This window comes from Syngnathus acus, chromosome 11, assembly GCF_901709675.1.
Source record: "Syngnathus acus chromosome 11, fSynAcu1.2, whole genome shotgun sequence".
NCBI classification, from domain to species: domain Eukaryota; kingdom Metazoa; phylum Chordata; class Actinopteri; order Syngnathiformes; family Syngnathidae; genus Syngnathus; species Syngnathus acus.
In genome coordinates, this window is record NC_051096.1 from 5,264,503 (window position 1) to 5,408,681 (window position 144,179).

Below are 144,179 nucleotides of genomic sequence, written 5' to 3' on the forward strand. Positions count from 1 at the left end.
TAACCTTGTAACAGATCCAAGCACAAGCAGCTCAGGTAGACTTAATGGGTGAAGAATGAGTTTGTTCTGAAGGCCGTTGGCCCGTTTCTTTGCAGTAAGAATAAGCGCGTGCTTTTAATTGGAGAGGGAGCGAGAGGAAGGCAATGGATTGCTGAAAGATAAATAATCGAGTTTAGTTTGCGAACAACGGACAAACTCCAAGCAAAGTCTTTGAATTTTTCTTTCTGGGAAAATAAAGCTTCATAATTGCTTCATGAACCACTTGTTGTATATTATGAATAATACATTCGCTTATATTGTAGATTTTTTAATAACACAGTTTGTAATTGTAACATCCATCAGAATTTCTTCCAATGGGTAAAAATCATCCAAAACTAACAAAAATGTCATATTTTTTGTTTTTTAAATATTCCAAACACCAGAGTTTGTCGGCCTTGGCCCTAAAGTCAAACGAATTACCCCGTACACAGTGAGAAGATATATTCAACACATTGTTCTTCAAACAAATTATAAAAATAGATTTAGCATTTTCAAATACATATTTACAGTATTAAACATATAATGGTAAGAGATGGGGAGATCGGTTTACATTTCATTCATTCTAGCGACAAGGTCCCAGAATTCTTTTTTGTGCATGAGGATGCATTTTCTTCGTAAGCTGCTTTCGTCGTATTTAACCGTGACTGTTGAATCGTGAGGCCTCGCAGTCGGCTGACAAATTTGTCAGCTGTCCGCCTGAGTTTCTTTATTATGACAATTACTAAGAGAGACAAACGAGAACAAGCAAAACGACGCAAACTGTATTTTGTAGCAAATACAAACCGGTTTTAACATTAGTCCCATCAAAAAAAAATGTCGTTCGATTGTGAAATCGACGAACGCTCCCTTTCAAATCTGCTTAGAAAAGGTGACGGGGGGGCAGATCACTGTACACATACACCAAACGTGATAGCCAACAGTAATGGGAAAAACTGTAATCGCAAAAAAAAAATAAGATGACATTCTAATACTGTATTCACACACGCCACAACCAATGAAAACAGACTAAACTGTTCATGAATACACAGATACTGTGTGCAGACAGCTAACATCCTCCATTGGTAGTCTCGTATGCAACATGATCAATATGTCACACTCATAGAATTAGCAAACTATTTTTTTCCCCCATTTACATTAAATATTTTAAATTAACCCTCCTAACCTCCTCTTTAAAAATTATTGTTAAAGAAATAAATATGAGATTTGGGTCATCTTCCAGAGTTGACCTGAGTATCACAGAGAGGGAGAAGATTACAAGATGACATCCAGGCGAAAGGGGAAATTAAATATTTCATTTGCACATAGAAGACAGTTTGGAAGATAAAGAGAAGAAAAAGTACTGGAAGAGACAGTGACATAAATTAAGGGTGATCAAACACACAACTCTTTTCCCAGACTCCTGCCAGCTTTTTTTTTTTCTGTCCATGGGTCAAAAAAAGAAAAAAAAAAAAGCAGACCGATATTCCTGAAAATTCATTCCATCATTCCCCAGGCTATAGCTCCATTTAGGCCTGTCAGCACACTTTACTGTCGTAGTACATCAGCCCCCATTCATTTAAAGTATTTCTGCAAGCCTCATTTAAATACTAAATCCAAACTTGTTGGAGATTTTTTTTTTTTTTTTTGCACGGGACAGCTCAGACTTTATAACTATTGACAGCTGCTGCTTTGAGTCGGCGGATTACAAGGCTGCCATTTTTAATATTCAGAGATATCCCTTTACCATCTGATATGAGATCACTTCTGGCAAAGTGATGCTATTTCACATCCTTAGATTATGTCCCTTCAGATTTCACGTGAAATCAGCCAGTGGAGAAGTGTTTGTCAGTCTTGACTCAAGGCCAGTCAGCAGTACTTTAAAAAAAAAAAAAAAAAGAAGAAAGAAACTAATAAAAGGAGGGAAAAGTAGTCCTTTTGGAGTCTTTCTCTGCTCAGCAGTCACCATTCTGGACTATATTTCTGTCTTGGACGATTTAGCTGACACAGTTTTTGAAGGTCAAAGTGCAGATAGAGGTCACCGAAAAAGTCACATGACATCACTCCTCTGCCATCCCCCCCAATCACCGGAGAGACCGGTGCTTGTCTCGGAGGAGGGGGGGCTTGATCATAAAAAGGAAGGAAGGATTGCAGAAGGCATGAGGAAGAATGGGAAAGAGGAGTAAATAGAGGAGCGCAAGGTCTTTTGATCTGTCCGTCATTCGGAAAGACAGTCAGTCTCTCTTGCCTCGTCTCCACCACCCCATCATCCACCATCTGCACGTAGCGAGCGAGCAGCCGTCTGTTAGACTTGAACACCGCGTCCGTGCATTTGGATGACCTGGGCTCTTAGGGTCTGGATAGCAGCCAAGATCAACTTCTGGTGCTCCAGGGATGTGATGCCAAGGCTCAGTACATCTCTGCAAACACACACGTTCAGTTTTGGCAAAAAGATGAATTCACTTAATATATACAAGATAGCGTTTTGTGACTTTGGTGCTTTGCCATGAGATTTCTCATGTGCCTTGGTTCAATAAAGATTGGGAGATGAAAAACTGTTCTTAATTTGAAAAGCTAAATGTCCATTACCGTATTTTCCGCACTATAAGGTGCACCGGATTATAAGGCGCACCTTCAATGAATGGCCCATTTTAAAACTTTGTCCATATATAAGGCGCATAGAATAAATAACTCAACGTTGCTCAAACGCAATCACAATATAGTAACACTCGAAATAGTGAAAACAATAACAATATATCAATAACTCAACGTTGCTCAAACGTTAATATCACACAACACACAAAATAAACACGTAAATCCATATTGGTCCATATATAAGGCGCACTGGATTATAAGGCGCACTGTCGGCTTTTGAGAAAATTTGAGGTTTTTAGGTGCGCCTTATAGTGCGGAAAATACCGTAATTGTCCGACATGAAATGCTCAACCCAAATCTATAACTCAATGTAGTACTTTAATGCTAATGTATTTTTACCTTGCTCATACATTAGTCATAGAAAACCATTACTACCTTGGTATGGCCTTTGTTTGAAATCCCTTTCAAAGTGAAATCCGCAACATACAGGCCATAACCTTGGTGCAAGAGAAACTCAAGCTAGAAGGTCACCGCGAGAAGGAGACGCAGCTCTACTCACTGTACGGTCATGCGTGCCACCGACTCCAAATAGCAGTATCCCGCGGCAGTGAAGTTGTCCTTGTATCGGCCCATGTCCACTGCATCCAGCCATTCGCCTACTGAGTTAAATGATGCGAAGGTTGGTAGCGGCCTCTCTGCTAGTGTTATGGAGGAACCCAAGGTCCTGAAAGAAGAACAAAATGATCTATGAGTCTATAGAAGATGTTTGCGAAGCTTCTATAACGGGATGCGACCTTCGTGCCAACGTGGAGGAGCCGATGGCGTCAGGCGTGCGAATGCTCTTGCTGAGCGCCGAATGGATCTGACTAAAGGTGGGTCTCTCCGTTCTTTCCTTCTGCCAACAGTCCAGCATCAATTGATGCAAATGCATTGGACAGTTGACCGGCGCCGGCAGCCTGAAGCCGTCTTCAATGGCCTTGATCACCTACAGCACAGGCAATGGGAAATAAAACAAAGTTAGGACTAAATATTAATTTGGGCTCCATCTTTGTAGTCCACTTCAATAAGTTGGGACGTCCCTCTAGACTTCCTCAATGGTCCTTTCTCGAGCCCATTCAAAAACCATTCACCATAACACCTCACTGGGGATTTCATCTTATCTAACCCTCTCCTGAATCACTAAGAACTACATTCTGCTGAAAGGAGGAAATAAAAGTCAGGGTCTAAATTACATATATCAGCTGCATTATTTCCTAAAACACTCCAGCGTCTCTCAATCTTGCCAATCTCGTCCCCCTATTCGGCCTGCTTAAGCTCCCGCCTCTCTAAAGAGCATTCATAAAATGCTTTTCAGCATTTGACATTTTCCATTTAATCAAAGCCAGCCAAGTAAAGGGCACAATGAATTACAGGTGGACAGGCCAAGCAACAATGCCGTTATGATATAATGTATCAATTCAACGCCGATTAATATTCCGGGGCTCTCGACAAGCTTTGTGCCCTTTGCCCTCGCAAATGGAAACTTTGATAATATGCACACGGCTGGGGAGGAAACTTTGTCGTGCTTTGTGAAAGAGTACCAAAAAAAAAAAAAAGATTGCTTGCACCCGCTGATTATCTAATGCATATTAATTTTGGACATTAAAAATTGGAACATAGAAATAATGGGTTGCACCTGCATATTATGCTGACTGCAATTTCTACGCACAACAGCAAGATAGGTCTTTTAGATTTATTGTCGTCTTTTAATAGTCGGTATTATTGTATCAAATTATCCAAAGAGGACTCGGTCTTGGACTAGGAAGTAAAATGAAAGTATTTTAAAGGGCAAAAAAAGCGAGGGGTGAACAGTAAAAGTGAGCGAGCCTCTCTATTCACTCGGAAATAATAACAGCGGGGGGAGTCCGATCGACCGCAATCTCTTCAAGCCTCGGAATAGAAAAAAAAACTTTGCATTTTCCAGAAAAAGATGAATGTAAGCGAGGGATTTTTCAACACTTTCTAAGAACATGATGGCACTGGAGGAGGGACAGGCGGAGGCCACTGGAAGGAGGTCAGCGCTTCCTTAGGAGAAAACAGGATTGGTTATGGAGCTGATGCCAGACCTAAAGTGGGGGCTTAGGCCTTGGAAAAAGCTTTCAGAGCGGCTGCAGCTTTTTTTTTTTTCTGTGAATAAGATCCTGGCTAGCTTATGGACACGGCGTCCGTTCATGCAAATGGAGTTGCGAAATAAAAATAGTGTTCTCAAATGAATTTCATCTGAAACGATGAACACAATTTATCAAAACATTTTTTTGTATTTAAATTAAAAATTAATACATAAAATGTAATAATAATAATAATACATATTTTTTTAATTTAAATTATTTGAATGAATTGAATGACCAGATATTAGAAATATATATATTTATTTAATCTGAGTGCACTTACATCTTGGTTCCCCATATCCCAGTAGGGTCTCTCCCCGTAGGACATGACCTCCCACATGACGATACCAAAGCTCCAGACATCTGAAGCAGATGAGAAGCGATGGTACTGGATGGCTTCTGGAGCGGTCCACAGCACCACACTCTTCCCTCCATGCTAGTTAATAACAGAGGACAGTATTTTTGGCAAATGAAAAATTCACCTTTGGTTGAACCCCGTCATCCAGTAAAAGCTTATATCTCCTCCCCCTCCCTCACGGTTTTCATTATTTCAAAAATGTGTGACCTCAAAAAAACCCTGACAGCTAATGACTTGATCCAAATCTCATTAAAAAAACATAACAGGCGTGCAAGCGTGATCTTCAGGGTGTTTAATGAGTTCCAAATTTAGCATAAAAAGAAACCTTTTTCTTACCAGTGTAGTATAGATTGCTTCGATCTTATCCTCTTGAAGAGGTCTGAAGCCAGACACTTTGCAACCCAGATTTGCATTCACCAAAACCTACACAAGCATTCATTTTATTAGGAACCAGGGACAACATTTAAGTCTGAGTGGACAAAACTCTTCCTGCACTAAGGACTGATTGTTTACAAAACAAGTATGCTTGCAGTTTTGACAGCTTGGCTCGTTCTTTTAAAAAAAAAAAAAAAAAAAGCAACAAAGTGACAGAGCGAACCCTCATGCCAAAATGATTTTGACAGCATTGTCTTGTCATTTTCAGCTTCATGTATTCCTCAAATAAGCTACTGACAAATGACTGTCAAACACGGTCCGAGACAAGGACAAATTGTATTCTCCGAGCTTGCCGACGGAAAAAAAAAAAGCTAACTTGAGACATACATCAAGCTACACACTGTAGTCTATTACCGCCCACCGCCGCCACCTGCTCGCTTACCTTGTGTGCAGCCAGGCGTTTGTGAACAAAGCCCATTTCGGCAAGGTACTTCATCCCTGATGCCACTCCAGTCAACATATCCATCAGCTGCATTACGCTCAACTGACCCTCATGTTTCTGTGATTTTGAGCGTTAAAAGGGAAAAAGAACAGCGTGAATGCAAGAGTTGGGAAGAAATGAGGAATGACTTGGCATTTCGGCATTAAGGAGGATAAAAACAGGCCATTAAGTCACATCGGTGGTTCAGAAAAACACAGTAGAAGCATCTCTAAGCAAAAATGCTTCATTTGCGTGCAATCATGAATACTTTCCGTAATACACTAACAAGCATGGAATGTTGAAAACAGGTTTAATTAATTTTTTTTTTAGCAATATTGCTCCTTAACTCAAGGCTCAGCTATTACCAAGATGTTAGGAGCTATAAATAAGGTTACGCAATAAATAAATATGCTGGCTGTTGATCACTCAAGAACTGCTTGAGTTGATTAATCACATTTTATTACCAACAAGGTTACATTATAGTATTTTATATTTTGTCACAAGGAAAAATCTGTTAATCACATTTGCTCTAATTATAGTTCGCCTTTTTGTTTTGTTTCCACTCTGCTGCTTTTATGCTCGGGAATGTCTGCCTTGAATATCAAATAGACTGACTTACCCTAAGGAAGGAGTCCAAGGCACCATTAGACATGCTCTCAACTATGATCATCATGGTGTTACCTGAACACAAACAAAACAGGACAAATTAAATTGAGATTGAATATAGAGGAAGAGGGAAAGTACATGCTGTACGGGCATGGAAGGGAGGATAAATAAAGCGAGGCTAGTCCTCTTGGCAGCACTGCGGGATTTGTGGCAAAGCCATTCTTCACTCAGTGAACTGTGGTGAAGCTGGAAGAACTTGTGTGATGCCTTGGCTGTCTCAGCAAGTTTAAGCACCCTTAAACACTCACTCCACACTCGCACGTACATGTGTGTGAGGATAAACGCAAGATCCAGGTGATTGTTCCTGTACATTACACAAAACACCCACACACTGCACAGCGACATACAGGAGGCAGCGATCCAGCAATGTTTTGGAATGCATTGTTAGGAGATTTAAGACTGAAATAGGAACAAGGAGAAAATGTGTCAAAACTAACCGATTAATCGACAAGAAATTGATTATTCAACAATAATTAATTGTTTAGAGCCATTTTTTTTTTTTACCTTAGGATGGTCCAAGTAATTATTTGTATTCAGTATATTTAGCAATGTATTTTAATGCAAAATATTTTTCCAATTATTCGATTAATCGATGGAATAATCGATATAATAATAGATTTTTAAAACACTTGTTCGTGACAGCTCTAGATATTACTAAAATTGTACAATTCAACATCAGTTTGGGTCTTAAAGTATTATTTTACAGACCATGGAGCAAAAGAAAATAAAAGTATTAAAAGGTGATTGTAATCATCGGCAAAGGGACCAAGCAAGCACTGCTGCAAATAACAAACAAGGGAGAAATTGACACCTCCCAAAAGCTTTAGAATTGACTCGATTGCAAGTGTTAGGGACTCGGCACAAAGAGGATATTGTTAGTCTTCAAATTAATAATCCATGTGGCTTGATGGTCAAGTGAATTTTTGTATTTAATTGAATTTTCAATTCCCTTGAATAGCTAGAAGTATTGGCAGCTTGGTGCTTTGCCATTCAAATAAAAGTTCCAACAAAGTGGCTGAATTGGCTTTTTCAGCGATGGCGATTAGTTTAGGTTTGATCCGTCTTCCTCTCTCTCATCTAATTGTTTCACGATTGTTATTAGTTTCTCGACTTAAATGCCCCACGGTATTCACTGCGGGGACACTATTGTGTACTTTGGCAACTTTTATGACGAGTGAAATAATCTGTCATAAAATTTTAAAGTTCATCATTTAATAAACACCAATGCTGTCAATAGACAATAAAGAATTTTGCTCCATAAAACCTCCCACGGGATTTCACGAGTTATAAAATAAATTGAGTAGAGTTTAAGGTGGACCTTTCGGATTGTCGCCTCTTTCCGACGTTAAGTATGCAAGGAACACATTTGCCAAAACATATTTCATTCAAAGTGTGTATGCCTTTAACATTTCATCAGATAAAAATGGCTGAGCTGAGCGACACGTGTAAAAGCCATAATTGGATCATACATCTCAAATCATGCGGCCATCGCGGGCAAGGTCGAAAATAGCTACTGGCAATCAGCAAATGTATGAGCGCCACTTTTACTGCAACAAGTTCCTCTGCGGTTGCTTTCGAAAAAGGTAAGAAAACAACTCATGGCTATTTCTTTAATCCTATTACGTATAATCTTGCCACTGTTTGGAAAACGGTAAAGCGAATGGGTCATGAAAGACGCTTGAGAGGAGGGAGCTTTTCCATTTTTAGTAAATGGCTCCATGGGTCTTAAATTCCAAAGGATGGAGTAATGTTTTTAATTCTATTATTTTTTCTTATTATTTTATTTCTATTCCGAATGGGATGTAGTTATTTAATATTGATTTATGACGTAAGGATGGAGCTGCCACTGCGGAGTAAAAATACTTCGACTGGTAAACACAGACTTGCAAGTATGATCAAGCCAACTTTCAAATTGTAATGAACCTAAAATATATTTCTTAATGTCTTTGCAATGCTACTAACTTAGACGTTAGCAGTACTTACTCTTGTCACACCAGGCGGCACGTGTGTGTGCTATTTCTGCAGGTGTGTTTGCAATGCAATCGAAGTGCACGTTTGGCTACCATGCACACCAATTGTGTGTGTGTGTGAGATTGGAACATATCCCAGGGTCCCACTGAGTCTCTCGCACCAATTACTGTACCCCGCACATCTGCTGCCACCCCGCTGAGCACAGTGTATCCGGGCACCCTGCCCATGCCCGCACACACATGGCAGCATCACAGAAACTTTACAAAGTCTTTAAGCGTCGCCTCTCACCTGCCTTTGCCATTAACCTCCACCTCATAGCGGATCATCTCGCATCTCTTTCCTGCCTCAAGTTTATTTTTCCATCCTGTTTTCACAGCGGGGCGTCAATCGCTATCTGTCTGGGCCCTTATGTCGCTCGGCTGCTAGCGTGGGGCGTCCACTTGCTATATACGCTCTTACACCTATTCCGCCGAGCAGTCTGGCCTTCCTCGCTGTGAGTGTTGATTCCCTCCGTGCGTGAGATGTTGAAGTGTCTGGAAGCTCTTTGCAATCTTTTTTTTTTCTGCAGTCCAGAGCGTTCTTTCGACTTTCATTTCTTTCCTTACATTTTGATCCTTGGATATTAAGCTTCCTTTTGTCGTCAGATTTCCCTTACCACTGGTGACGACGCCCTCGAGTCTGATAATATTGGAGTGGTCAAACTGCCCGAGGATAGCAGCCTCGCTGAGGAACGAGCGTCGCTGTTTCTCCGAGCAGCCCGCTCGTAGCGTTTTGATGGCCACCGGCAGCTCTCGCTTGCTGGGGAGCTTGAGACAGCCGCGACACACCTCCCCAAAGTCGCCTTTTAGGGAGACAAAGACAAGCACAGGTCAAGCAGTCTTACAAAGCGGGACAGAAAAAGAGACCTGAAAACAAAGTAGAGCTTTGACATTGGACAACCATCAAAGTGTTTTCTGTTGAGTCATTACCTGTGTGGACAATTCTTTCAATCTTGATGCTGGAGTTGTCCAACTCCTTGGCAAAGGCATGAATAGCCTGCAGCAGGTCCTCACACGTCTCCGGGTCAATGTAAGTCCTCCGTGTGGGAATCTTGACTGAATAGATAAAAACAAAAATATGTCGTTGCCCATCAGTGCACAAATAAACATGACCAACAATAAAAAAAATATTTACAATGTTCATTTGTCAATAACATCGTTTTTTTCCCTCCTTAAATCTCTTGATTTGACCTTGCCAAACTCTGGAGGTGGCAAGATGAAAGGCTCAGACTGCTTAAGTCTGATTCTGGGTTCCTTCCACAAGGCTTTAGACAAATCACAGACAGGGACCCTCAAGCAGCCTTTTTGTCTTTCCACTCGCCTCAAAATGTTATCTAACCAACACACACGTCATTTGGAAAATGAAACATAATCTTCAATTGAAACGAGGACAAAATGGACGTCAGCAGAAAAGTCCTCCAAACAAAACCCTCATAACATTAAGATATTTTAATAAAAAGCCAAAATTGGAGTGATTATAAGCATCCATTTTCACCTTCTGTTGAAAATCCAAACAAGTAATCACATGCAATCACCTCGGATAATTTCACTCAAGGACCTCAACAGAGCTGCTGTGAACTTAATGAGACAACTAAACATTTTTGCAGATAATTGAAGCAGTCCTATTGAACCCAAACTGTTTCTCCACCCTAAATAAACCCCCAAACATCAACCTATTTTCACAGCCAGACTCTTGTTTTCCTTTATCAAGTGCCAGTTGTGTTTACCAAGCACTAACAACTAGCAAATCAAGTGGCCAGCACGCAGCCAATAACCATTAACCGGCAGAAAGCGGCTCTCAATTAGATGACCTTTGTTACCGCACGTTAAAGATAATGTTCCAGGAAAAGGCCAGGTAGTTTCCAAAACGCTGGACAGGAGCTTTGAAATGTGATTACAGCTTTGGATCGACCTGAGGGATCCTATACCGGTGGCCTCATAACGGCTTATTGATCCAGTCGCACTCGCATACATGCTTGTGTGCGCGCTGACAAATCAAGCTTGGTTGCTTATTAGAAAGTAAAGGAAAACCCTTTCAATTTAAAGCAAAAGATGAGATCGAAGGCTCCTCTCTTGTCAAATTGGGTTTTCAAACACGAGGGTAGCTTAAAGGGGATGCCGGCGGCCGTGTGGCCCATAAAACATAAGCCCGGGAATGGCTGGGAACCTTCAGCGACGTAGCCTCGACATGCTTCATCGCGTCCTTGGCTGATTAGTCTCAGGGTTAACTGTGTCACTGCCAGAAGCGACGGCTGTTTAAGTCCTGAATATACGTAAGACCGCAAATATTTATAACGATTTATTCAGAACCAAAAAATCCAGAGTGAACATGAAACCCAATTAATCCAGAATTTTTTTGTCTTTACTATAATTTTCTTTCCACAAGAACAATTTTTGTTGATTAATTTGGTGCATTTACCAAAATGCTCAGATGCTCACTCGCAAATCATTTCAGCCACCACGGGAGCACCCAAGCCCAGCACTGGCAAGAGAACATGAAAGCAATCAGGTGGGGCAGAGCTGCCATTTTTTAGCCCGGCTCCGTCAGAACCATCTGAATGGGCACATCTGTGGGCACGGTTTGATTCAAATTGTTACAAGTTGGACCTAATTCACATTGCACACAGCGATGGTGCAAGCCAACGGACCACCAGGGGCCAATGGCTGTCCTAGACAAAAAAAAAAAAGCCAAAATCCAATAGGATTATCATATCTTGCTATCTCCATTCTATTTTCCCAATGATTTCCCCTGATGCTTTTCCTTTCTGTTACTCTTGCATTTTTCTTCCCCCATGCAATCACTTTGAACAATATCTAAATCTGGTTTATTAAAGTAGATTGCAGATGAGTACTGATTCTGCACTTGCTTTGTGGGTCACTAACAAAAAATCCTGGCAATTAACCCGCATTCACATTAGCCGTGTCCCAATACTTTTGCATAGTAATTACGATTAAATGCAATTGCATGATTATCAAAACTTTCATCTTGCAATGCAGCCCGCTCGGAAATTGCCTCATGTGAATTCAATGTGTGCGTGCTGGCTAAAGCGAACAGAAATACATCTTAGAGCCTTATTTATGTGTGTGTCCATGTTCTCCATAAAAGAAAGATTTTTTTTTTTTGAAAAGCAGGCCAAATGTGTGCATGTGCGTCAGCTTCTGGCGTGTCTTTGTTTGGGCAGATTTAATTCCCAGCCGCATGGCTTTGGCTCATTATTCATCAAGCACAGTTCTCTGAAACCCCTCCTGAGGGCTCGGCATGCTGGGAGATTAAATAACGCAAATGAGCATGCACACACGTACTACATTTACAAAACTGTGCGCACGCAAATGGAAAACTCTAAGCACACAATTACCACTTAAGCAAAGCTTTGCCATGCACACACACACACAAACAGGAAGAGATATGTCAGACTACCCCCATTCAGTCACTGTCCAGAAAAAAAAAAAAGCCTACTGGGAACTAAGTGAGAAAGGATTTACCAAAAAAAAAATATATACAACAGCTTGTTTTGGAATCACAATTTCTCACTTTTGACTTCCCCTTCTTTCTATCACATTCTGCTATGCACTTCACCCAATCTGTCCCATCAAAGTTAAACTAAGCATGCAGAGTTAGAATGAAGAATTTAACACCATTGCACTCAAGGCCTTCGTGTGGAACACAGAAGAGCGGAAAAGTACAAGCGCCACTTACACTGGAAGTAAAGTTCCTCGTCTCCTTCTTGAGAGGCTTTGCTGTAGCCGCATTGTCTAAAAAAAACAAAACAAAAAAACATCAGAGTTCCATCCCAGTCGGGAGACACAAACAAACACCAGACGCTGTTTATCTTGCAGTCGTTTACGTGGAATGTGCAATAACTGTGAGATGAGGGAGAGAAAAGATGAGAGCTTCCACTGCCGTGATGGAAGATACAGAAGAGTCATTCGGAAAGGCCCCCCCGTGATGCAATGGAACTGATTTGCAAGAGATGGATCTGAGGCTGAATGAGTGGAAATTCTGCTTGATTTGACTGAGCAAGTCACACAGCGACCCAAGCGGAATAAATACACTATTGTTGAACACACACTTGAGATTATGCATCCTGCACAACTCCTTCGCCACTAGCAACATTTATTTATTCTGACTGGCTGTCCTCTTTGGCTTGGAGGGAAATTTAAACTTGTCTTAACCTTAGCACACACAAAAAAACAGATTAAAAAGTGATGAGCAGACATTCTGGTTCTTGGATTAAAAAATGGCAGGCAAAAATTGTAAACCTTCAGTAGGTTACAGTCTTGTAAGTAACAACATGCTTAGAAATATATAAGCAAAATGTATTCCACAAAATAGTCACGCATTTTATAGCACTCAGAGTTTGGGGTTTATATAACAGATCAACAGAGTTTTATCGATGCAATCATTCCATGCATTGACAGGGATCATAATTGTGTCAGGTAACCACATTTCATGGAACAACAAAGTGGAAAGGGAGCATAAATCAATGGAGGGTAAAAATTAAACAGACCCAGCAGAGTTGTTAAAAAGAGGATCCTTGAGGCTAAAAAAAAACATGACAAGGATTGTCCCATAAAATGCTTGCCATCATTTTATGTTTAGTAGCGATCGTTTTATTTAAAGAAAAAAAAAAAAAGTAGGAAGAGAAATAAAAGATTCATCTATTATATAAGTTTAAAAATAAGTTCTTATGAAATTAATCAAACAACTTTGGCAAAGTATGACTTTAAATGATATTGAGAAAATATAAAGAAAATGACTGTACAGTTTTTTGTGGCTTCAGCAATAAAATATTTCCCAGAATCCATTTCACACTGCATAAAATCATGTTGAGCTGCGGATTTATTAAAGGGTTTTTATTTGTTTGTCAGCCTTTTTTTTGGTCAAAATATTGCTTCATGTGTAACCAGTCTTTGGTACAAAGGTTAGGGACCGCTGTGCATTTTTAAGAGATGTCAATGTTTCCTTTTTTTTTTTTTTTTTGCGTCCCTGTGTGAGTGTTCTCGTGGGGAGACGTGATCGAGGATGAGGCTGACACATCCCTCAGCCTGTGTAACAGCGGGGTCTGAGACAAGGTCAAGGCCCTGTCTGTCAAAACACAAGCAGCAGACACATGCAACAGAGATCCTCGGGGCACAAGCGACCACACAAGGGAGGCTAGACAAGAATTGATAGACAAGGGAGCGCACTAAAGGCGGAACGAGACAGAAGCGAGGATGGAGGGCATAATGGGACGAAGAAAAACAAGATCAGAGAGACGTCGACGGGTTCGAGGCGGAGGAACATATCGGTGAGTAAAAACTCGGGATGTTCAATGTCGCTGTTTTTTCCCCAGTGCGACTTGATTCTTGAGTAAAACGATACCACTAGTACTTTTTGATACAGAAAATGTCGTTTTAAAGAAAACTATATTGACAAAAGTATTGGGACACTTGTCCATTATTGCGCCAGGAACTGGAAATACAATAAAATAAATATGAGTTGGGAGCTTTGAGAGTTTTCACTTGACTTTGGACAATGTTGTTGTATTTTTGTTTTTGCGACACAGCCAATGGGGGAAAAAAAAAAAGCCTTAAATGTCATACAGGATTTTGCTAATTAGCATGGAAAATCAAATACGCAATGTGAGGAGACAAGACAACTGAGCTCGGCAGGAAGGAAAGAGGGAAGAGTGTGTATCATCACAGCTTGAATCCTTTTCCATCAAGTCTTTTCAAAGAAACAATGTGATTTAAAAAAAAGGAGTGCTTCCATTTTGGATATAATTTCAAACAGTCACTTTTTAAGTGCATTTCATAACACGATCCGAGATTATAAAAAAGGATGTGGGCCAAAGAGCTTGACGAAAAGAGGACGGTATTTCTTATTTGCATTTTATTTATGTGAGCAAAGCAAAAGAAAGCACTCAGGGATAAATGCAATGGCAGGAGGACTGAAGGGAACTCAAAAAAAGGAAGATTTAGAGGATGGGAGGGTAGTGGGGGATGCATGCCAAGTGTACCTGGGCATCAGCTGTGTGAAGGGAGGAAGAGGAGAGAGAAGAGGAGGAGGAGGAGGAAGAGTGGAGAAGGATGTCGAGAGCAGCACCACGCTAGCAGGAGTTACATTGGAGGAGCTTGAGCAGACGCTGCTGGGAAGAAGACAAGGGGATGAGGCAGGGGAGGGGAGGGGAGGGAGGGGCTCTTTTCAGTACTTTGAAAGGCTGGCAAAGCAAAACATTTGGACTCATTAATTCCGCTTCAAATTTAAATATTGTCACTGCTGGCAAGAATATAAAATTGTCATTGATCCTTATTTTGATGACAACATCTTTTTATCTAATGGGGGGGGAGAAGAAAAAGAAATACTCCCACATGAATGGGAGATAAATATGCTTTCCAACTCAGTTCATTACTTTGCCAACTCTGTCGCCATTATCTCAGCAAACTAATAAGAATAAATACTTGATATATTTAACGACTACTGGTGCAATGCAAAATTATAATGTATTGAGTTGATAAATATGATTTCATTTGAGCAGTTGCATCATGTTACATTGTCTTTTTTGGTGCCTGACCAATCAGAAGCAGTCAGGATCTTACAGCAAAAAGATTCGGGAAAATCATCAAGAGTACTACAGCAAATATTTGCATTGCCAGAATTGAAACCCAGCAAAATCAAAAAAGTGCCACCAAAATGTCCGCCATTTTTTTTTTTGCACAGCTGTGGACCCAGATGAAAACAAGTCACGCTTTCCAATCTCTGTTGGTATCTCTCGATACCTTGACCCAGCAGACATCCACCCACTCAATCACAATCATACACTGCCGTGTGACCACTGAAGGGGAAGCCATCCCTTTCAATGCCCAGTCAAGGCTGAGCTTCCTGGAGAATGTCCGGTCAATGCCCTCCAACATTGGCTCTATCAAACTTTGTCAGGCACCAGTGTGTGTGTGATTGCTTGTGTGTGTGTGACCAAGATGGATTGTCAGAGAAGAAACTACAAAATGTCCCGTCGCATAACCAAGACGAAGCAAACATCCTTTAAGATTTTCAAGGTGAGAAGCTTTTTGCCTCTGATGTAGCTTTGATGGGCGCCGCGACACCATTATCATCATCATCATCTGGCGTCCGAGTCTTTTTTGTGCGAGCGCGGCGACTCATTTGCATGTTTGCCAGTCAGCAAGCAGATCGCTACATCAGAGACCCTCCAGCCGTGTCTTCAAACCAGCTTTCTTTGCAAACACAAGAGCCTGATAATTGAGGCATCAAGCCATTCCCGCTCCTTGTCTTCACACAAAACCCAAGGAGCAAGATAATGGTGCTGCTGTGATGAACAATGGAGAGCTCTTCTTTATGCAATGCGGTGGAAAAGAAATGGAGGAGGGAGGGGGGGGGGAGTAAGCATTATTACTCAATAAGCGGAATATTTTGCCAGTCCTCAAAGCAACAACCTGTAAATGGCAGATTGTCATCTATTTTGTCCATTGGCGCTCAAGCATTCACGTGAGGCTTTGCATGGTTTTTGCACACGTCTGTCAAGCCCGTCCAGTGAATTCCTTTGTCTGCGTGTGTGTGTGTGTGTGTGTGTGTGTGTGAGAGAGAGCGATACACAGAGTAAGAGATATCGACAGCACCAGTCTGTTGGTTGTCGCGACTGACTAGAGCTCATTTCAACACCCGCTTGACCCCATCATTGTGCCTTCAACATTTGTCTCAAGTCGGGTCCAGTGCGAGCAATATCATTTTTTTTTTTTTTATGGCATATTTGACACTTGCCAACTCTCACCGGCATCAGTCACATGGGCAGTATCTAATACGATCTGATGGTATACTGCCCAAGATTAGAATCTTCACAAAAAAGCAAGGATTATCAGTTTTTATGTCAAATATTAGCATGAACCTACAATAAATAATAAATCAATAAAATAAGAAATAAATATCATTAAAAATAAATCAATATAATTAAGAATAAAGAATTATAATTAAAAATAAATAAAACAGCCTTTCTGTGACTCTAACAGTCCCTCTGTATCTCTTCTACTTCCATCCCGAAAATATATATTTGATTCAAACTAAAAAAAAAAAAAATACTCATCATATGGTTCTATTGCATCATTTTGAATGTGCTATTTACAGACGCTTCAATAGAAGGAATCCTTTTCTTTTCGGATTAGCGTAATCTGGATTACACACATTGAGTCGATGAGCCATTGTTTGTTGATGTCAAATGCAGGTTTGTGTGTCGTTTTTTTTTTTCCAGAGTGACAGAACACAAGGATGTGCTGTGTATGGAGAATTAATAATCCTGTGTATGTGTGCGTCTCTCTAAGGCGATTTACCTCCTCCAGATGTGCAGTCCGACTCCCATCGACAGAAGCATGACAAGTGCCGCCACGGACACGACGGCGATAATCACCACGGGACTTTGTTCACTGGATGCCAGCGCCACTGGAAAACATATTGAAATAAATTGTTGATAAAAAAAAAAAAATGCTTCATTTGCCGTGTAGTATGTTCAAATCTGTCTGCCTTGAAAAAGTTTCTGAGGTCATCACTTCTCAGCTCGCCCGCGGCAAGACGAGACATCATCCAGAAAGTTACTGCGAAACAAAGACCTCTCTTGCGAAACGCAAAAAAAGGTCAACTCCTTTTTCTTCCGAACAGTCTATTTGGCCCAAAATAAAAAAAGAACAAATGAGCCATGCTCGATTTGGTCTTTGGACCTCACGTAGGAGATGCCGGATGCTCGGAGCAGCTTTTAGCTAAATTTGCCCTTGCGTATAAAGCGACGCCGCACAGCACTAAAAATCCCATAGCTGAATATAAAAACGCTTGTTTCCATTAGAAGTTAAAGGCAGAAAGCACACACGCAGAGTCCAAACGACACTCTGAGGTGTTATCAAAGACAAACTGTTTCACAGCTCACCGATAAAATGTGGAATCTTCACACATTATCGCAAACACTGTCACATTGCTGACTCTCTCTAACTCAAGCTGCACGCCTCATTGTTTAGGCTGGCCGCGTGCCCGCATCCCCCTCCCGGGCCGCATCTTAAGTCACCGGCTGCCTGGAGGCGCTCGCTTGAGAAGCGTGAGCGAGGAGAAAGAGAACAGGACAAGGCCGAGCGGCCGGGAGGAGGTGTTAAAAGACGACTCACACTCTCCCAACGTCTGCAGTTCCAGGGGAGCGCTGTAGGCTCCGTAGTCGATGGGAGAAGGTGAGGATGAGGAGGAGGAGGAAGACGAAGAGGAGGAGGGGTAAGCGGAGGAGGAAGATGAGGAGACGGAGGATGAGAGAGGGGAGGAGGACAGTGAGGAGGAGGGTGGCGGTGTGGTGAAGGGGCGAATGAGGAAGACATAGGTGGTGCCGGCTTTCAGGTTGTTGACGCTGATCCGTGTGGCGGATGTCTTCACAGTAGAATAACTTTGATCCTTTTGCTCCTGTGGAGACAGAACATGCAATTAGAGAAGGCAATAAATAGATTGAAGTCGTCACACGGCACATTTTGTCAGACTTTCGAAAAGTTGCAAAAGTGACGAGAATCCAGGTACGATTTATTTACTTTGTGTCAACGGTATTGTCACTCCAAATTTAATTGCTTCTGGAAAATAAAATAGAGCACCAAAAAAATATCACTTTTTTATTACGTATTAACGTATTTTTTTTAAAAAATGCATACATTTTTACAATTTACAACAAAAAAATTACAGAATAAACTAAACACATACGTTTCTATTTATATGCATTGCAATCTAAATGAATCAGTAGGCTAGAATAATGAAAACTATTGACTGTGTTTGTGAAGCAAAAGCGCACTAATTAAGATCATTCCGAGAAGCATCGTCAACAAAATATTCAAAACTACAAAAACAAACTATGCTCTCATTAGATTTTGCAGGTGCAATTAATGCGTCCTCCGAGTCCATGTTGTTGACGCGTCTCACGTCACACAAACAACCATTACCGTAATTGCTTTATTACGACTTTCCCGTTTTTATCCCGAACAGAAAACCAAATGAGAAAGAAAACTGAAGCTAAATTCTTCATACGAAGCGGAAAAAAATCGCTTCACGTAATTTATTATGTTGAAACATAAGTGGGAGCAAATGTTTAGCAGTATTTTTGGCCCCCGGGTGTAACGCAACGCCTTAATAAGAGAAGAAAAATGATATCACATCTTCTAAGCGATGGCATTTTTAAAAACCACTTCTACAGGCTTTGTCACTGTGTAATTGTATTGCCTTTTCATTTCATGGCTTTGCAACAATGTTGCTGCCTGACTCAGTCATTTTCCAGCCACTCTTGCGTTTATCTCCACCCCCCCCTCTCTAGTAAGCCATGTCATCTTCTCCTAATCTGTTCCCCGTGTTTTCTAACTTGTCCTCGACTTCTGGCATCTCAATCTTAACAAATCCTCACAGTCTTATAATGTCTTTACTTTTTTTTTTTTTGACTGTCTGACCCTGCCCACACACTTGGAAACATATTTTGAAAAAATATGGCAAAGCATACAGAAGAGGAGGAGGTGTGAAAAGGGTTGTGCAAGCGTGACAGACCAAACTAAAAACGTAGTGTTGCGGGATTAAAACGATGGTTGTGCTGCAGTTTTTTTTTTTTACTGTATTTACCTTCTCATAATATTTGACTTCATACTCGGTCCGGCTTCGATTTGGGGATAAAGGTTGCCTCCACACCAACGTGATACTTTTTTCCTCAATCTTCTCAGCTCGGAGATCACTGATCAGAGATGAAGCTACACAAAGAGAGGGAAGAATAGAAATTCAGTTTTGAATTGGAGAACTCCGGTCGCCTTCTTCACATACAAAACTTTGAAACGCTTTATATTTGTCAAGGACATTAGAAAGATTTTTTTTTTTTTTTTTCTTCTGCAGTTACAGCATGACAGCGGAACAAAGATCTTTTTTTTTTCCACCAGCTCCTTTCAAAAAACGGCTATTGATTTATTCATCAGCCCCGACAGTATTTTCAGTTCATTTTTGAAAAGAAGAAAAAAAAAACGTTTTATATTTAAGGACAGATGGGAGAGTCCAGCAATATTCGACTTTAGGGAGAAGGAAGAAAAGGAAAGAAGCAGGACAGCAGTAATGGATTAGTCATTCAGGAGACCTTGTAACCATGTGTGTGTGTGTGTGTGTGTGTTGGGGGACAGAGCCACGTTGAGACTGACAATAGATCAATGGCGGTATGGATTGACTGACAAGTTGGCATCGACATAAGACTAAAGGATGGAGAGTCTCCCAAATTCAAACAGCCATTTTTTTTTCCTCTCAGAGTCCTTCAATCAATCTAACCACAATAACTTTTTCTGACTCAAGCCATGAGAGGCAAGAAATTTATCCAGAGATTGTTTCCAAATTTCAAAAAAGCTCTTAAAATTGTCTTTGGTATTGGATTGACTTTTTGTTGAATCTATTTGTTGCTTTTTTTTTTCCTCCACTGTCCTTTCCAGTGCTCCAATGCAGTAACCTTAAAAGTAAACTGGCCTTCTTTTTTGCTGCTGTCCTTTTTCCCCCCACTCATTTTTTTTCACCTGACCTTTAACCGGCATTTCATCTATTTTGTTGATGGCAACCGCCGCACTTCAATATGTTGGAGCTGTCACTCACTCAAGAGACAAATGCTTCACATCCGCAACCAGAAATCATCCAAAGATAAATTATCCTCCCCTTTATATGATTAGAGATAAGAGTCGGTTGAGGCCACAAATAAGACAAAAAAATTATCTTTTTTAATAAAAAAAATGTTACAAGAAGAATTATTGCACTTTGAGATTTTCGCAATTATATTCAATAATCTGGATAAATTCAAACAACCCATTCAAAATGTCCAAAAAAGATTTTCACGATAAAACCAGCGGACAAAGACGAACTAAACTCTCGAGACTAACCAGCGAGCAAAACCTCATCTTATAACGCTAAATCAAAACGGTCGAGTAAATCTACACCTCACCTTTAACTGCAGACTGTTGTTTGCACTTCTTTGCTTGCTTTGTGCTGAATTATGCATAAGACTGGTGCTTGCCCCCAAACCCCAGAACACATTAGAACTCAATCTCAGCACCAGAGAACACATTTGGATGATTTTGCTATAGATGTGCACCCACAATCACCTGCCTGCTCAAAATATGGAGTCTCTCGCCACTGTGGACAAAAGCCTTGCAGGGTTTAAAGTGTCGCTCGCCATTTCTGACACAAGGTAAATGCAAATTGAGTCATTAAAGCAGTTTTACTTCCTTTAATTATGAACCCTAGTTACGCAACACGCTTGCACAGGAACGCAGCTGGTTTTAACTTTGCCTTCCGTAGAGTGTGACTGAAAAGCTTGTTTCCTGAAAGACTCTTATGAATTTCAATTCAAAGCTGCTTCATGATGCACAGGCCTCTCATTATGCAGACACTGGGGGGGGGGGCTCCAGCTCGGGACTCTATGGCAGGTAGAGCCATGAATTGGCACAAAATGGCAGCTGCTGCTTTCGGCTTTTGCAGCCGGGGCGAACAAAGGCGAGAGGTTGCACAACTGGCATTGGGTGTTTTATTATCAAAGGAGACAGACGGCGAAATCTTCCCTACAGCGCCCAGACATTGCAGATTTCTGAATCCACTTTTACCTTGCATATCATTTCATCTTCTCATTTACCGCACATATATGCATCAATTCATCTCAGGGATTTTCACAGTTTGGTCTTCGGCTGAGATAGATCTTGTCAGGAACGGATTTCATTTCACCGCCTATACAGCAAGTGCAACTTTACATGCACCGACACAACGAGCCACTGGATGCATATTGAAGAGACAAAATGGACGCAGTAGTCCAGATAGATTGAGGTAATAAAGACAGGCCTATCTGTAAGGGATGTTTTATGTTGAGGGTTAACTGAAAAGCAAGAAAGTCATTCCCACCGGGCGAAAGCCCCACTGGCTCCTACCTTAGTTAAACGGATGGCGCAACAATTTATGTGAGTGACAGTGGGGAAGTGGGAACGTTTAGTTCTTTAGATTTGGCACTCCCTGGAGATTTTTTGCTTGGACGAGCATTTCTAGCGAGTCCAAAATTCAAGTTGATTGTGCATTTGGGATGCGCGATTAGTTTATTTCGCAATAAACTTTTAAGGAGACATCACTGGCTTATTAGCTTTGACATCATCGACGGTAAATGCGGATCAAAAAAAGTTACAACTGATGGTAAAATTCATTTTTTAATTCATTATCCATTTGAAGCCATTTTTTTTTTACTTCATGGATTTTCACGACCTCATTATTTCTCGTAAAAAAGAAAGTCAGGCTTATCAAAATTCAACAACCTCCATGTTTTAAATATACACCTTTATTCTATTCTTAAAATAATAATACAAAAATGTTCCGCAGCAGAGAAGGAGGGCACAGAGGCGAGCTGATAGAAATCTTCAGTGGTTATTATTGTTCATATCAGTATCTCAAAAAAAAAAAAGAAGGGAGGGAGGATATTAAAAACACACACGCTTGCACACACCTACACTTATTTTGGATGAGTCTATCAGTGAAAGGGAGAGCCAGGAAAGAAGAGACGTCTGGCCGTCTTTTGGTCTAAATTACAGGATTTCGTTTTAGATCTGCACGGGGTGTCTCTGATTGGCTTTGTGTGTGTAAAGGAAAGAGGGTGTCTATTAGTGCGACAAGGAAAAAGTGAGTCTCGGTGACGGCCTAATTAAAAGTGTCAGTCAGTGGGCGGGTGGCCGGGAGCAGGACGACAAACGAGCGAGTAAGACAAAGAGTCGCTTGCCAGATGATCATGATGATGACAAAGATCGATTTTAATTTGTAATGACAGCTTCAAAAAAAAAAAAAAAGATTCATTTTGAGGCTGTTTGGCTAAGTATTGTTGTCATGGCAACTCACAACCACAACAAATAACCATTCCAAATATTACGGGCAGCGTTAAAGTACTACGTTTATACGAGGGCTCTTCACACATTATTCAAATTCAGATATTTGGTTTGTGTACTTCAAAAACTTTTTTTTTTTTTTGCTGTGAATAGTTATGCCCTTGTCTGTCGCCTTTCCGTGCAGCTTCCTTTCTGATCATTAGTCTCACCATCACCTTGTCAGACTTGGCCTTTCCCCAAGTGTCTGTCAATCATTTCCTTGCCTCCGACCTCTTTTAATGATCACTGATGATTCATATTGTGGTTTTCAATGAAGCCCTTTGAGCATTTGTCTTTAATGTAGTCTAGGTCATATTTTGGGACATTTATTTCCAACCAGTCTGTATTATTCATTCGTGTATTATATTCATGTATTATTTTCAAGTACGTATTATTTATTTATGTATATTTTCATTTTAGATCACCAGCTTACATTGAAATCTAATATCCAAAGCGCACATGGCTTAAGATCCAATGCCTCTTCATAGACTCCAATTATAGGCCAAGAGGTAGGCAATTAAAATTCCCATCACAGAGTGACAAAGCATCTTAAGTGGCTGTGCTATAGTCCTGAAAAGTAGCTTGATGACTCTATTCATTTAGTGCCTGCTGAAGCCTCACCTTCCCATCACTTCTAATTAAGGAGGCAAAAAAGGATTCAAATGCCTCCATGCAGAATGTTCAAGGCGGGGGATGAGTGGAGAAAAGGTAGAGAGGTGTGAAAGTGGATGGTGTGTGTGGTGGGGGGGGGGGCTATTGGGAACTTGCTAAAGAAAAGCAAAGTTGTGTTTATTGACAGCAGACTAGCTGTCCTTCAAAGAAAGAAGCAAATATTCCAAAATCCAAAAAGCAGGGAATACAGACACATTATTACATGCAAACTCATAAATATTCATTTGGACATGAACTCACACATCAATTGCAGTTTGGAGGGGGGGGGGGGGGAAATAATGTTGAATTGGAGTCACAATCAGCTCCATCGCCTATTTTAGATTAAATTAGATTGAGATTGGCAGAACTGTTAACGAGCGGAGCACATCCGCCTCGCACTTGCAGAACTGGAAATTCTGGCCTTCCTCTGTGTGGAGCTTATATCTTCTCACTTTGCATTTCCTCCTCCACATTCTAAAAAAAAAATGCTCTTTGACTGAGCTTTACTATTCGAATCAGAGGCTAAATTCAAAACAAATTCACTGGATGAAGTTCCCTTTTGTCTCGACTCTCCTCAAGCACCACCGACAGCACGACACGTAATCAGACAAAGCTCGCTATTGTCCGCACGGCCATCCCGGGGCCTCAGCGCTAACTCCTTCTCCTTGAGTCCATTTCCGTCTGCACCTCGAAGGCATTCTGCTCACATTGCTCTACCACTCACCTTCTCCTCAACTTCTACATTCAAGCGCTCCCTCTTCCCCTCCGCCTTTATTCCTTCGTCTTTCGGGCCCGTGTAACTCCGCGGGGACCAGCCATCTAAGCAGAGCCGGTAATCCTCTCAGGATATTGAAATGCCAATCCTTCCTCCTCCCTGACCCACCCCATCACTACAGCCATCCTGCATCCCTCTCTACTTCTCTGCCTCAGCTAAAGGGCTTTGGAAGTACCACCAGGGGCCGAGACATTCAACCCGTGTGTGTTTTCCATCACACATACACACACATAAAAAAGCTGGACAAGCCAGGGGAAGATACCATAGCGTCCTATCGCGCTTGCACATACAGAGATGGTGCACGAACCGATGCACAGAGTTCATGGCATGCAAGATGGGAGCGGCAAACACATGAAAAATGCTGTCACGCACAAATGGAGAGTGCAGATGCACGTACACGGCTACACACAAAATCCAAAGCGAGATAAGGAGCCGTGGGTAATTCTGATCCCCCCCCCACTATTTATCCACCCCATGCTCCATCTACTCACGCAACCCCTGCTATGTTTCTATCCCCAACCTCCAATTTATCCATCCATCCAAATATGCAGAACTCCCCCCGCCCCCCGTGCCCCCAATGGCTTGGGGGTAGGGGGTGTGTGTGTAAAAAATAAAATCCATCTGTTTGGGAGCAATCCACTGCTCCTTGACAAATCTGCAAACATTATTTTTATATCATTGCTGTCATTGCGTCTTCCAAAAGAAATTCAAGGGAAGCCATCTTGCTCAAGATACAAAACATGTTTTTTAAAATATTTAAAAATTATATAAAATATTTTATATATATTATTAAATAAATACTCATTTAAAAATATTTGATTTACGCACAATCGTGTATCCATTTTCCAAGCCCAAGTCAGTCTCTAAATTCTTTGGCCTCTCTAAAATGTTCCCCAGCAAGCAGATATAAAGTATACACTCCAGGCTAATGAACTTATCGTGTCCAGACAACCAGACAAGGCACGTTTGGTGCAGATAGCGAGAGAGATGCAAAAGATTGAGGGTAGAAAATATTAAAGTGAACGGTAATAGCATGAGTCACGTTGAATGTACTTGCAAAACAAAAGCGACTTTTAAGTGGGCACATTTTTCCATATTTGAGATTGAATACACAAGTCAAAGTTAGTTAATAAATAATAAATAAATAGGATGGATAAGAGATTGTGAAACGTGAATTCTAATGACATTTGGTATTTAAAAATGTGCTTTTATTTAATGGTTGTGAAGAGGCAGTCAGAAATAAAAGTGGACTGCAACTTTTCAAGGTTGTAGAGAAGGATGAAAACTTTTGATTTATTTCCCTTATAATTGGTGAGTTTTAGTTTTGCCATTCAGTAAATGCTTATTCATCTGGTATTGTCCTTTATTGTAGGAGGATTTTTTTTTTATGACAGAAATTTCTGAAGCTTGATGATAAGCGGGGATAATTACCGTTGTGATCTCACATTGATGTATCTGCCAAGTTTAACATGACATTTGACACATAGGGAATAAAATGTGAGCCGGGTTTAGTCGACAGAACAGCACACTGGCTGCTTTCATCTCATCATCCAATTTGACCAACATGTCACCCTTCTGTATGAAGCCCATTGCTTTTCGCTAAATTCAAATTAAAGCACTAAACAAACAAAAACAAGTCATTTCTCATTGTTTTTCTATCATCCGCTCCCTCGCGGTGCATCAACCGCTCGCAATTTTCTAATTAGATTGCCAATCTTCGAAGAATTTCGATTTTGTTTGCGCGATGGATTTGCATATAAATCAGCATTTCCGAAAACAAAAAAGGAGACCTGCACGTTTGATGGGAAAATACATATGTGCGTTTGCGCACTTCTCAAAGGCCTACCTTGTTTTCATCCATCCATCATCTAAATCAAAATGCATTTTTAATAATAACCATGACTCACCAGGCAAGTTTGTTGACACGTTGATCTGTGAGTAGAACCTTTTGTTCGGTAGAAGCTCTGACACTCCGTTCAAAGCCTCCACAGTGAATGTGTAGTTAGTGTTGGGAAGGAGATTGACCACAGTCACCGTTCTCTCCGTTAGTCCGACCTGCTGAGGCACAAAACCAATGCTGGCCCCGCAGGGCTCGCATTGCCTGCCGCCGCAGTGTCGGCAACCCAAGTTGTAGGTCAGATCCACCCTGCCACCTGTGTCGGATGGCGCGGCCCAATCTAAGATGAGAGTGGACTGCTTCATGGTGTAGACCAAGTCTCTCGGAGGTGAGGGGGGTCCTAAAAGACAAGGAAATGCATTTTAGTTTATTTCATTATACCGGATCATCTCTAAAAAAATATATACCGTATTTTCCGCACTATAAGGCGCACCTTCAATGAATGGCCCATTTTAAAACTTTGTCCATATATAAGGCACACCGGATTATAAGGCGCATAGAATAAATAACTCAACGTTGCTCAAACGCAATCACAATATAGTAACACTCGAAATAGTGAAAACAATAATATATCAATAACGCAACATTGCTCAAACGTTAATATCACACAACACACAAAATAAACATGTAAAGCTTACTTTAATAAATTAGTCTTCATCCACGAATCCATATTGGTCCATATATAAGGCGCACTGGATTATAAGGCGCACTATCCGCTTTTGAGAAAATTGGAGGTTTTTAGGTGCGCCTTATAGTGCGGAAAATACGGTATATATATATATAAAAATCTATTTCATTTTTATTTTTTTAATTTTTTAATAATTTAATTTAATTCATATATCCCATTCCGGCAATACAATTTTAGCTTACATTTTTATCCTTGGCAGGGATCCTGTCCATTAAGACTTCAACGTGTACGTGCAGGGCTTTTGCACGTCATTTTAAACCCCGGAGTACTTATAAATACAATAAAGTGCAGGTCAGCTGACTGAATTTAATCCTCATAGTGTCTTGACTGACCTGCGCATGTATTTTCTGGCCGTCCTGGCAGACAAAGAGCTCAAGAGAGACGATGTCCATTAAAGCCTATGCATTTTAAATGTCAATGTGTGTGCCCTGCGTGATGAATAAGTAAAGTGCGTGAGCAAACATCACAAGCCGCAGCTGTCCCCTCACTCCACTGGACCGGCGGTGCTGAGAACGAAATTACGTAAGATCAGAAGAGCATTAATGTGCGTCCACGTACATTTGGTGTAATCTCAGCTGGGACTGAAGAACTTTCCTCGTCTCTGCTTTGCACTTCAAAACCGGAGCGCTCACGACTAAAAAACATAACCCGCTCCCTGAATTCATATCTCCTGCTTTTGTACACTCTCCATCTGAAGCAAACGTTCTTTTAATGTTAATTCTTTTCTTTTAATCATTCACTCCAAGTCAAAACACTTCTGTCGGTATCAAACAATCAATTTGCAGAGGAATAAGTTGTCAAATATTATTCAAGTATTTGTCTTCAAATATTTTGCATTTCTTTCAAGGATTTATCAGAGCGCTTCACTTATAAATTTAAAGCAACATGTACAAACATTTTCTAACAATTCCTATCCAGTTTATTCCCTCCTATTATTTATTTCATTCCAGATTCATAAAAACACTCTTCCTCTTCCTCCCTTTTTTTCTCCACCCATGTGGAGGATTAGCCAAATCTTGGGGATGATCATAATTACCGAATCAATTGTGTAATTAATGTGGTCATTAGGCTGCTATAAACATTATCGCACGCGGATCGGAGAGCTCAGCAATCAATATTGTAATTAAAGCACACCATAAAAGCCAGTATGACCACACGCTCGTGAATCTGCGTGCACACACGAGTGATTGTGAATACCTAACATGTACACACAGACCTAGTGACCTGGTGGTTTTAGTGCCCTGAGTACTCCCAAGATATACAACCCATTATTTTGCCATCTAATTACTAAGCTGTTCTCTATGCGCGAATCAATACGGCTCCCCTGTATGGTCTTTGTACTATTGGCCCTGTAATGCATCTTTATTGAAGAGTTGTGATATTTGGCATGCAGGAAGAGGTGGGGGTGGGGGGGGGGGGGTGAGGGATGAATTGATAATTCGCAGACAGTGGGGATGAGATTGTAGCGCGCGGCGCTTGTTGCTCGAGGACAGAGGGGAAGAAATTTCGGTTTGACAGAAGGATGAAGAATAGGGTGGCAATATGTGCCTGTATGAAATGGATGAGGCGGCGGAGGGAAGAGGAAATGAGAAGCGACAAAGAAGAGCAGTGACTGGTGGCGATGAGTTAAAGGGGACCTATTATGCTCATTTCAAGCGCTCGCGCGCCCTCGTTTTTCTTTCTTTTTTTTTTAATTCCGACTATAATTATTTGGAGGTCAAAGCTGCAAGGAGCAGACCTCTGACAAGGCCTGCAGCACAATATTATCAATATAAAAAAAATAAAAATGAAATCAAAAATAAAAATGAAAATTTAAATATATTTTACACACAATAAAAATATGATCAGACCATGTTGCAATAAAAGTCTTATATATCAGATATACATTTTTAAAAACAATAAAAGGTGAAGCCTGCTCAATTTTGCTGTACTTTGTAGCCACTTAAACTCACTGACAGCACTGAAGCAGAAAAAGACCCAAAGCAGTTTCTTTTACTTGGATTGAGCTCATTATTTGAAGATGTTCAATGAGGGGAAAAAAACATAATGGCCTTTCCTTTAAGAAGTCAGACTGCATTGAGGTGCTCCTTTGAAATGACTTTGACATCATGCTAATATCAGCGAATGGATGTGGAGAGGATGTAATGGATCAAAATATAGAAAATGTCTCATGGGTTTATTTTACATGACATGTGAACCTAATTTCAAAAGACATAAAATGAGTGAGGAATATCAGTGAGCGGAAAGAATAAAATGTTAAATATAGACAAAAGTGGTCACGCTGGAGAGAGCGAGAGAGAGAAGATGTGGTTAGGAGGTTCAAATTTGTTACAGTTGACCTTGAAATACAAAATCAGTTTTTTCTCTCTCCGGGGGAGCATCAACAACTAAATCATATTAAATGAGGAATGGCTTTAGCTGTTTGCTCCACATCCTTGATATCATTGTATGGCTAAATCTGCACAAAATGAAACCAGCCTGAAAAAAAATGTAATAAAGAAATAAGATGTATGTTGGGGTCACTGGGGGCCAAACATTTCACATTAGTTTTATGGGGAAAAAAAAAGACAGGAGTGCAGAAGGTGAAGGTTGAGGATGAAAAGATGAAAAAGGAAGAGTGGGAGGAATGATCAGAAGATGATGATGATGTCATTACGTGTGCATGGTGAGGAGGGGGAATCCAGCGGAGTTCTGAAGTGGTCCTCTTTGCACACGCACGCCACTGAGCCGTCATCCTCCGAAATACTGTTTGCAGGGCACGGGAAGCACTCCTGCTGTCTGGAGGACATCTTGTATGATCCAGGGGGACATGCTGCAAGATACACAACAACAACAGATAAGGCCAGGGAATTTTATTTTAGTTTATGTATTTTTGCTTGACAGCTGATTCTTTCAAAAGTGCCTTTTAAGACAATTATATTGATTTGAGAAATGATCACACTGATGAAATTTGACAGAAACAATTTGCACATCAGGCGTGATCAGTGGTTGTCACAAATAGCATCAAAGACACTTGGAATAAATAAATAAAATAAATTAAAAATAAAAACAATAAATTAAAAAATGTAAAAGAATAAAAAATTTAAAAAAAGAAAGAAAAAAGGACCAAAGAAACAGAGAAATAAAGTAAGCAACATGTGCCAGCCCCCAATTTTCAAAAGCCTCCAACTCCATTTTTGGGTGTTGTTTGCAGCCGCCCGACTCCATTTGCAAGACGTTTGAAGTATCTGCAACATTCCCAAGTGCAAGTACTGCACTTGAGGGAGCCGCTACAAAAAAGGTGGGAATATGTTTGAGGGCGATAAGCACTTCTGACCTTACATGCGAGTACACTACACGCCATGCAAGAAGAAGCTTAATGAAGCTCAATGCACGCGTGACAAGACGGCTTCACATAAACACACGGCGAATAAAAAAAATGGCTATTTGGCACTCGGGGCTATACGCTTTCATTTTCCACTTGCCATGCCTTTGGAGCAGGTGATAATGGGTGTGAAATCAGGATGCCAGCTCCTGTTCAATACTCTGATCTCTCTTCTGAGACTTTATTATAAACAATGTGGAATGCATTAGCAGCTTCTTCTCCACTCTGCTTTGCATTCCAGCTCTCTTCACATTCCATTGTCTCCCATCAAAAACACATTAGGTGTACTTCTTCCAGGGTTAACACTTTCGGCTTGAACCAAGTTTAATATTCAAGCTGTCGACGGGAGTAAATGTTTCAAAAGAAGAAATCACGACACCAACCCCAAAAAATACTTCTCACTTATTCCCAGAAAAATAAAATCTGGAAATAAAATAGTTCTCACTTATTTCCAGAAAAACAAAAGCTGGAAATAAGTGCAAAAATAGTTCTCACTTATTTTTACAGATAAATAAAATCTGGAAATAGGTGAGAAAATAGTTCTCACTTTTTTTCAGAAAAATAAAATCTGGAAATAGTTCTCATTTTTCTTCCAGAAAAATAAAGTCTAGAAATAAGTGAGAAATAGTTCTTTTTTTTTCCAGAAAAATAAAATCTGGAAATAAGTGAGAAAATAGTTCTCATTTTTGCCAGATTTTTTTTTTATATTTCTTTTTTAACCAGACAAACATATCGTATGGAATCCTGTCTTATAGGATGTTGTTTGCCCATAGTTTGTTTTTCCTCTCCCAACAATAACGTTCTTCACAGCCGCAAAAGTGAACACTGTGTAAATTAAGTCGAACCTGTCCAAAGCTATCCTGCAGGCTATGTTCTCTTATGAGCGCTACATAAATATGTCGGGGCTTCTGGGATCATCACAAATCCTGCTGTTACGCTCAAAATTACTCCCGGAATGCTCGAGAAAAGCTTCGGCGTCGAACGAGTGCAAAAAGGCATGGCTCAGGTGGTGGAGTTGCTGTCCAACAATTGGAAATTTGACTCCCGCAGCAGTTTCAATCCTGCTGAAGGATTACTTTGTAAAAAATAGCTCGGGGAACCGTCAAGGTCAAACAAGGTTACAAGCACATGGATGTTAATAAATAATTGAACAGGATATGAAATTCATAATTAGGGTCTATGACGCTATAAAATATGGCGCCGATCCATTATAAATCTGAAATATACGTTACAGACTGCAATAAAAAAGAAAACAAGTCAAGGCGAGAGCTTTTGAGATTCCAAGGTTGTATGTGATTTATTTACAGTGAACACACAGCGCTACAATAAAATTCGCTCTGTCTTTTTTGCACAACTAGAAAAAAGAGGCTTGAACAAAAGCCCGTGATTGATTCGATATTCATCCGCCGATGTGAGATTGGTAATCGTGTTTTTCTTTACTCCATATAAGAACCTTGTAATTGACTTTTTAATGTTTGTCATTACACAGCAGTGAAAAGCTTTCAGCTAAACAATACAGAGAGACGATTGGGATCTACTCTACATTCTTCCTACACCACCAATACCAAGAGAGTAAACAGCAAGTCAGAATTAACCACAACACAATTATTTTTCTTTTTTGCCGTATGTCAGCAAGATGGCTGCATTTACAACTTATCTCCGCAATTCAATGGACAAGCTGTAAATTTCACCGTGCCACACAGAAGATGGGTTTTAATAATAGAAAGGGGAAGGGGGGGGCGAGCAATATGAGCAGTTTGGATAACAAAGGAGGCTGCTTCTATACGCTGCCAATCATCTCCCGCACTGAGGGGGTCATTGGCACGGTCAATGGTCGTGTCAGTCAAAATGGGCCTTTATGGAATCTCAAAAACCGCTCGTATCATTACAAGACCTACTGTTAATCCTTTATTTACCTTTCATAGTTTTAAATAGTGTCCCTATTAAATGGAAATGGGATTTTAGGGGGGGGGGGGGGGGAGACAGAAGGAGAGATATGCCAGGACATCTGGCAAACCGACTGATCAATTTGTCTAATGTGTCGACTGGGAGACTCGATTAAATGGAACATGGCGGTACGTGTAAATATTCAGATCTCTTCGGCTAAAGATTCCAAAGTGGGGGCGACGTGGCTGGAGACCAACTGCTGCGAGGGAGAAACACAGACGCACCGACAGATGCACGCGTCTGAGACGCTGGGCTACGTACTGTGCAAAGAGAGGACAATAAACAGCGAGGGGAAAATGGACTCCTTCAGTTTGACAGATAGACAGAGTCAGACTACTGATAAGTAAACACGCGGCGCATACAGATGAGAGCCACTGAAAGAAACGACCGTTTGAGCTGACAGCCAGCGAGACTGAGGTCTTCTATAGTGGGAATATAAGAGACTGTGGCATGGCCTGTCATGTAGAAATGCTTTAAAGCCAGAGGGAAGTGAGGATGTGTTCACACTTTTAATTTCATTCTCTGGAGCTTCGCTAAAGCTCATTTTGCATTTTGGATTGCTTGCACGGATATACGTAGTTGGCTTTGTTGATGCAATCGCCAAGTCCTCAAGCAGATTCTTTTTTTTATTTTAATTTATTATGAATTTATTAATTTTTATTTATTATAATTTATTTGTTTTATTTTGAATATAAATATAAATATAAATATAAATATAAAGAAAGAAAGAAAGAAAGAAAGAAAGAAAGAAAGAAAGAAAGAAAGAAAGAAAGAAAGAAAGAAAGAAAGAAAGAAAGAAAGAAAGAAAGAAAGAAAGAAAGAAAGAAAAATATAAATATAAATATAAATATAAATATAAAGAAAGAAAGAAAGAAAGAAAGAAAGAAAGAAAGAAAGAAAGAAAGAAAGAAAGAAAGAAAGAAAGAAAGAAAGAAAGAAAGAAAGAAAGAAATGAATAAATGAATAAATAAAGAAATTTTTAGACTGTCACTTCATATTTTTCTGACCAAAAAACTGGAAACCCGACAAGATGGCAGTTCATAAAACCACATTACATATTACGACTTTAAAAGTCTAAGGTCACGGGACACCGTTTTCCTGAGCCCACAAAATACTTTTTGCCTTTGAGAGAAAAAATCAATTTCCCTTTCTATTTCCCCCCGCTGCAATTAACCTTAAACATGAACATGAATAAATCACAAAGCACTTAACACAATAAATGTGAGCCCCGCTGATTGCCCACAAAAATTAATATTAATCACAATGAAAGAGGTCTGCGTCACAAACTCTCATAGAGACGCAAACATCTTTTCAGGTCTTGTAGGGCACATCAAAAACAATACAAATTAAATTACACTGTCATCGTATCACTTAACATTGATTTGAAATGTCAGGCTGTTTGGTTTTATGATGATAAAAAGGCAGAGGTGTGAGAGAGCTAATGGCGTGAAGGGGAGATACAAGCGAGGCAGGATATGATTCCAGCAGGTGGAAATTAATAATTCACAGCGCTTTAATTCACATCAATGCCCTTCGTGAGCCTGATGCTGATTCCGATGCTAATTCTTTCAGCAGGTAGGCAGCTCTAAGTTGTGCAAAATGAATACTCATTACGCTGAAGGTCTCTTTTGCATTGACACTGACACACACACATGCGTACACACACAGGTCCTCCGTGTCAGACAAGCAGGAGGTTCGGGAAGGAATGACTGATCCATTTAAGTCTTGCAAGCTAGGGCAGATTATGATTAAAGATGTGAAATGATGGGGTTGTTATTATGCCTGCTTTGGGATTCTGCTCTGATTTTCACCAAGAATAAAGAATAAAAAAGGTCAATCTTTTAGTCCCGACTTTATGGAACACACTTTATCATGTAAGGATAAATCTATATCCAACGTGGAAATGAAGTCAACCAGACATTTCTGATAATAAAACAGCAATCCTGCTCAGTAAATAACATGATCCAATTTTATTTTAGTAGTCTGAGATTAAGTGCTGTTAAAAAATATATTAAAAAAATAAAAATATATAATATAATATAATATAATTTAAAAAAATGAAAATCACCCTCTTGGTGTGCCTTTTCAAGACGGCAATTGTGATCATGTGTCTCGCCGCATATGACCAAGTCTGAATTAGGGGATAAATCCCAACTATTAACTGGGAAGTAAAAGGCTCATTGGCAACAACGTCCACTCAGTGCCTTACAATGTAATCGGGGAGCTCAAGCTTCGAGCTGTGCGCCATTCAGCTCAAAGCTTTGCTTTATCATTTCATTCTGCTCTGGTTACGGCAGACTGACATCACACGGAGAGAGCACGGGAGGATAACTGGGAGTATTAATGTCAGCTGTGCTGTGTTTGAGTTTTACACTGGAGACACTTCTAATTCGGCTGACGCATAGAATGGAACACGTAACACATTACAACATGACATTACCGGCGTAGTGATATCACAAAATTGACAACTTCTGTTACATCACTGTACTAAACTGCCATGACTCTTCAATCCATCAAGCATAATGGAAAAGTGTAAAATGGAACCAATCCAAACACAATAAATAAAACATCCGTATATAAATTTGAACTACAACTTGTTCCTATTCGCAAATGTATACCACAATAAACCCTAATTATAAACAGAGTTGAATTCATTACTAAAGACAACATGAAAACATAATTGCTTCATAAACAGCAGTTTTTAAAAAGAGCTTCTTAATTGGATCTCATTAAATTGCCCAGGTGCTAATGTTGCAGCCAATGAGAACTTCATTTGGCAAATCACCAAGACGATAACACAATCACAACATCTGCACTTTATGAAAAAGACTCACGTCGCTTGGGACAGGAAGTGCTGCATATACAAAAGACACCAAACACACAAAAGTCAATCAGGGACTGTTGACAGAGCTTTGTCTTCTATTTGTCCTACGTTGTCATCTTCCCCTCCACTGCTCCACTCCATCTAATCTTCACCTTCCTTCCTTTTTATTTTATTTTTTCAATAACACTTGACTGCTAAAAGTTTTGTGCACAGACAAACATGCCCTGCCTTGACCCATTCACTTGCCATCTCACCCCCCCATAAACCAAATACATATGCTTTCTGCCCAACTATGAACCACCTCCAAGTTCTGACACGCCATATTACATACTGTCACTATTTATTGCATTCACTCTAGGTTGCCATACCGGGACAATCCCGGCATATTTTCTGACACCCCAAGCAACAATGCAAATCATGGCCTTGTCTGCATTCAGCGACAGCAATTCTATATCACAAAACATGAATTCAGAAATAACAGTAGTCTATGTATATGGATTTTTATTTATTTATTTATTTATTTATTTACTTACTTACCGTATTTTCCAGACTATAAGGCGGACTATAAGGCGCACCATTAATGCATCATGTCAGATTTTTAATCCAAATCAAATCATTCTCCATTTTATCTTTTTTATTTCAACTTCAGACTCAACAAATTACTTTATAATCACAAAATAATGATCCATAGTCTCTTTGATTGATGATTCATAGTCTTCAGCGGGCCACTTATGATTGATTTCATGACACAATGCTTCGGGCCAGTTTAAATTTAGGAATTTGGTCCATATATAAGGCGCACCGGACTATATGGCGCACTGTCGGCTTTTGAGAAAATTTTAGGTTTTTAGGTGCGCCTTATAGTCCGGAAAATACGGTATTTATTTATGTATTATTTATTTTTTTATATTTATTTTATGTTGTGCAAAATACAATATGTTCAATATGTTAGCACGATTCTTGACCATTGAAAATTACCATCACAATAATATTGAGGATTGATATCTACATAAAGCCATATATTATATTATAGTGTCTTAATTTTTTTTTTTAAATTGCTGCACAGTGTACATAACAGTACGCCGTTAAATACTGACTCTTAAATCCGGGCTGAGCTGACAAGAGCCTTCTCCATCATGATGGGTGGGGAGGGGGGGAGGATTTCACAAGCTACTGATGCCGCCAGTGACAATATAATTAGTTCACTTGAAGATTCACTGATTGGTTGTGATATGTGCTGAAGAATCCCCTCTTTCAAATCCATTTAGAAGACACTAAGGAGCTATAATCAGACTGTAAAGTGGACTGACAGGATGTGTTTCAAGTGGCTTGTAGGAAAAGAGGAAAACAAGATTTTTGTCAGAGATAGTGGAGTGGAAATTATCGAAGAGGCTTTTGGAAATCTTTGCATCCAAACAACTTGCAGGGGAAAACTTTTAGTACTTGCATTTGTGTGAAATCCTCATCAATGACATTACGAGCGTAGCGGCGGGCATCAGCAAACATGTTTGCATGAGAATGTCAGGCAATTTCGGGTCGAGCGCTTTGAGAAATGAGATTCAATGTTCTGCTTCTTTTTTTGACAGTGAGCACGCATGCGTGCCTTGCCTGCTTGTCACATTTCACTAACACACAATTTCTCCTTCACAACCAAGATAGCTTAGGTAAGAGAAGTAATATTGATTTGTAATGCTGCTGAAGGTTAGGCATGCTCGCAGCTTTTTTTTTTTCTCCCAAAGCACTCCCGCTTTGCAAAGGCATTGTGTAATGTCACCCTTTACTACTTCCAATTTTCCGTGCATAAAAATGTAACACGACTGCAGAATATTTGTTCTGCCAAACTATTTAATATTCCACAACGGGAGTCATAAAAAAAAGGTGAAATAACACTCATTTATATGCTTTTGTAGAGCGATAGACAGATTTAGAAAATTTAACAGGAATGTTGTTTTTTTTCTCCTCCGTCGACAAAAATGTCTTAATTTGGTTCATCATTCACCGTGACACTATTGATTAGATCGGGTTATTTCAACAACCTTCTATAACCTATGCAGTGGGAGGCTAATCAGATTTTCCGAGCAGGCATTTGAGTAAATAGGAAGTGTACGGGATGTTGAATGTTTTGTTGTGTGTGTCTGTCATTTGCATATAGGCGTGGAATATGGCCTGCTCGTGGAAATTAACAAGCATTATCTTCAGCCTGCAGTCGGTTGTGACGCGGCCATTTTATTTGATTCCTTTTGAATCAGCCAATTCAACTGTGGGATGTAAAGTTGAATGAGGCTCGCCTGCTAATGGCTCCCCCTCTCCCATTTTCAGGGCTTGCTCCAAATCAGCCTTTTTCCTATTAAGGCCGTGACCCAGATATGGAAACATTTTGACCAGATGTCATCGACTAATGCTGTAAAATGAATTGGAAGGAAAATAAGAAGAAAAAGAAACTGGTGGGCACAAATTTGATATTTATTTATTTTATTTTTAGATATTTTATATATTATAGTAATAATATACATGATGTAAATGAAATCAATTAAATATATTATATATTATTATAGGATTTAATAAATTAAATAAATGATATTATATAAATGAATCAAGTATAATATACATTTTATATTATAGGATTTTTTAAACATTACTCCTTACCCCTTGAGGACATCTATTTTTAGAGTCACAAGAAAAAAAGCTCGAGATTACGTATTTGAGTGGCTGTATGCATTAACGGCTCATATAAGAGGCATCTATTAGAGCATATTAGCAGATGATTTATGAGAATGGCACAAGTATGACAATGCACATGCAGGCTTTCTCACTGGCAAAAAAGATGATCATTCATCTCTATCAAGTATGGGACCAGAATGAGAAACGGGGTGGGCGGGGTTACTTTCCGAGTGGGGGGAAATGAAAAAGATGGTTGACGTGGCTTTTATGATGTCAATGAGACATTGTTAAAGGCTCCAAAATGATCTTTTATCATCCAGTAAGTTCAGGCTTGTTCTCCACTCAAGGTCAAGCATTTTTGATAAACTGCAATTGAGGCAATACAAAAAAAACTTTGGATGAATTCGAAATCACTTGTCCCCAACGTCCTATATTTGAAAGTTTTTCCAATTTAAAGTCCTGTTTTGGGCCCAAACTGTACAAATTGTGTACCAACCAGAAACAATGGAATGCGAATCCACGAGATGACCATCGGCATTGGTGTTAGAAGGTGAGATTACACCGTGATGAAGCCTTTATAGTTTCACGCAATTTATTTCAAAGTACACCGTAACCTTGAAAATGCAACATTTCAAGTACCTGTCGGAATGCTGGTTCTTCCACATTTATTCACTTTGGCCCCCAAAGTTATTAAAAAGCAAACCAGTAGATGGATGGCTTTGGTGGTATGGGGTCACCAGGACCATATGGCTGATTAAGTGTTTTAAGAGGGGGTTTTGCACCACGCGTGAACAAGAATTGTGTAATTAAGAACAGTTGGTCCATCAAGGAGATGGATGAGGTGGGCCGACGTTCCCATCCACCCCAAAAAGCCCCCAACTGGGTTTAATGGCCGGGCTCCATGTCAAGGATCGATTGAAAATACGAAAATATGAAACCCACAAAGTATTTTGTCTGCCTAAAAATAGTTTTCCAAATCATTCCACAAAATGTAATGCACCCGAAATTACCATATTTCATAATAGCGGCCGCTTGAATTAAAAAATGACGACCATAAGGCGTCATTAAGCTTCCAAGGTAAAGCGGCCTTGACCCGGTTGTGTAATTAACACTTTTTCTTTTTTTTAATTCCGATCAGCCATCCCACTACAACACATTCATTTCTACGGTGCCGTCCTCCATCAAAGCAGCCATTTAATTAAGACATGCAAGATGGCGTCATGAGGTGTCAAGGGAGAAAAGTCAAGCAATTAAGAGATTGAGCAAACAAACCAAGAGGATGGAGGTGATTGGAGTGTGTCCGCCAAAAGAAAAAAAGTGACAAGAGGTGAGGAAAGTAATATTTGTTTTGGTCCAGCAATTAGTCTTCTTTCTTTTAATATCCTTTTAATAACTTAATAGGTATTCAGATCACGGCGCTGTTCTTCCTGATGACTTTCAAAACCCGGAAAATAACGAGCAGGAATTAGAATTATGAAGCCTTTTCTTTTTTTCCTTCCAATATCAGCTATGACTTAAAACACTTGTAGAATGTGTATAATGACGACGTCTCGACAGCTAACATGAACAAGCAGTGACAGTTCGGGTCGGCCGGCAACGTTAACTAACAGCCTGCAGTGAAACAAACAATCATTCACTTGATGTGTTTTCATGACTAAGCGACCCAGAGCAAATAACTGCAAGCTAATGCTCATTTCCTTTCTTTACAAATTGATGCGTGCGAATGTCCCATTAAAGCGCGACACAAAGCTGGATGGATTGTGGCGGAGATTTTTTGGACTCATCAATGGTGTCCTTCAAATATGCACAAAAGAAGATTTTGGATGACATTGTTGTCATTCTGTGAATTTTAGGTTGAATAGGGCAGATGAATTAAAAATGCTTACAATCATAATTGAAATAATTGAAAGCAAAAATTGGATTAGTACTATACATATAATAATTAAAAAATGATTTAGTTGAATTTTTTTATCTGATATAAGTATATGTATATTGTTTCTTTAATCATTTTAGATTTAATTAAAAAATAATAACTTAGAAAAATGATTTAGTTACATTTTTTTATATGTATATGCATATTGTTTCTTTAATCATTTAGATTTAATTAAAAAATAATTCAAAAAATTGTTTAGGTGTATTTTTTTATCTGATATATGTATAAAATTCAGAAAAATAGTGTGCAAATATAAGGTGATAAGGCCATAAAACTTGGCATGTTATTCAGCTGCTGCGTGGGAGTGTTACTGTGCACGCGCGTGCCTGTGTCGGCTGTATCGATCTGTCCCTCCCCTCGAGCAGTACAGCCGCATCCCCTCCTCCCTTACTGTTGCAAGCACGAGAGAGCCAAGGCAAAAGTGGACTTTTTCAATGCAGGCGTGTCTGCGTGTAAGCACCGAATCAATACAACTTTCTTTTCTGTATTTTTAACTTTGCCTCACGGCGAGAGCGCAGCTGTTAAACGCTCATTGTCTCCCCGAGCATGCAGAATGAATACCACGCTTGGTAATGATTGTGGTTTTTTTTGTTGCTAGTACAGTATTTTGACTCTCAATACATTGCTGCAAAAAGACACAATGTAGAAAAAAAAAAAGTAGGTCACACTTTCTAACAGGTTATTGACATCCTGTAGCATTAATTTCCTGCCTATGAAATAAATCCTTCATGTCGACAGACACGATCAATACAAGAATTATCTGATGGATGACTATTTGAATTATTATTTAAAAGTCGAGGTTAGAAGTAGCAATTGTTGATGAATCGTCGTGGGACTATCTTTGGGATGTATTTGTTTGATAAATGGCAGTATGTGTCTTTCTGAGAGCAATTGGGAAAAATATGTTTATTTTAAGCATAATCTCATGTCTAAAAAAAAAAATCATGATTACATACATCGCTCCCTCTCATTGCTTAAATTGACTATAATTGACAAACACATCAACATTATGAGGCATTTAATGTGTTTTGAAGCTGTTAACTAGGTCCTATTTCCTCAAATCAAAAATTTGGAGCGCTCAACATTTGCAGGTTAAGAATTCAAGCGCAAACCATCTGCATAAGCGCACATTCCAAGCTTCCACTCGCTGTCTGGTACTCTTTCTTGGAAGCAATATCCTGATTATGCAAAAGGCTCTGTATGCTTGACTGAGCAATATAAAAAAGAAAAAAAAATGTCTTATCCATCTGCGTTTGTCCCTGCAAACTCCCACACTGGCTCAATTTAAACACACAATGTGCCATGTCCTTGTTACAATGCTGCCTTCAGTGAGTTGTCCTCACACACAGGGTCAATTTAGCCACAAGTGAAGTCTCGCTCCATGCCCTGACACGATTCGAAGGTCGTTTCATCAGGATATTTGTATTTTAAGCGATTTTGCAATTTATTATTCCTAAATGACTCCAATTTGCTGCTACTTTGCGGAGCAGAAATGGAAAGAAATTGACAAAAAAAAAAGGCTTGAGCAGTTTGAATAAAAAACATTTTGTTGGCTCACTGCCATCAACTTCCACTTTACTTGCCAAAAACTTTCCCATCTGCAAGCAAGCCGTCCTCATCCTCTCTCCGACTCATCTACGCTTGCTCTTGTCTGCTGTTGACCTCTCTCCCCTGACCTCACCCGCCCACTCTCCTCCATCCATCCATCTTCACATTTCACAAGCCCACCTCGGTCCATCCATGTTCCCTCTCATTCAACCGTGTTCACCTCCTCCCCGTTCATCTGCAGTTTCTCCTTCCTCCCACTACTCTTGCCATTAATATCTCTCAGTATCTCCATGCCCTGAGGGAAGAACGGCAGGAATGCGGAGATTCTGTGAGGAATGGCCACGATTGGAATCCAAAATGAAACGATCCCAAACGCAAGCGCGGTGTCAGGACCCGGTGCAAAGCCAGAAGCAGAAACACCCACCATCTCCCGCATACGACAAACACGCCTCGAGCTGTCTCGATTCCGACTTTGCACAGAGTTTGCAGATTTGTTTACACTAATTCTCTTTTTCTAACTCCATTTGGTTGGAATCAGTATTCATGACATGGTTGTTTGTGGTGGAAATGATTGCCTTTAATGATTACAAGCAAAATTGGAAGCTTACACGTTCTCCTAAATTGCACTGATTCCTGCATGCACAACCTTCAGGGAATGTAAAGCGTTGCCATGGAAATCAAGTTAGTGGAGTATGTTCAAGATGAAATTATCAATATATGATGAGTTCAACACTGAGATTTGAAACCAAAACGATCCGGACTGATGCAGATAAGCGGAGCTTTACCTTTGAACAACTTTCTAGTTATGCATACATAAATAATGTAGCTTGTAAAAAATCAGCAATTTTCTTAAGAAGCTATATGAAGAAATACGGAGACCTCAGAATACCTCATTGAAACCTCAATCCTCAATTATTATCTGGTAGTGTTTTATTCTTCCGATACTGACTGAATTAATTTTACATTAAAATGACATTTAGAAAAATGTGAGTTAAATAACCTATTTTTATTTACCTAAATATTTCTGAATGAACTGAATTAATTTTACATTAACATGACACTAAAACATTTTTTATTTACCTAAATATTCCCCAAAAATCATTATACCATCAGAATCTAATATCACCTAATATGGATAGATATTTGCATTGACTACATTTATTGATCTTTACATGGCAACATAAAACTGGTGCATGATTGAATCCACAGCTTAATTATTCCGAAGATCATTTAGGGAAAAAAAAAACGTCTGGAGCATCAAGGGCAAATGTCACATGGAGAACTACAAGCACAGCAAACCCACACAGATATCAGTAGCAAGTGACTAAATAGCACTTAGAACCAGTGCGGAGTCGGGAGTGAGAGGGGGCGATGGAAGCTGCTGACACAAAAATTGTTGGCGCTTAATGTGACATGACCACAACATGACCAAAGGGAATCGAGCCCAAGTGGACTAGAACCCCCAACAGAGCTTAGCTGCTTGTAGACATGATGAGTTTATGAGAGACAGTAAAATGTGCAGCGAGCATATTGAAGGGACTGAAGCTGGACAGCATTTAATCTTCTCATTTACTAGCCGCTAGTGTTTTCTCTTAGAGGAGACAGAAATGCAGACACAATTATATATCACGCAAGGACAACACCAGCTGTCACGTGAAGGTCAACAGCAAAGAAAAAAAAAAAAAAATCAAGAGTGTGAGAGGGAAACAAAGGCTGACGATGAGAATGTTGAGGAGACTCTCATCTAGACGTTAAGTGCACGCGAGCTCAGTGGCATTTGTTTTATTTTCGCCTGCTCTCTCCCCCATTTTACGCCACTTCACTGTTTGTTAAACATGAATGCGTGCAACTGAAAGGGCAAAAAGAGCAGCGAGCACAATATTGGCTCCTAAAAAGGTTATGAAATGCCATCAGACACAAGGTATGCTTTGGAGTCTGGCATCAAAACAAACCGCTGAGATGTTAGACATGAATGTATGAATTTTGATGACTTTATCAAAGCTGTGGGAGGGAGACAAAAGAGCGAGAAATAAAAACAACACTTTCTCAATTCGGAAGAAATAAAAACAAAAAGATTGTTATCAAATAGTAGCTAGCTGTTTAGTCATCTTGTAAACCAGACACAAGACCTCGCTCCGTTCCAACCAGACATATTCTAACCGTGCCAGCCGGACAGAGGCGACGACGTGACAGTTTATTCGAAAGAAAGTGGCACGAGTAAGCGAGGAGACGGCACCGACAGCGCACACAGACAAGTCCTCTTATGCTCAACAAACTGACACAATACACGTATACCCGACTCACACTGAAGCCTTCAAAACATCTCCAAACACATTCCAAACGTTTCTTCCAGACAAGCCAGTCAAGACCCGACAAATACATTTCAAGTCAAGCAACAAGTATTGATGCTGTAGTGGAAGAAGGGGAAAGGTCATCCTAAATTTGAGAAAACATGAGGTTTAAGCCGAGACATGAAGGCAACCAGATGGATGGAGGGAAAGTGAAAAGCACACAAGAGAGGAACTATTCTTCCACGTTCACACCTAGTCCGTCTAAAATTAGGCAAATTTTTCATTTTGAATGTGGGAGGAAGCCTGACGCTGTGGCGAAAACCCACGCAAGCACGTAGAGAACATGCCAGGAAGGCCCGAGCTCAACTGTGAGGCAGACTTGCTAATCACAACTCAATCTAAATATAACATTAGAATTTTTTATCTTTAATGCGAGCGCCGAGGTTTTTCTTGATGATGACTTCAATGGATCTTCATAGTTACAAAAAGCGAGAAAGGCCATAAAGCCTTCTGGCTAATTCCAACAAGTCATGCCTCTCTCAGCTTGGAAAAACAAACCTTTATTGAAATTTCTTTTTTACCCCCCTGTTTTAAGCTGACACAGCTGAGCCTGTCTTAATGCTCTTCGTTCACACAAACAAACAAGCCCTGTTAGAAAGAATTGAGCACACACAAACAATGAAAATGGAAGTAGCACGTATCCTATGCACCACCTGGTGTAGCCAAATAACGCATGACCTTAAACAATAACACACACGACGGTAAAAAAAATACGGTGCGACAAACACACATGCCGAGGGCGGGCACGTCGTGGTCGATAAATGACACAAGCTATTGCTTGCAACATCCATCCTTCTTTTTATTAGTAGCAGTCTCACGTTTATTGAGCGTTGTTGGTGTTGGGTTCGGAGGGGGCGACGGACAGAGTCTGCCAATTACATTGACTTTGGAATGGCCATGTAAACAAGTGCAGTTGCTCCAGGGGATTTACACCAGTTGAAACGTAATGAAAAAAAAAAAATAGTTACGACTGAATCCTTACGGCGTGCTGATTAATGACATGCAAATCAAATCATGCAACTGCATTTTATTTATTAGTTGAACAGGCGCCGTCGTCTGAGCACATCGAGATGTTTGTTTATTTGAAGAAGCTTCGTGGTCATTGATTCCTAACGCACACTAATGTACACAATGGCGGCAGTGCATGTCGTCTATATCCAATCTGGTGAGTCCACATCTAATTCTGTTTGATCAGTAGGCGCGGCAGACGTTGGCCACTTTGGTTTATCTATTAGATGTTCATTTTGTTCCAAATGGTAATGAATGAGATCTATAAGAAAGGAATGATTCTAACTTGTTTGCTGAAAACCAAAAAAAACAATAAAACACAATAAAACAAATATATATATTTGTTTTTTTATTATTTTATTTATTTATATAATATTTAATATAATATTTCCATATTTTATTTGTGTAATATTTGTTCCACTATCAAATGGATTTTATTATTCTCAACCCACAAAGAATTCCAGACAAGCATCAGTTTATATTCCAGACGTGATGTCGTGCAAGTATAACAATACTGATGGCGTCGCAATGATGCGCTCTGACATTTCTGCCCTTTCCTATCTGCCGACTTTCACCCAAAAGAAAATTGACCCGTAAAATAAAAGAGAGACAGACAAGTGCATGCAAAAATCCAGACTGCGTTTAGCTCATAGCGTGCTGCGCATGGAGACCGGCAATCACGCTTAAGTGTGTTAAGGCATGCTGACATGGCGTGAGACCCACTGTCGGTTAGCACCTAGAAGCGGGGTCATACAAGGAGATAGCGAGTGAACACATGGGAACTGCACAATCTAGGGTGAGGGGTGGGGGGGGTGATTTGGAAGCGGGAGTGGGGGCGAGCGAGGTCGGAATCGCATGGAAAGAGTCAAATGAGAGAAAGCACGAGTAAAGGGAGAAGGAATAAACATGCTTCATGAATAATTCAATGTAGGCCACAGCCCGAGAGACATGAACACACAGGCACATGAAAACACACACACATAAGCAGAGGAACGCACACACACACACACGTACAGGTCACTTTGTAATGGAGGGATTACGGCGCTTTCGTGACAAGTCATGTCTGATCCAGAGGAAGCACCTCAGGCAGAGCAGAAGAGACAGAATGGGGGAGGCGAGGAGAAATGGAAGGCAAGCGTGGAAAAGCCCATCAGGAGGCCAAGTGAGTGGAGGCGTTACATCTGGCTTTTTTATTTTCATTCTTTGTGCGACTTTTTTTTTTTTATCGTATCTCTTCTTTCCCAATCGTGGTGGATGTCAAGAGGTTTTTCTTTGCGGCTTTAAAGTCGATGAGAAAAAAAAAAAGCATCATGGGAGGCCACCACTTCCGTAAGATGATAACGTTTAGGATGTAAGTCATTAGATTTAAGTATCCACTCTTAAATAAAGTGAATTCTAAAAAAAAAATGTCAGAAATTGCACTCGCAGTAACAAAAACGATCTTAAATGGTCAGTGAATCAATTTCACCGAGTGCAACACTGTCGTGCTTAACACCACTTTTATGAGGTAGCTTCACATTCAGTCACAAATAAAAAAAAACAGAAAAGCCCATTTCAGGGAAGCGTGGCAAACAGACCATCTCGTCGAGTAAAAAAAAAAAAAAAACTAGACGAGAGAAATCTCAGTTCTACGCAAAATTGCTTTTGCACTGTTGCTGCTTTCCAAATTAAAAATGTCTCCAATTATTCCTGTTCCTAAACACCCTGAACGTTCTCGGCCTATAAATTGCGTTAAATTCACTTCAACTGCTTCCTGTCTGTGCAGCAATGAACACCGAGAGCTTTAATGTAGTCCAGAAAGACAGAAAGGTGCATGAATAAAAACAAAAGTGCTCCAGCCAACAATGATAATAGAAGCTGCCTCGGAGGGAACCAGCGAGTTTCTGCTTTCTCTGTAGGAGACGCTGCACTTCCATCAACTTGGCACCTTTCACACAATAACCCACACATGAACAAATCAATTTGTCAATATTTCCCCAAAAGCCGAACGGGTATGAGTGGATTGCTCACGCGTGCACATACACACTGGTCGGTTTGAGCTAACCCTGACCTCTGACCTGCAAATGGAAATTCTCTTTATGGATCAATATGATATCACATTATTAGGCCCACAGGAAACTGAAACCACCGTGTAATCAATAAGTACAAATGCGAGGCACATGTGCGGTATGTGGGCATTGAGACAATGCACTTTATATTAAAAAAAAGAAATATAATAATAAAATAAATTTTAAAAAATTAAAATGAAATAAAATAAATTTAGAAAATTAAATATAATAATAAAATAAATTAAAAAAGATTAAGAGTTTAATAGCATGGATTTTTTCAGCATATACATAGTTATGAGGGATAATTAGTAAACAAGCAAATGAGAACCAGAGATTTAATCACGTACCGTATTTTCCTCACTATAAGGCGCACCTAAAAACCTCCAATTTTCTCAAAGTGCGCCTTATAATCAGGTGCGCCTTATATATGGACCAATATTGAGCCACAACAGCAGGCGTGTCCAAAGTCCGGCCCGCGGGCCAAATGTATATATCTTATATATGGACGAAGTTTTAAAATGGGCCATTCATTGAAGGTGCGCCTTATAATCCGGTGCGCCTTAAAGTGCGGAAAATATGGTAATCGCTTTAATCTAAGGGCAAGCCGTTGGTTCTAATCGACCAGAGCCAGAGATAAATAAGCAAAAAAAAACCTGACAAAGAAAGCGGATGGGGGGGTAAAAATGACAATGTGAGTACAGAAGGAAAGTGATGGGTGCGGCGAGATGAGGGATGCGGCGCGAGGACGATAGCAATCTATACAGGAGGAGGAAGACAGAGAGACAGATGAGTGTGCCCTTGACTAGTGCCACTGTTATCTTCACGCTTTCATGCTGCTGTGCCGCACCAGACAGACAGACAGACAGACAAAGCGAGGCCATAAGACATGGCTCACATGCCAGGGACATTTAACATGGTCTATAAACCTTGCGCTCACAATCACACCTAGCCGAGCTTATTCATATCGAGCCACACGGCTTAATGGCTTCTCTGTCGCCGCAACACAATCGCCGCTCACCATCTCTTGGTTACTGATTAAATGCAAAAAGCCAATCACTGGAGTTAAATAAATCACAAAGACGACGGCCTCTCTTTTGTTGTGCTTAAAAAATAAGGCCTCTGAGGAAAATCACGATCACGCCGCCCCGCTAATGAAGAATGGAGGCCCGGAGTCACAAGTCGGGTCTTGATGGCTCTTTGATTCATCAGATGAATTGGAATAGGAATTGCGTATCATCCGCCATCAAATAAATGTTCACACGTTATTGTTTTTCCCTTACGCGAGGCTCTCCAGGGAAGCGCTAATGATGGCGATCTGCCTCGGAAAATATACCGGCGGCGCCGTAAAGGGATCACGACAGTTGTGAGGTTGTGAATACACAAAGGGCGTCATGGGAAAAGATATGCAAAACGGAGATGTACGTTCATTTATTTCATGGAGGAGTATTACTGTACATCTGGATGATTGGATATGCAATTCCCGAGCCGTGCGTGCGTGCATGCTAATCTTTAGCATGTGCCACATGGCGGTTTGCGTGCAACATGCGTTTTGTGTGTGTACAGTTTGGCTTAACCGATCTGCCTCGGGGTAATTTCATAGCACAGAACGAGATATAGAAGGACATCAAACATTTGTTTGTCCATTAGGAATACTATTCTATTTCAGCCCCGGTCTCTTTCCATCCTTTTTTTTTTTTTGACAATTCCCTGATTCCCTGTTCGAGTTACGTTGGCCCCGGGCATGCTACATACACAACCTCATCTTAATGCTAATGCAATAAATGCTACATAAGCGCACGCATGTCAATGTTCTATAATGAATTAAAAATGGGTTTCACTCTGGTGGAGCTAAAGAAGGTACGACAGAATCTATTGATGGATGTATTTTTTTTTTGTAGAATATCATCAAATATAAATTATTCTTACATTTTTTATGATTCTAAAAATTATTATGTATGTATTCATTGTATTTATTAATATTATATATTATTATAAATTATAAAATTATAAATATATATATTTTTTTAATATGAGCCATATTGTCCAGCTCTACACCAAAAGACCATTTCATATCGCCGCAAGCCTAGAAAAGGACAAGACGCAATTAGCGTGCAAGTCAGGAAGAAAAAGCATCCCGAGAAGAGTAGCCTAACGCCGAGAAGTCAGAGGAGAGTGACGAGAGGAGGAGAGGGAGAGGGCGATTATGTGAGGAGACAAGAGGGGTGAAGTGTGAAGTAATGAGGCCAGAATGAGGGTTGCAGCTGTGTTGTGTCCAGCCAAACACATACACACGCACGAAAAAGCCAGCCAGCCGTGGTGAGTGGAGAATGACAAATGACAAAGTGACAAATGTGTCATTGGGGAGCTGGTCGGCAAGAATCCAGCCTTGAGGAAACACAAATCCAACAACAAAACACTTTTTCGCTAAACTGAACTAGGAATTGTGCTGGACGCCAACCAAGAGTGGCCTATAATAAAAAAAAATATATTTTCCCCTTTCCTGTTTGTTTACTTTGGCACACTCGTTATCATAAGGGCGAGTAATGGGCTGGTGTGTTTGCGGGTTGGGGTTGCCAGGGTCAAAAACACATATGAGAGGGGGGGGGGAGCCAGAAGCAAACAGAGAGAGACAGATAAAGAGAGGGAGGGGGAGAGATTTCAGATAAGAGCTTTGCTATGGGGGTTATTGCCTTTCTCACACTGTGTATCGACTCCATCAGGGGGTGGGCCTTTCCACCCACAAACACACACCGAGCAACTTTAGCGGCGGAATCGTACTTGGCTGTTTACAACGGAGTAAGTCGAAAGGAAAAAACAAACAAAGTGGAGCCGCAAGTATCAGAACCGGCGGTCCATCCCCAGTGGCTTTGCAGAACGGACAGCTTCCAAACACACAAGTGAAGGACACGCAGAGAGATGCTGCGACAAGCTGGGAGAAAAGTAGCCAGCGAGCAAAAAGGTATCGATCAAAAAGAAAAAGGATCACACGAGAGATTCCCGGGCTATCAGAGCTTGAGGGAACAATGGGGAAGCAGGAGAAGTCAAGTCAAGGAGAACGGCGTGAGGAGCAAGAAGTAATCCTCCCACATGTGGCGTTTAATGGTTTAGCCCAGCAGTTTGGGACGCCGGCGGGATGGATCGATCCGATCCCTCCGACAAGAGAGGGAAACTTTTGTCTTTGAGAAAGAAAGAAAGAAAGAAAGAAAGAAAGAAGAGGAGTCAATGAAAGAAGAAAACAGTCAAGACACCTTCAAATGTAACAAATTCGTTCCAACACATATGTTGATTTTCTCAGAGGAAATCCGGAAAACTGCTTTCATTAACGAGCCGACGTGGCGCTTAATCACTTGTGCAGCAGATGGAAGTCCAGAGTATTTTGAAGGCACACTTAAACAGGAACAGAAATGCACAGCCATGAAGTATCGCTACCCGGGGGGATTTGTGCAACCCCCATGATCATTCATTTGCGCCACCTTTTTATGTCCGCCACCTTTGCAAAGATGGATAACGTTTCCCAGCATCCTATCCATCTCCCATCATTCACTTTTACCACCCCTTCATCCCTCCATCCAGATTTTTTGCACCCCCCCTACCTGGAGTAAATCACATCAGAGAAGGGGCAGTGCAGAAAAATTCTGCTGGAGGAGATTAGGCACGAGTACAGACAACTTGATTTAAATAAAGATCATCTTCTCCACGGGGTTCATCCCCCGAATCGGACTTTACGGTGGTGGCAAGAGAGCTTTTGTATGTTTGTGTGAACCTAACCTGACCTTGGACCTGACAAAATCTATTCACTGTAAAAACGCTTTGTGTGTGAATAAATCTTAACGTTGGCGATATTCAATACAATGTCGCATAAAACGTTGTAATAAACGCCCAATTGTTTTTGCACAAATGAATCTATAATTATCATGCCTATTGAAACAAAATGTTTTGCGTGCCGGATGAAAGAATAGCGTTCCATTATCTCGCCATAAAATCGCTAACGATCTAATCCGATGCTGACGGAACGACTCGCGGATGCTAAAAATACAAACTACTGGGAGTGAACGCAGAAATCACTTTTTAATTCTTGTTCCGAGTAAACCAAAGCTTTCGCTTTACTGCACAGTTATTCCGAGATGTTCTATTTATTCTAATTTGTTTGTGTCAAATTATCTTTTTTTAATTAGATAGTGATGGAATTTCTCGGAATGACGTTTAAATAATATAATATTATAATGTTAAAAATAATACGATATTATAAGATTATATAAATAATAATAAAATAAATTGTATATGTTTATTAATATTATCCAAAAATAAAAAAATAACATTATATATTTCAAATATTCTGTAAAAAAAAATGTAAGTGACATTTTCTGCTTTGTATTGCTCCAAATGTTCCAAACAACAGCTACATTTGTTCGGCGGCCTAAGAAATAAAACGAAAAAATAAAGAATTCCAACAGGGGTGTTAAGACTTTTTATAAGCACCGTATAAGCTCCGAGTGTTCTCCTCAATCATTTGACCAGGGGTGTTGAGACTTTTCATAAGCACCGTATAAGAGGCGAAAGCTATGAGTGTTTTCGTCACGGCTCAGCGGGAGGAATGAACCACAGTAACAAGAAGTGGGAGTAAAGCGCAGGAAGAATGAGGAAGGAAAAAAAAAAAACAGAGGAAGGGAAAAAAGTGGACAGATCGCAGGCGAAGTGTTGTTTTGCTCGCCTGCCCGGCCTCCTCTGGCCCATGATTCATTGCAAATGAAATGTCACCCTGGCAGGCAGTAATGCAGGCCGGCCTGCTCGCCTGCAGCCTAATTGAATTTTACAGCCATATAAACAACGGTCAGTCGGCGAGCGAGGGAGAGAACGAGAGAGAAAGAGACCTAGAGAGAGAGAGTAGTTATTGATGCCAGTGTTTATAGGTGAAGCTTTCTCATGTGCCATCAGTGAGGGCCTCAAGGGAAGCGTTGCACAAACGCCACGCCGAGCGCTACGCTCGCAAACTCTGTCGAGACGCACATGCGAGTACAACCATCGAAAAACAATCAGTTGTAGGAACGCGGCAATCGGCAATGATTAAAGGAATAAGACGAGTCCTTTACGCAGAAAACCGACGGGATAGGAAGAGTCGGCCGCGTCTCCTCAGACAGCCCCAGGGGTCGAGTCAATTTGTCCTATTCGGATAGAGGACATCACTGGCCTGGCAGGTTGGCAGACTGAAAGACATCCACCATATCTATTTGCAATGATACCCGAGGAAAATAAAATAAAATAAAATAAAATAAAATAAAATAAAATAAAATAAAATAAAATAAAATAAAATAAAATAAAATAAAATAAAATAAAATAAAATAAAATAAAATAAAATAAAAATGGAAAATGAAAATGAAAATGAAAATGGAAAATAGAAAATAGAAAATAGAAAGTAGAAAATAGAAAATAGAAAATTAAATCTATATTAACTCACACAACTCAACTCACGTGATATATAAGCATCCCATTGGGTCACAAGGAAAATGCACTTGACCTCCGCCATTCATTCATTGCATGCATACCTCATAAAAAGCTACTTCAAAACCAAACAATGTGCCCAATCGCTTAACTCCAACATCAGTCTGCTTCCATTCTGTATTGTCATGCAAAAGGCCTCCTCTCTTATCTACAGACTATTAAACATGTCCCTTTCTATCTTGCAGCGCTAAGCAGTAATCTGCCGTCCTGCTGTCCATCCATCTTTCCATCACGTAGTTCCCGGCCGATCTCCCACTGTCTGCTTTACTATTGCTGCCACATAAACCTGCGCGAGATTTACGCAAGTGCTAAATGAGAATAATGACGGCATAGTGGGGGAGGAGCGATAAAAACCCGGCTTGCATTTGAATGTGACTTCACCACAACCGACTACCACATTGAAAATGTTTGCGTGTGCTTATGTGGCGCTTCCCGCTGAGTCTGACCTTCGCCTCCAAGCAGGCAGCCCTGTTTTTCTCTTCCCAACCCTTGACTTCCTCCCCTAAATCCCTGCGTGTCATCCTTCCCTCGAGTCATCCATCATTCCCGGCCAGACTCCCTTCTTCTATCTGTCCTCTATTTAATCCAGCGGTTCTTCTCTTTGTCTAACTGGATGATACTTGCACTCCTTAATCACAGACAGGGGCTTCATAAATACGTCATCCATCACAGTCGGCCGGGGCCCGCTAACACCAAACAAACACGATTGATCGGTGGTGGATGTCATGTGGCTGAATTCTCAGTGCAAAAAAAATAAATACAAAATACAATCTATAACTATTAAACGAGAATCATATGAAACACTAAGGACATCCAAGCAAACTGCGTAAACAAGAAAACCCTTCTTTACATTTTACGCATTTTGTGTTTGCACTTACTTGTCAGGCCTAAGCAAGACAACTAGTAATTTCCCGTACACGACGAGGTGTACATTTGCACAAGCTGTTGTCGAGCAAAAATACACACAAACTAGCATATGTGTGCTTTAAAGACTGAAACTCTCCAAATACACAAAGTCTCATGCAAAAAAAAATTACATTTCCAATCTGTGTCTGCTTTGAATGCGCTTTACTGATGTGCTTAAGGTGCTAATAAATCTGTCCATCGAAAGGGATTATGGGATGTTTCATCCGCTCGATGTTTGCAGAGCTCGTCGTGATTGTACATCACAACATGTCTGAGCTGAGGCGGAAGAAACAGATGGATGGGTAATGGCCAAGTAATGCACATATGAGCCCCGGTTTCATCACACATCCTGAACGGTGTGCGCTTTGATACGGAGCCATGAATTTCAAAATGCATATGTGGAACACATGAATGTAAATTTGCTTGCATCATTGAGGGCAGGTGTCCCTGGAAATGTCATTGGTGTACAGTAGCGTGGATGGATGTGTTTGAAGGAGGTTGCGACAAATGATAACAAAATGAGGGAGGCCGGCTTGGAGAGGCGAGCTGGCACAGGCTTGCGTGCTGCAGCCAGAGGGACAAGCATGCCGTCCTCGTGACAGGCGCCCTCAGCCAAGCTGGGAGTACAGAGACAGCCGGCACACGCAAAGGCACACACGCTACAAATCACAAAGGTAAATAAAGAGTTTGTGTTTAGCCTCAAATGGACACGGAGTGGATTTATTCTCCCGTGAGTTTTGAATGAGCAGAGGTTCAGCATGGAAAAGTGATTTTAATTGATTTTATTTTAGGGTTTTTTTATTTTTATTTCTATTCCTTTTTAGCCACACCTTTATCGACCTCAGAATATTTTTTTTGCTTCAAACAAATTAATACTGAAAACAAACAGCAGATTGTGACACATTTACAATTTCAATTCAATCCAGCAATAAAAATAAAAAAATAATCGCGCCATTATTTTCCCCATCAAGGCCGGCTTTCCTTAATAAGTGTGTTTGTTCGTCGACGGCCGGTCACCATCTTTTTCATTTTCTCCACTGTTCTAGAGGAAGAAGTACATTTCTCCAAGGTTAAGTGGGGGCAGATAGCTCTATACACAGATCCCACATCAATTTTGAACAGATGGAAAGTTATTAGTGAAGGTTGAATGGGGGGGGGGGGGGTGATTGTGGGACAGCAGGCCAATTGCTACACCCTGGCCTCTCACCTAAAATGGATATTTTTTTTAACCAATTGCAGACTGAAGGCAGTCGGGAATTTGCGGATTACTCATCCTTAATTCAAATAATTACCGAAACTCGAACAGAACTTGCAATTTTCTTCCTTTAACCAACCTTTCTATCAAAATCTATATTTCCCTTCCGCTCAAATATTTTACATAACTAGCTGAGAGAAATGAAGACGTCATATCAAGCGAGGATGTAAAGTGATTAAAGCCGCAGAGCTAAGATGTCGGCCGTATTTAATGCGTGAGTTTGGCACGGAGGATTCAACGTGCTCTCATTTTCATGTCGGCCCCGTCGTGTTACCGCTTTGCGACGAATCCTCTCATCCCTCCCCTCCTCCTAGTTTGTTTCCGACAACTTCTCCACGTTGACCTTTCTTTTAACTTTTCAATTGAAGTGCCGTGAAGCTTCTAATTCCTCTCATCTCATTTGATTGTTGGGCTCCTTTTCACTTTTGGCTCCCTGCCGCCTCCTCCTCTTCCCACACCGGCATTGTGTATGCATTTGAATTTGTCCGCCGCTTTTACAACTCATATATTATGCATTCAGCTCTCTTGCAAAGCGACTAACAAACAACACAAGAATTCCCTGACAGCGTTGTCGTCTCCCCAACGTTCATCTCATCCCCTCTCATAATGACCTCTTTGTCTCTCGCTTCCATTCTTTCCTCCAAAAAAACGCTTCCGTGTAAATAAAGGCGGGAGACGAATCAACGGTGACAACTTGACCTCCACATATTTCCAAAATGTGACAATTGGTCTCCAATTACCCGAGAGTGACTGAGAGTTTGCCACATGTTGCACGGTAGGCTAGCCAAACAAATATATCAGATGCCCTTCCCAAAAGAGCATCATTTTTTTCTTCCCCCCACCTCCCCAGGAGACCGTGAATTATTTAAAGTGAGGGCAGGTGGGAGAGATGACTAACAGAAGTCGGGGACGCTACTAGGGAAGAGATGGATGGAGGGAAGCAGGAGGACCAGATGGGCAAAGCGGGCACCGAGCCAAGGAGATCTGGTATATAGAGAAAGGTTGAAAAATGTGCTGGGTGGGAGCCTCGTGCACATTTTTTGAATCACGAGGGGAATTATTAATGGATTTTTAAATCGCTGTTAAAATCAACGTACAATGAAGATTCCTTCATTTGCCATCTTCATTGTTACATAATCCCGAGTTGACTTAACGTGACAAAATCAAGACGGAACTTTGAAAGTAACAATTGAGAACACACAAGGACCTTCTCGTTCGTGACCTAGAAGAAGATGAGTAAGAGAGAGCTGACGAGGTCATGACGGGGGGAAGATAAGTGGAACAAAGAGTACAACTTGAGAAAGATGATTGCGCGCTGGTGCGGAATTTTAATCACATCCACACATGAGTTCCCCTCATACACAAACGGAGCCAAATAAATCTCCAGCAGATTTCAGCCGGTTAACCTGCCTCTCCACCCACCTCACCCTGCCACATGGTCCCAACAGGGGGGGGTGGGGGGCGGTAATAACAGCTTGATGGATAGCCGCACTGAAAAAGTAGAGAAATCAAGTCAGAGTGTGAAAAAAGCCAAAAGACGGCACGACGCCTTGAAATCAAACATCCCGGTGAACTTGTTGGGACTAAAATGAAGCGGTGGCGTGAGTACATGTAAAATAGGTCAGTGATGATGTGAAAGGGGTGTTAAAAATGGAAGAAAAAAAAAAGAGCGAAAGGGAGGAACAGCAGGGTGGTGAAGGTGCCAGGAGCATGATTGTTGAGCAGCAAACAACAGATAATAAGTGAATGTGCTGAAGGCATGTTCCGCACTCCGCAGTAATTACATAGCAAAAGAGCAGGCGGCCTTAATTAGAAAAAGGAAGGAAGTTGAGAGTGTGACAGAAACACATGAATAGAACACACAGCGTTTGCGAGGTGAATTATTACATAATTTATTTGGCCTCAGACTGCAGCGGCTGCTGGCGGTTCATCATTTCATAATGAGACTGGAGAACATGTGTGCAGCCATCAGCCAGAGAGATTTGATAAAGAGAGAAGACGCAAGGGCTTGCTGACAGCCAGTAAAACAAAGAATAGCTCCAATTCAACTTTTCTCTTTTACATCTTCACATGAAGAAGCTGAGCGGGTTCATATGCAAATGTATATGTTGCAAGACAGCCTCAATATATCCATACATTAATTTATAGTCATCCAATTTGAAGTGAATTTCTGATTTAATTTTTTTAAATTTGAATTTGTTTTATTATACTTATCATTTCCATTTTTAATATGTAAAAAAATCTTTTCATTTTTAATATTTCAACAAAAAAAAAAAAATTTTTAATGCAGCATACATTTCCTACAATTAGACACTCATTGAAGCAGGAAAGTTCAAACCCAAAGCTTGAAAGTTAGAATTTTTCTCCAGAGATTTGAGTCCAAGGCCTCTCGAACCAGTCGAGTTCGAATTTAAAAATCACATCTGCAGTAGCATAAAAAAAATATCCAACGAGTGATGTAACAAACTGCAGCAATCCGGCATTGGCGAGGACTAGCATGACTAGCATGGCATGTGCTAATAATGCACAACACAGCTCACGCCATTATCAGTAGCTACTCACAAGCTATTCAATAATATTGATCTGTGTTGAGACACTTTAGTGCATTTGCGCTTGCTTCGTTACGCACTCGAATAAGACGTGTTGAGACTTTTGCGGGGATGCGGAAAAACTCAGGTGACAGGGATTGACCTAAACTATATCCAAAACTTTTTTTGTTAATGTGCTTTTAGTTTGTTTGCTCATTGTCAGCCCAATTCTTCATCTTAGGACAAATCAATAGATCTTGCGCAATGGGATTTGTCTGCATATTCATACTAGAATTGAAACTAATGATCTTGTGTTAGATTACTCAAAAAGGTCCTCACATTAATATAGATTAATGATTGTTAGATGTTTGGACAATAACAAGTGCAATTAGATTTTGGTACCTTTAGAGATTTGAAGGTTATTGCAATTTGTGCTCTTACTGATGATGCAATAACTAATTCGACAAATATTTTTGATACAGTTCAGGCTCTGATTGATGGTGAGTCTGAGGAGTGTAAAAAGGCACTTCAGGTTTCCATGGCAACAAAATGAATCAAATCAGGCAGAATGATTTCGAGTGAGCATTTTCCACTTTTAAAGTTTCCTCAGCTCTTTCTTTTGTTCGGACTTTTGGAAACATTTTGGATGCTGGTACGGATATGCCTCTGCATTTCGGATCCATATCTGCTTGAAATATGAAAAGGGATACATGGATTGTTAGCGCTTTGTTAAGTAGCACCTGCTCAGTGACTACAACGCCCACGATGCATTGCAAATAAAGCGAGACGAGCTGCGAAAGCGTTTAACTTTAGCTCGCCTATGAGCAACGGCTTATCTGAGTCTTTTTACGTCAATGCATCGCCATGATGTGTGTGTGTGTGCGTCATTTTGGCTGGATGCAAATGGCAGAAGTGAAGCTGTGGTTTTCAACAGAATCAGGCCGCAGTACATTAGTCACCATGTTCACACACACAAACACACATTCCGATTGTGACGCCTCGCATCTTGTGAGATGTGCAACAATAGCTTTGGGGTCTTTTTTTGGGACGTCGCTATGACAACAGCTTTTTTTTTTAATCATTCTGTTTTTAGTAAGATTTTAACATGATCCTTCAGTTATAAGGCTGTTTTTCAATTTTTATCTTATAGTCCAAAATTAAATGAGTATCTAACACATCGAATGGGATTTCCCCACCAAAAAAAAAAAAAAAAAATCGGTGCAATCCTCTCGTTCCCAGGAGACGCTGTCCATTCTCACGTCTATGTGTAATTGTGTTATTTCTGCATCATCAACAGTGTGTGCATGTGTGTCATCAAAAGCTGGAGCACGGAATTATATCCTATAGCAATATTGTACCTTAATGATAATAAAAGGTTTTTCTTTTACGGAGGAAAACCAGCTTTATTCACGTCTATTACCGAGCCACCAAATTTCCCATCCTTTGAAAATAACCATAAATGCTACTTTCATGGAAAATCAGCACTATTGTATTCAAGAGGATGTCTTTGTTCTGCTGTTGTTACTTTAGTCTTTCTCACATTGTTGTCATGTAAAAGAACATTTTGACATCAAGAGACTCTTTGGTATCTTTGATGCAAATGGTTCGTAGTTAGCTTGTTTTTTTTTTTGTATTTTTGTGTCCCGACTCAAAGATTAGACATAGTTTGTGCTTTCCTACCTTCACAGCTGCTGTGTCCCTCCTCGTAACCCGCGCTGCAGGTGCATTTCCCAATGGGGACCAACCATTCCCCTTCGGCGCTGCAATGCATCCTGGGTGGGCTGTCGGCGTCCACCTCGGAGTTGTTGACGCAGCTCCCGCGCACCTCCACCAGCGTGGAAAAAGCCGCCTCGGCTACCGTGTCGGGAAAGATGGCCAGGTTCTGGACGGTGGCGAGGCAGCGCTTGTAATACACCCGCACCGCCACTAGGGCGACGCAGGCCCCGACGTCCTGGAACGCCAGGTGGAAGCCCCTCCGGTTCAGATGACCAATTTCCCGCACCTCAGTGTTCAGCTTCATCTTCCTTTCACCCAAATCGCCTTGCGTGAAACTCTCGTCAGCGGCGATGGTGTCAATCTTAGTGTAGCGGTCCTCTCGGGTCACGCCGCCGAGATCCCGATCCGATTCGACGTATAGGAGGTTGAAGGTCTCCTTGCAAGTGCCCGCCACGCCGGGAATGCTGTTGCAGTCACGAAGCGTGAACTGAAGCTCCACAAAGATACGCTGGCCGCCTCGACGGGCCACCCAGCCCGTCTGCAGCCAATTGTTCTGCTGGGTCGGCTCCATCACGTTGCACACCTGGTAGGTCCGGATGGGCTTGTACTTTTCATCTACACCGCTTATCTCCTCCCACTACAAAAGAAAAGAATCAAGATTCAATGTAGCCCAACCCATATAAAAGTTCTTTTCAAAGCAGGCATTTCAAAAATGGCTCGTTAGTGCTGTTCTTGTCCTAAACAACACCATGGTGACAAAAGGGGGGGGGGGGGGAGCGATTGATGCATCAATTGATTCTTTCATTGAGCGGCCAATCTGACAGGCAGCACGACAAGTGGATGCAATCTCGTCAAACTGTTGTGTTTGTTCTCGGCTCTCGTTCGCTCGCACGCGCGCCGACCTGCCAACAAAGTGTTTTCTACCAGAATCAAAGTGCGAATCAGCGGACGAGTGGATGAGAAACCTCATCGGATTCCAGAATATAAGCTGTTAAGGACCTTGTTGTTGGTATATACAAGAATAAAGTGCTGCATATATCCATTTAATAAGGATTGATTTTTATTTTGTTACAGCAATGTTATGCTTTGCTAGCATAAGCGATAATCCGATAACGTGTGAACCACAGCGTGCACAAATAGAAACATTGTTAGGCTTCATCTGATATTCTCCATGCCCTCTTGATAAATGATTTTGTTAATAAGCAGGAATTGGGATCAGCTAGATATGACCAAAACACAGCAACTAAATGTCGAAAAAATAGTTAAAGGGAAAAAAAAAAAGCCAACTCACCCCATTGGGGGGATACGAGGTCCAGCCCAGCTCTGCCTGAGTCTCTTTAGAATTCAGCAGCACCACTGCAGGAAGAAAACACGTTGATTAGATAAATATGTTTGTTGATGGTGCGTGACAACCACAAAAAAAAAACATTCTGCTCTCAACTTTTTAAAAGTGTAATCATGAAAGTGCATTATGACAAGCTACATCTGGTATAATGAAATAAGGATCATTGACTCCGAAGCAGCCTTGTCAAAACATGGAGCCTATTGTGTTATTTTATTGTTACCTTTTAATAGTGTCTCTTGAAGACCTTGTCATCATGATTCTGTGCCCAATAAAATTAAGTTTCAGCAGCCAGAAGAATAACAATAAAAAAAATAAAATCCCACTTTTCAGCACCACGGACAGCTCACAATAGAATGGGAAGCAGCAGGCCTCTCATCAGAATTTGTTGTGATGAAAATGTACTAAAATAATGAAAGAAATCTAACATTTCAGCACCACGGACAGCTCACCGGGCAGTAGAATGGGAATGAGCAGGCTTTCACTCAGTTATGTATTAAAATAATGAAAGTTTGACATCCTCTTAAAGGAGCCACACAAGAAAAACAAAAATATATCATTTCAGCACCACGGATAGCTCACAAGACAGTAGAATGGAAAGCAGCGGGCTACTCATCAGAATTACTCCAATAATCAAAGTTTGACATCCTCTTCGAGGAGACCCACAAGAAAAACAAAAATCGAACTTTTCAGCACCACGGACAGCGCACAAGACAATACAATGGGAAGCAGCAGGCTACTCATCAAAATGACTCAGTTATGATGAAAATGTACGAAAGTAATGAAAGTCTGACATCCTTTTAGAGGGGGACCCAATATTTGAACAGCCACCAGTACAATGAGAAGTCTCTTAAAATGTGTTAATTCCTTTTTATGACATGATTTTTTTTATTACAGCCAGCATGTTGTCATCTTAAATTGGAACAGAAACTATTCTGAGGTTTTTTGCTCAGACGCCAATGAGGTCATGACGATAATAAATATTTTAAAAGGTGTAACCAATTTTTTTTTAAATTCCAATTTTTTCTGTCCAACCTATGCTACACACTGTAATACTTTCAATCGTGACAAAAAAAGAAGGCTCACTTTATAGGGACAGCAATTTACTTTTATGAGGACAAATTGCTTAGAGGCCATTAGGAGAAGAGTTTTGTACTTTTTTAAATGTGCCCCTACAGCCAACCACAGTGCTTTGGCTGAAATGCAGAAAGTGAAGCCTTGACGTGCCATGAGAGATCATTTACTAAACACTTAACTTTATTGTTTTTGGGTTAACACCAGCGGCTACCCAAAGCATGCTTCTGTGCTTAGCAGATAACATGGAGGCTTTTGGAGGAGATTAGAGCGTCAGAGGGCAAGGTTGCAGGAGAACTGCTGAAGGAAGGCTGAGGCCAGACACTTGGAGAGGAACTAATCAGCAAAGGAGGGTGAAAAGGGAAGAAAAAAAAAAGGAATGAAATGGAGGAAAGCTGGCAAACAGAGATGAGGGAAGGGAGAGCGGCTGAACACGAGCGCAAATGAATGAACACGTTGGTTAAACGCCAAGGGATAAATGTTCCTTAGTGAGACGTCATGTCAGCGACTCCGAGGAAATAGTTGGCGCTATGATCACACAATGAATACAGAAGTCATGTAATCACAGCCTAGTTAGAGATACTAATGGCTCTTTGGGGGAAACATAGAACAAAGACGAGAGGCAGTCAAAAAAAAAAAAAAGAGGGCGAATGGGAAACCGAAACAGGACTCACTTAGGGAGCATAGGACACTATTAGCTATGACACAATAACAGCCATGACTAATTCAAAGGTTGTTTCATAAATAATTGCTCATCATTATCAGGGATGATTTGGACCTCTGAATGCAAAAAAAAAACCACAAAAAAACTGGGACTAATCACAAAAAGAGATGATTAGATGCTTTTATCTGGAGCATAGGTGTCAAACACAAGGCCCGGGGGCCAGATATGGACCGCCAAATCATTTGATGTGGCCTGCGAATACAAATTTGTGCATCGACAAAAATTGCAAATTGTCTTTACTTATTAAGAAATAGAAAAATTGCTGGAAATTGTTTTTTGCATTCATCTTTTTAAAAAACATTTTTTACTAGTCTCTGATTTCAAAACTTTTCATTCCCTGATCTAAAGATAAAAAATATAGACTGCATGGACTTGAGCAGAAGTAATTTCAGAGTAATGTAGACAGAGAAAAAAAAAAAAGTTTTATATATCATATATATATCATAACATTTTGCCATAGCACTCAGGCCTAGCTTGAATCCAACTTTACATTGCAGATCCACTAAAACAATATATCCCATGAGGACATGCTGCTACGGCGTAAGACTGCTCACAACCCTCGGGACCTTCCGGGATACGGTGACTTCAACATCAGCTAAAAAGTTACTGGATGTTTGTGTCAGCAGTTTGCAGTGCAGTTATCATTGTACAAGGTGAGGTCTGCGTATGTATTATTTGTCTTCTGGATGGTATTCTCGGGAGGATTTAGCAGCAAACGAAACGTTAAACACTTTATTACGTTGAAACAAGCAAAAGGAAAACACTCCAAAAAGCATGTCAGGCTAAAAGGGTTTTTTTGTTTTCAAAAATAACACAAAGCTTCAAAAAAAATTAATGTAATCGTGAACGTTTCATTCAAATTAGTAAAAGCAGTTCAGTAACGACACTGACAAGTAAAATTGAGATGTAGCCGACAGCAAAGTGCTCAAATAAATCAAAGCGAGACTTCTTTTTATGTGACAAAAGCTTCCTTTTTGTTCAGTTGAAGGCAGCTTTGTCTCAAGGGGGTCATTTCAAAGACTAAAGGGGCCCTTACTTTCACTTTTTTACCAACATAAAGAGGCTTTTTTTTTTTTTACCTCACATTTATCCACAGAGAACGATCGCTCTCTCTCTCTCTCAGTAACACAATGATGCCCATGCTAACAAAGGCAGACAGCTTTAATCCATCCCCCTGAAAGGGGCTCATTTTTATAATTCGCCTCTGTAATATTCTATAGTTTCATGGTGGGATTAGCGCCCGGCATTGGCTGTCCTCTCCGTGACCCACCGGCTACTTATCAGTCAGTCGACATTGAGCCAACTGCAGAGCTCAGAAAAGCTGAGAAGAGAGCACCGAGACCTGGATAAGCACAGTCCGCTGATGCTTACTTGGGCCAGCTATTGTCCAGGTATTATCCTTCCCCTACAAGAGAAAAGTGGAAGAGGGCATGGAGACTTTGAAGAGACTGCATATAATATGGGAGAAGGAAGCTGAATAGTGAATAATGTGTGATAACCCTCACTCCACATTTTGCTGCAACATATCCCCTAGGATAATAACAATAATAATAACAAATAAGCAACCACTTTATTAAAAACCTTATAAAGCAAAAATAAATCCATCCAGCCAATGTCTTAAAAAAATTGAAAGAATAAAAAATAAATAAATAAAGCAGTTCTCACCGCTCTCAAATGCTCTGAAATATCGCTACTGTGACCATCGACAATAAAACGAGTCTCAAACCCTGGTAAAAAAAAAAAAAAGCCATTTTAAAAACATGCATCACGCATACAAGATGAATAATTGAGCCATTTTCAGCAGGATACTGTTGATGCCCGAGGACACTACTTATTCACTTGCCCCCTAAATATTGAAGACAAATCAGCCTTGAGCTTGCTGTGAATTTACCGTCTTTCTACAGAAGCCGGCTGGGGAACACGGGACGCACGAAATCTCACCACTTCACATGAGAAATTATCTAGCTGTTTACTACACCGCCCCACTGCTTAAAAACACAGAAGGGGGAGATAAGATGGAAGTGAACAAAAGCAATACAGTAATACAGTAGTGTCGTAGAACAGATAAAAAGGATAAATGGATGAGGATATGAAGTGTCACATAAAAACACAAACAGGGACATAAAAGATAAATGCTCGGTATAAATGGACACGGGCGCAAATCAAGAGCGTGCACACGCATACACACGTACAAAAGTCTTAGATAAATGGTGACAAGAAAAGCCACTTTGTCACGGACACACACATGCACGCACAGCAGGACCATAATAGCAGCTGTAACAGCAGAGCACATTAACTTCAAACTGGGCTTTCCCGTTAAAAGAGTCATTAAACTTTCAACTTGTGTAATGTGACATACTGTAAAGAGACTGGGGTTGTCCTCTCTCTGAAGTCCGGCATGCAATTAACTTCAAGATGAATGGCCGCGTCCACGCTCGGCGCATGTGTCTCTTTATCTATATAATGCGTGACGCAAAATATAATACAGAGGTGAACAAAGCGCCGTTTCATTCCAATTATGTTTACAATAGCGTACACAAGTCAATGAGCAATTACCGACAGTTATGTAGCTTGTTAATTGTGGTTTAGCGGCATAAGCTACTCTTCATTTTAAATTATTTATAACTTTATTAAGGAAAATCTCCAGGAAGTAATGCAAGGGAATAACATTGCGTTAAAACCAAAAGAGCAGATATCATGAACTGCAATATACCGTATTTTCCGCACTATAAGGCGCACCTTCAATGAATGGCCCATTTTAAAACTTTGTCCATATATAAGGCGCACCAGATTATAAGGCGCACCTTCAATGAATGGCCCATTTTAAAACTTTGTCGATGTATAAGATATCTACATTTGGCCCGTGGGCCGGACTTTGGACACACCTACTGTAGTGGCTCAATATTGGTCCATATATAAGGCGCACCTGATTATAAGGCGCACTTTTGAGAAAATTGGAGGTTTTTAGGTGCGCCTTATAGTGCGGAAAATACGGTAACTTGTACACTCATATAATATCAGGGAACGTTAAGTGCCTTTTAGCGCTTGTTGAGTCAGCGGAAAAAATGCTAGCCATAAATTCACCTTAGGTTTGATGGATGTGATGACTATTGAGAACTGTTAGTTTTCTAATTTCATTTTTTTTTGGCTAGCAAACCCCGTCGAAATGCCGAGTAGAAACATGCCTGAAGAGACAGGCAAGCTTTCACATAGGCACTAACATCTACAGGCAATTCAGTCTCTAATTAACCCAATTAGTGTGTTTTAGTGCACGGGAGGAAGCGGCAGCAGCCGGAGAGAACCAAGCACAGGCCTAGGGGGAGAACATGAAAACTCAGCAGCAGGTTAGATGGAGGATGAACTTGCTTGCTTGGCGGCGCTAATCCGACTGCCTTGATTTTTACAAGTCAAAATACACAAAATGATTTTTATTCCTCATCCTCCAGATGATCTGGACATTATACTATGTCGTGACGTGTGTGCGCAGGTTGCCGGGGAAGGAAACGAGTCATTGAGTGATTCAGAGTATGGTGCAAGGAGGGCAAGTAGGAGTAGAGAGAAATATGAGTCAAAGCATCATCATGTGTGACATTACGCAAGACGTCACATCTCGTGAAAACGTCGAGGCATCGAAAAATTGACACCAGTGGCGGAATCAGTCATGCCGAGGGAAGAAAGTGTCAATTGGATCTTTTTTTTTTTTTCCCAAATATAAAGTGAGAGTCGTGTGTTTCCCGTGACTCAATGGGACAGAATGGTGATGCCATCGAGGTTATTAGAAAAGCAGGGAGAACATGTAAAACAATTTGAACCTAGTAGTGCCCGGGAAAAAAAAAAAGATATTCCTTCAGTTGATGTCAAGCTCATATGACCAAGTACTCAAATATGACAAAAAGCGAATACTGACTATGATTTAGCTCTCCATTTTAAGTGGAGAGTTCATGGATGAGGTAGCAACACTGTCACAGACCATTTACGCAGATTTCTATTCCCGCAGCAATGAATCAACACAGATGGATGACACAAAATATATTTCAGCTATGAAAGAACATGCCGGAGAAACCTTTTTGAAGGAGCCTATTCAAATAGATAAAAGCAAAAGAAACCACAAGGGCTCTTTAATATTTGCATAAATAATGTGACACAAATATTGACCTCCAAAATAATAATTTTTATTGAGTGAGCAAATTAAAGTAAACATTTCAAACTATTTATTTTGCTAGCTAGTATGGGAAATTAAATGAAGCTTCATATTTGCTTCGTGAAGCAATTGTGGGATTGTTTGACTCGCGTAAAAGCAAAAGAAACCACAAGGGCTCTTTAATATTTGCATAAAGAAGCAAATTAAAAGGAAATTAAATGAAGCTTCTAATGTGACACAAATATTGACCTCCAAAATAATATTTTTTATTGTGTGAGCAAATTAAAGTAAACATTTCAACCATTTATTTTGCACGCTAGTATGGGAAATTAAATGAAGCTTCAAATTTGCTTCGTGAAGCAATTGTGGGATTGTTTGACTCGCAATCCCAAATAGATTACAGTAAGGTGGCCTTTACTCCACAACCTTTACGAGGAAGTGTTAAATAAAACAACTTTCTCCCAATGCGCTCGACTTTCAGCCTAGCCTGCCTTCCGGCCCGCACAGGTAGCGAACTACATTATTTAACAAGACACTCATTCAAGCTACTATCTTGACAGGAGCCTGCTGAGACCCAAAGACAACATAGTGACAGATGCATCATCATCTCACGTTATCATTTACAACACCTTCATCCACTTCCTCCTCGCGCCTTCATTTATCGCACACTGGCCTCCTATACAATGTCCCTATTGTTACTATCGGGCTTTTACAATCTGTTCGCCTGTCCCCTCCAATCTATTTCCTTCACCAATCTCCCTTAACACTTTCTTAGCCAAACAGCCCTCTCGTGTTCACAGAAAAGCTCAAAAGTTTTCCGCTGACAAAGTTATTGTGCGACTTTAAATCTAAAAAAAAAAAAATCACCTGAACCACCTTCAAACTTTTTTTTGTTTGATCAATTTTCTCCCCATGTTTATTCACTAAGAGATAAATGCTTGAGGAATTCCTGCAGCGGGTTGATGGAGGTCAAATGTGAATATAAACACAAAGACACAGCGGAATGTGAATGGACTAACATATTTTAGACAAAGTCACTACCCGAGGGTGTCCAAAGCGAAAAGCGCTCCCTCGCCAGCTCTACAACGACTTTGCGACTCTACTGGCAATAACGACGCAATGTTTCCCCCGAGGGAGAAATAAATGTGTATATAATATTTGCATGCATGCATCATTACTTGCTTTTCATTACTTGCTTCTTCCTGGCCCGTAATGTAAAATACATTTTGGCGGCGACTGCTGGGCTGCAGTCCATCGGCTAACAGTCCAATAACCTCCATCTTGAAGCTATAATAGTCATATAATGTTTTAGGACAAAAAAGAAAAAAAAAGCTAATGTCAAACTAGGTTAATACATAGGCATTAGCCAGCTGGTGTGCATGTCAGTGAGAGTGGATTATTATTAGCGACTGACCTCATCTTTAAAGCGACTTGACTTTTTGGGCTAAGCTTATATTTTAAGCCTATATTTTGGTGTGCCGCAGTTATGTTGTGTTTATGAACAAAATTACAGCCAAATCCTTTAATACGACTCTGAGCGTCAGAACAGAAGTCCGGATTTAAGTTTTTAGACGTTGCACAGATCTCGAGAGAAAAGAAAAATAATGTAGACTCGTATAGTGAATAAATTATGGGATGTTTGACTCTATTTTTGTCTTTCCATCGACTAAAGTGACAGTGGCTCTTCACCTGGGTACCTATCAATCATTTCTACTTTTTCTTCTTCTCATCCAAATCGGGTCAGAGCTACAATGTCGACGCCGACTCCCCCAGAGGGCCGAGCCTCTATTATCTGCCTCTTCGATCCAGGCTGCATCGATGAACAATTGAGGAGAAGAAAGAAGGTGGGACAAGAACGGAGAGGAAGATCGTATTAAAGGTGAAATTAGTGATATCGCAGAAAGTTGGCAGAGAGGGCCAAGAAATGGAAAGATCTGAAAATGGGAGGGAGAGAATAATGGCGAGGGGAGGGGGGGGGCTTAGCGGGATCATTTGTCAATAGCCAGTAGTGTGACCTTGGAGATCGATTGGACTGTCAGACAATCACTCAATAGTGTCTATAACTAGCTGTGCTAGGCAGAGGAAGAGAAAAGAGAGGGAGACGGAAAGATGGCTTGCTTGTAGCAGTCAATAGGACAAAGAACCTGAGAGCCAATTGAAGTTAGGAACTACACAAAAAAAGTATGTTGCGATTGTCAAGTCAACAATACGCTTCAAGAATAACACTTGCGAGCAAGTCGGATTAGTTTTTTTCGAAAGGCTTTGAGATTTGATCATCGGGATCACAAATTAAATTAAATTAAATACATTTTATTTGTCAAGGTGTTGCAGGAAATAAAAATGTATCTAAATCCAGATGATTTTATTTCATACTTTGCAAAAATTGGGACCAAATAATTTATGTTTTTAGCCTAGCCAGTAATCATATTCTTAATCAACACTCCATGTACACAGACACACTCCTTGGGTAATCGTGGTTATTAATAACCAAGCCAAATAAATAATGCAGAGTACAATAGAGGTAGTAAAATGTGAGTAGTTGGAATGCCAAATTGTGCCAAAGCACAGCGGTGGCAGCAGTAGGTCAGTAATTAATGAAATCAAAGAGGCTCTTTAATGAGAAGCATAAAGTGCATCCCTAACTGATGAGCTCCCCCTTCGAGTAAGCAACAAATACAAAAGCAGGTAAGGCAAACAAATCTTCACAGTACGCTCCCAAATATAACTTATCTGCTAACGCAGGATTATGCAAATGCGCCGGGCGGGGGAAGAAAAAAAAAAACGACTAACGACGGCAAATAAAAAGAGACAAACACACTTTAGTCAAAACACACACAATTTAACAAAGTCTTTGCGACCCCGTGGGAGCACGCAGCCGGATTATGGCCCTCATTGTTCCACGAGTTGTTTAGCGCCAAAACTCCCCCCCCTCCCCATCTCTCGCCAGCCATTTTTCCACGTCAGTTCTCCACAGCCAACTGTTAATTTGCTTATCGCCCGGCAGATAATAGAACAGAATTAATCAGCTAATACCTCATTTTTTTTGAACAGAGCAACTCTACTGTTTATGTAAATTGAGCAAAAACAGCAAGTACGGCTTCTACGGCGCTGACTGGAGGATTTAATTATCAGGACTAATTACTTGTTTGGCTTTAACTGTTAACCACAGGTCTGCCATCATTTTCTGCCGCTCTCCTTCCCCGGGTGGCGATGTCGGAAACTGCCGCCGGCTCTCCTGGAGGAACGAGGTGGTGAGATAACACCACGGGAAACAAGCATGTCTCTGTTTTGCTTGACATTCCCAATCACAACTTGGTTGTCAGTCAGCGAGAGTGGCGGAGTGTGCTTTGGCAAAAATGCCGCTAAAGAAGGCTGATTAGAGATTTGTCACGTTTATGACGTGTGATTGTACGTGAGCAGCAATGAGTGGAAACTGGTTGGAGCTTGGAGGAGATCAGTACAAATCAGGAGGTCTTTATGAGTGCAGTAAAGATAAGCAAGTGAATGTTTGTCTTAGCTATTTGAGTTCTTTGGCACTGAATAGAATTTTTGTTTTCCAATTCAGGGCTGTGTTTTCCATTTGGAGGACGTGAAAGCATCAAGGCTGGAATGAAAAATAAATGTTAAGAGACTTTCAATCGTCAAGCAATTAAGGCTATTTAACCGTTTTTTTTTTTAAATAAATACTATTTTATTTACATCTTTTGTTGTTGTCATTTTTATGGTGGTATTCATGTGCTGCCACAAAGTTTGTGGATATCCATCAAACAAATGGCGACAGGTGTCAATGTTGCACAAAAAAAATAAATGGAAGGAAACAAATGGAACGTGTGAGGACATTTCTCAAACCAGACACAAAACTTTTTCGAGCCAAAATAATGACAAGTTGCTCCAAAACAATACTTGCTCTACAGTTTAATATGCTGCCGTTGACTCGCTGATCCCTTAGGGTTAAAGTCAGACGAGCCGCTGACTTGACCTCGAAAAAAAACCTTCTTGACACCAAGCAACCATAACACACTGCATGGAAATTAAAGGTCAACCCTACTGGGTCATCAAGAGTTCTCGCGGTCGCATAGCTGTACAGGAACCAAGCCTCCAGTTATTCTTCACCCTTGTTTGCAAATCATAAATGACGGAATGACTAAGCCATTTGTCATGAAGTGCTTTCGGCATCCAAGTGCAGATGGTAATAAACACCCAGACGCTGTCAAATGTTAAGGACCAGCTTCTAAGAAAGCCTCACCATGGTTGACATTATATGTTTGCATAACTGCAAAATAAACCGAATTTAAAACTGCTTCACTGGTGCATTTACCCAATTTTTTTTTCCAAACGCATCGGCCGATAAAATGTCATTAATTAAGTTTATATTTAGCATGTTTTGTTTTAGGTGGCAAAGTGGGGCAAGTAGTTAGAAGCTCTAGATTCTCATTTGGAAAATTTAGGCCAGTCTGTGTCTTGTTTACAGTTCCCCATGCTCATGTGATTTTTACATAAGGATGGGAGGGGGGCCCTGTGTCCCCCCACCCCCCCAACTCTAGCGCCGCCAATGCACAGCAAAGAAGCGAATTATAGCTCTTCAAAAGAAAGTACGGAACAGACCAAATGAGTCCAACCTTCCCTGGTCTGAACTCTAAGGAACAGTTTGCTGCAAGAAATAAGTCATCTGTCTGTCACAGACAATTTCAGTCCATATTTTAGAAGGCTGGAGGGAATTGGGTAGAGTGTTTGGTTTTTCTAAAAAAAAAAGAGGATGGATGTTTGTAAAGAGGGATGGTATGACAGAGGGTTAAGATGATGAAGAGAGTCTGGGGTCATAATTCCATGAGTGCCTGAACTCTTTTGGAGCAGACTCCCCAGCATGGCATGGCATCACTAATGAAATCTGTGCATTTGCTGTCCTGGAGATGAGAAGTGTGTGTGGTGGGATAGGTTCGGAAATGAAGAGAGTGATAAAAAAGGGAATGGGGGGGGTAGAATTGAAGGTTATAGTAAATAAGCAAGGAATAAAATTGCAGAGCTGTGGTAGAAAACAGAGAGAGTGACAGTGATGCAGAATGAGTGACAAAGGAGAAATTGAGCAGACGAAAAGAAAAAAAAAAAAAAAGCCTCATCTCCAGATTTGAATTTGGTGGCCATTCCACACCAGGCAATTCCGCTGCTGCAACACCAAACACAATGCCTGATTGAGGGCAAATTAAAATGCAAATGCAACTCTTCCACTTTTTCCCGATTCCACCTGCAAGATAAGCAAAGGACCTCTGTTCATTTCATAAAGTGTGTGAGAATGTGTGTGTGTTTATGCATTAATGTGTATATTTGTTTGTCTACTTTGGAATTAGAGGGGACAGGAGGGAGGCTGGAGGTGAGGTTGTATAAACAGATTAGATTCAGTATTGTCCTCCCCCGGACTGCATTTCAATCGCCGTCCTCCCTGCCATTTCTTCTGCCCTTGTCAGTCGAGCTTGGACAGGCATCAACCACAACGCAAGACTTTTAAAAACGAAGTCATAAAATGATCTAAAGTTATTCATTTCATCAATGCAAACCTTTCCAAGTCACAGGTTAGTAAAAATATTCAACAGCTGAAGTCATGTGACCTCACTGAACCAGCGTGTCAATATAAAAGTGCAGAAAAAGGAAAAAATAAATAAAAACAATTCCACCACTGGTAGGCGATTCGCACTCATGTAAATCTACCTGCCAATCGGATTCACTGAGTGCTTTGGCGCCATTTAGCGATTTAACGGAAGACTCCTTGAAATGACCTTCCAGAAAAGTCCATTACTCCTCGGAACACATACTACTACCAACTTGAGACTGGGTATTAATTCTATCCACTAACACTACCCGGGATTAATTGTGACGGGGTTAAGAGAAGAAGAGAGTGGAACAGATGGAAAGAACACTTGAGATCGAGTCTACCTCCTCCTGTGCTAAACCATTTCAATTAAACCTTGAGAGAACATCGTGTCGAACCATTACATCATCAGCAAAAATAAATGAACAACAATGAATAACTTTTTATACAACATCCTGCCGCCACAAAAAAAAAAAGGTGGCACACCTCCATCAACCTCATAATAACCCTCAGGAACCCCATTAAAATCAATTTACCCGTGAAAAGGTGGACTTAATACTCCAGCACGCATTCAAACACAAAAAGACAGCTCGGACCCGCTAAATAAACGGCAAATGTATTCAATGTGAGGCCAAATCAATTACAGCACATTTCAACCAATTCTTGGCAGAATGAACAGCGTACGCACAGCGCTGTAATAACCGTAGATATTGTTTGGATATATACTGAACCGTGCGCAGTTACTGGGAAAAATGGCTCATTATGTCAGAAAAAGTATTTGCGATAATTGAAAAAAAAAAATACAAGCGGGCGAAAGAGAATGAATGGGAATGTTTTGAAAAATACAACATTGTTGCCTTTTTTTTAATGGCGACGTTGTCCGGCAACATGGAAAAATCTGTTTCTGCACAAATTTATGACATGTATTTCTCTACAAAAATAAAATAAATATAATAAATGTAATAAATAAAAAATATATATAATAAATATATAGTAAAAAATATATATATAATAAATAAAAATGTTGTTTATCTGACTTATTTCACGGCATTATTGCATCGATATTTGAAAAGTTCTTTAACTTCTTCCTACTCCTTTTCAAGCTGTCCTAATTGTTGTTTAAGTTATTTACGACTTGCTTGGGACATTTTGTTATTGTCCTGTTTTCTTTTTCCTTTTATATTTTGCTGATATCTTTTTCTGTTTTCAAGCTCGAAATAAAATTGATCAATCAATCAAAAAAATATGTGTTTCGTTTCGTTTCGTTTATTTCAAACGTGGAAAAAAATAAGATTACTGTACACAAATGAAAAGACAAAACAAATATAAATGTAAATATAAATAGAGAATACATCTATAGATAAAGTCATGACTTTAACTCCACTGGTACCATTGAATACTTGTTTTGCTGATTCTCGATGTTGCCATAGGAATGGTTCCCGTCGACCCCCCTCCCCCCCCTTGCAGAATAATAATGATGAACAGAGGTAAACACAGTTCAGTAAGCTCTCAGCGCATTTAGCAATTAGCAACACAGCGGGCACTGGGAAGGAATGTCTTTCATGCTCTCACTGTTGTGTTGACAATGACTGCCTTTCTCTCCGCTGCTCCAAATCCTCATCATCTTTGATTTGGCCAAATAGCGTTATAATTGCCCCGCCTTCCTAAATAGCCTCTTGACCAGCTGCCGTAGAGGTGACTGAGTCACCTGACATCCAGCCAGCTGGTTATCTGATCGACTAACTGATTGACTGGCAGACTAATTGCCTTGCAAACAGGAAAGCAACATTTACGGATGAGAGGATGAGACGCGGGAGGAGAGGGAGGGGTGGACCTCACCGACCGCCCCGCACTGATGACACTGATTGCAATCACTGCCGAGTATGCATACAAAGCGCAGGAGCACACACAAATATTCACACCCGAGGTCTCGAGGCCAGGAGCAATCAGAACTGGCATGAAAAAATACATCTAAACAAGACTTTCCCTCAGCTATCTATAAAATATCTTTTTTACAGAGCATAGACTGGACCATCCAGGTACTATAAAAGCAGCTTGTAAGGACAATAATCAATAGCGTCACTTTTTTTATACTCAACAAATTCACCCAATGTCAAATATACAGACATAATAGATTCGGATGAACGTTTACAGCCTTGCTCAAGGGCACTCGAAAACCTCTCCATTTTCAGATTTATCGCTTGCTTCGATACGTGCATACAAAGTCTCCCCTGCACTTTTTTACTAACCCTCCGCCCCTTCCCCTCTTTAATCCAAAAGGCCATTACAGAATTCTAATAAACTAGGTGGAACACTGCTCGGTTACATCTTCTCCCACCTACTGCGCTCTCAGCCTTCTGCCCTCGCCTACTGATAAAGTGAGAAGAGTCGCTCCCCACGCTGGTGTCTTAACCCGCCTCGCCCAGTCGGGCTTATTACATTTGCTTGTTTGCTCCTCACGTGCACACTCTCTGGCCACTAACACCCTTTCATTATGGATACTCATCGCCACGGGGTGGGCTAGCGCTTCAAAGACACCCTGCTTCCCTCCTCCGTGTCCATGTTGGAAGAAGGTGCAGGTCGAGGTGTACGGCTGGGAAAACCGCAGGGGGTGGGGGGGGTGTCGACTATCGCAAAATAAACGGCTGAGCCGCAGCCGGGCGATTTATGTATTTATTCATCACCGGGGAAGATGTGTATTAAAAGGTCGAACAATTTTCCAGGTCGCTGACCAAGCCGACGCGGTGAGGAGGCGAGAGGATGAAGTGGAGAGCGATGGGGAGGAGAACCACCATGCTAACACTCAGATAAACATCAACGTCTTTCACCTGTGAGTCCGCGATTGTATAAGATTGACTAAGTACGCTAGCTTATGCATACGTTGGCATCCGTCTGCTCCGCCCCGCTGTTGGTTAATGAGTTTGAAAGGTCAAACACCCCTCAGGAAGATTAATGGGCTTTTTGAGACATGAGGGTAATGGTTTATGAGGCCCTGCCGGACACATTTCCAACATGACAATCATTACCACTTCTCAGTGGAGATGGGAGGGGCGACTGGGGGGGTTACAAGCAAAAACAAAGACCACGCCAAACTCCAGGGCAGCAGCAGCGCACGGGAAACACTTGACGAGTGTCAATCAAAATTACCGTATTTTTCAAACTATAAGGCGCACTTAAAATCCAGAAAAAAAAATATGGACCGACAAAACACATACTGCCTTTTACCAAAGTGGAGGGAAAAAAAAATCACAGACAGAAAGACTTAAATTATAGATTAAATTGGGAAGCAGAATAAGAACATATGTAGCACGCTTGACATCTTCTTCCTCCCGTCTGTTCGGGACTTACTCAAGCACGGCTCGCAAGTTCTGCTAACGTGTCAGGAGTTCAGAAATGGTAAAAGAGAATCAGTGGACATGAAAAGTACATTATGAGGTCGCTGTCATGGGTCGGCCGGTCTCTGCCGGAGTAACTAAGGCATAGGAGATGAGTGACTGGTATTTTATTGAGAAGGCGTGGAACCTCATCAGCCTTTGGTACACAAGAAAAAAATGTTTTCGTGCATTACATTGGAAGAAAAATCTGCTCGCGTGATTGTTGCATAACGGCTGGCTGCAGGCAGAAAGCTTTTAGAACATTGACCTTGACGACTTCAGCGAGACTATACTCCAAAAGAAAATGCTCACTTTGTAAAAAATATAAATATGGAATAAGGCGTGTGTTTGTTTTACAAGTGCATTTGTCAAACAGCCATAAAGGGAAAATGTACAACTTTTTTTTTGTACTGCTTTCATCTGCAGGAAAGACACCTTTTACAGTTGGCCTTAAAAACTCATCCCTGATTCTAAAGAATGTGACAGAGCGTGCTATGTCTTAATAGCTCGTACGTAAGCAAGTTAAAGTTCATTTAACAAGGTCACTCAGCAAATGAATTTCGGTCTTTTGAAATAGGATGAAGGGCGCTACAAATGGCTGCTTCAGCAGAACTCAATCTATTTTAGAGGTTTTTTTTTTCCCATCGTATCTGCGCTGTAATTAATGTTTAGAGACCTTAAGCCCTGTTATGCTTGTAGTTAATTTTTTTTTTTTTTACTGAACTTTCTTCCAACAGCAGAATTGCAGTTGCAATTGATCAACTTTAGACAATCTGGACTGAAATGTCTGCCGACAAATTTTAATCCATCCATTTTTTTCGAACAGCTCAAAAAACTCAAATGAACGCAAAAAAAATTCTTAAAAAAAAAACGAGTGCGGCTTTTACACTCGAGAGCCACTTCATTAAATCTACTTGTCGAAAGTGATCCTATGGATTCTGTCTTTTAATGTTCAGGCTTGAGTGACAACTAGGAAGAGAAGGGGGGGTTGGGGGGGTACGCTCCTAGAAAAACAACAATTGGAAAATAATAATTAGCCCTAACTATGACAATAGCTGCAATAAATAGACTCACACGCACAGCTACACTAAAACACACACTTGTTGGCCCTCATCTGCGCTTGATTGGTTTTTGCCAATCCAAGCATAAGTGCCTGCTGATGCTCTCTCGTCTTTACCAAGAACAAAAGACCCGAGCATCAGCCTATCGGGTTCCAATAGTCACACAGTTTCTCCTTTACACTCATGCAATTTGTCAGTCTATCGGGCTCAGTCGATGTCTTCGGAGTGGACTGGGAAGTAAATAAGGATCTTGCTGACCGGCTTACTTCGAGGAACACCCGGACTGTTTGATTACACTTAACATACGAGAGCAATGATAGAAAGCCGAGGTGGCAGCTTACAATTCCCACACCTTTTCCTTATATTTGACTCAATGTCCTCTTCCCTGTCCCTAATTTATTGACAAGACCACGTCGTCCTGTTATGCCTGTCATGGGCGCAAATCGCTTTGACCTTTCATACTCGCCGAGGTCAGAGTTATCAGAGCGAGCAGCCCCACACATAAACGTTGTCCTTAACATCCAATCCGTCCGACCCTGGTGAGTGAAAATAACCTTGCATGTATCACAATCAGTCGGCGGTGATATGGAAAGTGCAAGTCTCAGCATTTGTCACGAAAGCAAGATATGTCACAAATGTATTTTTAAAAATAACCTTTACAAGACTTAATTTTTGCCACTTGGGGGCAGAAGAAACAAATTGGCAACATAAAAACAAAAGAGCTCATTTTTGGCATATTAATAACAAATGTATTTATTTCTTTTCTTATTGTGCACAACGATTTAAGATGAATGGGTCAAAAAAAAAGACAATTATTCAATCCCAACCTCAGATTGGGTTCTCATTCCCCTCCTGTTTCTTTCCCCCTTATTGTATGTGCACCATGAATGTTACAGAAGATCAAAATGCATATATTCCGGGGCTAAAAATATTCCCACAGTGGGATCATTTCTGTCAGATGAGAGCAGATAGCGAGGCTTATGGAAATACGCTGCAGCAAAGATGTCCCCATTGTGAGAGTGAAAGATGGCTGAGCTACAGGCTCACCTAAGCACCAACATTCTCCAGTGAAAACATTGCAAAGGCTAAACCAATTACAACATCTTCTGCCATCCAAGTCGAGTAAAATTTGCCTAAAACTTTTCATAAAATATCAGAACAACATGCATATATGGATGTAATATGGCCAAACAGTGAGAATTCGTGTTTCATTGTGCATCCTGGTAGAAACGATCATCCAAAGTCACATGACAGAAAAGGATTGGGGCGCATAACAAGACTGCCTGTGCATGCAAAGCCCAGTAAAATCCCTCAAATTACTCCGACATGACAAGTGAGGCATCATGGAAAACCGGCCACACTAACAGCAAGGGCCTCAATTTCGCTGTGTGCTTATTGTTCTGCAACCCGCTCGCCTTGTGCGGAATGGATGGATGGACGAGGGAGGGAGGGAAGGAGGGAGGGGAGGGCTAGGCAAGGAGGCATGTGGAAGTAAATGAGAACCCGATGAGATGCCAAGGTGTGTTAGTGGTGAGGTGTGGGGGAATGAGAAAAGCGGCCTGTAAGGGAGGGGAGTGGCTGGATTGACTCTGCTGGGGGGGTGATGCTTGCCGCCCGACTTTTTACTCCTCAATAATATTGCGCAAGTGCTCTTCACAACATGTGTAGCTCCCACATGCGCGTGCCCAAGCGATGTCTTCAGCAGCCGGTCGGAAATTGTCGGGTGTTTGGTGAGCAAGCTCAGCATGTAGAATTATATGTCAAGTGCGTGCACGTATTAAATCCTGAGTCGCTTGCGGATGTGTTTGAGTAGTCCTTGACGTGGGGAAGTGTGTCATGTGAGTTGAGACATATGGTGGCATTACACTCCACGGCCACTACATGAGGCAGATCTGAGGAGATCTAATATAAATTCAAATGTCTATGGATGTGATTTTTTCAATGAGAAATATTGCGAGTTAAAACGGGGTCAAAGTGCATCTTGAGGTGTAGCCACCTAACATGAAGGAAAACTAGCCAACAGTTTGATTATGATGGAGTGCTGGCCCATATCTTTGCAAACAGCAGCCACAACAATAAACATATTGTTGAGTTAATAAGTAGTGGCATCTCTAATCAATTCTTCAGTTATTGAATTTGTTAAGTCATTTTGGTGCAGCTCTGCACTTGTATTGGATCTTGATCGATGGGTTTAGACTTTGACTTTGTCAGTAAGGCATGCAGACGCGTCTACCGAATAAAAGGTCTTTAAATCTGGCTCGGTGCAGCAGAATGTCATTTTTTCACAAATATATTAGAATTGCATGTGCTTAATGATGGGATGTATTTTGCAATTAATAACCCATTTTACCAAAGTACCCCCCCCCCCCCCTTTAATCTTCCAACTGGTTAGCATCATAAGTCTCAAACTGCAGCTTTTGCATTGCTAAACACTTTGTGCAGACCTGAGCAGTTTTCTGCAAACATCTTTTTTTTTTCTCTCCATCACATACTGTATATGAGCAATAAAGAAACCACAGCCAAATCTCACATCAGCAGTAAGTGAATCATAATTGTCTCATCATAGTGAATTGCTCAAATGCAGCATATTGGAACCACCGCAGTTTTATGGCGACCACAACAACACACTAGGGGAAAAAAAGTGCTCCAAAGTATTTAAATGGGGAATAAATATGGACAAACAAGACTAAACAAGAGCAGTGAACGCTGCATCGGCCAGTGAGAAGACAAAGAAACCAGTTGCACAAAAAAAATCTGTGACTAAATCTGACTTTGCATTCGAATCAATTCAAATATATAAAAAAAAAAAAACTGCAGCTTTTTTTTTTTAATTAAAATGAGTTAATGCACTTAATATATCCAATTGTCGTTCTGTGCCAATGTTAAACTGTCAGCAACAAACTCATTGGGAGGTTTAAATGCCTTGAGCGCACGCGACACAAATGCGTAAAACCCGCTTTCACATTCACGTCAAATACGTCTCCAAAGTGTTTTTTTTTTATTTAAAAATAATAATCCCATCTTTCTGATCGGATCGCTAAACATTTGGTGCACCTGCCTTTCCTCCAAACAAGCATCTGTCTGTTGCTCGCCACACTGCAAACGACGGTCCAAAATGAGTAAACAAAGTCCATTTCTACCAACCTTCCTCCGCGTGAGACTCTTCCAAATTATTCAGCAATAATATCCAAAGCACCGAAATGATCATTTTACGCAGATCCATGTTTGTCTGGCCAGTTCCGCGGGGCTCTTGTCATCTCTCTCCAGTCTGCCCGCGCGTAAAGCTCCGCAGCAGAGGCGCACTCGCGGTGGGGGGAAATCGGAGCAGAAGCCGGCTGGGCAAATAGTGCTCCAATGTGGCAAGTACACGGCCTATTTCATACCTCGGGGGAGGGACTACATGAGAAGACTGACGGATAAAAGGCACAATAATGAGGAGACTGAAGATGAGCGTGCAGGAGCTTGGACCAATCGGAATGCAACATAGGGAAACGCTTGCGCCAGGTGTTCCCACTATAGTCGGTCGAGTGAAGTCCTCCACAGCATGACTTCTCTCCATTGCAACTGAAATGCGCTCGTCAGGGAAATTTAGAAGCTATAGAAAGCCGATGAAGTATTGAAATGAAGAGAAACACCCTCTGGAATGATGAGATCATTTAAAGTAGCAGCTCTATACTTAGCGTCGCTTTATTTATGCAGGATTTTCAACTTCATCAATTCATTTATTCTGTAACATCCAAGCAGTGAAAAGTTTTACGACTAGCAAAGTATATTTCATATTATGGGTGATTTTCCTTTTTTTTTCCTTGTTTGCTTGTATTTTCGTGTTCTGCACTTCACAGCCACCACATATATAATACAATTTATACAGTAGATAATTTAATTTCATTTAATTTACAACCCAGCCAAATTAAATATTAAAATCAAATTAACTCCTGGAGTCCATTTTTGTTTTGGGATTTTTTTATATTAGCTTAAACAAATAGGTGTATTTTAATTCTTTGTGTTGAGTCCATTAAAATATCAGTTTTTATTTATTTTTATTGCTAACTGAGAATGGAAATAATGGATGACACACGAATATTTCTGGACTGTATTCCACCTGACTGGGCGAAAGGCAGACTACATCCTGGGCAAGCTGTCATTAAATCACAGGTTACATAAAGAGACAGACATCATTATTTATCTACTCACACTGCCACAGAGTAGGAAGTGAATTCATGCTGCCGGCAAAAGAAGAACTATAGTGTCAGTGATGCACATAAGGTTTCCCACAATCTATATAAAATATACTATATATGTTAAGAAAGTTTTTTTTTTGTACTCTGAAATTGTTCCTCCACAATTTATTTGTGCAATATTTTGTTTTAATTAATCTGACAACAACAACGGAGACTATCACTGTTATGGGACTCTCGGCTTCCTCATGAGATATCGACTGAAAGTTTTAAAGTGAGAAGTTTGGCATATTCCCCACCGAGCAAATATTATCGAACATCCCCTTTCGGCTTTGCTTGTTCCTCTTTCGAATCAGGCAGTTAAAGAGATCGAGATTGCTGTTTCAAGGGTTTGCATCATATGGCTTCGCTTTCAGGCCGGCCACTCCGTCTCTCGCTGTCAAAGCTGCCGGCCCCGACTCAAAAACACGCACAACTTTGCCCCGAATTGATTACTCGCACAACCCATCCTCAAAATTTGTACTATTGACCAACATCTAGAATAAATTGTTTTGCAAAGACAAATCTAGCAAGAGCTTCCAAAATCTGCACACACCAAGACAAGACAAAAAAACAAATGGGCCAAAGATAATTGGCTAAATCTGCCATTGCAAAATACTAAAACTAGCATAATTTCTTCAGCAGGCCGATCAAGATGCAAACAATGTCACAAGAAACCAAAACAACCTGACAGCGTGCAGAGGTGAAGCAGTAATAGATGTCAATTTCAGGTCACACTCTCAGCACTTATGCAGTACATGCAGCTCAGTCTCAGGGTTCATTATGTGACAATTTCATGCTTATGCACTCCGTCGGCCGATCCTGCTGTAACCCCCCACCCTCCCTCACATGTTCTCTCCAGGCCACTCCCTCTAATTTCAACCCATGGACTGCCGACATGTCATTTATTTATACAGTGTGCCAAGGAAACATGGATTTCCATTTTCCATGCATGAGATTGACTGTAACAAAAAAAATATATAATATCTACCTTTTTTTTCCCCTGGGTCACTCAGAATAAAAATGGTAAAAAAAAAAATCGACATTTTGGACTGTGAACTTACTAATGATCTACTTAACCCACACCAAAAAACAAAAATAATAATACAAAAATAATAATAATAATTCTGTTTTCTTATGTATCACTGCTGCAACAACGGTAATTCCAAATTTTTTTGTGCCATTGGGTCAAGCCATGATCCAAATAGAAGCTTTATTTGTTTACATTCATCACATTTGAGAAACGGGCAAGAGAGAAGACCGCAGCAGCGTCTCCTGGTGAACCGGTAAAGAGCCAATGGGGAAATTACTGCTAATGAGTCCTTGTGATGAAATTAGTTGTGGGTTACAAGAGTGTCATCAAGGTCATATAAATTTCTCCAATCACTTTCACAAACTGCATGCTCTTAATGTCAGCACGGACATTGTAGGAAAAGTGCTAAGAGATGTCAAATATTCCGTGTAGATCAGAGTCCCTTTTTTGTTCACTTATATTTTGAGTCCTCACCTTTCTCATCTTTTCTGAGCTGTTATTTTCAGAGACCATAGCATTCTTGACATTTCAAGGACCTATCTGACATTGCCATGAACAACGGCAACCACTTAAATGCTCGAGACAAATAACTTTCATCTGAGGTTATTACGTTTGACCTCAGCCATCAAAATTAACTGTATTGACCAACATACAGTCCGAAGACAAAAAAAGAAATGCCTATTTGCATGTACACTAAAAATTGAATTGAATTTACCGTAATTTTCGGACTATAAGTCGCGGTTTTTTTTCATAGTTTGGGTGGGGGGGCGACTTATACTCAGGAGCGATTTATATACATATATATGGGGTTTTTTCACTTTTTTGGGCATTTTATGGCTGGTGCGACTTATACTCCGGTGCGACTTATAGTCCGAAAATTACGGTAATTTAATTGACACTACCCAAAAAACTATTTTGACTTTGCAGTAGAGGCCTGTTGTCCTCTGAGACACTGATGGGAATTCATAATGTTGCAGTCTTCTTTGTTTTTTTGAGTGACATTGTGACACCTTGTCATTGCCTGGCCTCGACATAAAAACAATATCATGATCACAATGTGAGACGTGTTCTGCGCACTTTGTAATTAAGCAGCTCCCCAACACAGGGCACATGGTGCTTTGATTAGATTAGGGATGCTTAAATCAAAGTAAGTTTAATAATATCTCTTGTGTTGCAATTATGCCGTATAATTCTCTGTTCGCCGTCGTCATAGAGACATGCGCGTTAATCGATTCGCCGACCTCCCCGTAACACTCCACGTAATGAACCTCGGCAGATATGAATCGTTCTTTCTCCCACTCTTGATAAGTCTGCAAAACATCATTATGGGAAATCTGGAGTCGAAACAATAAGCATCAGAAAGGCATTGAAACAAAAATAGGAGGAAGAGATTCGACTTGAGGGTCTTGAGAATCGCATATTGTTTGGATCATCTCAAATTCCTCCATTGGCGAGAAGTAGCTTAATTAATGGCAGATCTTAGGTTACTGTGAGGCCAACTGGAACTATAAATAGAACGAATTAGAGTGGGGGGGGAAAGAATAGCCATCCAGTTTACCCAGCAGAGTTTTATTATTATTATTATTATTATTACCGTATTTTTCGCACTATAAGGTGCACCGGATTATAAGGCGCACCTTCAATGAATGGCCCATTTTAAAACTTTGTCCATGCATAAATCCATATATTTGGACACGCCTGCCGTAGTGGCTCGATATTGGTCCATATATAAGGCGCACCGGATTATAAGGCGCACTGTCGGCTTTTGAGAAAATTTGTGCTTTTTAGGTGCGCCTTATAGTGCGGAAAATACGGTATTATTATTATTTCATTTTTAATTAGTGACCAATCCAAAGTGTTGAGACAAGGATTCCGACAAGTGTTTCCCTATTTGCAAGTAGAAAATCCAGAAGAGGAAATGTCAACATCCTTTAGCGCCACTTGTCATCGTCAAGCATGCGCGCTGACGCTGCTCAATTTTGTTGGGACAACAGCGCTTATTTACATAATTGATTAGCCCGACTGCATATGGAGCCGCTTGACGAGCGGAAGAGAGGAGCAAATATCGCCGCCATGACATTTGTTCTAGCAAGCTGTCCGAGATTAGAAAAAAAAAGTGATGTAAGGTGAGCAAGGCGAAAGATGAAGAGCTTAAGCGTATGCAAATCCAAAGTGGAATATTCATGTTCTCCTATTGGGGTCCCTCACTCTGGGATCTCTCCAGGCGAGTGAATGAAAAATTGTTCCTCAAACTTTCTCTGAACTTTCGCTAGCCTCTCTTGGCATTAAATATGTAATACCAAGCTGTAAGGAACCAGATTGGGAATATGATCACAGATGAATCGCTTTTTTTTCAGTTTTGCGGATCTTGTGTTTGAATGGTGGCGCTTTGATTTTATTTATTTAAAAACAATACTTTGTAGCTATTATGCTTTATCCATCCAACTGAGCCAAAATAGTGATGTTAGCAAAATGGAACTTTTTTTCTTGGTGGCTGTCTAAATTTCCAATAAAAAAAGAGCTGAACCAGACTATAAAACTTCTAATGGGGATGTATTATCGCTAAACTCCACTTAATAGACCAACTTTTTTTTTTTTATGCAAAATCTACCTCAATATGTCATTAGCTCTCCTGCCACAGGCCAAAACATGAATCTTCATTGGTCGGGATTTGGACAAAGACAGAGAACAGTAGCAAGATGACAAAAAGTGCAGCTTGTAATATGATTTGTCATTCCCTCTGCTCGCTCTCTGATGCGATTACAGGACGAGCCTCCGCCGGCGGTGTCGGCTGCGATGGTGTCCTGAGATAGTGGGAGCCCGGCACAAACCAGGAAGTGCACGCTTAGCCCGGCTGCAGGTGGATCATCTTTTTGGGAAGGTGACAAGAATACAAATGATGAACTTGTGTGTTCCATGAATGGACTTTGCAGTATTTTTCGGTGCAATATGTAATTTCACGTGGTCGTCTAATGGATGAGGTGATTAATCCATCTATAGTTTGTCACATACATCACTTTGCGTGGTCATGGTGGCTCCTGTGGGGAATGAAGCGTCTGTTGCACGCCATTTTTTTTTCCCAAGCCTTTTTACAGCGGTTCCCATCTGTCAACCAGCACATTTTGTTCCAAGCTCTCATTAATTCTCAACCCCCCAGTATGTAAAGACATTCCTTTACAGTACAACAAGACACAACTATATTAGCAGCCATGTCCAGGATTATTTTCCTTCTTCCTCCCGTTTCAAATGCTTTCAACAAACTATTCGAGTCATTACCACTGAGATATTGTAATGCCCGATCGCCTCTCACCCCTTCCCTCCCCACACACATCCTCCCTGATTTATTCTGCCAATCCTCTCTTTTGGTTCCAATCTCCCGCTCCCATCCCCCATCGCTTAGCATCTCTGTTTTCCTTTTCCATTTCATCTGTAAATCCCTGTTATTGCCAATGCTACCTTTTTGTTGTCGCTTTTCACATGCACAGCATCCCCCCCCCCCCCCCAACTTCCTCGGAGACTGGTGGCTTAAGGGCTAGCTGGCAGACTCGTTGGTAGGAGGAGGCCTTCCCACTTGGTATTGGATGCCAGGAGCAAACCTGGACCCGCTGCAAGTGTTGGTGATGAACGTGGTTGACCCCCATACTCATCTCAAGTGTTGAGCGAAGGGTATAGAAACACACACGCTACCCATCGCGTGCAAAAATGCTCACACACACACACACACTTAAAGTCCAGATGAAATGGTCCCCGTGACACAAATCCACATGCAATATTTGTTTCATGCAGCCCCCTCCCCCCTTTTTCCGTCGCATGCCTCAAAAGCACGCACATGGTACATACTAAATTTCCTCCTTCACTTAACTTAATCCGCATTTATCCAGACATCATAACAACACGCTAACCCGAAATCAATCCAAACATGCTCGGTTACTTATTTCTGCTCGGATTAATCTTATGTATTGTAGATATTTGTAATCGCTTGACATGATTGTAGGCCAATATTGAAAAAAAGATTCACCTTAATTGATACTATGTATGATTTTTTTAAATTAAATAAAAATATATCTTCAGCTCACCGGTTATTAGCATTGCATTGTTTGTTGCGTAACATCCTTGTTAAAGGAAAAATTCGTAGGTCTCATTAAATGTAGAGGTGTGCCTAATTTTGTGGCATACTAGTCCACATCTTCATTTGCGGAAGATCTAATTGCTTTGCACGCCCCCCCCCCCTGCAGGGAGGCGAATGGATGAAGGCAGGTGAAAGTGGATGGATGAATAATGAATCCACTTCCACGCTATGTTTAATCCGTGCAACCCCCCTGTGAGCTGACCTCAGGAGGTAAAGACACGCATGCCATCTTCTCAGTACTTTCCACCTCCCTCATACTATCTCCTCTGAGCTTTTTTCAAAACTCTCCACAAAAATCCAGCAGCAACAGGCTTTGGAGTCTCTCCATCGCTCGGAATGACAAAAGCGGGCGACATGCTTATGCGCCGTCTCTTTGTTTAGCTAACATGAGTTTCATATTCCAGACAGTATGCACACTTCCCTCTGCAGTGGAGAGATAACGGCTCGGCCAAACACTATAATCAACAAGCCGGAGAGGTCATTGGCTCACCTAGGAACGCAGCAGCAGAAAAATGCTTATCTCTCCCTATCAGCATGTCAAAAAGCTCACCTCCACCTCATGCTCCTCTCCCACCTTGCCTTTAACCACTTCTTTCTTGCCCTTGCCTCCTTCACCTCTACAAGATGGGTGGGGGGAGGTGCTCGGATTCCATCAGTAGAAGAATGGTGGGAAAACTATCTAATCCAGTAAAAAAATAACAAAGAGGTGGGAGGAATCCCATTCTCCACCTGCCATTCCCGATCTTGGCAGGAAAATAGCAGGCATCCCGGCGCTGGGATAAACTGTGATAACAAATAGCGCAATCTGCTTCGTGTCTTCATCTACCGCAGAATTATAGAAGCATACCTGCGGGGGTGTTAAAAAAGCCTCTAATTTAAATGTTGGGTCACAGGGAGGTTGATTTCTCCAAAAAAATCTCAAAAATGGCTCCACCAAATCATCTCAGTGTGATTTCAATGATAATTGTGAATATTTACAAAGCGACACCTGCAGAGGATAAACACAAAAAGCCTTCCTAATTTGTTTGTGGAATAAACACGAAAATACTTTTTGTCATTATGTCACCGAAAAGTATCCTTCCTAGTGTGACGCAGTCTGTTCGCCAGGCTGGAGGGGTAAATCGTAATAGTCTCATGAACGCTTCTTTTATATCCATCCTACTGTTCCCATCTCATTTCTGATCTTCGCCTTGGAGCCTTTAATGGAGTTTAATTCCAATGTGCCATAATGAGACAGGAGCGACTTTATTAACCACAGTGAAAAGCCGCTCCATAGTATTACTCCAAATAAAAAAAAAACGGATTTCTCACTATTGAGATGTGCAACGGAAGTGTCATGGACATGGACACTGAGCATTTGTCATCCATCAACTAGTGACGACAGCCCGCTGTCACGCTCTCACACGGGGGCCGTCAATTTCATTATTTCTGTCTCCCGCTCTTCCTTCCCGTCTTTTATCTCATCTCGGGCCTCACACTGACCTAAATATCTCCTGCGGCATGTGATGAGTTTACGTAATGAGGAAGAGAGGGAGAGAGAGGTCACGGGAGGGTGTCGCAATCACAAACACACGCGGAAATCCGAATATCCCATCATTGGGTACGACACACACACGCCGCACATTCAAAGTAGCGCAGGGATGTTTGAGGAGGAAGTAATCTCCTATGAATATTCTATCCAGGCAGTAGCAAGGCATTTTAATTATCAGCCCCCTCCCTGGAAGTCGCTGAGGTCCACCCCAGGTAAATTAGCCTCAGCAAACAACCCAGCCAAATTCAATACGATGTCAAATCGAGCTCAGCAGCCAGACAGCGCCTTGCTTTGCCTGCGCACTAAACTGCCACAAGCTGGGTGAGCGTCATTCAAATTCATAATAATAAGTGAAAAATCAATTTAACGTCTTCCATCAACCTAACATGTTGAGATATTCCAACGGAGCTTCAATCGACCTTAACCCACCTTCTCATTCATCGGCCTATTAGATCGAATCAAAAGCTAGCGGTCATCAGGTAAACACCAACCTCAATATTTCCCCATCTCTCCCGAGAGTAATTGTGTCCGCCCCCTCCCCCCTCCTGAGTGCCGCAACTACATTTAGACCTACTAATGAGCTGCTCGCTGGTTTTTCTCCATCTCGGCTACACTTCTAATCACAAGGACATCCAGAGTCTGCAGAGACCCGCCTGCTTGGCAGTTGATTACCATAATCAGGACTCATAAGACAGGTATTTAATTAGCCACCCTAAAGAACAGGGGCCCTGGAAAGTGTCAACCGCGGGCTTGCTGAAATCATTTTACAGGGAAACTCATTCATTACTACATGGACCTTTTGAAGAGGGCAGAAAGGTGAAAATTGTTACGCCTTTCATTTCCATAGTTGGAATTATTTCCTCAGTTGAACCTTTGTCCCGTCGGATAGTCCAGTTGGAAATCCCAAAGCGAGCATGAGAATGAAAGGAAAGCTGCGCTCTACAAAGCGAAAACTTTTTGTGCAAATGGAAGCTGGTGACCTCTTAAGATGTTCAATACTAATCCACGCATACGATCAAACTGGCTAATTAAAACAACATAACGGCTAATCAGGTAACTTGTGGAGAGTGTAAACTGCCTGGAGCTATTTTTCCCTCCCACGCTTGTGGAGTATAATATTACAAACAATTTGACAGGCATCAAAAAGTCAAGGAGCAACAATAAGCATCGGAAAAAAAATTACAATGGAAAAACGATTATATTTTTATGGATTTTCTACAGGTTTTAGTGAAGGTTACTTCTGACCTGTCAAGGTAAAACAAATATATAAATCGCAGAATCGCAACACCCCGTAAAAGTATTACCTTTATACACGAGAAAATGGCATCATGATTTATTGCATCACGAATAATCTTTTTTTTTTTCTTCTGTAGACATCTTTCTACATTCTGAGTACGGTTCGATTTTCCCTGCATGCATCTCATGAGTGATTTTGAGTTCAAGCAACTCAAGTGTGCCACAATTGGCACGTGAACACGAGGCACCCTTGAGTGCGGCGCACGGTCTCAAGGTTTGTTTGTTTGCGTGAGTCAAAGTGTGTGTACGCCTAAAGCATCTGCTCTCAATGGCCCCCAAACCTATTCAGCACATGCGAGTGCTTGCGTTTGTACATTTGACAGCTTGCATGCATACATGGTAGCTACAACTGCCATTTGTGGCGTGCGTATGACCTAAATATTCCGGCAGGAAATCTTGCAAAAGATTTCTCGTGTAATAGCCAACCATCTGATGCGGTATGATGTCGTGAGACCCACAGCTAATGTTTGCAAATCGGCAGATGTATTTCCACTTTGTGTAATCCCAAATCTAATGGGTTAGGAGAATTTTAATATTTTTTGTCATTTTTTACGAGATTTTTTTGGAATAAAATAGAGATAGCGGATTGATGGAAATATTTTATATGTATTTATATTTATTTTAAAATTTTATGGAAATAATTATGACAATAAAACAAATGTCAAAATTTTGTTTGTTGTGCTTTTGGGGGTTTTAGCAGTATTAAAATCTTAAAAACATTTAATGCTTTCAATGCTATGCTAATGTGGAAATATGAGGATGGAAATTAGGTCACACTGATCAAGCGAGGAAAATCTTTACAGCGATGATAGACTGACCGAAAACATGACTGGCTTTAAGACAAATAAGCTAGTTTATTTTCCGTCAAGAAGATTGGGGGGTTTTTTTTCAGGAAGTGTGTCGGACAGAATATACGTAAGAATAACATGTTGGTGCAGATCGAGATACAGTTCCAGGGTGCATTGGAGGAAATTTGGGGAAAGAGCCAAAAGTAGGGATTGGAGAGCTCGAAGACTTTCAAATAATCCTGGTTAATCCCTGAGGGAAAATCTTGGTTAAAAAAGGAAAGAGAAAAAACAGCATATGGCGAAAGATAAAAAAAAAAGGTGTCAAGCAAACAGGAGGGCAGTTCAGACGGGGACATCTCATGTTACCAATTTAAAGGAAGGAGTAAGCAATGGAATATTTTGGGCGATTTCTTGCTCCAAAAAAGTGTAAATTTGAAAAGTTTAAATCAAAAAAATCCAAACGTGTCCTTTCTGTAAGTCATTACAAGTGGCTAACTTTTAATTATGTCTATCGCTTCATCTTCAATGCAAGTAAATTGTGAAAACCTGAGCGCTAACTCACTTGACTGATCAGTTTCCCCGCCGGTGAAGATGATAGAACATCTAAAACTAGGCCCATGGTATTTCATTTGGAAAATAAAGGACACCCTTTCATCTTTCAGAGTGCTGCAAAAATGGCCATAGGATGGATGGATGGATGGACCTGAGCGAGAGAAAGTCAGCTCCGAAAGATAATGAGACTTGACAGAAGCTCAAAATTGCACTTTGTCTCCCTTTTTACCATTCAAAAGGAGAGTGTGGGTGTTAAGTGTGAGCACAACAACTGCCTCATTATTTGTTTCCTATCAAGACTGCAACTTATTCTGCTTGCCTCCACCCACACTGTTTTACAGTCATTAGGACAAAACGCCGCATCGTGTTTCTTTTGCTTTCACCTTTTGATTCTCCTACACTTTCTATCGTCTTCTCTCACGCCCTAACTCGCAACGCATCCATCCGCCGGTTAATCCCGCGGGCTTTTAAAACCATCAAGCATGCCGATTTTCTGCCTGAGATTAAAATTGTCTCGTTAGTGCCTCATTAACAGCATCAGATTGCTCTTTTGACAGAAAGCCAGCAAAGGGGAAGATGAGATGGAATATTTGGTGTGAAAAAAAACTTGTCGATGCAAATGGGTTGATATAGTAGAACGATCTCGGAGCACCTTGTTATCCTCGGATGCATTTTTTATTGTATGTGTGGTGAGCTTCAAACACAAAGTAGCAAAGAGGGCACCTCTGGGAGAAATGTATACATTATTAAAAACTATTAGCTGGCCGAGAGAGAAGGTCTGGGATATGCAGGAATATTTTTTGGCGCTTCAGACACGGGAAACAATAAAAGACAAGGACACGAGCACACACATTGGCCCCGGAACGTCACAATTATCCTTGAGCTGATGACAAGTGTGTAACATCCTTCCTAATCATGCGTGATTCCTTGTCATCTGGGATTCCGCAGTAATCAGTGAGTCCTGTTTACACAAAATGAACCCAGTTCCCGAATGTATTCGCTCCCTGACATCAGTGACCAACCATCACACATCTCCTTTTTACCCCTCATGACGTAAAATGTACAAATTGTGTTTTTTTTATTTTATATACACCGGGTTTCTGCAGCCTGCCAGATGAAACAGTAGCTGGTCCGGTCAAACCAACACTTGTCCATGTTGTGCCTGCAGGGGTGTCAACTGCCCTGGCACCCCTGCTGTTTTACTGGAGTGGCTTCATTAAAATGAAAGATATGCCCCAATGCTTGTGTCACTTTGATTATTTGTTTCTCATGCTACCCTCTATAAAGTCTCACTTCCCCCCCCCCCGTGGGTGCTACCTTTGCAAGTGACCTACGATCTCTCCGTTCACAACCTGTACCGGCTGAATCACAACAAATCCGAGCAGCAAAGCGTCGGCAGAAACTTGGCAATATCGGATTCCGAGGCAGAGCAAATTCTGCAGGCTTAAAATCGAGAATAAATCTTTCCCGTGCGCAATTAGTAGCCGAGGTCTAATTCTGGTGTCCTCGACTGCCAAGCCATTAACCCATGTAGGCCACTGCTGTGGCCGGCTCGCATGTAAGTCAGCAGGATGCAACTGCTAGGCTTATCCTCTCACACATTAATGTGTTTTTCCAGTGAGCAGGCTCATGTATCTGTGTGATGCCAGCCGGGACCGTCAAGCGGCTGAATAATTTTATTTGGTAATCGCCGAAATGGTCAGGCAAAAGGTAGGACACCCGTAGCATGTTAGACAAACAACTTATGTTGTGTTTGGTTCGATAGGGTGAAGTAAATTATGGCGAATAATCGCACGGCGCCAGCAGCACTACAATAACTGCCAAGCTGTCCTGATTTCTGCAGTGCCTGTTATTGAATAATGACAGAACTAAATGCAAGTTCCACACCGGCTGTAATTTATCATCGCTCATCGACAGCGAGGCTCACAGATGAGAGTGAGGGAACAGAAAGGTAGGAGAAGGTGAAGAAAGAAATGCACAGGCATGAATAATGGAAGGAGCGCGGCGTGTGTATTCCCAGCGCTCACCGAATTACTCTCACTTTGCAGCATTTAATCAATGGCTCTCCTTCTATATTTTACATGCTTCTCTCTTTTTGGCAGGTTTCATTTGTGTAGCAATATGCTGTAATATGAATGACCTCCACACAAAAAAAAAAAAGCAAAAGCCAGGTAATAACATCTTAACTTTTAACTGCGAGATGAGTTTGTGGTCTTTAAAATTCATCCATTACTTAGATGCGATCATTTATAACCGCGATTGTATTTTTGCCTTGCAGTTTTGTTTCTCTAACGTAGCAGCTAAAAAAAAATAACCTGCGTGAAATATTACGCTTATGTGGAATATAAAAGACTTCATTCTGTGTTCATTTATGCGGAGCTACAATAGCATTGAACAAAAATGGCTTTAATTATGAAAGGGACCTTGGACACGTTCCATCTCGTTCCTCTCTTTGTCTTGACCTTTCGAGCCTAGTAACCAACTGTCTAATAATAGCCAAATCCTCAAAATATAACCACATTAAAGCGTCAAGCATGTATAAATCTCTCCGTTCGCAGACTCGGAGGACTGCGAAGAGGCCATGTAGAGTTCAGCGGAGGAGTAAGATACTCCTGCTGCTGGATTTCCTCAGCCGGTCTCAGATCCTCCTCTACATTGCGAGAGAGTAAATTAACAAGGCCGCTCATAATTAAGCAAGTTTATTAGCCCGTAGGGAATCCCTCCTCCACATAAAAATCCCATCAACCCTTATTTATATCCCTTTCTTCTTCCTCTATATCCTTCAATGGAGTAGTGTGCAATTTTAATCATGATTGCATATTTAAAAGAAATCTGCTTTGTGTCCATCGCAAAAAAAAAAAAAAATAGCAGCTAATGATGTGCATCAGATCGCCTCAAAGGTTTCCGAGCCCAAATCTCACCTGTCATCGCGCGTCTTTCTTTGGCTTTCAATTTATATATTTATCTTTGTTGTGGTGTACTGATGCGAGGAGGAAGATCCGTCGCTAATCCGAGCCGCCGATCCACCACAAATAGAACATCTTCCTTATCCGACTATCAGCTACACTTCTGCCCACACTGTCACCATTCAATAGATTCTTCCTCAGGCCTATGCAAATAATTTTATTATTTCCTTTTGTTGGTTGGGTATGTTTTTCAACTTCACTTGTCATGACAAGCAAAAAATGAGAGAAAAAATCTGTAAAATTAGCATGTAGCTTCAATTTAATTAGCGTGATAACTACCTTTTTTTTTCGAAATAAACTGTTGTTAAAGTTATGATTATTAAGCAAAAACAAAAGATTTTATTCATGACTTGACTCGGGACTCTGTAACGGAGAAACAATGAAGCGCTTTTTTCCATTTCGCTCCAGACGCAATTAAGTTATCAAACTGCAGCCTGCCAAGTCTGACGCAGAAACACGGAGAGAGACTTTCTTAATGAATTAAACTAAAAACACAACACGGGTTCGTGTTAATTGGGCCTGACAGCAGGTCTAACCAGGTGATTTTTTTTTTTCTTCCGGAATTGTTTTGGAAAGAGTTACATTCCGACGTGCCAACACGCCTCATGACATATTCCTACGCAGAACCAATTTGTGGAGAAAAAAACGATTACAAGGATCATGAGGAAGAGAATGAGCGGGATTTTACAGGCCCTGAAAAAAAAATCATGCTTTCCCATATTCTAAACTGTGCATTCAAAAAGGATATTTATAAAACAGTAAGCGTTTTATTTCCTGGCTTTCCTTTTCATGTATTGTATTTGCAGCTGCCAAAGCAAGTTGTGGCTAATTGCTGTTTGCCGATAGCTCGCGGCGAACGTGCCGATAGCCGATTGTTGCTCAAGTGGAAGCAGGTGGACTGCGAGGCACAAACAAACCGACTTAATTCACTTACAAACAAGAATAAAAGACTGACAGCATCTTCTCTAAACAGGCTTGCGGCATTTATCCAAAATAGTCAATGAATGACTCGACAGTGTTTACACCAGAGACCAGCTGGTCACATTGAAACGGGCCCGTTGTCACGGTGACCGCGACAACATCCCTAAAATTCGATCATAAAAATGTTGCTATGTTTGAATCCCCCCCCACTCCTTTAAAAACCACAAAGCATGGGTGCGATTGGATTACTTTGACCTTTCGTCTGGTGGGCCCCCAAAAGCAAATTTTGATTTAAAAAAAAAAAAAATCAGTCGTGAAAAGAAGCCATGCGGGAAAAAGGCCATGCCTCGCTCCCCCCCAACTTGATAAAATAACTTGATGGGCTGCAACGTTGCATATACAACCTCCCTTCATCTCTGCACTGCTCTCTCTGGTACTTGGCTTAGCACCTCACCCTCGGGATTCTCTGACACTCCTGTCTGCTCCTGTGATCCTTTTTTTTTTTTTTTTTTTACAAAAACCACCTCAAATGCAGGCTGCGGTCAACCACCTGCTGTGCTTCTTGACAGTTAATTTGTGGCCCTTGTCTTCTGATACACACACGCTCCTTTTGTGTAACAGTGAAACGCTTGTGAGGTTTCAATTAATTCCACCGGGGATCAATTCACGTGAATGTGTCGGGCGCGGCTTTAAACACAATGTGAGAGACGCGTGCAGATTTCGGTTTCAACCTCGACCGCAAATGAGCTCCGCCGGATTCGAAGCACAGCGGACAGCAAAATGAGATAAAGGCGTGGAAATATCTAATAATATAAATAATAATAATAATAAAATAAATTGGATGGATGGATGGATGGATGGATGGATGGATGGATGGATGGATGGATGGATGGATGGATGGATGGATGGATGGATGGATGGATGGATGGATGGAAACCATCTAATCAGCCTTTAACCTCACCGATTTGGTTTTTGTTCCACGATTTTAACTACAATAGGAAATACAAATGAATTTTGCCAAAGGCAAGATGATTTTAGAAAATACGTGTAATATAAAAGGCAAGCCTCTATTTTATTTATTTTTTCCTCCTGTTGTGACTTTTGGGTGAACTCGCAATGATCTGACTCTCCCGGGCAAAGCTGTGTTTCCTCCTTAGGTGTCTTCCACCTTACCTTTGACTTACTTTTGACAATTCCATAATCCTTTTTCACCTCCGCTCGCCTCGCTTCTCTCACCTCTTCACGTTTCCCTCCTCGCTTTGCCGTTTGCTCTCATTTTCACACACCGACGCCACCTGGAGTGAATAGGGCTGAATATTTGATGATGTAAACACCCCGGATACTTTTGCAAGACTGCTTCACAAAGGCTTAGAGATTCGATTGCTGAGGCTCCTTTGTGTCGAGATTTGGTAGATGGGAAAGGTGGAAAGCATCAAAGATTGATGGGAGTGCGTTAACTTGCACACAAACAGCACATCAAATAAACGGGATCACTTGCAGGGGGGCTCGAGAGAAAAACAGATGGCTTGATTAATTTCAAAATGACAGAGAAGAGGGGAGAGTAAAGTTTCTCGAGATCCGTTTACTCATTGTCCGGATTTCGAAATGTTGCCACTGATTACCAGCTCTTCAGTAGTCACTTCAACAAAAGATTTTCTTTTTTAATTTGTCTAATTGTCTGATTGTGATAATTAGAGTTTCGTGATTAATAAATAATTTTACTCAGTGTTGTTTTGAATCGGATAAGATGCTAGCACTCGGAGGCTGAGAAAGTTTGAACCTTTTAAGGTTATTGTTTCATTTCCCTGTCCAATACCAACAAAGTAGCAAAAAGGAGAGAGGAGTCAGATTCCGAAAGAAGATGAGTGGACATGTAAGCAAAAAGGTTTTTGGTCTCAAAGTATCCCAAGGGTTTGCCTTTTTCTTACTATAGCGGAACCTGATTGAGCCCGAGGACTTGCAGCGTATACATTTTAAAATCTACCCTGGAAGAAACGACACAAAGAAGCAATGATCTCAGTCAAAGGCTGGGCGAGAATACGTCTTCACTCCAAATCAGCTGGAGAAAAGAAAAAAGCGTTAAGGGAGAAGCTCAAAGCTCTCCCTCGGAGGAGCTGAATGCGCGGACATGAAGGAAGATGAAAGTGGGATGAAGACAGAAAAGAGAGGACAGCAACATCAAACTGCTGGTGGCCAGTGATGTGCTGTGCATTGGAATTTTGACACTGACGGGGAAAGCAAAGGCGAGGTCGAAATGACGGGTAAATTTAGAGTCATGATTGCATTTTCAAATTGCAATATTTTGCCACCATCCAAAATAGTATTTTGCATTTTTAATGATTTTCACCATGGAAACACCATTTGATTGAAAATTACCCCATGTGCCAAAAAAAAAAAGTGCACCACCAGGAAAATGTGTATAATTTAGAAAATAATTTACCGGCAGCCTGGCGCTGAACTTCTTTAATTTATCAAACCATGTCCCCCAGACTCAGGCTATTAAAAGACACAAACAGTTTGCTGCTGCTGCTGTTGTAATTTTTTTTTTTTTTTTGAAGCTGCTAATATCTTCAGGGTGAACGAGACATGTGGGAGATTAGTTGAAATCAACATGAAGATGCTTGAACTCTGTCTGAACCTGAGAGTACTGAGGCTGCGCTATCAAAATATGCTTAAGACCGACATTTCCAAAGTAGAAAAAAAAAGTAAACAACTCACGTCTCAAGCTAGTTTGCATTTATGTCACTCATTTCCTTCCTATCTTATCCAAACACCTGTAATGAGAGCTCCCTGCAGCGTGAGCATCAAAAAACATGCACGCACACCCAAAAGACAGAGAGGGGGCTTTAATTGAATGTCAACCTGAACCTTTAGCTCAAAAAAAAAAAAAAAAGCTGAGAGAGGAGATTATTTTCCTTGCCGGACAAAAAATGTATGTTCAATTCACAGTGACATAGAGAAGTCACTCGCTGCTGAGAAGTTGGAAAACTGCACACGGAGCTAACAAGGTAAGAGATCATTTAATTCTCAGCAGCCTTGACAGCAAAACTTCTTTTTATCAACCAGGATATTGTTTTTAATACTTCATGCGGAGCGTATAGAAAATATCATTCCTGCATCAGCAGGTTAACATTTGTTTTTTGTGTAAACTGGACTGCACAGAGGAAGATAGATTGTTAAAAAAAAAATATTGATAAAGGTTTGGTGCATGGATTTACAAAGAAACACTTTTCTACTGCCTGCTAGCGAGATTGGCTTTTTACCACATCGGTGTTCTCTGTGAAAGGTACCAAAATGAATTTCTTGACTTCCAATTACATGAGTAACACAAGTGGGACAAGGCTGGCTGGAAAGAAAATGGCACAAAGCCAGGATGGTGGATGGTTAAAATTGTGTGCAGATTGAATATGCAGCCCTCACCATCCCTTGTTTAATATAACCAACATTTATAAAAATATTTTTCTATATTTTATTTATTTATATATACTATATATTTTCATTTATTTATTTATTTATTTATATATACACACACACAATGTCAGGTTGGTGCAGACCATAAAAAAAAAGGGGGGGAAAAAATAAAGCGATGTAATTGTTGTGCCTGGAGCTAAACAACAGCCATTATACACAGAGCTTTGAACTGTAGACCCCAAAAATATTTTTCCTGGTAAATTGAAGTGCTATGAAGTGGAAGTTTATGTATGTCAGGGTCATGTTGACCAGTGAGGGGAAGCTGGAGCCCTACAATCACACAGTAGTGCTGCAGGAGGTGAGCTGAGAAGGCGAAGCTCTCAATTTTCCACTCGATTTATTCCCCAAACTTCACTTAAGGTCACAAGCTTTGGACAGTGACCGAAAAAGGATGCTCGCAAATGCAACCTGCCAAAATGAGCTCGCTCGTGCTTACAATACGGAGATCCCAGGATAAGGAGCCCAGACATCAAGAGCTCAGACTCCGGCTTCACTGACATCTCCATGACAGTGGACAACTGTGACCACGCTTAAACAAGCATGTGAAGGTCACCGGAATTTTCATAGTCACACGTGTATAAGTTGATTGCATAATTGCCAATTTACTCCCATTTAAAAAAAAGATGCATGCAGTAAAAGAGGATGGGGGGGGGGGGGGGGTGAAGACATTTGAGATAACCTGACTATACTATCTTCTGAAGTGACCCAACTCGCCAATATTTTGTAATATATGTACATTAGTTTGACCCCGGAGCAGAGGGATTTCACACTATGCGTAAAAAAAGTTGTTGACAAAGCGAAGGCAGTTTGCTGACTTTGTCAAAATGCAAATGCCTTATTGCAATGTTACCTTCGCACACTGGGGAGCCAGCGCACAGGAACACAACATCTGTCCTCCTCCATCATGTCCGCAAATTTGAACAAATGACACATTTTGCTCAAATATGGTGCCTGCATGACTTTTGGGAGGATTTGTGTCTATTATAATCATAAATCATAGTTAGATTTGACTCACCACTGATGCATTGGTGGATCCAAATGCAGACAGGGAGGTGAGATTAAGAAAAAAAAAAAGCTTTTATGGGAGTGCATAAAAGTAAGTCATCATTATGAGTTGTATTTAATGATACATTTTTGAATTTTGCAAATGAATTTTGAGGTTCCACACTTAATAGGAAACTGATTGGATCGAATGGAGATATAAAACAATCCGGTCAATAGCGAGAACATTGCTGGAACATTTATGACGCATATACTGCATGTATCGTAAACCTGGCGAGTTTGATGATATGAGAAACGACGCGGTTGCCAACGGCCATGCGTTTCTTTACATCTTAAATGTATTGGCTCTCGTTGGCTGATGTCATCATCTTTTATTGCACTGTGAAATTTTTATATTCCCCGTCACCTCGTGTCAGTCTATACTGTACATGCGTGACATTTATTGGACCAACCATCCATCCATCCAGGCTTATTCTTTTCAGGGTACATAAGGGCCGGAGTTAAAACCGTGAGATGATGTCGGAAATACATTTTAACATAAAATGCGGGGAACCGTGTCACTGGCTAACTTTCCCTTTAGGAGGAACTGTCGATTGCTCGGTGGCAGAGAGCCAAACGATGATGAGGCGGATGACGCTGGGGAAAGATTGTATGCAAAAAAAGATATTTTCAGTATCATTCACCAATGCTACCACTTTCTTACCCAAGACAAGCTTATGGTGTGCATGAAGCAAAGCATATAATTATAGATTTATGATGCGAGTCTATTTTAATGGACTATTCTCCACTCGCTTGTCAATCACTATGCCTTGTTCCCAGATTGTCATTATTTCCACTTGGTTGGAAATAACTACATATTCTGTGCAATTACGATATATATTTTTTTCAATCATGCTTGCAGCTCTGTCAGCTGTGAATTTAATTTATTTTTTCTAATTCATATTGTGATGATTCTGCTTTTTCTAATTCATTATCACACAACAATAATAAATACTTTTTAAATATATACAAAATATTAATAGGGAGGCAGCTGTTCAATCACAGAGGCATGTCAGGGCCGAAGCAAAACTATTTTAGGATGGGGTGGCCAGATTGAATTAAATCCGGATTAATCCCTGTAGAATTTGTGTAATTCTTCCAAGCAACGCTAAATCGAAATCAAATGATCCAACCCACAAGCCACCCCCACTAACCCAACCACCCCGCAAACCATTGTCCAACATATCTGCCATTCTTTCACCTCACTCCATCACCCATCCTGCACCAACCGATCTTTTGTTCCTCTCCAGCTGTGACTGACGCAATCAAAGTTAATTAATAGTGACAGACCCTAAATCCAGATGAGGGATCGTTACACGAAAGAGGATTCCAGGTCGGTCATCGAGTTCATTTTTTTCCGCTTTGGGACTATCAAGTTTGTCCGCATTTGCGTCAAGAGTAAGAACCAATGGAGTGATATAAATAGCAGACTAGGTCACTGGTTCTCCAGTGTGTCACGACGGGGTATGCACTTAAATCACTGTCACCCTAATCTAGGAAACCTTAATCTACAATCTGCTTTGAAACACTGCTTAAATCTCCTGATGAGAATTCAAGAACCACTTTTGCGTGCACTCGGATTTTCTTTCGATGTTTAATTTGGAAGAGGAAGCAGAGTTGTTATCATGCGTGTGTTTGTGGTTGATGGACATGTCGTGGCTGTGGAGAAACAAGGAAGATGCGTGAGGGAGAAGCAGAGAACAGCAGCAGCCGGTGGCGTGAGGCTGCGAGATGACTTCATTTCCTGACAGGACTGACACACTCAGCCGACAGGGGAAAACCTGCTCTACCTCGCAGTGTCCAACACACACACAGATGCACTCATTTGTGCTTCCTTAACTTAAGAGGTCATTATAAAATAAAATATTAACAGATTAAAAAAAATAAGAAAATAATAAAAATTATAAAATATGAAAATTAAATATATATATATATATATATATATATATATATATATATATATATATATATATATATATATATATATATATATATAGATAGATATAGATATATATATATAGATATATAATTCAAGCAATGTAAGGCAGCAATTAGAATCTCTCAAACGAAAACAATTAAAAGCTAAAAAAGTAAGAATGAAGGGATCAAGAAATTGCGATTAATCACAAGGTAAGTGGCCGAGGAGCTGAAGAAAAAAAAAATGTGGGGGAAGCTGTAAGAGTTGACAGTGCCACTGATCAGCAAACAATGTTGCCTGTTTTTGTATCATTCCATCTCACCCTGCCACGGAATGAAAAAATGGGACGAAAAAGAGAGTACATGGTGGGGGTGGGTTGGGTGGATGAGGTGAATTTTTTTTTTATATTTTATTTTATATTGCTTCCCAGCAGCTCTCACACAAGGTAAACATGGGGGGGAAATATGATTCACCTTTCTGATTAAACTATGTCTAATAGGAAGCGTGAAGGCCATCATTTCCTTTTAATTTTTCTGTCATAAATCAAAAGCTTGCCAACAGGAACAATATCCAGCTCAGATTTTTTTTTGCTATTTAAATAGGATTCACATTACAATAAAAGTAGACCTCTGAAACACATCCAATAGTAATATGAGATGTAAAGAAAAAAAAATTACAAGAGTTGTGCTGATCCTACAAATAAAACAATAACACCCAGCATGATGTTCTTTAGCAACATATGAAAACAAAATATCAGGTGTTCATCAAGGGAAGGTCGCTTGTTAATCATGGCACATTCGACTAAAGCCGACGCTTTCAAATGAGACTTTTCAAATTGGCAGAAATTCAAGGTCATACGCTAGACTTGATTTGAAAACACTCAGCTCTCTCAATGGGATGTCAATACGTCTTTCACTGCAAGGAGCCTCTTCAAAAAAAAGTAAACAGGAGCAGTAACCATTTTATGTCAAAGAAAAAAATAGATATTTGTTTTGTATTGTCATGTCACCCTGTCAATGGATTTTTCCATTACATGTTAGCATCCAGCTAGTTTTTGCAAAAAAAAAAAAAAAAGGTTTCAGCCTCACCTAATGCTATTGTTCCATATTTAACATCCACACAACAGACTGGCCGGTCTTACATTTCTGCTCTTGTCAAACAAGACAGCGGAAAGGCCCACACACGAACTTTCCGTGGTTGCCACAGCGTTACAGCGCCCTGGCTCTTGACAACAGTCTAATTGGTAATTATTCACATGTCTCCCTCTTGGGAACCAACTATCCTAATGAAATTGCTTCGTGTGTCCGGGGCGCAGACAGGTCTTTAGCTCAGACACACCCACGTGGATCCAATGAGCAAAAGGGTGAGATTCTTCCAAATAAAAAAATAAAACGGTGACAGTGTTCCACACCAAGTGAGTCAAAGTCAACGTAAAAAGACAAGATAATTAACTCGACCCCAGGAATAGATAGACTCAAAAGCAAATTTTGGCTAGTAAAATCTAACCTTGAAAGACCTCAAATATAACACTGACTGTCATTACAACACAAACTATCGAAAAGAGTTGTTTTTTTTAAATTCAAAGATGACATACCTGAATGAAGCCGTCGACATTTCTTACCAATAATTCCTCCGATTGTTATTCTGGAGAAAGCTAGAGAAGGTCGCCGAGAGAGGAAAAGCCGAGTTAGTGTTGTCAGTCACAATAAATGAAAATACAGCGACATAAATTGACACCTTGAGACAAGGATCTTCGCTTCATTTCAATAAGTGCTGACTTTGTTCTTGCTTACAGACTATATTTTTTCCCTAAGCCCGGAAAAGTGTTCACCTGTCGTGTCGGTGACAACATATTCACATAACTCTGTATATTTGACAATACAAAAAATATTGCTGTCAGGGTGCAGTTTAGTTTTAAATTGATGCGGTAAGCATTGTTGGCTTTATGTGTCATGTTATGTCACGGAGATGTCCAAGCTCAAACTAGAATCCCATCCTTGTCATGCAAACACCCTAAAATTGTCAACAGCATCTCCATCCAATACCAAACGGGAATGGAATAGATTATTGATGGCGCCACTTACGAGGAGCCTGAAGTTTAGCCCCGCTAAATTGTAGATGAGGCGTCAAAGAGACTATTGCACGCTGTAGGTAATATCGGAGGAGGGAAACAGGCCAACAAAAAAAAAACAATATTGTGTTCATGAATAATATATATACAGTATAGAAGCCTATAGGAAGGTGTTCATTTAACATAAGCCTCCAGACTGAATGAAAGAGGGGGAGGGGGACATCTGGTAATTCTGCCAGCTCCCACACGAAATGCATGACAGCTCACAGATGTCGTCTTTAAGAATCACACGGAGCGCACACAAATATTTAAAAAAAAAAAAAGATATAAATCAGCGTGTCATTCATGACCCCTTAGGGTGTCATCCGGCGGAGCATAAAAAAAAATCGGATTTCCCCCCCCCCTTAAATAAATGTCTCGCCCTGTCTTGCTGTTAATATATTTATATGCGTTTATGCACGTTATTGAAAGCACATCCAGTGAGACTTTGAGCTATATGAGCTTATTTCTTATCTTCAAGACAAGTGAGCATACCCCCCCCCCCTTTTTTTTCTTTTTACCCCCATCTCAACACACTGCAGAAATGGGATTTGAGCATTTGGGGTTCATTCGGCGGGCATGGAGTCTTGAGAGGCAAAAAAAAAAAAAAAAAGTTTCTGTTCCGTTTCAATCATTTAGTTTGGGAAAGTTGAAGCAGAGCCACTCACGCCCCGGAGACATGCAATATGATAAGAAGGCTGTCTCAGATCTGATAACCAGTTTCATAAATACACAGTAAAGTGAAGAGGACAAGTCTATGTCGGCTGATAGAAGAGAAATAAAGAAAAGCATGTGCTGCATTTTAAAATATACCCTTGCGTTTACATCTCGAACAACACGACACACACACACTCGTAATCCATTTCAGACAGCATTCACTTCTTATTCAGTTGACATAATTCAGAATTCACTCTGGTTTGCAGCAGCACAAATCAAATTTCAATACTAGCATGTCCAACTTTTTATTTTTTTATTTCAGGCCTGTATCATAATTTAGGTTTTTATGAGGAAAATTATTTTCGCTGAAGCATGCAGTAAAGGTTTGCCGTGCGGTAAAAGCGCACTGCAACATTTCGATTACATCATGGATGAGGTAATGTGGTTTTATGCCACTGCATAATTAATAAAGCACCTGGATTGTATCTCAATAAATCGAGCAGCTGCGCTGGGCCTGATACTGAAGTGATTAAATTTCCAATATTTAAAAACAAATATCAGAGAACTGAAATAAAAAAAAATGATGATATTAATCCCAATGATTCCTTTCATCAGCATCACTTTCATGATGTCAGTCTGCACTTTATGGATAATTGCCAGGATTACGATATGAGGCAGTAAAAAGTCTCAGATGTTTTGTGCTTATTAGAGAAAAAGGTGACAGGGAGGTGAGGCAGAATATCTTGATGTGTGTTCCCATCACAACATGGAAATTCCGCAGAGGCAGCTTTGTATCAGCTCTCCATTATGCGTTTGTCTTGGGAATTATTCCAGATGTCGAATATTATCATCAAAGGTAGAGTAATGCTTGGTGGGGGTCGTCGACTGCTTCAAGCGACTCCAATGTGTAGGTTTTCTATCTGCCACAAACATTCCCAAAAATCTCTAAAGAAGATTGGATGGAAGGATGGACGGACAGACTTCAAGATCCAGACCAGGAAGAGGCTTTTCTTTCTTCTAAAAGGTAAAAGAACCAGAAAATATAGTCCATTTGCCCTGTGGCTTTCCGTGACCTGGATGTCTGTTCAGTAAAATCATGTCAAGGTCCGTTTACCAATGACATTTGACAACGGCTTCTATCTTGACTTTTCCTCAGAAATCAATACGTTTTGATATAAAACCAATTGAAGTAAGAAAACTGGACCTGGAAAACCCATCTAATGTCAAAATCTTTTGGGAATTTCAAAAAATGTGCCATTCATTTGTGTCTTAATATTATTTCCCTGAGCAAATGTAAGATGCTGAATGGCAGCTAGGCAGGTGGTGTCTACAACAAAAGAAGCTAATGACACTTAAAGGTTTCACCACAGGGGGATTTGCTCACTGCTCCCCTGCCTGCCCAATGTTGGCATGTCAACTGCTTTGACCTTTGTAACACTAGTTAGGCACAGCACACACACAAGCCGACTAACAGTGTGCACACCATCCTCTCTTTCGCTCCCATTGTGCAAGTAAGAAGCGGAAGAACAATTTATTCCGAATATCGATCATCTGGCATCTGTGTCGGGTTTTCTTTTGTGCGGCGTGGCAGGAAGTAAGGAAGCGCGGATTGATGCCTTGTCAGCTCGCTGTCACGGCAAACAGAGAAAGTCTGTCATTAATAATGCATAAATCATCATCAACATTGACGGAAATAGAAACCTTGGCACTTATTGACTTATCGTTATGTATTACCTGGCTACCTCGTTAGAGGCACACAAACCGAGCTCGAAAAATGCGGTGAAATCATCGGCTGGTTCTCACGTGCTTGATTCGCAATATTATTTCCATCCATGTCCATCACTGGAAGGCTCATTTACGATGAAAGATTTTGCAAGGTTGAATTTAAAGCTCCTTTTCCGACGGAAGCGCACGACTCATAATGCCGCCTCCTAAGGCGATGCACTTCCTGATGCGTAAGCATATTCCTTCTGTTCACATGAAAAATTAATTGCGTCATATATGAGAAGGGAAAATTGTTACATAGCAGATGATTGCCAATGCGTCATATTAGCACACAAATATTTTAACACCAAAACGGTGGTGACAAAAAGCAACAGATGACTTATTATGGTATAATTGCAGCTATTCTGTGATCAATTTGCCAGAGGTTTGTTTACTCACTACCTCCTGAACAGATGTGCTGCTCACTCGTCTTCCTTTCACTTAGTTTCACAGCAGATGAGAAGGTGTGACAAATATCAGAAGCGTCATTAAAATGCAAAAGGAAAAAAAGTTTTTTAGTTGCTACTTGTCTGTGGTATTTTATTTTTTTTTAAATGTCAAGCTACAGTCAAATAGAAGTTCCACTTCTCATTTGCCAAGATAAAAACTTCTTATATCTTTAATTACACTTGGCTTAGAAATTTGGTGATGTCTAGAATGTTTAATTTAATTTCTTTATCTGGCAGGTTAATAGATGGTCAGAGAGCACAGCATCGAATAGTAAGAGGTCCACTGTGTCATCAATTATGCAGATGTAAACGTATGCTCATTATTCAATGCTGCTGGGTTTTTTTTTTTTATGTTATATGAACCCCACGCTTGGGGAAGAAAAGCACTCTTCAATTATCAGATGACTCCAATGACCATCGGTAGATCTCTGACCTTCTGAAATGAAGAACAATGCTAATTTGGATCAGGGGCAAATTACATCTTGGTATATATCCAGCTCCTACATACTGTATGGTTGAGGTTTTTTTTTTTTTTAAATTAAGGAAAAAGCTAAAACACACTTTGGCAATGTTATCAAGAGTCAGTTGTGCTAATTATATATAAATAGGTTATATAAAAGTTTTGCCTTGGCCTATTTTTCACCAATTCACATTTTTGTTGAAAACTATTTTCCTAACTACACTAAAATAAAACTGTAACCTTCCCACAGTTTTCAATCATGCCAAAAAAAATATCAAAGTGAGCAATCATAAATTAGAAGTTATGTCCGACAGCACAAAGTGGACATTATTGCAAAGAAAGCTCTCCTGTTGAGACTAAGAGCTGAAAATATCCATGTGAAATTTTATACAGTAACTGAAGTAGTCAGTAACCTTCATTATTAGTGCAGATCCCCCGCAAAGGGCAATCAAATAATTGCATTTTGGTTAGGATGACTCATTGCCTTTATTAGACCGAGCAGCATGAACTAAATGCTTTGGGTGAGTCATGACTTCACTGTTTCTTTTTTTTTTTTTTTGGTCGGAAAGAAGGTTTTATAAAGCGTATTTACTGCCCGTCTTGGTCTGTTCATGTGTTAGGCAGAGAGTGACCAGGGGTGCCTGTGACCACCCCTGGCCACCACGTAGCGCCGCCCCTGGAAACTCACTAAAAGCGTTTCGTAGTATGGTTTCAGCTAACAAATGTGAAATACTTTACATCATTTTAACAGGGGAGGAAAAGTAGAGTGTGAAAAAGTACATATATGAAATAATGAGTGGATGCCAGCTACTTAATCCCCGCTTTAAATTCTTCCCGGAGTACAGCGTGGTGCCTGCCAGCTGTACCTCCATGAATGTGACAGCTGTAGAAAAATGTAATGCGAAATGACACAGTGTTTCATGAAAAAGATGACCTGAGGAGACCTTCATCATGTTGGGAATATCAGTTTGAGCAAGCTGCAGTCTCCTCCCCACCGATGGCACCATGGGAGCTTTCACTGGCATGACGGCAGGACAAATAGGAGCAGGCTGGCTGCAAAAGTACACAGTCAGCACTGAATTTATTCTGACACCAATTTTAAATGAGCACAGTTGCTTTTTAAATAGAGCCATTTAAAAGTGATCATTTATTCAGCAGGACTGAGGTTTATTGGATTGGACAGAAAACGGAGGGAAGTTTGATGATGCTAGGAAATGCCTATTGGATGCGTGGTGATTCATTTCATAGGTCATTACCTCCACAAGGCTGTTTGTTACCTCCGCCAGGGAGGAGATACATTTAATTTAGCAGGATTACAGGAAACCTACTTTCTATTAAATTTGAAGGGGCGGGGCATGTACTTAGGAAGCCACGCCTTCTTCATTTGGGGGCGGATCCAAGTTAGTCCATCTACTTCAATGATGAAACTTTTTTGGGATAATATTTACAATGCATTGAAAATGTAGTAGCTACTGGGTAACATCATTGAATGAATTTTTACAATTTTATTTTTACGATGCTGTATATCTTTGTGTTATTTGTGCAAGTGTCTTATAACTGCATGAGATGGATACTTTTGAGGGGGGAGCATGAATATATTCATAGTTTAGACTATTTACATCTGAAAGAGAAGTAAAAAGTTGTTTGTGGTGCCATTGTAATGCATAGTTTGCCTTTTTGTATTGCTTCATTGTGACATATACACAGCGAGCAAGGTGTGTGTGTGTGTGTGTCTCATTCTGCCTTGCTTTGATTTTAGTAATCTCCTGAGGTATATTGGTGGGCCCAAAAAAAAATTCTTGAAAGTGGTTTTGACTAGTCGAGATGGGGAAAGCGCATAAATAGATGATTGATAGTATTAATGGTTAGGTCTACGCCATTGCATTGAGATGAGTAAACAGAGCTTACATAATAGCCTATTCATCATCCTCAAAATATTTCGAGTGAGGATGATGCATGTGTAGCAACATTTGCTTACTTTGATCGCCATAAGAAATGTTATTGGATCAATATTAGACGACGCAGAGTTAATTATTCCAACATTCAGAGGAGTTGTTGTCATTGAAGTAAAGTATTTTGCTGAGCCGTGGCAGTTCATGGCCTAACTTTGAAATGCGTTATTTCTTTCAACTCTTTTAAGCGGCAGACAGTATTTGGCTCAATGCTAATGGTGTGTGTGGGTGTGCATTTTTAGTAGCCAAAAAAAAAAAAGTCCTAACTTCCTTTCTGTGTTCAAGGAAATTGCTATTGATGCGGCAAGCAGTTGAATGCAAGCGTTTGGTGTTAATGTTAATTTGTTCTTCTTGAACAGCATTTCAATTTTATTCTAAGAGCTAAATGAGAGGAGGGATGTTACAGTATCAAGCCGTTCGACAAATGGAGAGACGGTAAGGTAAATTGTTATTGAGCCGTCGCCCGAAGGAGACGATGAAAAACGTCTTAATGATGTCATTAGATATCGGCCAATCAGATGGCGGCGTAGGGACGGAGACAGACCTGTCAATAGAGGTCACCATGATACGTCTCATTGTAAAAACGCTGAGGGTGCTGAAGCAAAATAATGAAAATATTAAAAATGAGCATGGGCTTGGAATTGAAATTGAATCAAAGTTGGAGCTGGAGCAGATTTGCATATTAAAAAACGACTTCTTGGTCGACATATTAACGATTTATTGGTAGACATGTTGGGAAAGAACCAGACCAGAGCTATGTAGCCCGGGATAATTACGCTATACTGAAGGGAATAAAAATAGATTTTGTCGTGTTTTTCCATTAACCTTAAGAGGCGCACATACTGAACATTAGCAAGCTAATGACACTCTGAAATGGTTGTAAATAATTATCCCCCAGCATGATTTAAATGAGATATACACTATGTTGCGTGTTTATAAAGAAAATTATCGAGCACTGTAAATTAAAATAAACATGCTACGTCGTTCATTCTCACGTTATTTATAAATAGTGGCTTCACGGTTAAAAGGTTTCTGGGTATAAAACGATTTTCTCCGTTTGGAATACGTCTTCAACGACAGATGTTTGTTCATTTTAAAGATACCCGCTTTGTTTAACAGCTTACACCAGAAAAAAAAAAAAAAAACAGAAAGCCAGATTCAAATAAAAACAAAAAGATGAAACACTGCGCTTGTTGTTTTTCTTTATGGCGTTATCAAATGAGAGCTTAAGAACGACAAACCTGACCAAGGACTGTTTTTAAACAAAGTCGAACAGAATTAATGAGACTATTCGAGGACAGCTGCACAGCAAACAACATCGCTAAACTGTGACCGACGTGACTTTTCGCCCACGCTTTGCAACATTCATATAAATAAGGTTGGAGTCATTGAGAAATGTCATCTATATTTAAGACTGGATTTTAAAGCCTAATTAATCAACTGTAATAATAATTGCTTATTACCTTGATGCATATAATATTTTTTTTAATTATCAGCTGCCACATTACAGGGGTTAGTAATTATAAAAATAACAATTAATGTAGACAGTGCAGTGTCACCTTCATAGCTCCTCTCTTCTTTTATTTCCACGCCTAAGGCTAATTCAGCAGAAAACTTAATATCACCATGACACAATTGTTCTATTTCAAAGCAGAGATGTGTTGAATTTAGCTCTCCTGCCCACTGTCACAACATTAATTTCGGGAGCTTCATGCGAGATGAAAAATATTGGAACGCTTTGACTCCTCCGACTCACAAATAAACTCACATGTTCAAACGAGTCAGACGAGCTCGCTGACACTTTGAGAAGTCAAGCGAGGAGTGTAATGGATGGCTTCAAATTAAAGGATCTCCAAACAAGGTCTGAAGAGTCGAGTTATTTGGAGAGTTTTTTTTTTTTTTGCGCATGAGAGGTCAAACATCGTCAAGACCCTCGAGCAAATAGAGTTACTTTCGTAGAGCACTTTGACGTACACTTTGAAAGACAAGGCATTGAGTTGTTAAACTTTCAATTGCTCTGTAATTGAGCTTGAAATTGCCTTACGTGGGAACCCAACAGCTAACTTCAGATATTTATTTCCCTCTGTCACTTTTTTTTATCCTCCTTACATCTTTTATACTTTCTCTTTGTCACCCTTGTTTGCAAATGACCACTATTTTAATTCATATAAAATTCCATAATAATACAACATTATATGACTACGTGCATTAAAATTGATAAATTACAATTTATTATTCACATTGCGCAGTAGCGATAGAATCTGGTCGAATGGCCAAGCAAACAAATCAGATATCGGCCCCGACACAGCGCTGAACGTCAACAAGCACATAGCTCTCGGCCGATTACTCCCGATAGTGACGCGGAACAATAAATACACACAAAAGTGTACAGTGGTGAACACCAGGGAGACAACAATGTGCTGGACCGAAACACAATGATTACCCTCCTCGCACAATCCTCTCCAATTATTGTCCTCGGATGGTAGCAAGAACGATCAATGATTAAGGGGCCCGAGACGGAGCTCTGGGGTGTTTCTCAGATGGGCTTGCATGTCACATCATGCATGTAAAAAAAAAAAAAAAAAAAAAAAATCAAGAGGTAAGAAGCCAGCAAATATACGCAGTCACGCTAAACATCACACATCGCCTTCAGGCGTAGGATAAAAGACAGCCTGAAGGGCGCTCATGCAAAGCTCATCCTGCAATCATGAAACAGATTAATTTAGACATTTAATTTTAGACATTTACACTGGCATCAATCGATGTGAGAAAAATAAAGTGGCATTACATCCTCTCTTCCTACCTACGTTCACTCTATTATTCCACTTGGGCCTTTAATCATCTTTTTTTCCACTCTGGGGTTTAGCAAAGTAATGATCTGGTGTGGCTATTAGGATTGTAGTGGAAATTTGATCATAAAGATTCTGAAAAGAGAAGCACTCTCTCGCTCTTTATTAGACTCTCAAGGATCATCTAATGGAAGGGGAAAAAAAATCAAGTACAATGAAGGAGAATGAAAGAAAATCTACTAGGATTGTGTTAATTTTAAGCGCAGCCTCATCAGTGCTTTTTTTTTTTCTCTTTTTCAAAAAGCCCACAAACCTTTTCATGAATGCTCCTCAGCATCTCTAAAAGAGAATCATTCAATGGAGGTCTTGTTCATTATTATCTCATACTATGATCAAAGTGTATTCAAGTAAAATGTGTTATCATACAAATTATGAACAAATACTGACAGACGATTTGGACAATTCGAAGGTAAGAATGGCTTGAAACGATTAATCGAAATAATTGTCGATTCATTTTGACAGCTCTGAATTAAAATGTTTCATATTTTCTCAATATATGCTCAAATCATGTCGCCGTCCTCTAGATATTCCGAATTAGCATAAAATTCTGGTCCATTTCGGTGCACCGCAGCTGTGAGCCAAAGTTCATCATCTTCCAATCAACTGAATTAGCATGTTAAATTGCAGACCGTTCAACCGGGCGCCCGGTCCGCTTAATCTTGGTGTTGATGCTAAAGGTTTGTGAAAGGTCAGAAATATTTGCGTCATTCACAGCAAAGATAACTCATCAACTTCCACTCAACATGAAGGCCAAATCGTTTTGGAATCGGCGGTAGTTTTCTGTCCAATCATTTTTTTGTTTCTTTTATACCTAAGATACTATGGAGCCAATTTAGATTATTTTTTCAGATACACGCGGAAACGGTGCGGGCAAAATTGAGATTTGAAGAGAATTCTTCACAGAAATGGTAGAAACCGATAATCCAGCATCGACATGCCTTGAGGAGTTTATTGATTGGAAGCGTTGACGCTCACTGCTCTGGGAGCTGTGTCGGCATCTCTGGCGCTAAACACTTCTGAAATAAGATGACACACAGAACCTGCGGTTTCTTCTGGGAAATTAACTAAACGTTCACATGGCGTATAACGACACACTATGACTTAATACTACTTACAACTACAAAATCGTATCGGTACATTCAGAATAGATGTCAAGGATGTTTTAAAATATGCGTTGAGCATAAATGAGCCTCATATTTTATAAATTCACCGACTTGAAGAAATCTGTGCAGAATGAGGCTTATTAGGGTCAGGTGTCAGAACCACGTATTCAATTACAATCGTCTTTTACAGTTCCGGTACATTAATGCGGCGAACGGACACGACTGCTTAAGTGAGTCCTCGGTAGCTGAACGAGAGGGAGGGAGGAGACTTTGTCAAATGCAAGACTAAGGTGACTCAGTATCCATAAAGCTAGTCATTTATGCGGCATCCAACCCGCATTAATACTGCAGGCGCTGCCCTTGGTAATATAGCCAAAGTCCTTCAGAAGTCTTTTTTTTTTTTTCCGTTGAACAAGAACTTTTCTTTAAAGTGCTGGAAAATGACAAGCGAAGAAAGTGCAGTCAGACTTTGATCAGTAATTAAATATGGAGGTGGTGGGTAAAATGGTCGGAATTTAAAAGCTGCTTGTAAAATGGCCGTTTGCTAATACAGTCATGAAGATCAATTATTAATTATGGATAAAGCATTTAGAACTGTCACGCTTGTCACATAAGCCGGAGGTCGATGAATCGGTAATTGCCATCGTCCTAAAACGTTATTTTCAATCGGGCCTTATGCGCCAGTGCACTACTTTAAGCGAACACAAAAAGCTGCATAATGATCGGCGTCAAAGCACTTAATGTGTCAGATTCGCGTCTCTTCTTAATTTACAGAAGGTTTGGCAGCGTTAAATATTAATTTTATAGACTTCGACGGGAAACCACAGATCTTAAAAAAAAAAGATTTACTCCCGAAGAGCAGCTCAAGAGAGCAAGAAAATAAACAGCAAGGCGCTGCAACGCAACCTGTGTTCTCCTGTCATTTATCAACATTTATCTCCTCGTGCATCTTCCCGCGTTTAAGCTTCCATCTGCACTCGTGTCAACAGCTTTTGTATCCCCACCTCTGCTCTCTTATGTTTGCACCTTTAGCTCAACATTACCATTATGCATCATGTGTCATGATGCGGCACATGAATTATGTAGATTACCTCAACATTTGCCATCCAATGTATTACAGAGCTCATGGTAAATGCCACGTAAATTAAGATTATTCTCCTCTGTGCGCTTTTATGTTTGTATTTATGTGGATTACATCAGTGTAAGAAATCCACAAGGGATCAAGTGGAGAATGGAGTCCCTCCGCAGGCCGTTTGATTGTCTTTTTAAATGCTAATTGCTCAGGAGGTAACTTTGAGGGCTAACTTTGGTAAGAGTTGCAGAGGGAGATGAAGACGTAAGAGTCGGAGCAAAGTGACAAAAGAAAATGAGAGAGGTGGCTTGAAGGGTGTTTGGAGGGTCGTTCGCAGTGATGGAGGGTGGCAGAGCAGAAAGCACAGGGAGGAGGGGCGAGCGGTAAGTGTAGAATAAGATGTGATATTGTTAATGCTACAGTAAATTAATATTCGCGTGAGGTCATCCATCAGGAGGAGAGCAGGCGAGCCGTGAGAAACATGATAATGGAAACTGTCACGAGGAGGGAGGGAAGGAGGAGAACGAGGAGAAGCGGTGGAGGGGTGTATTGGCATAAAGAAATGAGGGAACGAGTCAGAGGTGAGGGCAGGGGAGGTGAGGAGCAAGAGGAGTGTTTGATGGAAGTGTCTGAAGGAGAAAGGTGAGACCAGTTTTTTTTCCTGACATTTCATCGAAATATAATCTCCACTGGACACAACATTAGGCACAATCCAGTGAAGCCAAGTCAGCTTTTTTTTTGATGATGTCACGTAAATGTTTGACAATTTTATCCACAAGCAAAAGGCATCAGGTGAGACTCCTTTAAATATCAAAGCGTGGGATGTCTGCCAGGAGGTTGCTGTTTGCCTTCAGACATGTGTTTTTCTTCTCTGCCAGCTGCTCGCTGAATCATATTTGCGTGAGGTCATCCATCAGTATGTCGAGGCTACGTGTGGGGGGGGAAACGTGATTGATAGATGGACAGGAACAGGAACAAATAGCATTGTCATAGTTCCCTATTCAAATTGGAAATATTGTAGTCTCAACAGGCGAGGTAACATGACGCCTTTTGGGGACTCAAATCTGCTTACAAGGTCACATTGTGGAGACTCACCTTCCTTTTGTGGACAATCAAGTACCAGCGTCATAAATCATTGCATTTTGGTGTAGGAAGAAGGAGAGGGGGGGGGGGGGGGGGCAAGGTCAGGTTTAAAAATAGGTGGCAGTGGTTATAGAAAGAATAAGAAATTAATGTATGTCAATGCAATGTCGTCTGAAGTCTGGATGAGAAAGTATGTGGGATCCAACTCCATCTACAAATTAGTGTGAATAATTAAACCATGCCAACCCCCATGAGGATTGCGATGTACGGCTAGGGGGAAATGTAGGCATGCGCTGAGCATCCTGATGTGAAACTCTTGACACGAAAGCCTCAGGGAAGAAAAGTGAGCAAAACAGGAGTCAAAAGAGAGAGACGGGCCTTAATAAAGCCAAAAAGGTGTCGAAAAGTAAAAGCAGAGACAGGATGAGATCGAAAGTCGTCGTAAAATAACAACAAGGCAAATTTCGTTAGGACAGACTTGGGAAATTGGGCCGAGTCTTTCAGGAATAATAAAAACAACACACAAGCTGAACTTAACTTTCAAAAGTTCTTCCAAAAATAGTTACCGGCGTGAAATGGTTTTTGTGATTTGCATGAATCTAAACTAAAAAAAAAAAAAAAAGTCATCCTATGATGAGTTAAACTAGGCCGCCATTGTGTTTGTGCATATTTGAACACTAGACACAAAATATAAGAAGGTCATTACGCCTTAAGAGAACACAAGCGGGGCGGACCTGCCTGGTTGCACACGTTGCAATGAACTTTTCAACACACAGAACTCCAGCCCCGAAATAGTAATTGGACCGTTCCGCTTACTTGAACCAACGTTTCTACAAATTGACCCTGCAACTTACATATGCACATTTTCGTGGTGACAGAAAAGGCCAAGTTAGGACACATTGATCACCGATGACAATTACGTGGCATTTAAGTGATTATAAAAAATATTTGAACAAATTGTCCTTCATTGATTTTTATGCATATCACAGTTAATGGATAGGACAAAGTCAACAATCCGACATATATGAACCACGCAGTCCTTTGCGGGTCCTCACCGGGGAGACTTGTAAAGATAACCATAGGCCAATTGCTGCCTAATTACTACAGATAACTGGTTCAATAAATTCTTCTGGTCCAATTTCACTTTAATTGTCTGAATTGGTTTCAATTAGATGTTGCTGGCATCGGGAGAAAGGTGAAAGTTAAAGCTGGAGTCCCAACATCCCACATGTACTTTGTAGTACGTGCTCGGATGTCCATAAAAATACATGACTACACACAAGTGGGTTAGGTATTACGCAATAACGCAAAAAGATTCTGCACAAATTCCTCTCCACAGGCATTCTATGATAATTTAATTTGAAAGTGCTTCGTCATTCCCGTGGTTAATATAATATTGAAATTAATCAAATAAAAGTGAACAAAGCTCCAGCGTGATCATTAAGTATCTGCGGAACTCAGCATGTTTCTTTTTTTTCTTCCATTTTAGTTTTTAGACTCAAGACGAGTGTACCTATTATTTGGACCTGGGAGAGCAGCAAATAAAAGGCATAAGAAAAATCAAATAAAAATCAAAGTAAGAGAAATGTTTTTTTGTTAAGCACAATATTGGCTGACATTCACTTTGTCAGGTCATCCGGCCTCACAAGAAAAATGAGCAGCCAGGTCATGAACGCCAAATGGTGAAAATGACCTTTATTGATGGTTAAGTGACATGAGTAATTGGGATCAAGGAAGTAGAAAATGAAATGTCAATATATACGAAGGTGATAGTAAAAAGATGGCGGACGACAGGGCAAATCTTCGGTCTTCGAGGATTTTTTTTTTCAAGCATTTAGATGGTCGGATCAAGACGCTACTGACCCAATAAGTGGAACCTTTACGCAGTAAAGAAATCATGCCTCGTTGTGGGGGGGTTGTCCTTGAACGAGACTTGAGGCGTGTGAAGAGGACATTGGAGAATAGAAGGAGAACGTAAAACTAGGTCAAAATGAAATAGATCCATGTGGGCGGGGCTTAAGATTGGGAGGCCAAATGTCCGGTTGTGAAAAGGAAATAGATAATTATAGAAATATGAATCTTTCACTCCTGAACTTGGGTTAACCTCGTTTCTATGTGCTGAGGCCAATCCACTCATGTCCTTTCATCTTGCTTCTCCGCCCCTCCTCATGAATCCGCTTTCATTTTGACTTTTTCCACCCTCCCCCAGGTTCACTGGCTTTCCTCTCCGTCATGCTTTTCATATTGAAACGTCTCGCTTCCCTCTTGGGTCTTTTTCCCGTTTTAACTCCTTTTGCCTTTGCGACTCGTTTTATCGGTTTTGCATTCTGCCCGATGACCGCTCGGAAGCATGAATCGCACTTTTTTTCTGTTTGGTGCATTCTACAAAAATCCTTTCTGACTATTTTGTATTTCAACAGATGTTTCAGCAGCCAAAGCACAAAGAGAGCCTTTGGGTCGGACAACCTCCGAAGCGGGAAGATTCAGCTGCACACCGTTATGCCGACTCAGCGTTCCTTTTGAAATTAGTCAGCATTTTTAACAAGCCAGTTTGTGTTGCAGCTGGCAGCGCTTGAGCCAAATGAGGCGTAAATATTTTTTTTTTCCGACCTATTAAAATATGGACAATGTATTAGTGGGGAATAATTGGATTAGTAAATAGACACCCAAAAAGAACTGGAGGAAAATTGTTTTACACTATTGTGACTGCACGTCCTTTCACATCGCCATGATGACCTTAACCACATTGCTGTTTTCCAGAGTTGTTAAATCCCCCCCCCCCAGAGAGTTGTGTTGTCTGGATTTTGCATAATTCTATTAACAAACACAAAAATATAGTGAGGACCAACCCATTGATGAAGGGCATTAGAAATATCTGGAGATTTTTATATTTATATATATCAGTCATTAATCTTTTTTTTTTTTTTAGTTTCATCAAATATGTCCAATTGTGTCATTGTCTAAATAGATCCGTTCCAAGCTGTGTAAATATTTGTCTCACTGGAGTGTGCTCACAGATTTAGACCCATTCAGCCATCAAGTATAATAAAATAAAGCAGATGAATTAAAAATAAATAAAACTTGATGAAGGTCAAAAAGTGTACACACAGAAAAATATTTTATAACCATCTGGCCTCTGACAGTATGACACAAAGTCTTTGCGAAAAGCTCCGATACTCACACCAACTTTGTCCAACATGCATTGTTTACTTAACAGTATTGCTTTCTGTTAAACTTCTTCTTACAGTTGAGCGAGGTTAAAGCACTTGTAGAATGTTTTGAAAAACACAATACATTCCACAAACTGTTATTTTTGTTGTAGACTAAAAACATTTGGCGGATCGAAACTTTTATTCCCAAGCAAAACTTCAAATCCTACTATTTTCAGTCTACAGCTAAAATGAAAACAATTGCCCTCGCTGTTCCAATAGTTGGAAAAGCGTGCACAAATGTAGCTTGCGGGGCTTAGCCATGTAGCAGATCAGTGGCAAAGTCTAGACTTTTTGCCTGCAGAGCAACACAGCAACACATCCCGCTACCCATTTATTCATCTCCAAATATATGCACACACATCATCTTCCCATACAATACACAAGGGAGACTGATGTAAAAAAAAAAAAAAAAAAAAAATTGCAGCAGTAGGAGAGAAGCGGTGGTAAACTCTCACTGCTGTTTTTCTCGAATCCATCCTGAAATGTCAAGACGTGGTTGCAGGGGTTGGAAGGAAAGGCTGCCGTTATACACCATACAATATGTATGTATGTATGATATCGTTAATATATGGGCCAAGTCACGGAGGATAGCGAGGATGGTGTTGAATAAGGAACACCGGGAGGTAAAATTGGACTAGATGGCCTTAGGAGAGTCTTTGAAAAAAGGAAATAAATAAACTGAGCAAGGTAAGTTTGACACAAGTCAAGTATTTTTTTTTAAGGTAACCATGGCAACACTGGTGTACAGCGACTATCTATTAACGTGTGATGTTAGCACGCATTTACCGTATTTTCCGGACTATAAGGCGCACCTAAAAGCTTAAAATTTTCTTAAAAGCCAACTTATAGTCCGGTGCACCTTATATATGGACCAAATTCCTAAATTTAAACTGGCCCGAAGCATTGTGTCATGAAATCAATCATAAGTGGCCCGCTGAAGACTATGAATCAAAAAGACTATGGATCATTATTTTGTGATTATAAAGTCATTTGTTGCGTCTGAATTTGAAATAAAAAAGATAAAATGGAGAATGATTTGGATTAAAAATCTGACATGATGCATTAATGGTGCGCCTTATAGTCCAGTGCGCCTTATATAAGGACATAGTTTTAAAATGGGCCATTCATTGAAGGTGCGCCTTATAGTCCAGTGCGCCTTAAAGTCTGGGAAAAACGGTAATATTTAGATAAATGTCCAATTGGCCACTTAGCTTCCAAATGAATTTAACACGGTTCACTTTGGCCTTTTCCGTTTGTCCGCTCCCTGATCCTCTCAGCCTTTGTGACATTTCCTCCAATGTTTGCCTTTCGCTAGCAATCTTCTGCCTTGCTCTCACCCGTTTTATTTTTCCTCAATTTCCTTTCCATCCTTTTCCTCTATTGAGCATGATGGAGCTAATGTGACCTTTATGTGCTGTCAACTCCTCGTATGGCCGTCAGTCATCTCTTGCTCTTTCAGGAGCTGTCAGCTAAATAGAGCCGCGCTATTAACGTAGGCAACTGGCCCGCCACTGGCTGAGACAAAACATGACAGGAGACGAGGCGGGGGGGGCAAGAGACATCAAATGACACATAGTGTATACACGAAGCCATCTCTCCGCCAATTGGTTTGTTTACGTCAAGATAAGTGTGTTTTGGCCCAGAAGGAGTTGGCATAGTTTGTATCTCAAGCAGGCAAAAAAAAAAGTGAGCCTTTTCCTCATCCTGCCATCTCATTATCACTCAAGTCGTAAAGGAAGAAATTCCGTTGTGCCCGTCCTTGCCCTCCTCCAAGTCGCTATCTGCTCCTGCCACTGCTTTTTCTTCCTTTCTCAAGTGGCCTCCAGTCCCTCGCTTCCTTTCTCGGCGTATTTATTAGAATGCATGTTTGGTTTGTATTCTCCAGCTCCCGGCACCTGTCGCCCTTTTTGTTTATTTCCGAGACTACCTTGTTAATGAGTTTAATTCACTTTTCCGTGTACGCTTGTTGTCATTTAGAATCTTGTGCAACCTTGATGCTCTCCTCCGCTTTCACTTTGAGGTCTTTCGTCCAGATTGTTCTCTCACTTATCAAAACACACCAAAAAAATTCCCCGGCACAGCATGGAAATTTCCTTTTAATGATTTTTTTATTTCATACGGTGAAATACAATACCGAACACTGTCGTGATTCTAATCTCATAATGTCACGATTTACCATGAAGCAAAAAAATCTTCTGATAATAATACGGCAGATTTTCTTTTCCTTTATTTCTCTTAAGTGGAAATTAGAATTTTTAGTAGTGCAGAGCAGCCGCAAGGAAGTGACTACCATGTTGAATTAATGCATTGACATTTCACGTCCAATCATCTTAGTTATTAATTTCTCAGGAAATATTACATGGACCTTAATGACAATCCAAGCTTATTTCTCATCTTACAAATACAGCCAAGTGTGTCGATGTAGATTGAGATAAAATACAAGGTTACTTTTTAAGGGCACATTTTATTTGTGATTGAAGCTAATTAGGAAAATGTGGGCGGTTGGCAGGATTTTGGCACTCCATGCCCGGCAGCGTCTCAACCAGAAATTAAAATCAAAATGTGAGTGGTGCGCGCCAACATGGCAGGGAGCAGCTGTGTCATACTTCTCGTTGGCACGCAAGGTCATTTAGCATTGTAAAAATCCCAAGTAGAATTTTGTGTGTGTGTGTTCAGTCAAAAAAGGATGAGGTGAGTAAACAGGGGTGCGGGAAATTAAGTCTTGAGTGACAGGCCGTAAATGGAAATAAAGAGGAACTATGACCCTGTCGAATGGATGTGGCCATCAAAAAATCTTTCCCACTTTCCTCAATCCCACTTTGATCATTCTTCACATGAAGCCAATGAAGAGCACTTGAAAGATGAGATGAATCGGCCATTATCCCCCTCGCTGTATCCTCCGATCGGAGACTGTCAATAGGATCAACTGACACGGCGTCCTTCAACTTATGCTGACATGCTGTCAAAGTTTGGAATAAAAAATCAAATGTAATTGTCGCCACCGCTTGGCCACTTTGCTCCGGTACGGTCGGATCAGGTCTAATAAATCAATGAGTAGAAGTCGATCGTTACCAGGGTGATAAATTCGTACTGCTTTTGCTTAAAGACGGAGGTAAACCAAGTTCACCTCAGCAAATAGACATGCGACACCTATCAATAAAAGGGATTACGAAATGTGTGTTTGTGTGCAACTCTGCTTGAAGGCGGAGCTGGAACCAGAACAGAGCGCCGATACCGGGCAGCGGAACAGATGGCGTTTCCAAAGTTTGCATGAGTGTTGTCGCCTCAGGTGGCTGAGGGGAAGTGATGTGAGGTGAGGTGATGATGATGCGCTCTTCTCATTATGAGAAGCTCAATGCTCAGCTCACGCCACTCCCCTCTGCCCTCCTTTTTAATAACAAATGAAAACGGCCACATCTTTCTGTTTTGAGTTCTCGGATAATGACGCTGCCTTTTTCGTCACACGATTAAGCCGAGGACACGACCTTTGCATTTGATATTAATGAATGCTAAACAGAGCTTCTGACTTTTTTACGAGCTCCAACATTTCTTTTTTGCAGGCAAAAAAGTCATAAAAACTGAAGTCAAATAAACCGAATGGTGGTCGATTCTTAAATGACGGAGTAGAATTTTCCGTGCGCAGGCATCTGCATCGGCTAATTTAAAACGGGATGCACAATAATTCATTGTGGTTACCTCGAAGTAAATCATGCACAACCCGCATCAAGCTGCTGCAGCACATCAACAAAAGCCTCCGTAGTGCCTCCGTTCACTGCAAACTAATTAGTCACAAGCCTTTGGCCAATTAACTCAAAAGGACAAGGCAACAAATATTTAAAGACTAGGAATTAACTCGCAATGGATACCCTTAAGGGGTAGCGTTAGCGGTTAGCACAGTCTAAGCAAAGGTATGATGAAAACGATCAGATGGTATCTCCGCCTCTTTGCCGTCCAAGCACATTCAGGAATAAATTGATGCAGAAAGTCCAAACAACAGTGTAATTAAGATTAGTGAGATGTCGCCAGATGAATCATGATTCCTTTAAGTATGCATATCCAAAGTGGGCCAAAGGCTTAATGCCTCTGGGTCGGCCATGACAGGGCCAGCAATATGTTTTAATGAGTCGGAGTCCCTGGATGAGACTCTACATTTGTCATTCAGCTCCCGGGGAAAAAAAAAAAATGGACACCGCAAGGCATGCTATGCGTCTTAAAAAGTATTATATGAGCTAAGTGTTTTATGGGATGATTTTTTTTAATTTGTCAAGAAACTGAATGGATTGTAAAAGCCGCATAATAAACTGTCCGAAAATAAAAATAAAAAAAATCGCAGCATTTTTTTTTCCTCATGTTATAGTTGAGTTGTTCTTATTTACTCATAAGCATGAAAAGTTAACCTTGGATTGTGGTGTTATCATTTAATTGCTCAGTTAAAGAGGCAACATGAGATGCAACACAACGGAAGCAGCGTATAAATTAACTTTTAATTAGTCACATTATATTCCAATTTGCCCCGCTTGTTCGTTAAAGGCATCTTAGCTCTCACACAACACCGAGCAAGCTCGTTACAACAATCCTAATCTAACTATCGTTATTATTATCCGCTAAATTCTTACACCTCTTACAATCCCACTTTTTTTTAAAGCTCAATAATGATGATATGTTAATGATGATGTCCAAACTAGCTGCAGAGCAAAGTCAGCTGCAGGGCAAAGGCATCTCCCAGCTAATGGATTCGAGTTCCCGGCGGACATCTTTAGACGGTCTTTAGAGACTACTTGATGAAAGGCGCCACACAGATTAAAGACTTTCTCCTCCAGTTCAAAGTTGGAGGATAAATGTGAAGTATTGAACCGACATTAATTCGTCCATGCATGTGCGTGCGACTCTGACTTTCCGAAAAGCTCTCAAATTGTTTTGAAACAAAAAACTAAAATTTCCCAATCCTCATGGTTTGCTATATATGAAGACACCCTGCCAAGGAATATAAACAGAGTATTAAAAGAGAGATGAAGGTCCAGTAAAGGATCTTTTGAAGGTGTCAGTGTATATCCCTTAGCTCCCATACATCCATATATCATCCGAATTGGGACTTGGATGGATCAGGGAAGCGAGTATGCTTGCATGCCAAGATGGCTGGACCACGATGCCAGGCCACTGACTTCTATCTCTGAGGTCGTTGGGCTGGTAATTAGTTTTGTTCTAATGGCTACCTGGCAAGGTCAAGGGATTCCTGTAAGCCCTCCTCTCTGTGTTCACCTCCTGCTCGCCTCTTACTGCTAATCACTCTGACCCATCTTCTCTGAGCTGCTTGTCTTCATTCCCAACAACATGGCGCTCTCAAGAAATCACATTGCCTCGCTCCTTATTTGGTCCGACCCGACTTTGGTCCATGTAATGAATCCGCTACTTCTGTAGCTTTATTGTGTTTGTTCTCTTTGACTTTTTTTTTTTTTTGGGTCAATGCATAATACACAATACCTCCCACACGTAATTAACAGTATCCCAATCCTCCATCTGGATTTATTTTTTTTCCCATTTTATTTCACCTCCCACATTTAGTTTACACTTCTCTTCATAGTTTGGTGCAACTCATTTTCAATAAGCGGTTTGTTCCACTGACTTTCTTTTTCAGGATTATCAGCCATTTTAGCTCAAATTTGCCTCCATTTAATTGAATGATCAATTGTTTATTTTTGAAATCTATAAACGTTGAGCATGCATGCAAATAGTTTTGTCTTTTTGGCAGAATGAGCTTCCCATCTGTCAACACTGCTTTCCTCTTCTATTGTAAATTGAATAAAATGTCAATGATCAAGTCACATATACATTAAACCATCTGTGCACAGTATGTGCTGCCTGCAACATTCGGTTAGTGATATCTGTGAATTCTAAATTCAACATCTGCGAAAAAAAGCACAATTAGCAGCACAGTCCGATCATCCTTGACTGGTCAGTCCTCCATTGGAGCGGAAAAATAGGTCGGAAATCATACAGCTTGTCCTCAAAGAACACACTTCCACAGGAGTACACTGTACAAATCCATTTGGGAGTTATTTCAAGGTGAGTCATTTTTTCGCCGCCTTCGTACCTGAGGGTTCGGCCGAGCATCAAATTTCACTTTAATCCTTACTTCCCATTCGTGACCCTCCCGTGACCCCTGACAGTTATTGACCCACTCTATTGCTTACACCGTCAGTATCTCACCCGGCACTCAGCACCCCTTTTAAAAAATAAAAAATAAATCCTCAGTGCACACAGCTTTATTTATTGTCACGGCAGCAACAAAGACGCAGTTGTGCTAGTTTTTGAAAGCAGAGGCTGCATGTAGACCACAGGTGTCCAACTCAAGGCCCGGGGGCCCGGTACGGCCCGCCACATCATTTTATGTGGACAAATTGTGCATCAAATTCGTGTGTCATTACTAGAATTGTAAATTGTCTTCACTTTTAATATCTTTTTTTTTTATATATATATTTGACCAGTTTTTACTCGTCTGATTTGAAAACGAATTATTTGTCCGTTTGTTTTGTAGCTTTTACTGTATATAATATGAGGTGCTCATACATTTATTTGGGTTGACAGTCATAATGGCCCTCCGAAAGAAGCGATGACTACAATGCGGCCCGTGAAAATAATGAGTTTGACACCCCTGATGTAGACAGTTAAAAAAATAACATACATCAAAAACAACCGATTGTGTGTCAGTCTGGATTAAATTTACCGTGTATTTGCATTTCTTGTCCGCCATACCTTCCCGTGTCAGCCAATTAACGCCTTGCGTCCTTACCCAGCTGTCGCTTGCCATGTCATTATACGAGTGTGTTGTTGTTGTTTTCCGATGTCGTTTCTTCCGCTGCAAGGCTTGCGAGTCATTTTGTTCTACACCCACTTTGTGACTTTCTGTAAGGGTTTTGTTGATGTTTTTTTTTTTCACTCCTAGCTGCTTCTATGTCCACCCTGTTCTGATAAAAAAAATAGATAATAGTTTGTTTTTAATAGGCCGCACATCTGCCTCGCGATTCGGAGTGGCTCAAGGTGGCCATCAGAAATTCCGATCATTTTTTTTCCCGTGATTAGATATTTACACACAATGTCATAGAGGACAATAGATCATCTCTAATGACATTGAGAACGAGCCAATGCGCGAATAAATGAGACCCTGGTGTCTGGCACACCTGGTTCACTGAGCAGCTCATTTTAAAGGCCAGGATTAGGCCTAATTAGCGCCATAATTAGGGAGTCGCTGAGAGCCGCGCCACGCCCCGCCGCTATCGCCAACGGCGCGCGGCTTCGCCAGCTCGGGCGGCGGGGTAGGGAGATCAAACGAGATCTAATTGATGGCAGCTTAATATCATAAAAGCTGATGGCGGGAAGGCTGCTGCACAGCTGAGTCACGTCGATGAAAAAGATGGAGGGGAGAAAAAGTCGGCCATATTTTATAGGAGTCATAAACAACTAGTGAGATCCTCTTGTGGTGTTCTTTCCCAAATGCCATGAAAAAAATAATAAGGAAAAAAAAACACTAATTTGTTTGATTCCAAATGTCAAGTAATTATGGCAGAATGAGGCAAATTGCTGCAATGGATTTTATGGATTGGAAAATAATTAGCGGGTCACCCGAGAGGTCTCACTTACATGAGGAAAGGATGAAATATAGTCCGTGCTTACCATGATAAGAATCGGAATAATTGTTCAAGCCTCTGGTGGGAACGCATTCGAGACAGACAGATGGACTGACTGTCTGGCAAACAGACAAGGGGCCTCTAGTAATGGTCCTGTCTGGAGTTGCATTTATTGCCTCATCTTAAAGTCATAATGGCTTTCAATGGACAAGACTGGACAGGCAGAATGTCTGGACTTCTTCTTCTCCTAAAAGACTTCCCAGAATATGAGTGGCCGTGGGACACAATAGACAAATGGCCTCTTTTATTTATTGCGATTATAAAACAAGCTATAAATTTGAATAAATACCACATTGACGTATCATAAATATACGACAATAATATTTTGTTTTCTGGGATATATTTAGAGACCAAAGGAGTTTTCGCATGGTGTCTAAGAAATCAATCAGTCATGTAAAATAAATGTACTTGTTGAAGGGCACTTCAATTATCAATGATATCAGTGATGCACACTCAAGTCTTTGTAAATATTTATAGGCAGGAATGGAAAGGTTACTGAACTTACAGTATAAAAACGAGAAAAATATCACACAGCAAGCACAAATGAAGAACTTTCAGGGGGCTTCCATAGCCCACGGAGAACCACATTGAGGTTAAGGACACACACACACACACACAGCGGAGGGGATCTTCTGTCTGTCTGTTTTGGTTCTCTCATTTTCCCTCCCACTTCCATCTTAAGCACCTGACCTTTTCTCCATCATTCCTCCCCTACCTCTTGAACCCCCCACTCCCTCCCTCATAGGGAAGAAGGAAATGAGGAGGGGTAGACATAAAATAGACACCAGGCAAGACTGCAAATAATCACGCTGGAGTTAAGAATGCGGGTTTGGTGGGTGGGTGGATGTGAAAGGCTGAGGGGGGAGGAAAAGTCAGGGAGGGTCAAGGTGGGACTGAGACAGAAATCCATCTTTTTGTCTTATTATCATGATTTCATATTTTTTGAAAAATATTTGCCTTGTGTTGCTTTGCCCTTCAATTTTTATTTTTTTATTTTTTAAATCCACTCTGACGTTGCCAGAGGAGAACATTGCAGGTGTCTGCCAAAACCAAGGAGGCCCATTGCTTCAACGAAGGCTTCAAAGTAAAAACTAGAGAGCAGAAATCTGGCAGCTCAGTTGCATCACCACGAAGGTTTCATCAGCTTTGGGTTCACTCAAATGTTTGCAGATCAGAAAAACAACAAGCAAATCACTCACACTTTTTTTTCCCACCAATCACAAGAGGCGGAGCCAAATTCCATTTCTAATTTCTCACACAACAAAATAAATCCAAATGCTAAGCACCATGCTTCTAAAAACACTGCCGCGGGCTATTTTGCGGGCTTCTTGCACAGAAGGCCTAAACAGCTGGCAAGACAACTGTCAGCCATCCCAAATAAGGAGCGTTCCATAATTCCCTTTCATTTTCTCATGACAGTCTTTGAGCGGATGATAATGTTGGAAGAAACAGGTGTCGCATGGAGGAGCGACACAATTCAACCAGATAAACACATCTCGCCTCTGTGATCCCAACACTGTGTTATTGTGTCAAGAGAAGACATCCCTACCTTTTTTTTTTTTGTTGTTCCCGAGATCAATGTCCATTTCCATATCAGTCCTCCTCTCGCCCTCACCGTCCGTCTTCAAGGTGTAGAAAGATCAATTCTGAAAAAGAGACGAAATTAGAATCGAGCGGGGAACCCTCTCATTCGGAATGTCCCGGTGGAGAACGTGAAGGGTAAAATTAGTTGTGTTGTGATAGTGGGGAGGGAATCGATGCACAAATACAACTCATTTCAAGTACAGTACAAGATTAATTAACAATCGGATTGACTCAGTGGTTAAGCTTTAGCTTAATATCGGCTATATCTTGTGGGATATTTATATTACCGTATTTTCCGCACTATAAGGCGCACCGGATTATAAGGCGGACCTTCAATGAATGGCCCATTTTAAAACTGTCCATATATAAGGTGCACCGGATTATAAGGCGCACCTTCAATGAATGGCTCATTTTAAAACGCTGTCCATATATATAAAATATATATATTTGGCCCGCGGGCCGGACTTTGGACACGCCTGCTGTAGTGGCTCAATATTGGTTCATATATAAGGCGCACCTGATTATAAGGCGCACTGTCGGCTTTTGAGAAGATTGGAGGTTTTTAGGTGCGCCTTATAGTGCGGAAAATACGGTACCTGCAGCCAAAAACTGTCAGTTTCACTGCCTGTCAGCTGGAGAGAGCTTTATCTGACTGACTTTTTGATACCTTTTCATAACAGGCCCTTTGCTCTGCATGGATGAGGCTGATGGGGCAGACAGAGCAGGAGGGATGGATAATATAATGATTAAAGAGGATAAGGAGAAAATAATCATAGGACATATGTGACAGCAAGTGAAAAGGGGGCGAGCAAAAGCTGGACTGATGAAGACCTAAAAGAGACAGGAAATGGATTTATATTCACTGCTCATTTTGTGCTCCGTTTGACTTTTTTAGAAGGGAAGCAGATGTGCTATAGCGGCGGAGTGATTCACAGGCTCGCAGATGAATATGGAACAAGCCAAGTCGACGACATTAGCGGGCTCATTTCCCACAGAGAGACAGACAGACAGTCAATCCGTCACCGTATGAGGAGAGACTGGGGAGAGACGAGACTGACGCAAAGAGGACCCGGAGAGGAAATGACAAAGCCAATGAAGGTGGCGGCGAGGGCAGCAAGACATCAAGTCGGCTTTGCTCAGCTTGTTTTCTGGTGTCGTTGAAGCATGCTCCAGGTCAGGTGATCTCACAAGAAGTCTCGCAAAGTGAAACAATTTGCTTCATAAACATTTTGCCTGTGCAGATGATAATTGCATCATTTAAGACAAGATAGTGAGGAGTATAAGATCTATTTGATAAACAGCAAAGGCACGGTCCGGAGCCAAAGAGGCCGAGCCAATGGAGTACTTTACGACCTCGGAAAGTTGACTGTTAATCTTTATGACAGCGTTTACAGCACAGAAGTCATCCATAGGTTGCGCTGTTTATGACTCTTTCTCTTACGGACACTATTTCACGAACTTCCGAGCCACGGAGCAGTTCTGCAAAAGAAAATCAGCCGTGTCTACACAAAGGAAAAAAAAAAGGGAAGTAATATACTGCAGATCACTTGACCCGGCTTTTGGTCACCAAACATGGTCTGATTTTTTTTAAATGCGCAAATGTAAACCACCTAAATAATAATAATAATAAAGATAATTGAATGGAATTAAATAATTTAATTAATTAAATTTAACGTAAATAATAATAACAAAATTAAATGTCAATAATTTTAATTAAACAATGCATTAATTTACATTAGCATGGCGGCTTCAGAAGGCGCGACAACCTGAAAAGCAACAAAATAAATTGCAATTTTCAGCACTTGATGATTGACGATGACGTTTCAAAGTGGCTGAATTTAGCAGTCTGCAAATGTAAATACAGCCATTTGAATGAATCAGCTGCTTAACTCCGTCCAGCCTACTCAGCAGTAATGCTCTCACCATATGGCAGCGCTGCACAGCCAAGGAACCGAATATGTCACAACACCAAACATGTCACAGCTCTCCACCTCCTTGCACTTGTCTCTGCAGCTTACAGTTTGCCGCTCGGCAAATTAGAAGAGACAAACCAATCACAGAGTATAATAACAGACATCAGATCTTGCCTCACCATATGGCATTGAGGGTGGCTATGCTGTAATGCCAACTCTGATATGTTGGACAGCTAACATAAGCAGGACATTATTTTTTTTTTATATATATACTCAACAGCGTGGGCAAGCTTTTATTTCAAATGGGAAAAAAAATGCTAATTAGACATTGTGAATTTAAAACCCTTTATGCCCACACACTGCTTGATCAGACCTGCTTTAAAATTGAGTCTTACCTCACATTCACCTCTCGGGGAATGGACGCACCAAATAAACAAGCAAAACCAATCCGAGCTACAAACATAACCTCGGAGGTGAAGGTAAATATCAGGTAACGTTGCTATCCACAAATCTCAGCAGCTCTATTGAAGTTGTAGTGAGCTAGCAGACATGTCAAGTAACTCCATCAGTAACAATTCTTGACACACAAAAGAGTGTTCTTCCTTCACTGTGGGGACTGCAGCACAGTGTAGCGGATGATAAACACACAAAAGACAAAACAGTTTATGCGGAAAGGAAGAACGATGCCGAAAGAGACGTAAGGGGGGGGAAAAAAATACTCTGAATGGGAGTGATAAGGAGATGTAGGTGAGAGGATGACAGGAGACACATGTGGGTTATGCCTTAATGTGGATGTTGATTGGAACTGACAGGCCTAAAGCTTGCCGTTCCATTTCAGCACATATTTGCACCAAAAAAAAAAAAATAATCCAGAAAAGACAAAGACTAGCATTTGAAAAAGGGGGGGAAAAATATTCACAGTGAAAAAAATAATTGTTGAATTTGCCGTCGTGCAAAATCAAATCAGTTATTTTGTGCAACTACTTAAAATAAAATGGAGTCAATTCAACAACAAAAAATGTACTAAAAAGGAAATAACAAGAATTGTTTTCCTCACACAGTGTAAATTTAACACAAAGAATAAAAGCCTTCGCCTCTTTTCCCGTTCAAATCTCATCTCAGTAGCTCCCATTTGGATCACCCCCTGCCCCTTAAAGAGGAAGTTGATGTGATGTTAGCATAGCCTCCCATTCGAAAGCAATTTAAGAACTCTGCATGCTGCAGCGCCTGCTGATCTGGTCAACCTTCCAATAGTAGCACCATTTTCTCCATGGGATCACCTAAGTAAATATCTCACTTATCTCTAACAGCCTTGCCATTACAATGGAGACACTTCAAACTTCAGGCAGAACCTTGAAAGTGCAGCTCTCTGCCAAAGCTTGAAAAAAAAGTTCTCAAGCAATATAGAAAATAGATGGACGTTTTGTTGAAGTTAAAATAATCCTATAAGATGTGTCAAATGTATTTGCAGGTTTATTCGTGATGCATATTCATGATCATCTTTGTTTTTGGAGCTTTCCATCCTTCAACTTCCTAGACAGTGAATGTTGCTTGAATAAGACAACAAGGAGGGGGGGGTGGAGGGGGACAGGACACCTGACAAGAAAATGAAGAGGCAGAGCGAGGATTCATATTAGAGGACGCAGAGAAAGAGAGAGAGAGAGAGAGAGGTGGCTGTGATCAGAAAGAAAGATGTTGATGAGAGTCCTGACAGCTCTCGTCTCCATCGAGTTTCACCCTCCCGACAGCTGGACAGACTGCTTATGCAGCAATACCCTTCCTTCTGTGTCTTCCGCTTTCTCCCCGACACACACACACACACACACAGTCTGCTCATTGTGGGCCCACAGCTCATCCTCCTCGTCTCTATTCCCAACTTGTCTCCCGTTTGCCTTGTCGTGCTACCCAGCCTCCCCCCTCCCCGGCTCCCCATCCTCTCAGCTCTTTTCTTCCCCCCCACTCAGTCTCACCTTCAAGCATTTCACATCTTTTTCTCCCTCAATCTTGTCGAGATAACTGACCACCCTCACACCCTCCCTTAACACAGCCAAGTCTTCCACACTACCTGAGATCTCCCTCTCCTCCTCGCCATATCTTTTTTTTTTTTCTGTATGCTATTAAAAAGAAACTGGAGTGGAAAAAAAGAAAGTCCTCATTCGCAATTTACGAATGAATTATAATCACATCTTGATTTCGATCTTCAGACATGTCAATTCAAGTTTTATAAAGGAAATTAAATTCCCCAAAAATAGATTTCAAACAACCAGAACATGCTGCAAATACTATCTTGTATTTTATAGACTTGAACTATGTGGGGAAAAATATTTCCAATTCGTATGCAACCAACAAACCCCGAAACCAGATAAGCAATGTTGTTCAATGATGAATGTCCACAAGCAATACCGTTTTTTTTTTTTTTTTTTTTGCTGTGCTGCAACTTGTAAACAATGTCATTTGCGCGGTAACATCCTGTCTAGCGTTAAACTGTGTCGCAGTGGGTGAGAATGACTCGCCTCATGTCGCTTTTGTAACCCCCCGCCGACATTGAGCTCAAACGTTCGGCGACACCATCGTACCTGTCCTTAAATTACTGCTTTCACAGCGTACATGAATTCAATTTATGGTTCCTCTTAAGCTCGACCTTGCTTGTGTTAGACGTGCCGGAAAACTGATCAGCATTCTCTCGGGGGAATTATTGTCAGAGGAAAAAAAAAAATCCAAATCTAGTTGCCTTTGGGCTTCTTTTTGCTTCTGACAATGTCACAAATCTGCATTTATTTCCCTTGTTACCTTTATAATACCTTCAGAAGTCTGGTTATATGGAGTCGTGGAATTGCTCACGCTAAAAAAAAAAAAAACAGATGGTTTTCACATGAATCGTTCCAGACACGCTAATCTTTAAGGCCGTGTCATTGTCTTCTGCTATAGTTTGCAGTTTGCCGTCCACGAAGGTTATGCTGACATAAGTACGGGATGCATTAGCATCTCCCCGTGCATTGTCCGACTCTATTATGTAAATAACCGGCTCTTCTATTGGACACGTGCGTGTGCGCCGGTGGCTTCGGGCCAAGCCGACGCGCACACAAGCCTTATTTACATTTCCGCTTGTCGTTTTGGATTTGTCATTAATCTACCTGCCAAATGTATCGTTTTCCGTGCGAGTGTAACGCTTGAGTGCAACGGTAGCGTGCGCGCAAGGACATTTCGAGAGATTACACAAGACAAAGGACATCAACTGTGCCTCAAAGTATTGATGGCTCCCAGGAGAGGCATAGATGCCATATGCCATGCTTCCGTGCCTGCCTAACCACTTGTATGGATGATAAACAAATATTTTTCCTTGTCTTGCATGATTTGGTGTTACGGATGTGTTAGGTGGGTTGATTTACCCCCAAAAAAAAATACAGCCATGGTGATTTTTTTTTTTTCCTCCCTTCACTACACCAAAGATATCCACACAGCTGTGGCATTTTTATATTTAGTTTTTTTTGTTTTTTTTTAATGAAGGTAGCTTCGGATAACACAATCTAACCCAGGGGACTGCTTGTTTGGGAATAATTATCTCTTGCAGATGGCAGAAAGAAGGGAAAAAGAACAAGGAGGAGAGAAAAGATGAGATGTATGATGCATGAATGTAGGTCTCGATTAGTCGGGAACAAAAAGTTTTGGATATGGATGCTTCTGATTCAGCTTTTCTGGACCTTGCCGAGAAATATGAAAAGTCCCTGATTGGTTGGTTCCGATTCTGAGGCCCTTAAATTTTATTCAGGTCAAAACAGAAAACATAACATGCAACTTTTGTCATCCTTATTTATTATTCAGCAATTTTCAAAACCAGAAGATTAAAACTAAACAATGGAACAAACATGACAGGATTTGGGATTAAATCGTTTTTGTAGATTTGCCCGTTGTGTCCATTTTATCGAAGCCACCCGAGTGAGGTTTGCGTAATAGCACGCTACATTGACTTGTCTATCGAGGCTGACCAAATACAAGCCAAAACAAACGGCATCAATCCCCTGCTGCTGATTTCCCGACCAAGCACGCACGCACACGTAAACGCACTCAAATGTAAATGACTGCGGATGCACGCTGATGCAATGAAACGCCAATCGCCTGACTGCGTCCACCATTTTCATTTTTTCCCCCCCCCTCATCTATCGGTTTCCTCTTTCAATGTTGATTCTGTCCGCTCTTACCGGGCCATCTCTGTCTTTTCAATCCGCTTTAAGAATGCTGACAGAGCCAATAAAGAGGGATGGATCGATGCTACGGATTTATCTTGAGGCCACGATGACTTCAAAGTGGGGAAGGAGGTCAGAGGAGAAGAAGGTAAGAAAGGAACAAGACAAGAAAAAAAAAGATTGAACAGTCACCCAGCCTCAATAACTTTATAATCCATGCATTCTTGAAATATTTTCTTCTCTGGAAATGATTTTCCTTCAAATTCTGAAAAAAATACGCAGCAAAAGGTGAATGATGTAACCGCCCACGCTATGCTACTGCTGAAAAGCCCACAGCAGGTTTGAGGATACATAACACATAATCTATCAATCATTTTCTCGAGGGGAGGGGGGAGGCTCTTACAGTTTGCACTCATGCACCAAAAAAAATAAGAAAATACAGTATGTATAGAAGAAAAATCAAATTCAACCTATCCTCGGATGACTCGTGCAGAATTTCATTTGCTACTATGGAGATCTCTGAAGTGCAGTGATTAAGAGGCACGTTTTAAAGTGGAGGGATTATATAAGCATTAAAAACCGGAGACGGAAGAGCGTGAGTGGAGATGGGAAAAGACAAAAAGGCGAGACACAGGATCTGGGTAAAACAACAGTATGCTTGTTCGCCCACTCATTTTGCTTTCACTGGAGACCAGATGTTAATTTATAATATGAGCCCCCCACAAGCCCACCAGCCCAGTGCCTGAGGGGCGAACATAAATCTACCTCATCACTGTTAAAGACAAGGGCACTTGAAGGACAGTCATAACCATCCACTGACCAAGTTCATCCAGTCATCTCGTTTTTATTATCGATAAAAATTGTGATATTCAATTTTTTTATTTTTTTTTTTACTGTTGATGAAATTTCACATCAACCCTGCTCAAAGAGTTAAAAAGGGAATCAGGAGTTATCCAGATTGCCATCTGACTTTTGTTCCTTGAACAGGAGCACCATAACGGAGAGAAATTGGCCCATGATTGACAGAGGCCCTAAAAAAAATAATTTCACTTTGCTACAGAACCCAGGCTGAACCCCTGACGGTGAGTCAGACAGGTTCTGGCTCTTTATCACTGACTGCTGTTTATGCCAATTACAGAACAATGGGGGCCTGCAGAGCAATCAGAGGATGAATGAAGGAAGCTTCACTTCAGGCTAATTACCAGGCTACTAAAGAATTCAAATGAGAGATTCAACACATGACATTACTTGTAATGTCACAATTCAAAAGAAGAATCTCTACAATTATAGACTAAAACTACCTGAGAAGAAGAATGATGATGCGTGGCACAAAAGGAGAGCAATCAGAACAAAGAGGCAAAACAAAATGGATCATAGGAGTCGGAAAGGATCAGATGGTCGGATAATCTTACTCATCTTAATCAAAATCATTTCAGCTCCGATGTTTATCATGCACGTCATTCCAAATTCGCAAAAAAATAACGTTAAGCCGACGAGTACAATAAACGGCAGACCTATGCGAAGATACATCTGCCATTAGTGGTAAAAGGTGGTATTACATCTCAAAACTATATAGTGGAATAACACTATTTGAAGAAAATTGGATTCATTTCTTTGCCCACGCTCGGCCTGCTCTGTATTATTTTAAATGCAGAAAATCCAAGCATTTTCCTGTAATTAAATGCGAGTATTAATCACATGCACACACAAGTGTCACTTAAGCTCCCTTTTCATCTTCATCCTCCTCTTTGCTCTTTCTTTCTCTCAAGAAGAAGCTGACTTAATTGACACCCCCCCTCTACTCCCACACCAACTAATAAAAAAAAATAAAAAAAATAAGCACTACTGCTGACTCTGGATTAGACTCTCAACAATCAAGCCGCTTTTGGAGGAAAAGGCTCCTTGGAGACGGGCTGCTGGTGGTTGGGGACGTCCCATCTAATGCAATTTCTTCCATGTTCCAGCGATAAATGAATAAACTCCTCACGGCATGAGGCGTAATTAATTTAGAATGCCGAAAATGAAATCAAGACGGGATCGGGGGCTACACAGAGGAGATGACGGAGAAGAAAGATGGGTGTTATGTTCTTTGTACACAAGTATCTGCTGATGTAGGGGTCGCAGAACATGGGAGAAGGTGAGGTCCAATGCAGAGTCAATAAAGGAAATAATTAGTCATGCAGGAGGATAATGAATTTCTTTTCTTTTTTAAGCAGCAACTTCACATTAGAAATCGGAAAAAATACTTTTAGGCGCTTTGCTGAAACTAAGACGGAATAGCCAACTCGAGACTATTCAAAAATTGCCCGTCTCTCGTCATTCTGTATCAAATCCTACAATTTATTTTTTCCAAATTACCACAACGTTGATATGATGAAACAATTTCAAGTCAGGTTTCCCGTTCAATACTCGGCTTGGCAATCTGCCGACAAGCGGAATGGCGACGCATATACAATATATGATTTTACAGCCTTTATGGGAGGCACATGGGAGCTCAGCCCCCATTGGCTCCCACATAACTCAAAGTCTGATAAAGACATCCTTGTTCACTATTTCACAAGGCCCGTCTCCTGCTTTGACAAAACACTTATCTTTATGTGTTTTACTCTGTGCAATAAAAGACAGGTACACTGCACCGACTACGATTTAGAGATCGCATTTGACCTTGGCAACTGGCAGCGCTGTGAAGATAAGCATTCGAGAGACTTTTACAGTGCCTGGGAAAAGGAAAGTGTGGGGCATTCCGCAGCACGCCCCGCCTCCTCGGTCATTAAAAGCCACCCAAACGCCCACCGAATACAGTTTAGAGAATAAACGATGTCTGATTTTTGCCTCATTTGTCTCAATTGTGGAAAGCATTAATTCCAAATCCCGTCTCGTGTCGAACGCGCTAATCCTACGACATCAATGTAAGTAATGCCGCTTGTCAAGTTGTGGTTCCGGCCATTTTGATTTTTCACAGTCCCATATTTATTCCCCGAGTCGCACCCAGCTGGCAGCCGCAGAGCCGGAACTAAGCTCATTTTCACTTGCTAATTAGAACGCTTCCTCAATGAAAGCAATGAGCTTCACGGCCATGTTTTACCGTGTTGCCTTTCAGACAAGGCCGCAGGCGTCATACAGTTGGATCATTTTCCATTTGATTTAGCAGAGGTGATTGATGGTGTAACCCCCCACCCCCCCTCCCTCCCTCCCTCCCTCCCGAACAAGGATAAAATGAAAAATATGTTTGTGTTTGTTACACCACGGGCAAAAGCGAGACAAGCTCATCAGACAAACTCACACTTGCATTCACGTAAAACGCGTTTCCCTCTTTTTGGCGTGCACCTCCATGTTGCCGCCTCCTTAATGGATGGCGTAAAAGGAGGCTCTCATTTGCCAATGTGTCTGCTCTGGACTGATTGCGGCGAGGTGATGAATGGCTGACGGAGGCTCGGTTGGGGTGCAGAGGAAACAATTAGTGCCATGTTGATCTCGCCTCTTCTCCTCTGCCCTCCATCCATCGCTTATCAACCCCCCCTCTTCCTGTGTTCTCCAAGTCAATCATTCTCTATCTGTGTTGCCATCTCATCAGCAAAAGCATCTCGCTCCTTCTCTCCACAAATTCCCACCTTAATATGAGGCAAGACAGAGAATGGAGGACAATTTTTGTGAGGTCCTTGTCATCAATGTTGGAGGGAGGGGCTGTGAAATAAACGAATGGGGAGGGGGGGGGCTGTCAATGTTGTTTTTGCTTCATCATCTCTGTTGTGTTATTTACTTGACAAAGTCACCTTCAAAGAGCACCTTGCGCCTACAGCAATTAAAGTCAGCCGCAGCAGTGCTTGCTTAGCCGACAAAATCTGACCCGCCTTTCACCTCCCACGAACAAAAGATATGATTATTCTATCTTATTTCTGCAAGGGGAGTTGCAGTTAGCCTAAAAAGATATTTCTATAAATAATAAATGGGGTATGTTCAAAATCATTGCATAGCGTTAGTTGAGAAAATCAAACTGCAGTGCCCTTGAGCTTGTCAACTCATGTTTTTACAATAAATGATCTGCTGTCTCAAGTGGTAAGAAAATAAAATATTGAGAGGAAGTAGTTTGGCTCATGTAGCCGAAGTGGATTAATATTTTTAAATCCTCCACTTACTCTGGTATTATTTTGCTTTCCTCCATGTTCTCTTTTGTTTGCTACTCAATGTTTTTTTTTTTTCATTACATGTCATGTTTTTCTGTTGGCATCAATTTAGTTTGTAACTCAGTTTTACCTGATTGGTTATTTCTATTCATCCTTTTCGGCCAATAAAAAGTCTAAGTATTTAGAGTTTTATTTATTATTATTATCATTTATTTATTTATTTATTTATTTATTTAAAGAAATTAGCTTTCCTAAAGTCAGGTCAAAAGTCTTTTCAGGAAATATTTTGCTGCATCATCTGACGCTTACAATAATCGTTGCATTTCAAACCATAATGAGAAAAGACGTATTTTAAACCCTCCCGTGTAAAAACACAAAATTTGAGCCTTTCACAGTGAATTGGGTATTCATTAATGAAAGAGCTGCCAAAGTGTGTGCAGAAAAGCTCTCCAGGCTTTTGCAAGCCATTACGATGAGCCCTCGTGGAAATGAAGAGAGCGAAAGGGCCTTCAATGGGCTTTTTGATAATGCGTGTGGGAGTGTTGTTCTGCGTTTGAGCCATGGCAGGAGGTAGGCAACCGGACGTGGCCACTTTATTAGAAACGCCTGTAAAATCGAGTTACCCAAAACTATTTGATCATATTTCATCCAACTCTTCATCCCCCCCATAGGTAACCATAGTAACAAATTGGAAGGTGGATATAGCTCACAGGTTAAGAGCGTCACCATCATACATGCGATGGTGTTCAAATGTGCACGCACCTACCCGCTGTGGGTCCTGGAATGTGGCTGACAATGACAGAGAAGCAGGACGCCGGGTAATGGAGTTTGTAGCGGTGGCGAGTGCATCACGGCGACAGATGCTAGTCCCGCGGGACACTGTGAGGGACCAAGCACTCATTCACTGGCGTTGTCTCATGGTGGGAGGACATGGAGTACCCCTACGGACACACACGGGTGGAGACAGTGATATGTTACACATTCACAGATGGTCACGGGAGGAAGGGAGAGGCTTTTGAACCATGAACTGTACAAAGAGATGGCCAAAGCTAGATCTGGAAAGTGACGTGCAAATAAAGGCCAAGGAGAGGCCAAGGAATCTTTTTTTTTTCTATTAAAGTGAATTTCAATTGAATTACTCCTATGAAGAAATTGAATTCAACAAGTATTACATATATATAAATTAATATTATGTATATATTATTTAATATAATATATATGAAATTAAATTTGAAAAAATAAAATAAACCATATGACAATTTTTAATTTATTTTTTCCTGTTTGAAAGTCTTTTTGTGACTACCATGATTGATACACAAAAAAGTATTATATCCAAAAATACATGAAGTACTAACCTCCACTAGTTAACTATTGAACACAAATAATGCCAAAGACTCATTATCACAAACACCGCCAAAAGCTCTTTGTCACCGTCTACCTGTCGCACTTTTCCTTTTTTTATTTTTTTAAAGGACTCTCATCCGAGCCCACAGGTACCCATGAGAGCCCCAAAATTAGCCTGCAGATGTTTGTTGCGAAAGTCATGCTCGGGAATTACCTTTAAAAGGGAAGTTTAGAGAGGCTAATTTTACCTCGTGCTTAATGGACAAATGTGTCTAGACAGTTTTGACCACATCCTCTCAGGGGTGTCTATGTTGTGATGATGCTTTATACCCAGCGAAAATTGCAAACAAAACAAATGGGACCAAAGCATAGTCCGAGTCAACAATGGTGAGGAAAACACAGCTTTGGTTCGACCCATTTCTCATCAAACAATTTCTTCATAATTCAATAAATTGACATTGACCAATGGTGGGAATTATTAAATTCCTTCGCTTTTATTTGCATTTTGTTGATCTCTCTAATTTAGTCAATGTGTTGTAAAAGGTAAATTATTTCGACATAATGTGTCCGACTCCCATCAGGCTTTGCACTTAAAGCTCTCATCCAATTAAATGGCACTTAACGTGCTTAGCTATCACTGATGGATTGCTTCACTTTTCGCAAAGTCACTCTCCAGTTCTCATTGGACGAGAAGTTCTTTGTAGAATCGTGGAGCAACCCGCCGTGAATAGCTCTACATTGGAGCGGTGTGAAAACTTGACCTGCAGACAAGGACAGAAAAAACTTTTTTCAATTTTGCAGCATTGCTCCAATGTCAACAGGCAAAGCTATAGGCAAGGGAACCAACGATATGCTTACAAAAGCAGCAAAGCCTAAGCTGTCAATTGCTGAAGGCCTCACATCTGTCCAAATGATATTTGAAATGAAATAGAAAAATGGAAGTGTATATGACTTTTGGGAACCTGTGTATACAGAGATGAAAAAGCGAGCGAGACCTTGACTATAAGAAAATAGTTTGGCTTTTTTTTTTGTCACTATCAAGATTTCTTCCTTAGTAATTTTTGATTTAATTTCACTACAACAAATGTAAGACGGAATGTCCGCAACGCAAAAAAATCTACTACCTGCGTACAAGCAGGGGGGAAAGAAATGCTACTCATTAAATGTGTCATGCCTGAAGCGAAACATTACCATCAAATATTGGCAACAAACCGAGTTAAATGAGCAATTAGCTCTTTTATGAGATGACTATGGAAGTCCACAAGCTATTTGTTTACCTTGCTAATGAACACTGAGGTGGTTAATTGCAGAACATAAGTCGGAGGCATTTTTTTTTATCCCGTCTTTTAATTGTAACAAGAATTGCACTTCTATTGTTCTATTAACGTTTGGTTTCACTTTAAATGACGCCGACAGCGGGTTGTTGGAGATTGAGCACACTTTGAGTGTCGAGTACAATAGCCAGGTGAGATAAACACGTAGCATCTTGAAAGGTGTACTCCTCAAGAAGGAAGCCGCTCCATTTTTTTTTTGTTATTAAGATTTCCTTTCCTCTGTTGTGCAGCATAAAGCATTTTTTTGCTCCATACTTGCACCTCTCCTATAACATGTCCCATCTCATTACCATAAAGTTACATTGACTCCATCCCATCCAGCTACCTGCTGCGTGCTCTATAGAGTTGCTGGCTCAGTTCGAAATCTACACTTTGAGTCATTTGCATGCTCTCACCGGTTCGCTGTGTAGTTTGTGTATTTTTTTTTTTTTCCATCTATAGTGTGAAAGCAGAAACATCTCCCTGAGGTTTTGAATCCCAGCCAACTATCTCAATATATTCGACTAAATTAGAAATAAGGAGATGAACGGGGGGAAATATATGCAGGAAATAATGCAGAAGGGCCCAGCCAATCAGCTTCCAGTAAAACGTCCTCATGCAAGCGGTCAAAGACATCCATCAAAGACAGGAGGTGTCGTATTTGTCTCCCTTTGCGCAATTCCGGTAGGCTGCAAAATCCTTTAGTGGCGTGACATTGAAGTTCATCTTTGTGACCGTGTAGGAACTCAATAGCAAACTCAAAATAGCCCTACGACGCCCACACGAGCACAAACAGGCAGGCAGGAAGTGAAGCCCACCGTAATGTAATTTTGTCTCGATTAAAATGGTGGGAATTGGATCTGAGGTAAAAGGCCATGTCAAGAGAGAACAAATGGGAGCAGCGGCGTATGGCGGAAGATGAACGAGTGTCCGGGTGATTGAGAGTCGGGGCGGCAAGAGACAGAAATGATAGTAGGGGGGGGTGATATGGGTCTATATTAATCCGTTGTGGAGAAGGCGCCTTGCCTCTCGACGCGTGATGACCTCCTTGTGAGGAGGGGAGGTCATTAACTTTCCACATGATCATTTACCACCATTATGTGTTGCTCCTCCGGCGTGGACTACAAATTCACACCAGCGTTTGTTTCATCCATTCCTGCTGGCCATTTTTGATGCTTTTAACAATTTCGACGTGCAACTTGACTGTTCGAATTATTCAGTGGCTTTTTATGACCTGTCTGTCATTTCAACTTCACTTTGACCAGACGGCCATTGATCGCATTGTGTACCCACCAGCAACATGATAAACAACAGTATTGGCTCAAGGGGTTCATTGTATTCCACTTTTAACAGAGCAGCTCCTCACCTAGCGAGAACACGACAAAACCGATTAGACTGTCTTGCATGTGTGATGTTTACATACTGTGGAGTGATCCAGAGTCTATATGACAGTCTTGTCAGGATAAACACATGCAGTACTTGTGTAAGTGACACACGTTTAATACGGCGCGAGCACTTGCCTGCCATTAAGATCCGCCAGACGTGACAGAGTGCATTACGGAGATACGTCAGATTTGCAAAAGATTATCGGAGATGATATCATCAGTCGAAGCATATTTTTTTTAGCATACAGAAAGCTCAGCGTGAAAAAAGGATTGGGCCTCAGTACACAACATCAATCCCGATTTTTGTTTGTATGTATCAAACAACGGCTTGTCGTAAATAATGTTGCAGGTTTGAATAACAGTGTGACATTATTGATTTTATTTTGGAACTTGATTTTAAGATTCTCACAGCCTGATTTTTTTTTTTTTTTTTAATTTGTCCTCAAAAATTAAAATTAATAAATGAACCTAATCAATACATCACTAGTAGTAATGAAATGATTATTTATGTTATGTTGTGATCAAAGTGCTGTTAAAAGACAGTTGTTAATTTTCACTGCGTGTTCTCATGAGTGAGAAATCGGAGTGTCATTCGATGAAGGCCATACACGCTATAACGTGCAGATCCCAAGGGTGAGTACGGGCAGAGAAAGTAATCTGTGATGGCGAATAATATGCGATCTCTTTCAGAAGGTCAATACATATTATCATGGCCAGATTGTCTGCGTTCATTTCAGACAGAATGTTTCAGTAGCACACGAGGGGCCTCGGAACCAGAGGTGAGGGACTTGATTTTAGGACAAAAACTGGAGCGGATTAATTCAATCATTGGTTTGTTGTCGATTAATCGATTATTTCTGTCACCTCTATGATAGAAAATAACAAAAGGTTTCTTTATCAATACTAAAAATGATAGTACAGTATATTATAGGGAGCTTATGTATTCCCATTGCCCGTAAATGGCAATATGGCCGACTGCACACAGGCGTTAAGGTGTGAATTAAAACAATTTCCTAATTTGAATACAACTGGAGCACAAAGCAGATGATGAAATTGCAGCGGGCTTGAACATTGTTTGGAATGGAAGCGAGCGCGAGATAGCATCCAGACTCACGTGGCCGCTCGCTGCTCAGGCAAAAAAAGAAAGTACCCAATCTCACTTGGCTCGAGAGGCAAAATGAAAAGGGACGGCTCGGAAAATTGAAGAGAATAGGAGGGAGTAAGAAAAGAATGTGACACCTAAAGAGGGGGTAAGATATGTTTATGAAAAGGTAAAATGAGAGAAAAAATGAAAGTAGGCAAGGACAAGTGGGTATAAAGGGAGAAATGGAGTGCACCTTATTTGAATGGCTTTGCTTCTCTTTGATAGTCAATGCCTACTAATGTATCAGTCTGGGACGAGGACCGACTGAGAACATTTAGGGAGTCATTTAAAGTTTAGTCTGACTTACACACATCACTTTCAGAAGACAGTTAAACATGACAGCTTCAAGTTTAGACTTGAGTCCCAAGAGTGTTAATGCGGAACTCTTTACTTTTCCCTGCATTTTTGGTTTTTTTCTACTCTCCTCTTTTCTCCTGTCCTCTTTTATTACTGTTGTTGATACCAGCTCATCTAAGATTTGACATCAAGAAGCCTGTTTTGGGCTAAAAGTGTCATCCAAGATTTAATGTTACCTTCAACAGGCATCATTTGTCACCCTGGGTGTCTGCTTATCCTACGACTTACGACGGTTGTAAACATAAAACAAGTTCTCATTATGAGTGTAGTGTTTTGTGCGAATATTAAATCATCTTTGTAGAGACAGTTTTACATGTAAAGTGGAGTTTCATTTATTTATATTTATTCATATGTATTTATATTTATTTATACTTACATTTATTTATATTTATTTATACATATTTATTTATATTTATTCACATTTAAATTTTTATATATATTTATATTTATTTATAATTATTTATATTTATTTAAATTCTGCACTGAGCGTAATTAATGTGCATGAGACTAAAACACTTAATATTTGCCTCTTCGACTATATGCCAATTGATTCAAAGCTTTGATTAAATCAAAGGTCCAGTAAACATACCAAAAGACCAACAATGTTTGCTCAAACGTAATAAATATCATTTTTCATGAAATCTGACGAAAGACGGGTGAGGTTGAATATCAAATCGCTAATGTGTGTGTGTGTGTTCCTCCGATGAGCTAAGCGAGTCTTAATTTGCTCATTTTAGAAGCCCATGATTTCAGCGCTATCTGATATTATATGTCCTTGTAGGTGCTCCTTGTAGCACTCAATCGATCTTTTCTGACTTTCCGGGATTCATTTCTAATTTATTACTCTATACCAGACATTATTGATTTCAAAGAATATTCAACTAAAAAAGGCATAATAGCTCAGGTCCCAGCTGTACGTACAGTATTCCATTGAGCTAAATATTTCAAAAGGGAAGAAGATCTGATTGCTAAGAAATTGTAGCTGGAGTCAAAGTTAATGTCACAGCTATTTTTGCAAGTGCTGGAGCATTTTAAAAAATGTCCTCAGAATTAAAAAGAGTTGCTACATAAACAGCAACATAGCTGATTATTCATCATTCTGACATTGGTTGTCTCCAATATGTCCGCCATGTCCAGCTTGGAGAATCAACAAAAACATTTTTTTTTTTTTTCCCACAATCTAAAATAAAGTGCATGATACAGTTGAGATGGTAGAGAACTCTGTTCAAAGGGCATTACAAGAGCATTAGAGAAACGATGGACACCATGACAAGGAATCGTCATTGTGTGTTTTGATGATATCATGGTGAACAATGAAGTATGACCCACCACCACCCACCCTAGAGGTTTCTACACTGAGATAATAGGAGAAGCTACAAGGCTTGTGCTGATAACGTCCCTGGAGGTTGTTGAAGACGAGTCTGTTTTTGGAGACATTTTCACACTCTGTCTCTCTCCACAAACACACAAAGAAATGCGTTTGGGGATCCTGAGCTTCATCGATTCCTTAAAACAACCGTACTCATCCAAAGAAAAAAAACAATGATAACTTGTTTGTGTCTGAAGCACCAAGCAGAGTATGATAAATTATATTCATCCTAACGCTCAACCGTAACAAATGAGCATCAATGTTTGCAGCTCGCATTTTGCCTAACGTGTTCTTAAAACCAAATGTTGGAAGAATACAGCTTCAATTTTATAAAAGTATTATGCGGCTTATATTTTATTCATGTTTGTATGTGTGTCAATCTGATCACTATAGTTATTTATCTCCACTGAACAATGATTGGCATCTTCACTGGCGGAGCTAGGGGGGGGTGACGGGGGCACCGGACTCCCCTAAAATGTACTTGGGCCACCCCAAGTGCTACTTTTTTCCCCAACCTGAAATATCCTTGGCCACCCCCAAGAAAAACGTCCTCGCTATGCCAGCAAGCATCTTTGGCAAAAGTCGGCACTCTCCCGGAGTATAATTCTCTCTAAATGGGTTCTCGCTCTGACGAAGAGAAATGAATGTCTGAAGAACACTTGTAAATTGTGACTGCTTAAAACAAGACTCCTCTACGGTGCCAACAGCATAAAACATTCAAATAATATGAACGCTATCTTTCTTTCTCTCCTGCGTTTCGTGCCAGTAGTTAATAAAAATGGACATTGCTGTGGGCTTTGGTGATATTTATGTCGCCCACGGAGATCATTTATTTATTAGAAGAAAAATGACTTTTTACTGGCCGTGTATGATAACCTGATATATTCTCTCCTTTTTCGGCAGTAAAAATCAGCCCGATTCGCACTTGCTTTTCTCTCCCACTTAGAAAATCTATAAATTTCACCTCCCTAACACTCACAAGCTCCATCTTCACTCCTGCTCAGGGCTGATTAACTCGGAGGACAAATTGCAGCCTTGTATCTATTAGCACCCATCCAGGTGCTTAACCAACTTAAAAAGGTCCGCAAAATACGTTCCATTTGGATTTTTGCAGCAAAGAAGCAGCACAATTGTTTATTCTTTTCTTCTTTTTTTTTTTTTTTGGCTACGGGCTATCTGCTCTGTAGTCAAGTCACATTATTCTAACTGACTGCTCGCGCTGTCCTTCTAAAATAAATATGATTGCACACAGGGGGTAGATTTAATTTGTGCAACACAGAGTCCCAAGTCAAATTAAACAGAGTATTTACTGGCACTACATGCAAAGCAGGCAACAAAACAAAAAAGTTAAGGTGTCAAAACAAGGAAAAGTCCAAACTCCTTTATGTCATTCTAATTTGGAATTGAGATAGACTGCTATTATTGTCTTTAAGGCCCTTTAGGCGGACACTATATTATTATCCAAAAGAATCGGAATGAAAGTGGAAATGCAGTTATAGTGTATTTTTCCATTTCGATCCACAAGCAAAATAAGGCCCACTTGAAATGTCGTTACGCCTTTGACCAAAACAATAAAATAAAATACACAAGGGTGATTAAAATTGAAGAGGGGGGATTCTATTTGGACCTTAGGTGAGATTTCAAGTGCTGCAAACATATCATTTGAACATGTTCCAATTTCAACTGTGCCCTGTGTTCCGCACACACACAAATCAGTGGCAGTGGTTGACTAGATAAAATATGAATACAATGTATC

General features: G+C 40.6%; 1 protein-coding gene across 3 annotated transcripts; it reads right to left on the bottom strand.

Moving 5' to 3' along the window:
• Positions 1-291: 291 nt before the first annotated feature.
• On the bottom strand, positions 292-78,792 carry LOC119129956 (ephrin type-A receptor 7-like). 3 transcript variants are annotated; one of them, XM_037263383.1, is made up of 19 exons: positions 78,592-78,792; positions 59,439-59,503; positions 58,112-58,784; positions 29,216-29,371; positions 25,882-26,211; positions 19,256-19,380; positions 17,785-18,067; positions 16,966-17,074; positions 14,646-14,771; positions 12,344-12,399; positions 9,577-9,702; positions 9,264-9,449; positions 6,591-6,652; positions 5,933-6,049; positions 5,452-5,538; positions 5,041-5,193; positions 3,405-3,595; positions 3,170-3,334; positions 292-2,435 (listed from the first exon to the last, which is right to left on the bottom strand). In XM_037263383.1, exons 1-19 carry the CDS (start codon positions 78,668-78,670, stop codon positions 2,321-2,323), a joined length of 3,204 nt encoding a protein of 1,067 aa, XP_037119278.1. In that variant the 5' UTR covers positions 78,671-78,792; the 3' UTR covers positions 292-2,320. The 3 variants fall into 3 exon arrangements, with proteins under 3 accessions (XP_037119278.1, XP_037119277.1, XP_037119279.1); XM_037263382.1 differs by having other exon boundaries at positions 14,646-14,774; XM_037263384.1 differs by lacking the exon at positions 14,646-14,771.
• Positions 78,793-144,179: the final 65,387 nt, after the last annotated feature.

Bases quoted from the DNA above. Each gene is read 5' to 3' on its own strand.
- LOC119129956 (XM_037263382.1), bottom strand. From the start codon at position 78,670: ATGGATCTGCGTAAAATGATCATTTCGGTGCTTTGGATATTATTGCTG. The intron at 3,596-5,040 runs GTAAGTGCACTC...CCTGTGCTGTAG, and splicing joins GGGATATGGGGAACCAAGAT to GTGATCAAGGCCATTGAAGA. The intron at 3,335-3,404 runs GTCGCATCCCGT...TTCTTCTTTCAG, and splicing joins TCCTCCACGTTGGCACGAAG to GACCTTGGGTTCCTCCATAA.